The sequence below is a fragment of the Vipera ursinii genome (genome assembly GCF_947247035.1).
Source record: "Vipera ursinii genome assembly, chromosome: 1".
Classification (NCBI taxonomy): Eukaryota; Metazoa; Chordata; class Lepidosauria; order Squamata; family Viperidae; genus Vipera; species Vipera ursinii.
In genome coordinates this window covers 140,240,509-140,366,987 of record NC_139512.1, presented here as the reverse complement: position 1 = coordinate 140,366,987, position 126,479 = coordinate 140,240,509, and the positions used below count along the sequence as shown (strand labels likewise).

Genomic DNA, 126,479 nt, shown 5'->3' with positions numbered 1-126,479 from the left:
TTCACTTATATTTAACAGGCAACATAAAATGATGCATAGAAGAGTACATTAAAGTAATAAAAATGGTAACCAAACTGGAATTACTGATCTATATCATGTTCAAATTACAAGTGTCGGAGGCATATAAATTTCTCAACTATTGAAATATATTCAAAAGTTTAGCCTTGTAGACAGCAATTCCAATTCACTTTGTTCATTTGTGTTCATTTCTTCTAAGTACTGTTGTGAAAGGCAGTTATTCTAGAAATCTCATCTCTAAATCACACAGTAGTTTTGAGTTCTGCGTGACAGATTCCTATGAGTATTTGTTTAAAACAAATATTTCCCTCTATTGTTATATAGCAAAAAATAGATATATAAGATATGTATATCTGTTTTAAATGGCTGTCTTTTCAGAACAGTGCAAACACACATTTTAGTAAACTTCAATTCCAAATCATACCATATTAATCTTTTAGTTGTTGTTTGGGGACTACATTATGTCCATCTCTTCATGACCCCCATGGACCATAGCACACTAGGCCCCTTGTCCTCCACTGTTTCTGAAAGCTTCCCCAAATTCATCTTCATTGAATCAATGACACTATCTAACCAACTCATCCTCTCCCATCCCCTTCTCCTTTTGCCTTCAATCTTTCCCAACATCAGGAACTTTCCCAATGAATATTAAACTTCACCAAGCAGCAAATAATTTCTAGGTTCTGTCTTAGGCCCAGTACTATTCAACATTTTAATAAATGGTCTCAAGGGGACAGATGGAGAACTCATCAAATTTGCAGACACCAAGCTGCAGGAAATAGCTAACACTTTAGATCAGTGATCTTTTTCAAACTTGGCCCTTTTATGACTTGTGGACTTCAACTCCCAGAATTCCTCAGCCAGGCATGTTGGGTGAGGAATTCTGGGAGTTGAAGTCCACAAGTCTTAAAAGGGCCAAATTTGAAGACCCCTGCTTTAGATGATAGACTCAAGATTCAGAAAGACCTTGACGGATGTAAACATTGTAAACCCTATCCAACAAAATGCAATTCAGTGATGAGAAAAGGAAGGTCTTACACTTAGGCAAAAAAATAAAAATCAAAAATCAAAAGCACAGTTATAGAAATTCAATTCAATTCAATTCAATTCAATTCAATTCAATTCAATTCAATTCTATTATTCTATTCTATTCTATTCTATTCTATTCTATTCTATTCTATTCTATTCTATTCCATTCCATTCCATAATTTCCTGACAATGAGAACAATTAATCAGTGGAACAGTTTGCCTCCAGAAATTGTGGGTGCTCCACGTTTTTATGAAAAAATTGAACATCTATTTGACCAGTGGTAGAAAGTCACCTGCTCGAGCAGGGGGTGGACTAAAGGCTTCCAAGGTCCCTTCCATGTTTTTAATAATTTTTAAATAATTTTTCAAAGGCTGGAAAGGACTCTACATCAAGCTATTTACTAAACAGACTGTACTTCAAGATTCCACTTTGACAATAATAGACAGAATCTTTATTACGGTCAGTGATCAAGACTTAGTAAAACTTGATACCATAAACATATTGCATAAGTGAAGGAATGTATTCATCATATTTTTAATTATGGTAAAAAAGAATGGAAAAAATTTGGAAATAAATATGTATTAGCTTAGGTGGAACATGTATTTTAAGTAGCATACTGTCTTTTTATTTTTCTTTACTCTTAAGTCTTCTTTTTTCTTTTTTTAGTCTTATTTATTCCTTAAGAAAGGTAAAAGTATTGGGATGGCTTACATGAGGAAAATAGACTTAAATATTTAAATGTAATTAGCTTTGAGAAAATCTTAACCAGTAAGAATGTCTTGAACATTGTGGGAAAAATAAATGTAAACAAGAACTGTAAACAGGATCTATGATGAGGCAACCAGGATGACTAGATAAAAAAGAAATATTATATTGATGTGATTATTATCTGTAGAAATATTAGAAATTTTTTATACCCAATTGTTATCTACCAAAACAATAAGAATTGTATTAACTTAAGGTTGGCAAAAGAGAACATTGTGGGAAAAAGAGGAAGTCAAGTAACGCTATTATGTGGATTATAGAACATAGAAACTATTAGTGAATGCTTTTTAAATGTAAACCCAGATGACACACTGTTTACCAAATATTAAGGTGACTATGTTAAAAAAAATCAATAAAATATATTATATAAAAAAGGAAAGTATTAATCATAAATCTAATTAGACTTATCAATTAGTGGGCTATGTGTTTTACATATAACACAGCAGACTATACTTAAAGTAACAAAATCAAATGTAGGTAAAAATAAAGTTGTAAATGATCTGCTTTGGATGACTGGAAATATTAAATGTAGGTTATAAGCTCTAAGTACATATCAGCATAAAATAGGCAATGTAATAAAGAGTGACTTAAGATTTTAGTGATCCCTTTGCCACACTGAAAGGACCAACAATGCAGCTGGTGGAGCAGAGGTGTAATATTTATTTTATTTTATTTATTTATTAATGGGATTTATATCCCGCCCTATCTCCCGAAGGACTCAGGGCGGCTAACAACAATAACATATAATAAGTACAGAAATTAAGATAAAAATAAAATTAAAATCATCTGTGCAATAAATTAAAATTAAAAATTAAAAATAAATTAAAAATTGTAAACATAATTAAAATGCCTGTCAGTCCAGGTCAGCCAGGTGGAAAAGGAGTGTTTTGAGGCCGCGGCGAAAGGACCGGAGATCTTGGGCCATCCGAAGCTCAGGGGGGAGCTGATTCCATAGGACTGGCGCTCCCACAAAGAAGGCCCACCCCCTGGGGGTCGCCAGCCGACATTGTCTAGCCGACGGTACCCTGAGGAGGCCCTCTCTGTGTGAGCGTACTGGGCGATGGGAATTCGTTCCCGGTAGCAGTAGTAATATGCTGTTCTAGGACCACACATAACTGCGTGCACTGCTGCATTCTGTATCAGTTGAAGCTTCCAGATACTTTTCAAGGGCAACTCATGTACAGCACAGTCCAGTAGTGTGAACTGAAAGTGACTAGGGCATGAATGACCATAAGCAAGGCCTGCTGATCCAGGAATAACTGGCACACAAGATGAAGTTCTGCAAAGATTCTTCTGGTCACAACTGCCACTTGCTCATTGAGCAGGAGTCATGAGTCTAGGAAGACCTCCCAGTTGCACACCGAGTCTGTCCAGGGCAGTGCTACCTCATTCAGCACCAAAAATGACATAGTCTTTGAATCAGGGGGCCCCCCAAACCAAAACCAAACTCTTGACAGAGTTCAACTGAAGCTTGTTGTCCCCATCCAGATCCTCACAGCCTCCAGGCAGCAGGATAAGATGATCATGACATTGCTTGAAATGGTATAGGCCAGGGTTTCCTACCTGAGCAGGGGGTTGGACTAGACCTCCAAGCTGCCTTCCAACTCCATCATCATCATCAATTTTCCTTTCCCTGCAAAAATACTGAGCTCTGAAATGGGGGCTTGCAAGAAAGGACATGGGATGTAGATTGTAACTGTGTAAACCCAAATACTTCCACAACTATCTGCATGACCCATACCTCTAGCTGCGAATGTTTCCCAGCCCTGTGATGAATGTAGCCTTGAATGAAAACAGAGCCTCAACTCAAAGAAAGCTTGGATAGAATGGATGAGGCCAAGCAATGCATCCTGGTCACCAGTCATTCTTTTCTTCTTTCTCCATTTCTGGAACAGGCTTCCTTTACATATCTTTCTATTGCTTTTCTCCTTTTTGCTCTTCATGTGTTGTGTTAGCCAAAAAAAGATCATTCCAAAACATTACAAAATTAAGTACAATATGGTTCTTTATTTAAAATGTTGATGTTACATTGTGTTTCGTATGTAAAGAGCTAAGCACTCGAGAAACATGGTGTGCTTTATTTTTATTTCAGAGATGTTAATTGACAGCTGTAGAAATGAAAGTCTGAAACTTCCATCATTATGCTGCAGCTTTCGGGTAGTTTGGTTCTCATGAAATAATATGTAAAATGCTGACACCTAATGTTAAGTTTGAGTATTATCGTAAGATTCATTCTGTAAAAAAGTTAAGAATAAAATCATAATTGCTACACTGATAGAAAACTACCCCAAATAGCCCATTACTAATATTACAGTATCAAGGGAATTAATTGAAATAGGATACTATTTTGTCAGAACACCTTCTCAAAGTTAGCAACAGCTAAACAAGTCAGTAAGCTATAACACTAGAAGAATGTTTCATGTTTGTGTTAATCATTGTTCAATGGTGCTTTGCATTCCCAAGAATTCAGTTACACTTCTTTATGCCCCACTACTGAAAAATGTTTTAGTTAAGAATCTGAGATCAACTACCTATATATATAAAACACTTTCACTAGCTAATTATTTAACAGCATGATGAGATGGGATGGTGTCATTGGGCAAAAACTAGCATAATCTGATATTCACCTCTTAATCTTTCTCAAACTGGGGAAAGTAGTTTCTAATATAGGTCCTAACAGATGATAAAGCACAGAACAGCTTCCAGGTGAAATGAGGAAGTGGAAACCATTAGCCCAGCACATGCTGAAGCATGCATCAAGTCTCTCAAATATCAGTGCCCACCAAGCCTAGAAAACTGCTCTAGACACTCTATCCATTAATAATGCCACATGCATGATCAGAAACATGCAGAACAATTCAATGAATAGTTTGTGTAGGCAAGGACCAGTGAGTTGAATTTAAAAGAAAGGATAACCAGTCTTAATATTAAGAAGAATGTTTTGATGAAGGAGCTTTTAAGCAGTGAAACAATGTCTCCAAAACAATGGTTGAGTCTCCTCTTTGGAGGTTTTCAACTGGGGACTAAATACCATTGGTGGATTCCTACACTGAAGGAACCCACAGATTTGTCAGACACAAGGAATCAGAACAATCTGTAGGCCAAAGCAGTTTCTTTATTGTTGATCACCCATTTACAAGAATCTCACCAGACTGACTGCATTCCCTTGGAAAATGTTAGATAAAGGCATCAATAGTCGGCCTCTTTCATTTCCTCCCACTGAGGCATTCCATGAATGAAATGTTTAAGATATTAATATACTTTGACAATATTTTCTTTAATCTAAATCACAAATCAAATGTAAAATACGCAATACCTAAAAAGGTATCAATATTTGGATAACACCTTTAAGAACAGATCTCGATACTTGAACAAGAGTTATGGCCCCTCATCTACTTAAGGTAACAATATGAAGTCAGTAAATTGCTAGCTGTTCATGGTGACAGCACAAAGTGTTGAGAAGTTTTTACTCTTTATGTGCAGGCAAAAGTCCCTCCCAGGCAACTCAGGGAGAAAGGTGGCTGCTTGCCACTTAACGTGGACTGTGTTTACACAGAAAGATATCACATAAACAGGAACGATCAAAAGTCTTATTCTGCATAATGATGTCACACAAAACTTCCAGTGGGTGAAAGCTTGAGTTTTAATAGAAAGCATATTACAATCCAATATTGAAAGTGAATTAATCTTAGAAAGTAAAGCAGTAGAATAAGGCCCAATTTGGAAGAAATTCCACCCACGCCCCCAAAACATGTTCAAAACCTCTGATGCACTTGGCCAGGAGAAGAGGACAAAGATACAGTAATGTTATCAATAAGATCAGGAAAGTGACTTTGAGTTTGCAGTCTGCTTTGCAGCTGCAACTGCAGATCCTAGGATTTCCACAAAGGTGTGCACATCCTGGAAAGTATTGTAGAGAGGAACTGGGGCAATGCGGAGAGCGTCAGGTTCCCGCATGTCGCACTGCAAAACACCCAGATAAATATTCCATAAATTTAACGCCTTTGTGTTGGTTTGTCAAAGTGAAAACACAAACAAATCGCATGTGTAACATTTGTGTGCTCCTTTTAGAATACTAATCAGTCACCATACTTTCCTACAAACCTTTTGCCCTATAATCTGGAAGAACACAATGACAAATAATTTCCATGTTGTTTTTCAAGACCACTACTAGGACCTCAACTTCAAAAAAAAAACACCCTTATTTTTAATGTGTCTTTCCAATCAATACTTTGTACTTGGGTGAAATTATAATCCCAGTGAATCTCTCAACTTTTCCATTAATCACAAAACTGAAAACATAAGCTAATAAATTTCATAATTCCAATGTATTAGATAGAACCAGAGTTGTCTTTCTGCTAGTGGAAGGAACCAGAATCCACCAGAGCACAATTTTCGTTTCACACAAGGTTCATAAGAGCTGCATTATTAAATTACACAGGATAATTTTCAGGGGACATTTTCTTTGGATAATATTTTGAAGGAATTGTCTGATATGATTAAAGTAATTACTTTTAAGAAGGAAGGAAATCAACCAACCAACCAACCAACCTTTAGACCAGGAGTGTCCAGTGTTGGCAACTTTGAAGACTTGTGGACTTCAACTCCCAGAATTGCTGGCTCCTGCTTTAGACTATTTAATGCTATTATAGAACCACCCACAACTTTATGCTACCTAGTTCCATTTTTCCCAAAATTGTTGTATATTTATTACAGGGATATGTACCTCAGCCTTGGTCATAATTTTATGACTTATTGAAAACTCTCAAGTGATTCTTCGACTGCAATGACCTAGCAAATACATCTCATATATTCTACTTTCTTCTCCCTGAAACCACGAGGTCAACATTCAATATTTATGAATTGTGAAATGCTACTTCAAACTTTATTTTGTTTTGATTATTCTACCCTGCATATTATAATGCCAATGCTATTCTAAAATTAACATGGCGACTTCCACAAAATAAAAGCATTTTTGAAGTTTCCAACATAAACCTAGGTTACTTACAGCGACACCTCGTTTTTCCAGCTCTTTAAAAACATCTCTGATTGGAACAGAGAAAAGTAAGGTGAGCTGGCATCCTCTTTTTTCATGGTGGGATGGTGTGATTATTTTTATAAGTGGCTTCTCAGGGTCAGTTCTATCTTTGCCGTAATAGTGCCTTATCAAATACTCCAAGTAACCAGTAAGAAGTATGGATTTCCTTCTAAGGCATTTCACTGTACTTTGAGCAAAGATCTATTTAAAACAAACAAAAATATCATTGCTGCATGGAAGAACATTGCTTTCTCTACAAAGACAGCCTAAAATAAACCATTTCAACTACACAGTACCCTATTTTGATTTATTGTCAACATTTATTTGATCACTAGCAATACCATATAACATGAAAACAAAACAACAGTTTCCGAAAGTTATAGCTAGCCCATTTCTTTTGTATGTATCCCCTTATTGTAATGCCACTTCAGACATATTCAAGCAATCAGTTCCCTAACATCCCTTCCATTCACTGCAACCACCACGTATTCTAACAAATACACTTGAAAATGATCTCTTGCTAGCTTAATTACATGCACATTGTCTACTAAGTACCATTCTTCTCTGCTTCTGTATGTTGTGTTTCAAGAATGATCAGACATTCCCAAGAAAGGAACAGCATAAAGCTGCAACTGCTTCCCAGAGATAGTAGGTCTTGTAGGAAACATGTGGATTGGGAGCATGAGGCACTTTGTTAACATGATGGCACTGGGAACAAATATTCACAACTTTAATGCACTGGGACTTGGGGAGAGAGAGGGATAAAAAATACTACTTGCCAGCATGGGGGAAGGCAACAGAAGTCATCTCATGTTGCAAAAAACTTTGGTAAATGAGTTGCTGTAGACCTTTCCCAGCTGGAGTTGCATTTATAAGGATTTTGTAGAGGAAATATACGGATAAAGAAAAATGTTTCCATCGCAAATGTTCTTGCTTTCGCTCTAAAAGGAAAACTGCCTTTGTTGTGTGTTTTAACACTTGCCTTGTTCAGCTGTTTCTTTAGAAACTGTACCTTCTGCTTAATGTATCCCTATGCAAGATGGCAGTCCATTTCCTAAGTGTCATCTTTTGCCAGAGACTGTCTATTTCACTGTACTACAGCAATTAGCACAAGGGAATCCTGACTGTGCCAAAAATGTAATGCAAACACAAAAAGGCAAGTCCATAGAAACTGATGTGCTCTTCCTGCTTTGACCCCCTGTAGTGGGCTAAATGACAGATTCTCTCTCTCCCCCCCCCCACTCATTTCTAAGCACCATCTGGGTCAGAGCACAGTATCATCTCTAAGGTCATATAAAGTTTACAAAATACAAAAGATGTTTTAAGGGTAAACCAAATTAATTGCTCAAGAGAACAAATGAACGAATAAATAAATGAATAAATAAATGCACATTCTCACACACACCCTCTCACATACGATATACCGCCATATCCCCTTGGCATTTCTTAATGCCGAATTTTAAATCTTAATGTTTTCAAATAAAACTCTCTAGGTTATTAGTAATTCTGTGATTGATTTTGTTTTGTTTTGTTTTACTGGCAATGCAATTTAGGGGGAAAAAATAGCTTGGTTTTCACTTCCAAACTGTCCCCAAGTGAGACTTCGGCAGCCTGAGATGAATAAAAATATGTGTGAATATCAAAGGATATGGATGGCTGTCAAATAGCATTTTTCAAAGATATACACACAACATTAGCTTCCGATAGAAATCAGTTTGTAAGTAGCAAATTATGAATCAACACCCATTATATTAGGTTTCCCTAAAGATTGCTAATTGTTTTCTACAAAGCAACTAAGTGAAGACATGTGAGGTATATTAAATCTTCTAGTCACACGATTCAGACTTGATATATTAAATTCTGCATTATTCTTTTCTTTGAAAAAAAATCACTGATTTGTAACTCAAAAGTGAATAATATTCCAGGATATATTACTTCCCAGTATTTCTATGAAATTTGGAGATTTTGCTTGTGGTTAAAACTCTGGTTCCTCTATGTGATGTTGCTTCGGCATTCTGTGCAACGATTCACTGGACTGACTGATAAAAACTTCATAACAATAAACCCCTCTGTTGACAGACATTTAGTTTTCCCTAGCATCAACTGATAAATTAAGAAATAAATTAAAATGTGAAAACCTATACTGGAATGTATTTACTTGTTTACTTCTTTAATTTAGAGTCCCTTGGCTCCTATTAACTCCAGGAGACTCTCACTTTAAAAACAGATAAGAATAAAAAGCAAGAGACAAATTGTGGACATGCAGCTGAGAAATAGCACACAAACCAACAAGAGTATGCTCTTTCTTCCAAAAGCCTATCCATATTTTGCAAAGAAAGGATACTGTCCCTATAATAATATTGCATCAGGATGTATGTAGCTTTGTTCTAAGAAACAGAATTACCAATAAGAGCATTTTTTTACATTTATAATGGTGGTAAAATCTGGTTTTTCTGTAGAGTAGCTTCAGAGCATACTATTTCTGTGGGTATGTATGCTTTTTCTCACCTGGACATCCATGATTTCTTTTTTATGTTTTATTATTACTTGCTTTCAAAGCGAAAGCCTCTTAAGAGTCAATAGGAGCCAGGGAGCTTTAGATTAAATAGAAGAACTAAATAAGTAAATACATTCCCATACAAGCTTGCAAATTTTAATTTCTTTCTTAATTTATCAGTTGATGCTAGGGAAAAATAAATGTGGATCAGCAGAAGGCTTCATTGTTATGAAGTTTTTCTTACTTAGTCTGATGGGTTGGCTCAGCTCGATGTTACAGAGTGCCTACTACCGTACCTCACGGATTTTTGCACCCAAAACATAAATTTAGAAGAACAATGCTTGTATTTTAGTTACATAATTTATTCATTTAATTAATTAACGTACTGCATGCTTCCAGCTTCAAAACCTCCCTGTGTTCTGTGGATCGGCTCATGTTCCCGCTGAAAGGGGAACATGGGACTGCAATGGAACCAATGAAGTGGGCAAAGTACAGATAATGTGAAAGTACAGTGGTACCTTGGTACTCAACTGCTCTGAAACTCATCAAATTTGGTACTCAGTGCATTTTGATGCAAAAATGTTGTCCTGGTACTCATTGCATAAGCTAGAACTTTTCAGTGTTGGTTGCCTTATAACTCACTACATTATTCCTTAGGGGAAAAATTGTTTGGCACTCATAGTTTTTGGTACTTCTCAAACCACTTAACAATGAGTACCCAGGTACCACTGTAAAAGGTTATTCAAAGCTTTTGTCTTTGTACAGATTTTTCAGTTTACTGTCATCAAAAAGGAATATTGCCTAATGAAACAACATTTTTTCCTTTGTCTGAATGTCTTCCCTTAGGAGAAAATAATTACTCACCTCTAAGCTAGCATGAAGAGCACAGACCAATAAGATGGAAGGATTTGATAAACGAAATCCGTTGATTCCAGGGCTGAGTTGCAATTCTGTAACAATAATAAGTTATGTGAGGAATCTGGTTCTATATGGTTGGAGAGGTATTAGGCTATATTGAATATTATATGAATGTCCTCTCTTGCAGAGAGCTTCGTCCAGGCCCTCCAAATCAGGTTTGATGCTACTCCATCAGCTAATCAAAACAATTGGATGTCAACAATTTTCAATATTTTTAATGCAAAAAGTAGAAATTTAGCTTTAAAATATTTTGATATTTTCAGTATGGTACAAATGATCCCCATAAATTTGATTAAAGACTATTAAGGTTGCACAAGCATTCATATTTTTATGAAAAAAATAAACAGGTCTTGTTTAACTTTGAGATTAATCCCTGAAGAAACTGTCACTTTCAATAATGGTAAGTGACTTTAAAAACTTTAAAAAAAATATTTTCCAAATTATTTTGAGGGCAGCACAATTAAACAGGAGTACTTATAAAAAGCAACAAGGCCTTAATAGTATTACTAGCTAGTTTAGTGCCTCAAACCCATTCTTATTATGTGATATACAAAATTCAAGACTCCCAGTAGATTTTAAATGCATAAAAAAGAGTGTAAATTAAATGTCAATGTTGCAACACTAATCAAAATGAAACAAGAACAGGCTGCTAAGTGACATGCACATAATAATGCCAAATAAATAACATCAAAATTTGGAATTTCCACAGAACAACTAACGTTGCCTTCCTGTTACGAATAGAACTATAGAAGCCGCTAATTTATGTTACCTTTATAATAAAAATGTTGATTTTCTTTTTCCTTGACATTTTGGTTTGTTTGCTTTTTAAATTCCCAAGCAATGTTCTCTTACATGCTTTCGATCCCCTGCGCCCTCTTTCTCTTCTCTTTTTCTTTTTCTATCTTTATAAAGGCCTTTATAAATCATCTATATAAATTTGGACTTTTTTAAGCTTTTGACTCTTTGATCTTTAATTTCAGGATGGAATGGAAACATTTCCCTGTACTGAAAAGAATCGTTGCTCTTGTTCTGCAGCAACTTTATTACTTTTGATGCCGTTTATATACATTCATAAAAACAAACAAGTAAACAGTAATTTAAAACAAGAAATTTAAAACACAAGGGCAAATATACATACTGTTTTCCATGAGAAACCTGGTTTTGTAGTTGTGACCCCACCATCCTATTAAACTGGGGAGGGGATGATGGTAAAGGACCAGGGAAAAAGAAATGACAAGGATTAGTGACCCAATTAAAATATATATTTTTTTCACAAGACATTTTCTAGCAAGATGTATAAAGAATATGAGAATGGTATGAAAGGCCCATAGTGGAGTCTTTTTGTTTTTCAGTATTCCTGTAGATGTCCCAGATAAAACAGTTCATAGGTATTTTTCACAATATAGAATTTAGATCATATCATAATCACACATCTATAAATCATAGATTGGGAGGAATTGATAGCGTGTTTTTTTTAGATTCTTAAGAGATTCATAGGGCTTAGTACTATGTCCATAGTAATCAGTGGATACAGGAAGTCCTTGATTTGAGACCAACATTGGAACTGGAATTCCAGTTGCTAAGTGATGTGGTCAACCGAGTCATCATGTGACTGGACCCTATTTTAGAAACATTTTTACTGTGATTATTAAACAAAGCACCATGGTCATTAAGCAAATCTGGCTTGTCAATTGACTTTCGTTTGTCATGCTGGCTGGCCACAAGATGCTGCAATATCATAAATGTGAGCTGGTCACCAAGTCCCTGAATTGTGATATGACTGTAAAGCAAGGGTCTTTTATGGTGCTTTTATGACTTGTGGACTTCAACTCCCAGAATTCCTCAGCCAGCGTGCCTAGCTGCGGAACTTTGGGAGTTGAAGTCCACAAGTCATAAAAGGGCCAAGTTTGAAGACCCCTGCTGTAGAGGCTGTGTGATCAAGTCATACTTTCAAGGATGGGTCATAAATCACTCTTTACCAAGACCACAGTAACTTCTAACTGTTGTTAACAGAACAGTTGTAAGTTGAGAACTACCTGTAATGCTGCCTGAACTCTTGGGAATGCAGGTCTTTTCTACAGAAAGATGGCCATCACACCAAATATTCAAATGACAGCTTTCTAAATCCAAGAGCAGCATTCCAGGCCAAGGAGCAAACCAAAGAACTATCTTTTGTCTGGAAACCCAATCAAGAACAGAAGAACCTCACAAGAACCTTCAGAGGCTGTATGTTATTGAACTATTGATTAACCCAGCCACCACATTGCTTTTTAAACACCTTAATGTAAAATTAGAAAACTAATAAAATATTCTTTTAAAAAAAGGGACTCCTTTCCTCTAAAAGTTCTGCCTGAATTTGCGTATCACTGGACTGGGGCAGGTATCCCAGCTTGCTATCCTTGTTGAAAGAAAGAGAAAAAAAAGGCAAGTAATAGATCATTGTTTTATATTTTCTTCCATAAAGAGTGTAGGACCTGAATACATTTCATAATCTTTGTGACAGTTTTCTCAAAAAACAACAGGTCTTCAAGTCTTCGGGAAACTTGAAAACTAAATTATGAACAGCAAGTTTCAAGAGTTATATTTTATGGCAATCCTTATTATCCTTCATGGAAAATTCTGCCCCTAACTTGGTCTAAATATGGAAAGTGCTGCATTTGAACTTCTTAGACATAATTTCCAACCTTATAGCCAGTTATCCTTAGTTGTTCACTTGGGCCCAGTTTACCTCTATCCTAATGGCCTGTATAAATATTGATGCGTTAGGAAGGGGCTGCAAAACTTGAACTCTAAACGAGTATTGGTTTTGCATGGGGGTAAGGGAAAGCATAAAATTAGTTTTGATACTGCTTCTGACAAACGACAGCCTATTAAGAATCAAAATAGCCTAGGTGTTAAAGACTTGTTATAGGGTTATATAAATATATAAAACAAGAAACATTAAAATCATACAGGACAAGGCCACAGTAAAGTTTACCAGAAAAGCTGTGAGCCACTGGTGTGCTGAGAATTCAACATCAGCTTGAATGGGAGATTGACCAAGGTTCATCTTGCCTTGGAGAAGAGATAGGCCACTGAAGCTTTCACATTCCTTTCTCCTTACTTCCGAATCTACTCTGATTACATTACAAGATTCAGCAATGGGATTTCCAACAGAAAATAAGCAAAAACTAGAGGAGTATAAGCTCTAAAGAAAATTAGATGTATAGTCTTATTCTTGAAGCCTGCCGACCACAATGTGGGAGGCACATTAAGTGTCCTACTCGACACCAGATAATTTTCTACTCCTCAAAGTTCTGCATATTAATAACTTCCTTTCATACCAGAGACAACAAGTGGGGCCTAACACTAAACTGCATTATGCATTCAGTACTTGCAAGTCTCAAATAAAATTAATTCACCAGGACATAGAAAAAAGGCTAAGGAGAAAACTACTTTCCATCTTTTCTCTCTATATCTTCTTTTGCTACTTTTCCATGCAAATATATAGATTTAGAAAGTTATGAAGGAATTTAAGGACTGCAGTGATGAGTTGGAGGAAAACCAGGTTTATTTTTGACTCAAGGTTGTAAAGTCGAGCTTTCTTTTGATTCAGATTTGTATTCCTAAACATAAGTTTACAAATTTTGCCGGATTTATAATAGCCATTGATGTTGACCAATGAACTAACTCTTCCTTTCCCCTATATTGCAAATGAAATATCTGTGCTATCTTGAAGTTCAGTAACACTATTCAACATTTTTTATTACTTCCAATTGTAAGGGCTCACAATTCTGCTTTTCTTCAGCTTCTCAAACCTCTGTACAATTACACTGGTGTGGCTTTATGTTTGTTTTTATTTTCGCAGACCAATTTTATATTGCTCTTTTATTCTAGGCAATTTAAGTATGTTTTTTTTTTAATTTGGATAATTGAAATTTCAACCTTTAGGGAGCTGCCCTGGTAAACTGCAAAGAATGAGGGTTAAGGGCCATTATTATATAAGAAAAAAAGACCTATATATTTGCCAGAAAGGCAGGATATAAATCATAAAAATGAATAGCAATGCAATGACTATAGGTAATCCCTGAGGATAGTTACACAGTTCCTTGTCCAATATCAAGGCAAAGAAAACGCATACAGAGAAATTGTAAAGCATATTTCAGAGGCCTAGTTTTTACCTTCCAAGTATGCTCCCTTTTTGCAAATGCAGAGATGAGAAAACAGATGATTTTGAAGAATGAAGCTCATGGCCACAAGGGCAATATCTGGCTCCCTTTGCTTTCAAGTAGAGTTACTCTAAGGAGCAATCCCATCCATAAGTATTTTTATTTTTACTTAGTTCAGTTTTCCCTTCACATCTGTGTGATTAGAATAAAACATTGGGTATTCAAAACTTGACTTGTTTCGTTTGTAGTTGCATTAATGATGCTGGAATGTGGGATGTAATGATTGCTGTAAGTGGTATAGACATCAAAGGAGATCCAGTTTAAAGAACTGAAAGGGAGAACCCCCCTGCACGCCCCCTACGTCCTTTGGCCCAGGCTGTGAATAACAGAGGATCACACTGCGCATTTATAATTTATAATCTGAAAAATCATGAGGTAAATTTGTGTTCTATAGAGAGAAGAAGGCACATCTCTTCCACACTCGTTTCTCTTTTTAAAAAAAAATTGAAAGAAGTAGGGAATTGCGTGGTGTTTCCAAGTCAGACAGATCTTTCTGTAAAGGGTACCACTATAAGATTTTAAGTGGCTGGCCATTCCTCACCATCTTTCCATTTCAATTGTAGTGTACATAGTTAGAAATATTTTTTTCTCTTCTCCCTTTTAACACAATTCCTAATTTTAATCCACATTGCACAACTATTCTAATACTATAAGGAGAATAATAACCTGTGCAAATATCTGTGTCGTACATACTCCTTTGAATGGAGTATCTAGCGTTAAAACATTAGACGCTGTTAGGCATCTCGTGGCTAATAATTAGTCATGTGCTTACAAGAACTATGTATCTGCAAGAATTTAAATGTCAAGTTTCATTTCATTTCTTATTGCTGAGCTACAAGTCTTTACATCCACACTATACTCCTCCCTTGCCCTTTTCAGCTAAGTGCAAATGTTGTCTAATTATCAATCCTACTCTATTAAGGGATGGAATTGCTAGCAGATTGTTATCATAGTACATATCCTTCAGTCTTTTTTTATACTCTTGAACATGGTTGATGAAATTAAGACTTCTTTTTGTGGGCTCTTTCATTTTGACCAATCTATCCTATAGGCCAGAGGTCCCCAACCTTTTGGACATGAGGGACCGGTTACATGGAGAGAGGTTTTTCTGCGGACCGAAGGGGGTGTGGTTTTGTGTGCTGCCTGCACCCTGCAGATGGGGCTTTGCTTGTTTGTGCAGACCGGTTGCTGGCGTGCTGCGGTCCGGTACCGGTCCGTGGACTGGGGGTTGGGGACTCCTGCTATAAGCCAAGGAGCAAAATTTAAGGAGGAATGGAGATACACAGAGTAACCTTAAAACTTTACATTGAATTATGACAAGCATAACTAGGCTACCTTGGCTGTGTTATATGGAAATGTCACAATTTTGAGTAGGATTTTTTTTTCTTATCCCACCTTTATTATTTTTATAAATAACTCAAGAAAGCGAACATATCTAATTACTCCTTCCTCCTCCCATTTTCCTCACTACAACAACCCTGTAAGGTGAGTTGGGCTGAGAGAGAGAGTGACTGACTCAAAGTCATCCAGCCGGCTTTCATGTCTAAGGTGGGACTCCCCTCTAGCCTAGTGCCTTAATCATTAGACCAACCTTATCTGTGTTATATGAAAATATCACAGTTTAAGAAGTTATTTTCCCCCACCAAATTCTCTTTTTTACCCCATTTCATCCTTTTTTATATTAATTATTGTTCCCATTAAAATGTTGTTAACTCACATTCATTGCATTTATGAAACAAAAAACAAGAAAACCAACAAAAGGTGATCCAAGGTTGATTTACCACTGATAGAGGTCTGCAGACAAGGACTCTGCATGTGTCTTTCTTAAAGATTGATTTTTTTTCCTTGTTAGTCTTTTATATTCCATTCAGTTGGGAATTCACCAATTTCTGAACATGTCCCTCTGTATTACCCCTCCAGGTCAAAACAAAAGGAGATTGAGTTCACTTTTATAACAAGATACAAGGGGGTTTTTTTGTGCTCGGAGTATGTGAAAGAAAAATGGCTATTATGCTGAGAATCCAATCAGGGCTTGTAGAATTCTTGGAAGCCTCTGGCATTTGTGAAGAGAGAGGTAATTTCATTCACGGAGAACAGGCAGAGGAAAAGCATGAGCTGTCCACAAAAAGAGTTGAAGTCTAAATTAAATCTGAAGAGGAGCTCTTACCAAAACTCCTCCCGCAAGGCTAATGAAGTTGAATTAAGGCTGCTAAATCAACTTGTGATTGCCTATCATTGCAGAGGACCCATACATTATTTCTATCAGCTGGATTTATGAGGTTCATTTTCATTAGAAGGGAGGAAAGAGGAAGACAGCCAAAAATACTTTGGAGTAAATAACAGTTACAACTTTCTGTTTTCCTTGGAAAATTTAACCTCCAACTGGGAACCAAAGTATGCATGTTTGGATGATATCCTTCACACTTATTATTTTAAATCTATTTGAACAGAGCCATCACAGCGGCTCTGTCCATAACACAATATCTTGCTGTGTGTGTGTGTGGGGGGGGGGTTTGAAAATATGATTACATTTTTGAAAAGCAATTAAGACAATTAAGAGCTTTTGAAGCTCTTTCTGGGATACAGTTTCTACTTTCAAGCAGATCTTAACACTTCCTCACTTTATCTTTCTTCATTTGTTGATGGAACCTTTAAGGAATATGTTTTTTGGCAGAGATCTGATAAAGGAATAATGCTACGTAACCTTTGGTTGTGGAATGTACAAAGCAATACTTCTTTCTACCAGGTAAGCAGCTAAAGTTTCAGAGGACAAGACTGATCAGTTTACTTTCCTACAAATAACTTTGGGTTTAAGAGCTTAGTAACTTAGTAACTCTTGGAGGGACGCGGTGGCTCAGTGGGTTAGGACGCTGAGCTTGTCGATCAGAAGGTCGGCAGTTTGGCGGGTCGGATCCTGAGTGCTGCGTAACAGAGTGAGCGCCTGTTACTCGTCCCAGCTTCTGCCAACCTAGCAGTTTGAAAGCACGTAAAAATGCAAGTAGAAAAATAGGGACCACTACGGTGGGAAGGTAACAGCGTTCCGTGCGCCTTTGGTGTCTAGTCATGCCAGCCACATGACCACGGAGACGTCCTCAGACAAGCTCTTCGGCTTTGAAACAGAGATGAGCACCTGCCCCTAGAGTTGGAAACGACTAGCACGCATGTGCGGGGGAACCTTTACCTTTTACCTTAACTCTTGGAAAAACATCTATACACATACAAGAAAAGAGTTGCCAGATCATATTCAGCATTCAAACTATTTCCCATTGCTGAAAATTATGTTAGGAAGAAATAGTCCAATCACTGGAGGTTTTCAAGAAGAGATTGAACAGCCTTTTGTCTGAAATGGTATAGGGCAATGATGGTGAACCTTTTAGAGACCGAGTACCCAAACTGCAACCTCAAACCCACTTATGTATCATTGGGTGCCAGGTGGGCATGACTCATTGGGTGGGTGTGGCCCATTGGGTGGGTGTGGCTGCATTGGTAACGACAGCCTCGGTGGGACTAAAAGGTTCAATCAATCAATTCCAACTTTGTGAGATTTTTTTTTCCTGCGAGAAGTTGAAATTGATTGATTGATTGAACCTTTTTTTTTTGCACATGGCGGCAGAGGCCTAAAGTGAAAAGGTTTTATAAAACTCAGCTGAAGGCCTAGGACTGGGGCAACAGCGCACATACCCACAGAGAGGGCTCTGTGTGCCGCCTGTGGCACGCGTGCCATAGGTTTGCCACCACGGTTATAGGGTCTCCTGTTTGAGCAGGGGCTTGGCCTAGAAGTCTTCCCAAGTCCCTTCCAACTCTCTTATTTGGTTACTTCCATTTGCAAAACCAAAGCTTTCTGGCTCTCCACCAATTTACATAGCAGCAGATGTCTGCACTTGTTTTTTCCTTCAGTTCCTTTTCCTATGACTATCTTATAGTAATAAATAATTGCCCTAAATGCTTTTGGTTGCTACATGTAAATTATTTATATAAATACATGTAAATGCAGAATAGCCAAGTATGTATGGTGAGCAACAAACAAACCACTCCAACTGAAATACAAAACCTCTAATGTAAAATCCTATTTCATAACAGAAACTAAGCAAACCTGAATTTTATGCAGACCCAACGACTCCTGAATTGTACAGTATTGTTATGGCACAACATGTGGTCAGTTCTGTGGAAACTTCAGGATGCTGTTTAAGTATTAAAGAAAGCACAGTTGCCTTTTGGGACTAATCCACGAGGTTTATGGTTTAGAAGAGATATTAGCGCTGACCTCCAAGAATGATATATGGGGCAATTTATTTCTTTAATACAAACTACTTTGAAAATTATGCTTTGCGCTATAGGCATCATTCAATCTCGGGCTTAACTGATTTCCCAAAGTTCACGAAGCTTACAAGTTCAAGAAATTATTCACAACACCCCATTTCCAAGTCAAATAGGAATAATTCTAAGAACCTTTCCACACAGCTGAGTTACAGTGTTTTCCATCCATCTTTAAAAAGGTAAAGGTTCCCCCGCACATGCGTGCTAGTCGTTTCCGACTCTAGGGGCCGGTGCTCATCTCCGTTTGAAAGCTGAAGAGCCAGCGCTTGTCCGAGGACGTCTCTGTGGTCATGTGGCCGGCATGACTAGACACCAAAGGCGCACGGAACGCTGTTACCTTCCCACCGTAGTGGTCCCTATTTTTCTACTTGCATTTTTACATGCTTTCGAACTGCTAGGTTGGCAGAAGCTGGGACGAGTATCTTTAAGTCAAGATAAAATGACCAAAGTTGAACAGCATGAACTCTCCTGCCTCTATTTCCAGTCATTACTAGTCAACTGATTTCCCTCCAAGATAATAGGTTACAGGTTTAATAGATTTTATATACTGTCCTTAGTTGGTGTTGGAATGGGGAGGGGAAATATGAGATAACAGCTGGGTTAGGTGCAACTGGAAAAGCCTCAAAGATTGTATAGGGAAGAAAGCCTAATAGTCAGCAAGCAGATCTCAGAAATTTGTCCATAGTGATGCTGCAATAAGTCACTAATTGCTTATTAACAATTTGCCTCTTACAGCCATTGTCTGCTAAATATGCAAATTTACCCTCATTTTCTCTTTGATTTGTAATCACATAGCTAGCCATACTTTTTAAACTATCCTGAAAAAGACCACACCAGTTTAAAAATAGATGTTTTAAAACGATCTTGCCTTCCTGCTTTAGTGTGCTTTAGAGCATTACACTAACCCATTCAATTCTCTTGATAATTTGTGGATTCCTTTTAAACACTTTCCCTGTTACACATTCTTACATATTCTGTAATAACTTCACAAAGGGGTTATATGCTCAGAGAGTTATTGCCTACGCATTTAATAAAAAGAGGAGCTGTTGCTCAGTAGTTATATTGAATAGAAGCTGATGGAAAGTTTACACGTTGAGGACATAAAGAGGTTTATTTGCTTCTATTAGTGGTTAATTGTCTCCAGCATAAAAAACGATTTGTTTGATGACTCATTGCATGATTAAACATCCTGTGTTAACCTTAGAGAAAAGTAGATAGGTACTTAAGAAAGGGCCCTTGTAGTGAATCCACTTTAACAAGTAAACAATCAACACTTTGGTTACTTTAAGGCATTTCTGTGTTTTTTTCTTTCTTTCTTATCTTTCCCCAAGGAAAGCAGGAACATAAAATGACAGTGAGGAAAAAAAACAACCTCAATGATGAATCAATGTCCAAAGATATTTCCTCTCCATATGGAGATAAGAATATACTAATTTTCAGAAGTGTTGTATGTTATACCTATTTTCTATAAGAGAACTGATCAAATCTCTCAGAAAATGATCCCAAAGTGGTATAGATTCCATGTGCCATTTTTTAAAATATTTAAATAGTGTGGTAACGATGAAATACATAATCCACTACAACTATTCTCCTAATTAGTGTAACAGACTTTTAGAAAACATCTCAGCCAAACATCTGAAAAAAAGGAAGAAGGTCAGCTTTCATAAAGAAAGTATATGTTATATGCAAAGGAATAAAATGATATAAAACTTGAAAACTAGTGTGTTCATGGTTTAATGTAACAAAAAGATATATGGTATTCCTTTCTCCCTATGTCTTCACTCAATATCTCAACCTCCTAAGTATGCTTTCCAGGTCCAAACTTTTACAGACCTGTGAATGTGTAACATGTAGTTTGTCCTTGATTCTCTTAATCATCCTTAATGATATATTCTAAAAACTACTTGGATATTTGCCATTCAGTTAGAGAATCCACAAACTGAACCCTGCAGGCCTATTGTGTGCCTGGACTGGCCTAATAAATCACATCTCCCAAGACAATGTCCCATTAAACCTAATTAGCCAAAGGGTTTATTCCTAAACTGCCTCTTCTCAGGGGAAGCTTTAACTTTTGGTTTTGAAATGAGTTAGAGGCACTTAATATGCTTTCCTTCTTTATTTGGCAGCTAAAATTGGCTTAATCTGGAATGTAGTCAAGGGTGCTTTAAGAAGCTGGAGTACAATGTGGAAAAAAAACCAACCCTGATAAACATTTTAACATTATTTTCCACAATGCGTAAGAAATGACTAGCCGATCAGCAGACAAATTTGCTTCCTTTATGCAAAATCTTACTATAGCTGTAGTCTGAAATAAGCTCTGCTTCTTGTTAGCCGAGTTTGCAAATGCGGTTAGAATTTGGTTGTCTCTGCTAGTTTTATATCTGCTTCCTTTTCTTTTTTTTAGAAATAATTGCTGTTTGCTAGTGATAAGAAGAAATCTGAAAAAAAATTATGTTGCTGTACACTCTGAAATAAAACTTTTTATCTCATTTTGTATACTTTATGGATGTTATATGCAAAATTCTTTGTTACTGTTTTGAAAAGAAACCAGGCATTTCAGCTCTGGCTTGTCTTTTAAGTGGAGGCAAAAAGAGAAATTGTATTTATCAAAAACAGTTTTAGGAATATGTTTCCTAATCCATATAAAAGTTGGCTATTCTATGTGGAATCAAATCCTCCGTCAATTTTCCTTTACTGCAATGGTGGACTTGAATGGTTTTGCCATGAGTATGCGGGAGGAAATACTGTACATAATTCATGATTGTGTTCAGGGGCTTAGTCCCATGAGATGAACAGAGAGGGCAATATATATATATTATGACCATTGCAACATCCCTGTGGTCACTGATTAAAATTCAGATACTAGGCAACTGGCATGTATTTATGATGGTTGCAGTGTCCCAGGATCTCGTGATCACCTTTTTCAACCATGTTACTAACTTATCAAAAGAGCAATTAATAGCAGAAGGATATAGTTGCCAATGGTTTTCCCATTTACAGTTATCAGAAAGATTAAAATGGACAAAAAGATTTATGGTATGGAGCAAACTTAGAAAGAATTTAATTACCTCCATATTATACTGTACTGATAGTGAACATGTGATTGTTAAAATGTATAAACATTTGTTGAAATTTGAAATGGAGGAAGAACAGGTTAAAGAATATACCATATAGTAGGCTAAGAATTTTGGTTATATTATACAGGTGAACCAATGGAAAAACAGATGGTTAAAAGAGTTTAAAGTTACATTGCAAGTTGATCTTAAAAAGATTTTTTATAAAATGACACCTTGTTGATATATGACATCAGAGAAATTCTACAGAATGTATAAAGGTACTTCAAATGTATGTTGGAAATGCAAACAACATGAAATAATATTTTATCATGCTTGGTGGACATTGAAAAAAAGCTAAAACATTTTGGATTCAAATACATATTTTGATACTAAGGATTTTAAAGGTTAATATTCAACTGAAGCCAGCACTCATCTTATTAGAGCTAATGGATAAAGAGATAAAATAACATTCATGGAAGATTATTTCAATAAATTATTACTGCAACAAGATTATTATATGCACAGAGATGGAAAGATTCAAACTACCCACTATGAGGGAATGGTTGGTGAAACTGATAGATCTTGTTGAGATGGATAATTCACTTCTTTGATTAGAGAAATTTTCTACACTTATTGGTGACTAGAAACCTCTAATGGTCTTTTTGCATAACATAAAAAAAAATGAACTTGTAATTTATGGGTTTGAGGATTAGACAGAATAGATTATGGGACAAAGAGTATTATGAGGTAACTATAGCGAAGGAAGTTAAAATATAATTGTAGTCATAAATTTGTGAAGAATATCACTTTCTTTTTTTCCTTTCTTTTCCATTTTTCTTGAGCGTTTTTTCTTTTCTGGCACTTTTTGCTTTTTTCTTCTTTTTCTTTACTTTATGCTAGTTTGCATCAGTCTTTATCTTTTTTTAAAAAAAATCAATAAGAATCCTATAAGAGCAATTTTTGTTAGAAATTTTAGGTGAAAATATGTTAAGAAAAATTAATAGAAAACAAAAAAGTAGTACAGGAGAACAAGAGGAGCAATATAAAGAAGTGACTTCTGATTTTCTTTATATCAGTTACAAATTTATTAACTCTCCTTCCTCTTTAAGATTACATTACATGGTTCCCTTCTTCCCATATTCAACCCTTTTCCATCAGCAACTCCATAAATCCCCAATTCATTTTTTACATTTTCAGCAAAGAGTCCACATGAGGTTCCCAGTCTTTTATAAAGACACTTATTGTTTTATCTGTAATCAGGTACTATCCAATTTTCAAATGTTCAAAGCAATGGAGGCATTTAAGCTCCCCCCCCCTTTACATTGTGTGCACTTAACTGATGAGAAGTGATCTAAAACTTAAGACAGCAAGCCCAACTAATAATGAAGACACCAGGGTCTCAAAGGTAATCAGCAACTTGTAAAACTACTGGAGTTTTTATCAGCTCATTAAATTCCCTGCTTAACAGAGCTCTTCTGGGATGTCAGGGCTAACACTGCTTTGGGCTTCATTCACTTTCCCACATTAACTCCTTCAGGGTGGTCAGCCACAGGCCAGTTGCTCCCTCTTTTATTCTAATGGAATGGGTGGATCCTGTCCACAGAACGTGTCAAGCTCCAAAACCCTAGAAAGACACGTTGAGATTCTTCTAAGCAGTTTCTTTTATTGTTCCTTGCCTACAGTTGGAAATCTTGCCAAATTAAAACAGACTACTTGCACTATAAGGGATGCGGTGGCTCAGTGGGTTAGGACGCTGAGCTTGTCGATCAGAAGGCCGGCAGTTTGGCGGGTCGAATCCCGAGTGCCGCGTAGCAGAGTGAGCGCCTGTTACTCGTCCCAGCTTCTGCCAACCTAGCAGTTCGAAAGCACGTAAAAATGCAAGTAGAAAAATAGGGACCACTATGGTGGGAAGGTAACAGCGTTCCGTGCGCCTTTGGCATCTAGTCATGCCGGCCACATGACCACGGAGACGTCCTCGGACAAGCGCTGGCTCTTGGGCTTCGAAACAGAGATGAGCACCGGCCCCTAGAGTTGGAAACAACTAGCATGCATGTGCGAGGGAACCTTTACCTTTACCTTTATTTGCACTATAAAACATATAGTCTCAGAACTACTGGGAAAGAGCCATGGTCATCCTTTTACTCCCACACCAGGCTGCACTGCCTTTTGCTAGCCTGGAATGTGCTCCCTCTATTCCCTCACAATACACAGGTAGTCCTTGACTTATGACAGTTCATTTAGTGACCGTTTGCAGCAGTTACAGCGGCAGTGAAAAATGTGACTTATGACTGCTCTTCACACTTAACAACTGTTGCAGCATCCCCGTGGTCATGGGATCAAAACTCAGGCACTTGGCAACTAACTCATATTTATGATGGTTGCAGTGCTCCAAGGTCACGTGATCCATCTTTTGTGACCTTCTGACAAGAAAAGTCAATGGGGAAGGCAGAGTCACTTAACCACATTATTAGCGTAACAACTGCAATGATTCACTTAACAACTGTGGCAAGAAAGGTCATAAAATGGGGGCAAAACACACTTAACAACAGTCTTGCTTAGCAACAGAAATTTTGGGATCAATTGTGGTCATAAGCCGAGGACTTCCTTTATGGGAGTTCAGCTATCAGCACCCGAAATAGGGACACAAGGCTGATCAATACAATATGCAGTCTTTTTCTTTTTTACTTTGGATCTCTGCAAATGGAGGCCTCTTGACACATGGGCAAATGTGTGCGAGGCCAAATAATAGTTGGATGGCAAAGTTACAAATTCCACTTTCTCTAAGCTGCCCTCTTTCTCCATCAGCTTATCTTTGTGACCCTGTATCCCCCTGTATCAGGCTGTTTTTCCTAACACAGTCAACGACTAGCAAGCCACCACCCTCCAGGTCCATGTCCATAAGAGCTTGACTAATATGCTTGACTAATAGATTGATATTTGATGTATGCCAATTGGTGTACATTCAAAGTGACAATAAAGTTATCATCATCATCACATATTCTATCAAAGTTGGTTACAAATAGCTCCTTTCCAGAGAAAGCTCGAGCTTGCGAATACTCCTAGTCACCTAGTGTGATACAAGTGCCTCTCAGCTGAGCAGAGCCACACTATTCCTCAAGGGAAAGGTCAACGGTACTTCTCCAAGTCCGGTCAGAGGAAGCCATGGTTTATCAATGTGCTCAACTAGGGAGACAAAGGACTACCTTTGTCAAATAGCTTTGACAGTGCTCTCAGCACCCACCTATATCAAGTGATCAAGGCAACAAAGCTCTGTGTCCCCAAGGACACAAATGAATGATTACGTTTCAATGTCATGCCAAACCTGTTTCCCAGAAGGGCAAGTAGATAACTTAGGACAGTGATGGCGAACCTTTTAGAGACTGAGTGCCCAAACTGCAACCCAAAACCCACTTATGTATCGTAGGGTGCCGGGTGGGCATGGCCCATTGGGTGGGTGTGGTCAATTGGGTGGGTGTGGCCAATTGGGTGGGCATGGCCCATTGGGTGGGTGTGGCTGTAGTGGTAACGGCAGACTGGGTGTGACTAAAAAGTTCAATCAATCAATTCCAACTTTGTGAGAACTTTTTTTTTTACTCGCGAGAAGTTGAAATTGATTGATTGAACCTTTTTTTTGGCACACAGTGGTGGAGGCCTAAAGAGAAAAGGTTTTATAAAACCCAGCTGAAGCCCTAGGACTGGGGTGATGGCACGCGTGCCCAAAGAGAGGGCTCAGGTACCCGTGCCATAGGTTCGCCACCCCTGACTTAGGACTTACTTTTAAACCTCTGAGAAATGTTTTTCTTGAGGTTGGAATACAACTGGTTTAGCACATCTATGCAGTTTTTCCTCCCCTCATATCTGCTTGAAAAAAATTACTGCAGTGGGAATTAACCAGATGACACTTAGCAGGGTTAAAGTCCTCTAAAACAACTATCTCTGCTGTTTTCATCCCATTCTGCCAAAAATGAAGCAGCTGCAGGCCTTTGGATGCTTTCACATTATTAGCCTACGGGCATTTAAAAAAAAACCAGAATAAAGCAGCTTGAATTAAATCAGGTTAGTGTTGAAACTCAACTCAACTCAAATCAGGACTGATTTGCACAGTATAAATGTTTTCTCATCTATGTCCCTTCTTGATAAGTTAGAGCTAAGTTTCTATAATAAAATATTTCATGTTAAATTCTAGGATGAGTGCTATTTTGTTTTAATCTTCTATCAAAATGTTCCCAAGGGTACTCTTCCAAAAGGCAATTGGACTTGCTTGAGGTTTTTTTCTTTGAAAACATTTTGCATCTCCTCCGAGAAGCTTCTTCAGTTCTAATTGCTAAAACCTTTGGCTCAGCCATAGAGACGTTCTACCAAAAACATTTGGCTAATCTTTTGGTGACTTTACATATATTGATAACGCTTTCATCATTTAAAATTAATCTTGGGATTCTGGGAAGCATACCTTCCTATAGCAAAAATCTGCCTTCTGGAATGAGGTTTCCTCCAAAATTTGAACAGTTCCCACATTACTGGGATTTCAAAGGGTCTTAAAAACTTGTCTCTTTATCCAGACCTTTGGAGAGGATGATTGATACCGTATACTTCCTTTCCTCTCTGCCACCATTTTCCTTTGTTTCGCTTTTAAAATATTTTAACAATTGTAAATCGTCAGGAGTCAGACAGCATAATTTTAATAAAATATTATCATGGTTATTCATATCGTCAAGCAGACGTTTAGACTGGATTTGGCATTTTTATCCAACTATTCAGTCTTTCTCAAGGACCCATTGTTAGCTTTGATACATCCTGATAAGTAGCCACTATACACAACAACACGTTCTAGATACTACATGTAATGCCACCATGCATAAGCAGTTCTTATCATTTTACCATGCGCAAGCAATCCTTATAATTTGTTCCAGGTACTTTTGACTCCTGAGAGATAGGGTTTTGTAGCAAGATGCCCATAAAGGTTTTCTCTGAGCGAGTATTAAAAAAAAATCCAACCTCAGTTGGAACCGGTAAATGATTAGCTACTTCTCCTGATCATTAAATGGTGGATACCAAGAGAATATAAATATAAAAAATATTCATGAGATAAACAAACAAAGTTGACAAAAAGATAGAGGAGGGAACTAGAGGGACAGCCATACTGGACTTAATTCTCACAGAGAAGAAGTGATAGAGGGAGTGGAAACAGCAGGAACCTCGTGTGAGAGTGGCCATGTCATACTGGAATTCAATATAATTGAAACACAAGCAATTGAACATAATGATATCAGAGTCTTAGATTTTAAAAGAACTGATTTTAACAAACTCCTAGAGAACTTGGGAAAGATTCATTGGATGAAAATCCTAAGGGGGAAAACAACTCAAGCAGTTTGAGAAACTCTGAAAAATATGATCATAAAAGCCCAATCCAGCACAATACCACTGAAAAAGAAAATCAAGAAATCTAACAAGAAACCAGCATGGCTGCACAAAGATCTCTCTGATAAACTCAAAGACAAGGATTGGAAAAGAGCTGATTGATTCCCATCTTCAAAAAAAAAAAGGGGGGGGAAACAGACCCAGGAAACTGCAGACCAATCAGCCTAACATCAATACCTGGAAAGATACTGGAAAAGAATAAAAAAACAGATCTGTGAACATCTAAAAACAAAGTAGTAACTAGAAGCCAGAGCGAATTTGTTAAAACAGATCATGCCAAACCAATTTTATTTCATTCTCTGATCAGGTGACTAAGTTGGTGGACCTGCGGAATGCTGTGGACATGGTATACTTGGACTTCAGCAAAGCATTCAACAAAGTAGGCTACAACCTACTTCTTGGAAAGCTTAAAAAAGTGGGATAGACAGCATCACCATCAGATGGATTTTTAACTGGCTGACAAAAAGTAGCTTAATGGTACTACATCTATATGGAGAGAAGTAAGCAGTAGGGTGTCACAATATTCTGTCCTAGGCCCAGTACTCTTCAACATCTTCATAAACGATCTAGATGAGGGAATAGAAGGGGAACATCAAATCTGCAGATGACACTAAGCTGGCAGGAATAGCCAACACCCTAGATCAGGGGTAGGGAACTGTGGCTCTTTTATGACTTGTGGACTTCAACTCCCAGAATTCCTGAGTCAGCACAAAAGAGCCGAAGTTCCCTACCCCTGCCCTAGACGATAGGCTCAAGATCCAGAGGAATCTTGACAGCCTTGAACACTATCTAACAAAATTAAATTCAACATAGACAAAAGTAAAGTCTTACATTTAGGCAAGAAAAATCAAAAGTACACATATAGATTGGTGAAATCAGGCTTAATAGCAGCAACTGTGAGAGGGATCTTGGAGTCTTAGTGGACAATCAATTAAATATGAGCCAACAGTGTGCAGCGGCAGCCAAATCCTACGTTGCATTAACAGAGGGATTCAATCAAGATCACGAGATAGTAATGCAACTCTATAAAGCCTTAGTAAGACCACACCTAGAATACTGAAATCAATTTTGGTCTCCACACTATAAAAAAACATGTTGATACTCTAGAAGAAGTACAGAGAAGAGCAACAAAGATGATTAAAGGAAAGGTGACTAAATCATATGAAGAACGGTTACAGGAACAGGCATGGCTAGCCTAGTGAAGAGAAGGACCAGGGTAGACAGGATAGCAGTGTTCCAATATTTGAGGGGCTGTCACAGAGAGGAGGGGGTCAACCTATTTTCCAAAGTACCTGAAGGCCAGATAAGGTATAATGGATGGAAACTGATCAAGGAGAGATTCAACCTGGAAATAAGGAGAAATTTCCTGACAGTGAGCCTTAAAATTTGTTTTACAACTTTATGGATCACTTCTGAGATAATGGGGGATACTGTGTTAGTGTCTTCCTAGGAATGTGAATTTCAGTTACTAGGTGTAAATACAAGGGCAATTCAGAAATAAATCTCCATTTGGTTATCAATGTCAGATACTCGCATATACCGAATGTTTATTATACACATTAGAAAACTACATTACATTACTTTTTGACATAAGCACCATTCCAATTGGGGCACTTGTTGTAAGGTCTTACAAGGTTTGAAATTCCTTAGTAGTAGTAGCTTGGCACCAAATCTGGGCTATTGGTGTGTGTGTGTGTGTGCGTGAGAGACAGAGAGAGAGAGAGAGAGAGAGAGAGAGAGAGAGAGAGAGAGAGAGAGAGAGAGAGAGAGAGAGAGAGAGAACAAAACACCCCAACGGAATTGCTTCAAAGGTTCTTGGGTGCATCTAGCAGTGTGCAGGTGAGCATTACTGTGAATCAATGCCACACCAGAGGTGGTGCCATAGAAAATCCCACCAAATGTGAAGATGCCAAAGGAGTACTGCTTGTGAAGTTCATGGAGTGTGGTTCGACCATCAATTCAGAAGTCTACTATGAAAGGTTACGAAAACTCAGATGAGCCATCCATAACAAGTGTCAGAGCATGCTGACTTCCGGTGTGGTATTGGTTCACGATAATGCTCACCCACATACTGTTAGATGCACCCAAGAACTTTTGAAGCAGTTCCATTGGGATGTTTTTGATCACCCCTCGCATAGCCCAGATTTGGTGCCAAGTGACTACTACTAAGGAATTTCAAACCTTGTAAGATGTTATGACAAGTGCCTCAATTTGAATGGCAATTATGTCGAAAAGTAATGTAATGTTGTAGTTTTCTAATGTGTATAATAAAAGTTTGGTATATGTTACTGTCTGTCATTGATATCCAAACGGAGGTTTATTTCTGAATTGCCCTTGTATTTACACCTACCAACTGAAATTCCTATGAAGACTCTAACACAGTATCCCCCATTATCTCAGAAGTGATCCATAGAGTTGTAAAACAAATTCAAGGTTTTAAATATATTAATATTCAGAATATTTACAGTCTTCTATACTTCCAAGGTCAGTAAAATGAGGACCTAGAATGATTGGGGCAATACAGGGAGTGCAGAATTATTAGGCAAATGAGTATTTTGACCACATCATCCTCTTTATGCATGTTGTCTTACTCCAAGCTGTATAGGCTCGAAAGCCTACTACCAATTAAGCATATTAGGTGATGTGCATCTCTGTAATGAGAAGGGGTGTGGTCTAATGACATCAACACCCTGTATCAGGTGTGCATAATTATTAGGCAACTTCCTTTCCTTTGGCAAAATGGGTCAAAAGAAGGACTTGACAGGCTCAGAAAAGTCAAAAATAGTGAGATATCTTGCAGAGGGATGCAGCACTCTTAAAATTGCAAAGCTTCTGAAGCGTGATCATCGAACAATCAAGCGTTTCATTCAAAATAGTCAACAGGGTCGCAAGAAGCGTGTGGAGAAACCAAGGCGCAAAATAACTGCCCATGAACTGAGAAAAGTCAAGCGTGCAGCTGCCAAGATGCCACTTGCCACCAGTTTGGCCATATTTCAGAGCTGCAACATCACTGGAGTGCCCAAAAGCACAAGGTGTGCAATACTCAGAGACATGGCCAAGGTAAGAAAGGCTGAAAGACGACCACCACTGAACAAGACACACAAGCTGAAACGTCAAGACTGGGCCAAGAAATATCTCAAGACTGATTTTTCTAAGGTTTTATGGACTGATGAAATGAGAGTGAGTCTTGATGGGCCAGATGGATGGGCCCGTGGCTGGATTGGTAAAGGGCAGAGAGCTCCAGTCCGACTCAGACGCCAGCAAGGTGGAGGTGGAGTACTGGTTTGGGCTGGTATCATCAAAGATGAGCTTGTGGGGCCTTTTCGGGTTGAGGATGGAGTCAAGCTCAACTCCCAGTCCTACTGCCAGTTTCTGGAAGACACCTTCTTCAAGCAGTGGTACAGGAAGAAGTCTGCATCCTTCAAGAAAAACATGATTTTCATGCAGGACAATGCTCCATCACACGCGTCCAAGTACTCCACAGCGTGGCTGGCAAGAAAGGGTATAAAAGAAGGAAATCTAATGACATGGCCTCCTTGTTCACCTGATCTGAACCCCATTGAGCACCTGTGGTCCATCATCAAATGTGAGATTTACAAGGAGGGAAAACAGTACACCTCTCTGAACAGTGTCTGGGAGGCTGTGGTTGCTGCTGCACGCAATGTTGATGGTGAACAGATCAAAACACTGACAGAATCCATGGATGGCAGGCTTTTGAGTGTCCTTGCAAAGAAAGGTGGCTATATTGGTCACTGATTTGTTTTTGTTATGTTTTTGAATGTCAGAAATGTATATTTGTGAATGTTGAGATGTTATATTGGTTTCACTGGTAAAAATAACTAATTGAAATGGGTATATATTTGTTTTTTGTTAAGTTGCCTAATAATTATGCACAGTAATAGTCACCTGCACACACAGATATCCCCCTAAAATAGCTATAACTAAAAACAAACTAAAAACTACTTCCAAAAATATTCAGCTTTGATATTAATGAGTTTTTTGGGTTCATTGAGAACATGGTTGTTGTTCAATAATAAAATTAATCCTCAAAAATACAACTTGCCTAATAATTCTGCACTCCCTGTATGCTGACATTGTAAACTGCTTAGAGAGGGCTGTAAAGCACTATGAAGCAGTATATAAGTCTAAGTACTATAGCTATTTATGGTTTTACCTTTGGAATAATGTGAAACTAGTGTTAACAATTTTCAAAAGCAGGACAGATGATATCTTAGGGACTGAGAATGCATCCTAATTTATCTTTATAAAACTTCGTACATTTTAGGGCCCTTTGTTAGTGAGAAGAATAGGGAATCATATGGCTACACTGATTGCACATGTTGTAATTTAATAAATTTGAGATGAATTACTTTTCTGAAATATCAATAACATGAATGAGGGATATTCAAAAAATATATATCTATGGGCAATGGGAAATGTTACCTCACGTAGGCCACAATGTGAAGAAAGTGATTAAACAATTTAAATGGCAATAGAGAGTTCATGAGGAGAGGTATTTAATTATTTCTTGAAGAAATCACTAAAAGAAAAAGAAATGAAATCATATTCTTCATTTATACATTGGAATGAAGCTGTCTGGCCACTGGGTGTCATCCTTGATTCAAATGAGGATTAAAGACTTTCCAGAGCAGCATATCACAGGCAGCTTCTACAGCAGTTAAATTCTACTCTATTTGATTATACAACATAGAGCAAAATGTTCTGCATTTAAATCAGCTACAAAATGGAATACTATGACATAGACAAATTCAATTTTGTCTCAATTCCTTAGCGGTGACCCAGTGATATGGGTGGAAAAAAAACACAAATAAGAATCTTGGACATTAGGAACTAATATGCCAAATCCGAAGACCAATCTTTTATCCATAAATAAACACTAAATGGGCTAATTTGGAAGACTGCAAGTATAAACCATTTTAACTTTGTTTCCCCCCCCCCCCTATAGTTGACTTTTGTGCTGTAATTCTCTCTGATATATTGAGAATGCAGGTTATATAACATTGATGGCACTGTTAATGTTGTACTGTATGTGAACAATTGTACTTTATTGGTTGAATTCTGATATATGAATGAAAGGTTATTCCCCTTTGTAAACCTAGAATCAAAACCGAAAAGTCCTTACGCTGAAAGAGCAGAGCACTGATTATTTTTGCTAATGCAGTAGAGGATTATCTCCCTCACGATTCTAAAGCATTCCTTCAATTTGCTATTAAACAGCATAAGGAAGTGGGAATCTGCAAAAAGACCCGCACACTTTCTTTCTCTACCATCCTCAGCCCTCTACTGAGCATTAAATCTGGATTCAGCCCTTTGTATTTCATTATATTTTGTTTTTGTATCTATGACCTGGTTTTGTTTCTTAAAGATTGCACATGCTTTATCTACAATCCCGTGAATGACATTACTGTACTTTTAGAAAACTTGAGGAAAATAAAATCCTTGTTTCTCTAGCTGAAAGCTAGTTTCCTATATATAGCGACAAACTTTTACTGCTTCTGCCCAATCCTTTTGGGATTATACAATCAGAAGGGCTACCCCTTGCAGCCTATTCTCCATGGAGTTTTGTAAGTATCATAACCGTAGGACTGAATAGCTGCTCTCACATTAAGGCTGTAAGAAGAATTTATCATGCAAAATAATAAATTTCGCAGGGAGAGGGTATGTGCAAATTTCAGAGGTTATCCTAGAAATTATGTTTCATTGTGATACATGTCATGAATGTTTAGAATGTGAATACTACAATCCTACATCACAAGTTGCGGTGCAAAAGGAATTCTCTCCTGTTTTTTCTTGATATCAGGGGATTATATTTCAGGTACGAGCATATCTTGGTTAATAATACTGGAACAGTCTAACCCTTTTTGTCATTCTAATGTTTATCTCTGCCTCACTCCCAGTGACTTTGTTACCATTTTTACCTTCTTTAAGTTTCACATTCACACAGACGCTAGGAGTGAAGGAAAATAATGGGATATGTTATCTCGGAACAAGGCTTTGGTAGAAGCAAGAGATGCTAGCACATATTTTACTATAGCTATAATTTCCTGGTTGTGTGCAGATTTACCATGTCAGGTGTGTGACTATTTAAATGCCATCATACTATATCACAGCAACCTCAAGGCAGCAGACCGTCTTTCTCTCTTGTGTTCTACGAAACAAAGAATTTCCGTGGCTTTGCCCAAAGACTTTTCTTCACATACCCATTTCACCCCTACAATTTGAAACATGAACAATATACCACAGTTCTATCATACACGTTTGGGAAAGTGGGGCTTCTGAGATTCACTTCCAGGAACACCAGTGTGATGGGAAAAAAGCTAAAATTATTGTTACATTGCGGTTTTGTTATCACAGCTGTAATCTTAACAAATAAGGTCCCATTAAAACAAAGAGTACTGAAGGAAAAATGGAAGGCTATATTAACTCCTGTTTGGTGAACCTCCCTCCCCCCACCCTCCACAAAGTCTATATAGAATAGAGAAAGTGGTCTCCTTGATCAAGTATTTCTGCAACCATTGGCATCTACTGCACTTTGGTTCAAGCCAGATGGAAAACGCGCTGATTCTTCATGGTAAGCAAGAAAACAACACACTGATTAGCAATGTACTGTACACAGGCAGTCCTCGCTTAATGACCACTTGTTCAGGGCCTGTTCAAAGTTGATGCTGCTAGGAACGAGTGTACCCATGTGAACACAATTCAGGCACTTGGCAACCAGATCGAACTTAACAATGGTTGCAGTGTCCTGCAGTTACATGGTCTTCATTTGCAACTTTCCCTGCTCACTTCCCAGAAAAAAAGTCAGCTGTGAAGCGGGCAGGGAAGGAATCATTCTGGTAAGTCTCTCCCCCCCAAGGTCTTCCTGAGCACTGCCCCACAACCTCCTTTCCAGGCTTCCCTACACTCACATGGATCCATGCCTTCCTTTCTTCAGCCTCCCTGATGCCACAAGCATCCATACCATCTTTTCCTCAGCCTCCCCATGCTTGCACTGACTCCTCCTTCCCTTGGCCTTCCTGTGCTTGTGCACACCTACGTATGCTCTTGCCTCCTTGGTTTTCCTATGCTTGCACTGCACGGCAGTAGCCTCTCTCCCAATTCACATGGTGCTTTCATTAGGCTTCCCCAATACTCCTAGGGCAACACCACACTCCTTACCTGAGATTCACACTGCTTTCCACTTAATAGCCCACATATCTTGCGGTTACAAAGGCAAACCGACTGCCGGGATTGCTGTTGTTAAGCAATGTGGTCACATGATACTGTGCTTTAAAATACTATCAGCAACAGCAATCACTGTGATCCCAATTGCCATCCTAACCTGAAGATGTACAGCAGAGAAGAGCTGAACTTACATTAAGACTGTGAAATTAAGCTGTCTCTGACTCTCTATATTAAAATGGTTCCCACGTACCAGTGAAGGAGAATATTTGTAGCTCAGGTCTGAAATGAAGGGTCCTTGTTGCTCTCTGAGCTTGTTTTCTTGCAGACGTTTCATTACCCTAACCAGGTAACATCATCAGTGCCAACACTGATGATGTTACCTAATTAGGGTAATGAAACATCTGCAAGAAAACAAGCTCAGAGAGCAACAAGGACCCCTCATGGTTCACCTATGTTCAAAACGATATGATCTTCCTGCAACTGAATAGTGATCTGAATTTATCCAAATGCTTGAGCATCACATAATATTGTACGGTCACAGAATCATTCCAGAAAGTTTTACACTGCCTTAGAATGATCTCGCAGAGTAGGAAGCCTAGATCTTCGCTCGCATCTTTCTTCTCTGTGCAATTTCTTAGAACAATACTGTGATTGTGTAATGTTTCATGATTGCATGACTATTTCATAAAATGTTTCTATTTTCAAAAGACTGTTGTACAGTCTTTTATGACTGTGAACATGTGGAAGATATGCTTTGTGTGAAAGAGTAAGAGAAAGAAAGAGAGAGAGAGAGAGAGACAGACAGACAGACAGACACACCTTGGCACTTCATGAAACAAATTCTTTTACCACTTTAAAAATGCAGTTTTTAAAGAAATTCTTCCATTCTTCACCCAAAAGGCAGGAAAAATATGCCTCCTTCATAGGACCAATCATAACCCATGCAACTGTGTGGCTTACATTTATCAACATTTCTGTAAGTAGATACCACATGAATTCAGCAAAGATGAATATTACAGCATATTGACAAGGAGTATACTTACGCCGGTTTCATAGACTTGGAATGTTTCTCATGAATGTAAGCACCAGCTAGACCCCCAGCTCCAGAATTCAGGTACTGTGAGATGGAATTCCTCATTTAAATATTTCTTGATTTTATCACACAGAGAAAGCAAAACAAGCTTCCCCCCCCCCTTTTTGGAGAGTATTGTTATACTGTGATGTAAATGTGATCCAAATAACTTAGAACAGCGAATAGTTTGTTGTTGTTGTTCAGTCACTGTGTCTCACTCCTCACCACTCCATGGACCACAACACACTGTCTCCTGGAATCTACCCAAACTGATGCTCACTGCAACAAGTCCTTCGGGAGAAGGGCGGTATAGAAATTCAATCAATCAATCAATCAATCAATCAATCAATCAATCAATCAATCACCCTATCTAACCATCTCATCCTCTTAAGCTACTTGTAATTGCTCTCCACTCTTCCCCAGCAGCATACTGGACATCTTTCAACCTCAGGGGCTCATCTTCCAGTGTCATATCTTTTAGCCTAACCCTACTGTTCATGGGTTTTTCTTGGCAAGGATACTAGAGAGGGTTGCCATTTCCTTCTCCAGTAGACCAGGTTTTATCAGAGCTCTCCAATATGAACTGCCCATCTTGGGTGGTCCTGCATGGCATAGCTCATAGCATCTTTGAGCTGTACAAGCCCCTTCACCATGACAAAGCAATCATCCATAAAGGGACCGTCTCTTAAATTTCTGACCGTTTCTCACATTGAGTAAGAACATTTAAAATGGATCCTTCAAGTGCTGCTGTGCATCAGTAGAATTTTTGTTTCATACTAATTTATAGAAAGTTCTCTCACTCTCATTTTTGGAGCCGTATTTCTATCTTTGTATTCATTTTTACTAATAATCACTTTATCTGACTGCACTATTCATTATCAATCCTACTTAACGTGTAAAATATACCGAAAGTTGTGTGACATAAATAATGGGGTTTATCCTCTCTGACATTTAAACAACTGTTCCATGTTGGCTCTGAGTTTGTGCAAGAGCAGCTGAAATTAATTACTACTAATTCTCTGGAACAATAAATATATGCTCACCTTGTAGGAACACCAGCAAGCGAAGTCAACTCCCCACTCGTGTAAATGTAATTCTACATTTCCAACAGCATGGGCCAGGTCAAATCCAACAAAGCAGCCCTTTTTGACAAATAAATATCATCATGTTTCATTTTTTAAATGAACTTATAAAAATATACTTAAACAACTTTTACACAATTGTTAAGAACTTAAAATATTTAAAAACAGACATATAAGCTTTGATGACTTGAACTTAGAAACAGATGAGGTAATGTCCCAAAACTGCTTTCTTTTCTTCAAATGACAAAAACATTTAGCTTCTCTGAACCTAATTTTATGGACTTGGGAGTCCATGTTGGAAGAAAAAGGCTACCTATCTTTTTGTCTGCCTAATTTTCATGGATCCAACAACCTGTGTTGTTGGATCCATTTCATTTATTTTGAAATATTTCTAGCATTTCCATATTGTGAAAACATGTTCACCCCAAATTGGAAATAAATTAAGAAATGTGTCATAAAAAGTGTTAAAAATTCAGTTTAGTATATTTTTTTCCATGAGTTCTATATACATTTCACTTCTGTAACTGGAAGTCCATGTTAAGACACAAGCTATGGTTTATTTATACAAATTGCCACTTGATGGCAGTATGTTTAAATAAAAAAAAACACTAGAAGAAAAATAAAGTGCTGAAAAATATAGTACATTTTTTGTATGGACTGCACACTGAAGAATATTTTACATATTTTTAAAAGCCTTTATAAGTATGGTGGGAGGATGAACAGCAAGGGCATAAATTCTCAAATCTTTTCTCAAATAAGAACACAAAGACTTGGAAACTTTGGCTTCTGTCTTTTTCTCCATCTAAATTATTAAAGCCGTATTTCAATATATTAACTCTACTTGGCTGTATCTCACTCTCTGAAAATAATTGCATTTATAAGTGCAACACACTAATTCTAATGAAGCCACTAATGAGGCTGCCAGCATAGAAAGTCCTTTCAGGGTGAAAGGACAAACTTGCAGACTGTGTAAGTTTCAAAATAAAGCTGAGAGTGATAGATTAAAAAAAAAATACAAGTAGGAAAATTAAACACTGCTGTGTGCTAATGGATTTTTTAAGCCAGGATTCTTTGCCATCAATGGAAAAGCAATTTTTTTCCAGGTTATAAGTTTCTCAGAGAGAGGAATTCCAGTGGTTTTCAAACCCTTTTTAATGTGTGTGCGTGGGGGGGAGCTTTGTGGATATTAAAGGTAAGGAACATTGAGTTCTGAACGTCCCAAATGCTTCATATTGCCCTTCTCATCCTTGTTTTTGCATTTTGGGTTCTTTAGTGGTGGTAGTTGAATTTCTGTTGGTTCTGTCCTTAAATCTGCCTTGGTATTAATTGCGACTTTAACTAGTAAGAGACACTCTGAAATAATTAATTAATTAAATTGACCTTGCATTAAAATGGAAGTATTTAGAATGTGTCACAAGGATTTTTAACAATGGAGGAAACCTTGGGATCAATAATAATATTTACCAATAGTTCATATGGAATAGATTGGCTAGTCACCAGGGAAAGAAATTCATAAGAAATTTAATATAGTTCATGTCAGGATTAAATTGAGCAGGGCTATTTGTTAAATATTGTCAGGAAAGAGGAATAACCCAAAAATTCTACCCAATGAATGATAATTTTTTATTTTTATTATTTTAATCCCATTTATATCCCACCCTTCTCCAAAGACTCAGGGCGGCTTACAATCTAAGCACAAATCAAATGTGCTTAGCAATAATAATAAATCTATTTGGAATAATAAAGTAGTTTTGACAGAACAGAATATTTGTAGCTGAGGGTTGAACTATAAATAAAGCAATTGTTCATCTCTACATCTATAAATTGTTTACAATTTACAATGAAATTGAGAAATAAGAGGAAGGCAGGCAGGCAGGCAGGCAGGCAGGCAGGAAAGAAAGAAGGAAGGAAGGAAGGAAGGAAGGAAGGAAGGAAGGAAGGAAGGAAGGAAGGAAGGAAGGAAGGAAGATAAATGATTATAAAAAATAAGATGAGATAAATCAGAAAGACAAGATCTGAAGCTATACTAGCATGCCTTCCTGTTAAGCAATCCTACACAATTTACAGCAGGGGTGTCAAACTCGCAATGTCATGTGACGTGTTGTGACGTATTGCAATTTTTTTCCATTGCCAGCAATGGGGTGGGCGTGGTTTCTGCATGACACATCTGGCCCGCGGGCCAGCAGTTTGGCACCCCTGATTTACAGGGAAACAGAACCTGTAACAAAAGCAAGACAATTGGATGGTGATGGGATGTGCTTGAAATTAAACCAGCTGCATAGTAATGCCTAGAGAATGAGATCTGACCAGGAAGTGTTGACTGAGTTATATAATAAAGAAATAATTTGAGATGATTTTTCAAGCTTATTTACTTCATTTAACATTTTACAGTAAAGATGTCTACATATAGTTACCACTACACTGGAAAGAAACTGAAGAAACTGATTTGAAAAAAGAAAAGGAAAATAACTTAATTAGCAAGTATCTGTCAATGAGTGACAATGATATTCCTTAAATCCCTCAGTGTAAGAGGAGCCTCTGTACCACATGTCTTTGTTGACCGCCACTTCCTCCTCCTCCTCCTCCCCCCCCACTCCAAGGTTCAGCACAAGGGCTAATGCAAAACAAAATTGCAGCATATTCCCCTGGAAATATATATGAGATATTTATTTCTTCAAGGCTGGCCAGTTGATTTTCATAATACTAGATGCCTTTAGAATATATAATGCACAGGGACGTGCATAGGGCAAATGGAAAATAAACAAAACACTGTGTTCCAAGCTTGGCTAGGCCAGCCTTAGCTAGAACATTTACAAGTTGGTTGTGTTCTGACAGAAAATACAAGCATGCCTATCATTCTATCCCTTGGTACTATGCAAAGCACAGAAAACAAATAAGAAATAATAAATCAAAGAGATTTCAATCATGAAATATATCAACAGAAAATGAAACAGGCTGAATCTAGTCTGCATCATCAATATTCATTCCTCTCCGGGAGTTACTATCCTTGCAAACCATCTTTTCTGCCACCAGGTCCATACAAGTTCTCACTTCTCTTTTTTTAGTGATATCATTAACCCAAGACTTTCTTGGTTTTTTTCCCTACTCTTCACTCATTTATTCTTCCTTCATGTATTTGTTTTGGGATTTAATCTTCGTTTATCACAAATTTTCTCTAAATCAACACACTGGAATTCTCCTTAACAAAGAAAACAACTAATTCCTCTGTAGTCTTGCCATTCACTCTTGCTATGTTTCCCTTTGCACAGAAGAACAATAATTATATTCTTCTGTCAAGGTGTTTGATCTTCTTTCAAACACCTTAAAACAAGTCACACAACCATTCAAATAGCAGACCACTTCCATATTTTAATAATAATTAATTTAGCTTTTAATATTTTTACATTTATGATATCCTTTTTATTATTTTTCTTCTTTTGTTGTTGTTTAGTTGCTAAGTCATGTCAGACTCTTCGTGACCCCATGGAGCACAGCACGCCAGCCCCTCCCCATCCTCCACTGTTTCCTGGAGTTTGCCTTGTTCATTGCATCAATGACACTATCTAACCATCTCATCCTCTGCCATCCCCTTCTCCTTTTCCCTTCAAACTTTCCCAACATCAGGGTCTTTTCCAATGATTCCTCCCTTCTCATTAGGTGGCCAAAGTATTTGAGCTTCATCTTCAGAATCTGTCCTTCTAAAAAACAGTCAGAGTTGATTTCCTTTGGGATTGACTGATTTGATCTCCTTGCAGTCCAAGGGACTCTTGAGTCTTCTCCGGAACCACAATTCAAAAGCATCAATTCTTCAGCACTCAGCCTTCCTTAGCTCTTTGATCAGACCCCTTAGTGTGTGTGTGTGTGTGTGTGTGTGTGTATCGGGGCAAATCTTATTTCCTGTTTCAGCCTAACCCAAGGCCATCCACAGGCTGTAGTCACACAGTGACAGCTCATATTTGTGTAAATTTTTTGGATTGCTAACAAAGAATTAAAGGGAGACTGATATGCATTTCAAACTTATTTGTTCTCATCAGTCAGCCATACCCTTCTGATATTCGAGCCTGGGCCGATTGCACCTTAGGCAATTGTTCTAACCTTTAGGCCACTGGCTCTTTCTCGCTTTGTTAGCTGAGAAGCAAGGGAGATATGTGTTAAATGTTTGTTAAGTATTTAGGTTGCCTTGCTAGGCCCCAAACATGGGACAAATCTTATTTCCTGTTTCAGCCTAACCCAAGGCCATCAACAACTAACAAAGCGAGAAAGAGCCAGTGGCCTTTTTGGGGCCTAGCAAGGTAATCTAAATACTTAGCAAACATTTCACTCACACACACACACACACACACACACACACACACAAACACACACAAACACACACATATGTGTGTGTGTGTGTGTGTGTGTGTGTGTGTGTGTGTGTGTGAAATGTTTGTTAAGCATTCAGAATACACTTGCTTAGTCCCAGACACGGGACAAATCTTATTTCCTGTTTCAGCCTAGCCCAAGGCCATCTACAGGCAGTAGCCACAGCAGTGGCAGCTAATATTTGTGTAAATGATTTGCCTTGCTAACATATATATAAGTTATCCACCAAATAACTTTCAGTTTTTTATCCCTCTTTTAGTCTTAACCATTTTCCTGGCTCTCTTTGACTTATTCTTTGCCACTTTTTCTGCTATACGCATTATGCAACATCTCTCTCACCCTATATTTTGCATTTTATAGGCATTTTGTCCAAGAATCTTTTATTTGTTTCTTATTTCCTATTATCATTAACTCCACATGTTTCTACTGCACAGTGGAACATGAGATTTTCATCTGTTCCAAGCAGCTTCCACATCCTCTTGCTTTGCATCTATTTTCCATTCATTCCCCTGAAAGAGCAAGTAACCTTCTAATATATTTTCCTACAGAAGAAATACTTTTTTTTACTGTTGTTATTCAAATTTCAACCTAATTTCTTTCATGTCTTTTGTTGGAAAGGTATTCAAACTAAAAAAAAGGAAATAATAATGAAATAGACTTTTTGAGTGAAAGCTTTTAAAAGTGTCCATGGAACTGAGCCTAACAAAAAGGACCTATTTCAATGCAGTTTATACAAATTTAAATAGTAAAAAACATATTTTTCTGGCTTCTACTTAAAGCTTTTTTAAAAAAGAGACTGGACAACCATTTATCTGAAATGGTATAGAGTCTCCTGCTTGGACTAGAAGACCTCCAAGGTCCCTTTCAACTCTATTATTCTATTCTAAAAAAAAATCACATTGAGAATGCACCCTTCTTTCATCTGGCAATCTGTCTGCAAAACACAGTAAGTAAAACAAAGCAACATAGTTTTTGCATTTGGCAGCAGCCACACCTATAATGCATATGCAGTACATATTTTTGTATTGTACTGTATTGAATGCCAACAAAGAAACAAAATGGCCAATTTCCAATGCCATTTGTGGCAAAATTAGAAGTGGGTATGGGAAGTAGAAGTTCTGTCAGAAATAAACTGCTTCCATTCCCATCTTATCTCAATCACCAGAAAGCTATCAGAATTATTCTTTTGAAATCCAGCATTTGAGCACTGCATATACGGTATGATTTGTGCAGAGGTATCAGAAGGATCCTGAGATTGCAACAAAATGCATCATAACCTCCATTCTTTTCATACATACATGCATTGTCACAGCACACGAACAAAAAGGATAGAGCTTATGTCACAACAGCTGGCCTTGACCTCCCTTGACACTTCTGGATTTCACACTGTTTTTCTTTGTTTTTTTATTTTAGATAGGGATTTTAAAGATATAGAAGTGCTATGTCTTTCAGAGGCCTCGTACAGCCTTTTCCACTATTTAATCACCTAAAAGTATGAAAAAATATCCTTCCCAACACTTCAACTTAACTCTTCCTATGATATCACTTATTATTTACTTATTGGATTTATTGTATAATAACCTAAGACTCATGAACAGCTCCTCAAACATAAAAGAAGATAATACTAAGATCTAATTATGCAATTTAATACGGATGAAGTCATTCTGATATCAATGGTTCCACAATAATAAATCTCCAAAGAACTTGGGAAAAATCATTCAGAAAACCATGAGACTGTCACCACTGCCTCAGGGGCCAAGGAAGCAATTTTCGGAAAATCAGAAGGCTAAGGTGTGGCTCTCAGCCCTTCTAATACGTTAAAACCCATTGTCAGGACCCACCCCAATCCACGTCTTAGGAAAACAAAAACTCTTGGAGTCAGTTCTAGTCCAAAAGGAATTTTTACTAGGACATGCTTGGTTGTGGAAATACAAGACAGGACTTGGTATTGTTTTACAAATTGAAACTTTATAAAGAGTTCCCGGTTCAACCCCCCTTCCCTCAACCCCATTTGGTCAGCCCCCCATCATTTTACTTTGCGTCATCCCTTTCGTGGGAAAAGGGGAACTTCGAATCTTTATGGTTATTGCCTTCTTCCTCTGGAGATTCAAATGGAGACACAGGCCAGATGCCTTCTTCCCTAACCCTCCCTTTTGTTCCCCCAGTTTAAAAGGTTTCCCTTGGTCTTTGAAATAACCTAAGGCAGGCTGAATCCACATGCGCTCCTCCTTCCTCGGGAGATGGCAGAATCCATGGGGGGGATGTTTTAAACATACATTTATCAATGTGATATAAATGGATTCTGACACCCATATATTAGCTAATATTGTGTTGCAAAGTATGAAATTGTTAAAGCTTTTTTAAACTCTTGGTGCATATTGTACACATAGCTCAGAATTATGCTGTGAGAATTTTTATATTTCCTCTGCTTGTTTTTCTTGCAAATGTTTCATTTCCAAATTAAGTAATATTATCAGTGCACTGAGAGGTAGGAGTGGGATTTTCTGGCTTTTTAATCTAGCTTTATCCAAAGTGTCTTGATCAAGATTGTTGTAGATTGTGTTTTTGATTGGCCTATCTGGCTTGGTTGGTTGCATTGTTTTACATTTACTTCATGTTCCTCCCTTTTATTTTTAATGAGCTTACTCTTCAGTTCATTCAAATAATGTCCTAGAACTTGATTTCTTTTCATATTTTTGCTTTGTACCTTCTCACAAAATTCTTCAAAGCTTTAAAATGTCTGTTTTGTAAAGCCAATCTAGGAAAGTTACCCAGGTCACCCTTTTTGCTTTGTTATATGCAAATTCTTTTTTTCATTTTAATCAGCCAGTTTCTTTTGCATACATAGTAATACAGCATCTTTTTTCCCCATCTTATTCTTATAGAAATTCACTTTCAACTCTGTCTCCTTATCAAGTAAAAGTTGTTCCTCTTCCTTAGATACAGCCTACATATAGAGGCAGAGACTCTTAAAATTAACTTCTACGTCTATTGTTCAAAAATATCCTTCAATATGTTGAATATTAAAATACTTTGCTCCATTCTGTTTCAGTAAGTCAAATTTAAGTGTCCTTCTCTTTTAATTGCAAACTTTAGCTCCTTCTGGTTCTCTCTAATGTCCAACCTTCAAAGTCTCATCTTACTTTTTTTTTTTAAAAAAAAAGAGAATTCAAAACAAAAGTATTTTCTCACGGGACGTATTCTTATAATTAAAATCTTATTTCAAATCTACCTGAACCCTTTGTTCATTTACAACTTACCAGAATCAAAGCTCTAATCAACCTTTTGCTGTTTATTCCAAAATTATTTTAAGTCCTTAAACTTGTAGTTAAAACTTCTGTCACTAAGGATTGAAAAAAACTCACCCAGTGCTGTAAAACATGTTGATCCAAGTTTTAAAAGCTGAAAAGCAGTTAACAAGCAATTTCTGAAAGCAATTAGAAAAAGAAGTAGGCGAACACAATATCTTTTTGAAAGGCTCCACTCATGGTGTGAGCAGAGATAGCTTTCTTTCATCTCTCAGAGATGTAAACCTGCCACTATCTTGTGGGTAAACCCTCAATAATATAGCCAAGATAGAACAAATTATGGGAGAAGAGCAATGCTATGTGAAGAGCTATGGACCCCTCCTCCCACATTTTTATGGAGAACAAAAAATACTAGAAACCAGACATACTACTCTGTCCGATTGGTCTGCTATCAATGACTCAACCACACAACACAACCAAAGAAGCTACCAAAACTTCTTGATATCTCATAGATGAAAGGGAACATGTTATTAATCCACCATTACAGTGCCTTGAGAAAAATCAAAGGTTTAATGACCAAGGAAGATACGCTTTATGAATAAATTTCATATAATTTTTAAAGTGCTTTTTTTAATGAGAAGGACCAACCGCCTATGTGCAAATTTTCCTACTCAATGCAACGATAATTTTGTCATTGTATTTAGAATGCACCCTTCCCTTTCTGCACATAGTTCTTTTTTTTATGGTATATGCACAGAGATAAAACAAATATTTCCAATACCTTCTGAAATTCTGCTGACCTCTTGATAAGAAAACTTAATTGACTATTGTTCTTTCTGATCCCTGAGGTTAAAACAAATCCCAGAAACGTGTCCAGAGAGCCTGTATTTTTAGTAAATTCCCCAAGGCTGGGTCACTGAAAATGAGTTACCTCATGGAGGTGATATAGTCAGTAATCTGCTTGTTTCCTGATCAACTGCTGAGCTGAATACGAATGGTGTCAGCATCACTAGAAATTCATATAGCAGTCTTGGTGAAGAAAAATGCAGCAAAATGTGACCAAGCTGAGGAAAAAGCAACTTACTGAGGAAACATACCCTGGGTCTTTTCTTACAGGGACAGTTAAAATGCAAGCCTAGACCATTTCTAAAACATTAAAACGAATCCATGTCAGGGGTTTAAATTATGCTGAAGAGGTTTTGCATCAGTATGTATACAGGTAGTCTCGACTTATGACCACAACTGAGTCCAAAATTTAGTGAGACAGTTGTTAAGTGTATTTTATCCCATTTTATGACCTTTCCTGCCACAGTTGTTAAGTGAATCACTGCAGTTGTTAAGGTAGTAACCTGGCTGTTAAGTGAATCTGGCTTCCCCATTGACTTTGCTTGTCAGAAGTTCGCAAAAGGGGGTCACGTGACCCTGGGACACGGCAACCGAAATAAATATGAGTCAGTTGCCTAGCATCTGAATTTTGATCGCGTGACCATGGGGATACTGCAACCATTGTAAGTGTGAAAAATAGTATTAAGTCACTTTTTTCACTGCCATTGGAACTTTGAACGGTCGCTAAATGAACTGTTGTAAGTCGAGGACTAACTGTACTGGCTGCTCTGGTATGTATAATATCACTATTTTTAAAAAGCAACAGACCTGTTTTCATGTGAAATATTGTACTCAACAGCACCAAAGGATTTGTTGTGATATGGTCCCCCAAATTAAGAGTTACCTCTAGCATCTTTATGCCCTGCTGAAAAAATTTACAAAATTCAATCAGCCTGAAAGATGAGTCTAAAAGGAATATGTGTTTTCAAAAATTTCACAGAAAGCTTAAAAATCAAAGAGCTTACAGAAAGGAATTTGTGTATAGAAGAACAATAACCATACAGATTAATTTTAAAAAAAAACCCTTCTTTAGAGGGAATGAAGTTTAAATTGTATAAGCCAGAGGACTAAAGAGTCTATTCTGTTGAAGGAAACTGAAGTGGGGTGGCAGAAGTTATTTGTTATTGGATACCATTCTGTGATCCTAGATATATTTTTGAATCAAGGGCAAGAAGCCAATATATTTTACATCCCTACTGTATTCTCTTAGGAGCTACAGAATTGTACCTTTGGTGCACTTTGTAAATACCTAAGTTTCTAAGTTCATCCCCTAGTAACTCCGGGAAGTGATGCAAAAGACTGTTCCCTGGAATCTTGTAGAATGGGTATTTCACAATGCAGAAATCCTTAAGACTATCCAGTGACATGAAATCACAGAAGGAAAACACACAGAAATATATATTTTGAGTATGTGATCACTTAATGTATTTCTTGAGAGGATCAGGACAAACCACTAGTTAGACCTGAAGAGCAATGTGGTCTATTTCTAAAATACATTCCAAAATTTTATGTTGGGGTTAGGAAAATAACCTTTGCACAGTGCAAAAATCGGTCCTCTGTCAATTGTGTAAATTTTAGCAATTAATTACACAACTGAATTTTGGGAAAAAAAATATAGGTAGTCCTTAACTTACAAGCACCATTGAGCCCAGAATTTTGATCATAAGTCGTTGCAATCATTAAGCAGGTCACCACATGACCTGAGACAATTTTATGACTGTTTTTATGATTGATGTAATATGAGTCATCATGATCGTTAAGCGAATCATGTGGTCATTAAATGAATCCAGCCTATCCAATGGGCATTTTTCCCCATTTTCTACTGGGAATCAGCAAAAAAGTCACTAATTACAATTGTAAATGGAAGCTGTTTTGCTAAACACCTGAAATGCAATCATATGACCATGGTGTGTCTGTTTGTGTGTCTGTGTCTCTGTATGTGTGCCAACTGTAACTTCAGTGACAAGTCATAAGTAGCTTTTCTGAAGACTTTCATAACTTTAAATGGTTGTTATATGACCAGTCATTCAGTGAGGACTACCTTATTAGGAAACTATGCTCTGCCATTACCTAAGCTCCATGACACTTCCATTTTTTCACCTTGATTTTTCCCCATTCCTATTGTAATGTTTTAAGCTTGCCAAAAGAACTAGACACAAGGACAGTTTCCCCCCACCCCCATGCTATCACTCTACTAAACAACTAATTCCCACAATACTGTTTTATGCCCTGGAATGTGAAACCACCTAGTAGGACTGTATTACTATTATCCTTCTCATCTTTCCTGTTACTTATTTCTTTAGCTTCTTATGACTATAACTTTGTTTTTAGTATCTTATATGATTTATGTTGATTGCTTTTATTAGTATCCTATTATGATTTATGTTGACTGCTTATGTAACATCCTATGACTATCACTGAGTGTTGTATCTTATGATTTACGATAATTGTATTTTATAATTATGATAATGATTTATCACTTGTTGCTTGTATGTACACTGAGAGCTTATGTACTGGAGAAAATTTCTTGTGTGTACAATCACACTTGGCCAATAAAGAATTGTATTCTATTCTATTTGTAGCTTGCTCTTTTCAGAGGATAGGACAAAGGTTTGTCCAGAATTTTTAAACTAAAAATATAGATAGTAGATCAAAATAATGGAATATATAAAAAAATTAAATGTAGTTGCACAGTGATATATATTCTCATTTTACCTGCTTATAACTAAACACTTCTAGGTGTAGTAGCTGAAAGACCACAGATAAGAAATGGAACAGAATTAAAGAGACCAGATACTTTTCAATTCTACCTTACCTCCTGCACTTGCACAGTATAAGAATATTGATTCTCTTATTATCTGCAAAATTTCCATTATTCACATGAAAATATTGTAGCTATATTAATCTTACAGTTTATAATATGGTCTCTATTCTAGATAGAATAAATGTATTTTAATTTCATCACAAATGTAAACAGGCATTCCAGTATTATGTAATATATAATGCACAAATTGTCTAGGCATTAAATAAGCCAATCAGTAGAAAGCATATCTAATCCACAATTAAGTAAGTAGTTTTAACCAAACAAAAATGTACAGTTTAGATCTGTATAACTCTGGGACTTTGTTGCATAACCTATTCATGGTAATTGGTCTGACTCTCTAGCTTAGCGTCATATAATTTTTTGTTTAATTAAATTTACCTTCAGTGCTATGCCTTGGATTGTAATGCCTGAGAACTGGCATTTTAAAATGCTTTCCAGAAATATCAGCATTATTTATCAATTTCAATATATGTCAAAATTTGAGAAGGACTGACCAATCAATATTAGCAATACATGAATTTGGTTTCTACTATCACCATTATCGACTGACATTTTTCTTCAATTCCTACTCATAAAAATAAGTCTAGTATAGCATAGGGAAAATTCGAATCTAGAAGTACTAGTAACTTCAACTCCCAGGCCCGGCCGACTCAAATTATGAGACTGGCAATTTCAACTCATCTACACACTGTCAGGTCTGGGAAGACTGATCTAAGGAACATGGCAGTAACTATACCTTGGCTTGACCGGCTTTTGTTATCCTTGGTATGTCAAACAGCTGTCCGGTGTAGTACTGCACCCCACTGAAAAGAATTACAGCAATTGAGTCTCCTTCCTTCTCAATTATATCAAGGATATCTTCAGTTCTCAAGGTTTCTTCTCCCTGAAATAAAGTTAGAACATATTTTATATCAGCCCTCGAACTAATGGAACTGTCATTTTTATTTCAAAATGTATTTTTTTATGATACGACTTGCTGACTGCAGGAAGCCATCAAAAACAAATTCTTAAAATTGCAGTGAGATACAAAACTAGGAGTCCTAGAGAAGCTTTTAAATAAGTGAGTAATCATTACCTTAAGCTTTTGATTTTTAAAAAAATACTGTTCACTTTGCTTCCTTATATACTTTTCTTACCTGAATACTTCAGGGTGGAATTAATCGGTTGGATTAAAAAAAATACAAAGACAAATCCACAGCTCATAGAACTTTTCATGGAGGAGTTGTATCCATGAGAATTTATTCATGACAAGTACAAGAAATTTCTGCATTCAGTCAGGGATACCAATGGAGGAATAGTAGCAAAAGACAACTATATCTTTAAGTTTCTAATGGGCACTCACTGGAGTCCACTAAGAGATGCAGGACTGGATGGGCATTTATTCTGTTACAACAGAACTCTTATTTTTTGACCCGAAGGTGCTTTTCACAAGGCAACAGGACTTTCTTGTTTTTCTTTGAAGAAGTTTCACTTCTCATCCAAGAAGCTTCTCCAGCTCTTATTTGATGAGGTTATACAGGTAGTCCTTACTTACAATAGTCCGTTTAGTTACCATTCAAAGTTACTGAAAAAAGTGACTTATGACCATTTCTCACACTTATGGCCGTTGCAGCATCCCTATGGTAATGGGGTTTACATTTGGATGCTTGACAACTGGGTCATATTTATGACAGCTGCATTGTCCTGGGGTCATGTGATCACCTTCTGAGACCTTCCAACAAGCAAAGTCAATGGGGAAGCCAGATTCACTTAACAACCATATAACTAACTTAACTGCACTGATTCACTTAAGAAATGTGGCAAGACCTACTTATTTTCATATGTGGTGGACTTGTAGAAATATAAAAGCTTTTTGGATTAAAATTTGGTGGAACATTCAAAAGATTTTTAAGAGAAAGATAAAGTTTACTCCACAACTATTTTTATTGGGTGTTATTACAGATTGTGATACTAAAGAAATTAACTTGATGTTGAACTTGATAACAGCTGCAAGGTTATTGGTAGGGCAATATGGGAAGAAGGATAGTTTGCCTACTATAGAAGAATGGACGTTTAAAGTGTCAAATTTAGCAGAAATGGCTAAGATTTCTGCTTATCTGAAGGATCATTCACAAGAAAGATGCATTTCAGTCTGGAGAAGATGGATAGATTATATTCAGAATAAATATGGGACTAAAAAGTGCCATCTAGCCTAGGAATAAATTTTAGATTGTTATTATTACTAGTAGTTTATTATAGTGGAATTTTTATTAATTTTAATTATATGGTATTATTATTATTATTAGTAGTATTAGTATTGTTTAATAACTTGGATATTAATTTGTTTATGTTTTTATTATTATTATGTCTACTTTTATTTTGTGTGTATTTATGTTAAAAAGGAGTTAAAGCGCATTATGAACTTGGTTATCTATATAGTTGGTTAATGTTAGTTAGATTATGATTATTATATTTGTAACCCTGTACTCAGCTCTGGGAAGTGGGGGAGGGAGAAGGGGGTGATTTTGGGTGGGTTGGTTTTGGGGATTATATTGTAACTTTTATAAAACTTTTTAATAAAAAAAAGAAATGTGGCAAGAAAAGTTACAAAATGGGGCAAAACTCACTGAACAAATTTCTTACTTATCAGCATAAATTTTGGGCTCAATTGTGATTGTAAGTTGAGGACTACCTGTATATATGGCCTTGTGGCTTTGTGTGGTTCTGAGTCTGTCTAATGAAACAACTGAGAACTGATGCAGCATACTATCTGAAAAAGTAAGTTCCAAGGAAGGTCTGTCTGTCTGTCTGTCTGTCATCCATCCACCCTCCCACACTTCACAGTATACTATCATTTTATCTAAATTTGCATCATAAATCTGCAATCATGGGGAGAGTATTCATAAAGGCTTCAGCTGGTTCAGAATGCGGCCGCGCGAGTCGTGATGGGGGGTCTCCCGATACTCCCATGTAACACCTCTACTCCGTGAGCTGCATTGGCTTCCGGTTGCCCCTTCGGGTAAGATTCAAGGTGCTGGTGATGACCTATAAAGCCGTAAATTTAGGAACCATTTACCGGTTGAGCTCCGGATGGCTCCCGACCTTCGCTCCTTCCGACGCGACCTAAAAACCTATTTGTTTGAACAAGCTGGCCTGGTCTGACGGGTTTTGTTTTAATTATTGTTTTAATGTAATTTATTTTCTGCATTTGGGTACTAGGGTTTAATTTGTTTTTAATTTCTGTATTTTGGGTATTTTAGTATTTATGTCCCTGTTCACCGCCCTGAGTTCTTCGGGAGAAGGGCGGTATACAAATCAAATAAATAAATAAATAAATAAATGGCTAGGGTCCGGGATATCTGAGGGAACACCTGCTGCCAGCATCAAGCTCCCTTTGTCCAGTGCGCTCCCACAGGGAGGGTCTTCTCAGGGTGCCGCCGGTTAAAGATTGCCAGCGGGTAACACCCAGGGGTAGGGCCTTCTCAGTGGGCGCGCCTACCCTTTGGAACCAGCTGCCCGCAGAGGTTAGGACTGCCCCCGATCTCCATTCATTCCGCCGGGACCTGAAGACCTGGCTCTTCGAGCTCTCTGGCGCAGGCTGAGAATTTTTAATTTTTAATTTTAACTGGGGTTTTTATTTTCTCTCAGGGTTTCATTTAATCTTTTTAAATTTGTTTTAACTTTTGTATTGATTTTCTTTTAAATATCCTGTAAACCGCCCTGAGTCCTTCGGGAAAGGGCGGTATATAAATCTAAATAATAAATAAATAAATAAATAAATAAATAAATAAATAAATAAATAAATAAATAAAATCATATACCCTTAGACCTGAAACAGGCCATTTATGCCATTAGTGTGGGACAATGTTCTTCCGGGGTCAACTTAATAACATATTTGTTATTGCAGAGAGAAAGAGAAAGAGAGAGAGAAACAGAGAGATGGATGAATAAAAACTATGTTCCCTGCCCCACAAGGATGGACTGGCCCACTTCAATAACATAAAGCAAACAAATATATATTACACACATTCCTAACTTTCAACCTTATATTAACATTTTGCTTCTGATACACTGCAGTTGTTGGGAGTCATTTTTGTAGGCTTCTCTTTTCTCTAAGAAGTGACAGGAGTTCCTGGATTTCTCTGTGCTGTTTAATTAGTTTTCAAGTTACTTTGCTGGGAAGTCAAGTTCAACCCTCTTGATTCTTATAAAATTCATTTGGAGACTTCCTTCCCATACTTGAAATCCATTCCTCAATGCCCTGCCCTTTGGAGAACAGCTTTTGACTTTCTTCTGTGTGAAATTCTTTCAGCGATTGAAATTTGCTTTCCTACCCCTCTTGAGTTTTCTGTCCTCAAGGTCCAGCTCCTTTGACTTCCTTCATAAAGATTATTCTCTGCACCTCTGAAACTTCTCTTAATTTTTTCCAGTTTCCCTGAATTGTTAAAATGCAATGCTCAGAAGTTGACCTAACAGTAAAGTTATGTCAGCCCAAAACTTAACCTTTAAGGACTTCCAAGAATCTGTGTAAAACATTCAGAGCACTTTAAAAAGTGCTGTAAAAATACCAAATATCATTTTACCAATATATGAAGATAAATCATTGTGCTTATTGGTGAATAGGATTTTGCAGAAAAACAACTACTGTTAGGGGAATGAAAAGAAGAAATGGTGAAATAGCTAATAAAAGAACAGGAGTAAATGGAATGAGTGAATGAATGAATATATCTTATGTTCTTCAGACACACAAAGGTCTTATTTGGCAATCTTAGGGTTTAAAATATTTTGCCAAATTCAGCATGCCAGGGACAAGATTAAAAGATTATAATGGCTGAAGCTAAGTCATATATTCCTCTTGACACTTCCAGAAACAGCCCCTATCCCACAAAAATGTTATTAAATGTTTTACTCAATGGCATTTGTATTTCAGAACAATAAGATTCAAATAATCCAAAGATAAAAAAACCTCCAAAGTTATTAACTAAGGAAAAACATTCAATAAAGGAAAAAAAAACCTAGGATCTTTTGATGCTTTGAAGCCAAAATCATTTCATCTCTCCTCCACTTCCTCACTGCAAGGGATGATGTAAAACATATCCCCACCAAGGGACCAATTAAGCAGTGAAAACTCCAAATTAAGTTAAATACATCACTGCAAAAAAAAAATTGGCATAAGATTTACTGATTTGAAAGTAATTTCTATTATCTTAATTATATTTTAACATTTATCAAGAACTTGAGAGTAGTTTCTTCTCTGAAAACCTTTTTTGTCTGGAATCAAAAGGTCAACAGCAGTTCTACTGAAAAGTAACAAAAGTTCTTCAAGTCAAAGAACTAGAATGCAATCTTTTATAAATCTGGAAAATACTGCTTTCCTAACCAGAAACTTTACAGTCACTACTGCAGTAATATGTTGACAATATTTCAGTCATAACAGTTTATGATGTATTATTTTATATACCCCTAGGTTTTTGTTAAAAAAAACTATAGCATGTGGATACCTAGAGGTAGGGACTTAGGTTTATTCATTATTTTATTATTTAGAGTTGTGGTATGTTCCAACCTATAGAATATGCAACCTTTACTAAAACTTGTTTAGATATAAATATAAACCTCTTCTATATATTTGATAAATACAATAACTATCAGTCCCCAAGCCAGGCTTCATTTTCTGGTGATTGTGTGTACTAATGTTCATCTTCTTGATATACCTAATAATTCAAATTTATTTCCAAAACATTCCAGTAACTCTTTCATCCATTCCATCAATCTTATCCATTGTCTTCCCTTGCTTCTGTTTCCTTAACCTTGTCAAGTATTGGCTTGTCAAGCATTGGCTAGTGCACTTTTTTTCAGCCTTGAAATTCTGGCTGCAGAATTCTGGGTGTTGAAGTCCGCACATCTTTAAGTAGCCAAGGTTGAGAAAGAGTGTCTATTGCAGGGGTGTCAAACTCAATTTCATTGAGGGCCCCATCAGCATGGCAGTTGCCTTCAGGGGGCCGAGTGGGTGTGGCCTGGGTGGGCGTGGCCTACTGGGTGGGCGTGGCTAAAGTGCGTATGGCCTTCTGGGTGGACGTGGCCAGCTCTACATCGTTGGCATCAAGGGTGTCAATGGGGGCCTGGGCAGGAGTGGGACAGAGCTGAGGGTCTCTGGCAGAAGGAGGGTCTCTGGGCCGGGGCCAAGGCAGTGGGGGCCGTTACCTCACTGTTTCCAAGATGGCTTCACGGGCCACATGAAACCACTTCGCGGGCCGGATCCGGCCCCCGGGCCTTGTGTTTGACATGTCTGGTCTATTGAATTAATGTCTCACACCCAAGCACATGAGTTTCTACCTTCTGGTTATTGCCTCTAATGAAAAACTATCCTGAGGCCATCCCTTCAGAAAGGCAATTTAGGCAGAGAAAATTAGAAAAATAGTATTCTAGCATTAACTTTTCTTTCAAAAAGCAATTAACAGTAGATTTAGTTACCATTGCTACAAAAGTATGTAGGTATTGGCTAACAAGTTGCTGGGAATCACACTTGTACTAATCTCCACATTAAGGAAGGAATTCATGTGAAGTTTCATTAGTATAAAGTACATTTATGTAAAACCCTGAAAAAAAGGAAATTTGGGGTTGTCTTCCTAGGGTTTTCACTGGATTTAAGGATGAGGATGAGAACAGTTATTTCAGTTTCAGTTTTATTTAATTTGTATACCGCCCTTCTCCCTAGGGACTCAGGGCGGTTCACAGGGCATATATAAATTACGATACAAAAGTTAAAATAAGATTAAACCAATGCCCAAATAAAAAACAATAATACAATAATAAAAACAACGATTTTAAAAGCCCATATTCCCCCATCAGGCCAGACCAGCTAGTTCGAATAAGTGGGTCTTCAGGCCGCGACGGAAGGTTCGGAGGTCTGATGTCATCCGGAGCTCCACCGGCAGTTGATTCCATAGTGCCGGAGCGCCCACAGAGAAGGCCCTCCCCCTGGGGGCCACCAGTCGGCATTCCCTTACCGGAGGCACCCTGAGGAGGCCCTCTCTGTGGGAACGCACAGGGCGGAGGGGAGTTGACGCCGGCAGCAGGTGGTCCCTGAGGTAACCCGGACCCATGCCATGTAAGGACTTAAAGATCATAACCAAGACCTTGAACCTCACCCGGAAGACAACTGGTAACCAATGCAGCTCGCGGAGCAAAGGTGTAACATGGGAGTACCGGGAAACTCCCAAGACAACTCTCGCGGCCGCATTCTGTACCAGTTGGAGCCTCCGAGTGGTCTTCAAGGGAAGCCCCATGTAGCATTACAGTAGTCAAGCATTACAGTAGTCAAGGCGAGAGGTCACGAGCGCATGAGTGACCGTGCACAGGGCATCCCGGTCCAGATAGGGCCGCAACTGGCGCACCAGGCGAACCTGGGCGAAAGCCCCCCTAGTCACGGCCACTATATGGTCTTCCAGGGTAAGCCGTGAATCTAGGAGGACTCCCAAGTTGCAAGCCCTATCCACGGGGGGTAAGAGCTCACCCCCCATAGAAAGAGATGGAACATTTTGAATGTCCCGGGATGCCGGAATGCACAGCCACTCAGTCTTGTCAGGGTTGAGTTGAAGTCTGTTCCTCCCCATCCAGACCCGAACCGCCTCCAGGCAACGGGACATCACAGCGAGGGCTTCACTGGGGTGGTTTGGGGTCGAAAAGAAAAGTTGGGTATCATCAGCAAAGTCACAAGACTTTCTACTCCAATTTCTAACCAAAACCTGAAAAAACCCCAAAAGGACCACAATTGGCCTGAAAAACTGCAACCGTGTAACATTTTTGAGTAAGAGTTTCAGGAGTATCAACAATGGCTTTTTGCTGAAGAAAAATCATCTCAATGAGATTTGGCCACTTTGCTGCCAAAATTCAGTGAGAGCATTTTTGATGCTTTAAAGTTGTTTGCTGACAGCTTCATGTATGTTGAAGGCCGTGAATTGTCTAGCATGATACAAATCATGTTCAACAAACCTTTCGTGGTTGAATCATAAGCATACTCTTCTCCCTATCAAGCCCATGAAACTGGAGCTGAGACTCAACAGCATACTGTAAAAAAAAATGAGATTTTTTTTTAAAAAGTGGACAGATGTAAAAGCAAAACAAATCATTCTGTTATAATTAATTAATGCCAATTAATTAATACACTAGGCTTAGGATATGCAAAGTCTACATGAAAGAGTTTTACAATAGATTGAATGACTGGCATTCACGGTTTAAAGGATGAGATAGTAGTCAGGGTGAAACACCTGTCATTGTGAATCAGAGTAGATAATACCGAGTGAGACACATAATTTATTCTGGTATCATCCAGTTCCTTAGATTCTAAAAATAGGAATAGTGCTAAGTTATTGTGATGATAAATTAGTTCACTATCACCTAGTATTGTTTACATCGACATATTTCAGGGATACTAGACCTGGGCTAAAATATCCAATTGATCATTAGATAGTAATAATGAGTGTGCTCACCTTGGGGTTATCTATATTTTTATAGCACAGATCAGGTAGCCATACCATATGTGAATCCAGAAAACTTGATACATAATCCCAGCAGATGACAGCAGTTGTCCAACCTTGCTCACAGAGATTCTCAGTCATGCAGTCATGGTTGTCCCAAAGGTGCTTTTTCAAAAGGCAACTGGACTTTGTTTTTCTTTGAAGATGTTTCACTTCTCATCCAAAAGAAGCTTCTTCAGTGACTGAAGAAGTTTCTTCGATGAGAAGCAAAATGTCTTTAAGGGAAAACAAAGTCCAGCTGGCCTTTTGAAAAAGCACCTTTGGGATGTCCAACCTTGCCTGCATTCTGCTGTTGAGCAGTTAGGACTTGTTTGGGAGACTACCGGGAAATATCAGACCATAAATATCAGACTGGACAAAAATCACTGACCATCCCCTTGGACAATGTAGAAAGTTTAGGAGATGTCAAAAATGGCAGATACTTTTGATGAGGAACAGCATGTCAACGACAGCATTGCACAACCATTTCGGTTGCTCATTTCTCTCTCATGATTGGGCTATGGAAGACCAATTACTTCAGATCTACCTGCCTGTCTGTCTGCTTCATTCCCAAGGAGCCACTAGCAATGCTGGATCATAACACAGAAAAGGCTCAATGGGAAGGTCTTCTTTTTTCCTTCTAATTCTTTCGTACTTTGGGAAGGACAAAGCACTATTATGATTTCTGTTTGCAGACAGAGATACAAGAAAGGATTAGGATTGGAGGTCTGTAGTTGGTATCCCTGATTATCATCAATAACTTTTTTTGCAGTTTTACAACTGCATTCCACACAGCATTGCAAATTTAATAGCCCTGTCACTGTTTGAATGCTGAATATATGTAATAATATTTTCCCCAAACATATTACTTTGGAAAGTGGAAGTTACATTACTTATGAATGGCAATTAAGTATTTGTTGTAAAAAATTATTCCAATTGATCCATATTACCCCATATAACAAGTCTATTAGAGGGAATGTTATAATGTTTAATTGAACAAATTTCTCATTCATTTCCAAGCATTTTGTTAAGTTTGAGATATCAGTGGTGACTCACAAACCTGAAGATTAATATGTTTAAATCTCTGATTCACTGCCCATTGTCCTACTTTGTAGCACACAAATGATGTTTGACTTAGTAATCTAAAGCACCCTTGACAAGAAATTCTCTATCTATCTGGGGATATACAGTAAAACTGTTAATTGTGTGAGTTTTGTATTGATTTGGTTTCATAAAGTAAAACAGCAACAAGAATTAATAAAACATTTACAACCTGTTGCTGATTTAGGTCAATAGCTTGCTTAGTATCTTTAAAAGATTAATCAATCAGTGTGGCAATTCAATCTTTTACTCCCATACAATTTTTATTTGAACAGCAACAACAAAAAAGGCCAATCATTAAAAAAAATGTCAATCTCAAAAGTATTGTGTCTAACTTGGATTTTTAAGTTTTTTTTTAAAAAAGAGCATCTAATAAATAATCAGGTAACATACAAAATTGTATAGCATAGATATGTTGAAATATTAATTGCTTACATGATCAGAAGGAAATGCTTTGGCTTCTAAAAGGATTTTATGGCGATAGAATGTAGGCTTAAAAAATGTTAACTGTAAAAATAAAACAGATTTATGTTATCTAAAATGAAACATTTATTAATCCATTGAAAAGATAGCAATAGCACTTAGACGTATATACCACTTCATAGTGCATTATAGCCCTGTCTAAGTGGTTGACAGTCTGGGTCCTTGTTTTACCGACCTTGGAAGGATGGAAGGCTGAGTCAACCTTGAGCTGGTCAGGATCAAATTAGCCTGCAATACTGCATTCTAACTAGTAGACCATCACGGCTCTTATAAAACAATTCATAGAAGTTTCTCTTTATGTCACACAATCAGATATCCAGATGTTCTACATATTTTCTTATAGTTAGTGAAGATAATTAGCATATTTTTCCAGAGATATTTTTTTTACTGCAGTAGGAAAGCAAAGACTTGAAGATGTCAAAGGAATTCAAATGCAAAACAGCTTTTTTCTCAATTTGCTTGCTCTATTGTCAATTTGTAAATTCTGTTCTAAAATAGGAATAGGCACTTGGTGGCATCCTAAATGTTACCAAATTCTATCTACTTTAACTAAAGGTAAAGGTAAAGGTTCCCCCGCACATGCGTGCTAGTCGTTTCCGACTCTAGGGGCCGGTGCTCATCTCCGTTTCAAAGCCGAAAAGCCAGCATTTGTCTGAGGACGTCTCCGTGGTCATGTGGCCGGCATGACTAGACGCCAAAGGCGCACGGAACGCTGTTACCTTCCCAGCGGAGTGGTCCCTATTTTTCTACTTGCATTTTTACGTGCTTTCGAACTGCTAGGTTGGCAGAAGCTGGGACGAGTAACAGGCGCTCACTCTGTTACGCGGCACTCGGGATTCGACCCGCCAAACTGCCGACCTTCTGATCGACAAGCTCAGCGTCTTAACCCACTGAGCCACCACGTCCCTCTACTTTAACTAGCATTGTATAAAAAGAGGGTTTATGAACATTACAGTATAGCCACATCTGTTTATATATTGCCTGACCTGTCTAATAAAAGAATTGTAAAAAAAACAACCACAAATCCTCTTACAACATATAGGATGGAGTAAAATCTAGTATATTTTAGAATGTTACTTAAGAATAGATTAGAACAAGTTATTTTAAGATATCATGTGTTTTATATATAAACACATCATATATAAAAATTTTCAGAAAGCTTTTATGAAAAGATGAGGTGCTAGATAGAAATGTCACTATATTATTCTGTTATGATCTATTTCTATTCAACGTCTATACAAGATCAATGTCTATACAGGTAGTGGTATACTGTTTGTCAGAAGGTGCAGAAAGGTAATTCTACTCTATATATCCCTAAAGTTTTGTGTCCCTTTTACTTCTGGAAACTTGAAAGAAATAACTCCATCACTTCTTGGCCAATAAGTCACTCTGCATTGTAACAGCTTCTGAGGAATGTCAGGGTAACAATCAAAATGTCACTTTGGAGAGACACATGGAAGCAAAAGTTATACATACTTTTAAATTCTGCTTTAAAGTGCCTGATAAAAATCTGTTGATGTTATTTAGAAACCAACATTTTCTACTGTATATGCTTAAAAAATAAACACATGCACTAATCACATATACCCATCTAGGCCTGATTTGGTGCCGTAGTACACAGCCAAATTTAACTTCAATCGTATCAAAGGCTGGGCATTGCACTTTGGACCAGAATCAAAAGATGGTTCTAGAAAAAAGTAGTTTCCCATTTTTCTCTAAATAATATGAGAAACTGAGCTGCCAAATATAAAAAATAGGGGGGAAATGCTGAGGGCCATAAATAAATGACAGAGAAATAAGATTCAGTGAGTTTGGGCTAAATTTTCAAAAACTAAAAATACATATAACCTATTTTTGAACAGATGATTGTTAACCTGATATTTAAGGCATGCTTGGGTTTTTTTTTTTGCAAAGATCAAGGCTATCCTATTATAGACTTATATGAACAGGAGGTTTACTACTTTCTTCTATTATCTGATAGTTAATATCTACCAAACCCACAGTCCTGAGATACAAAATAGGTGGAGGATGAACGTAGGAGCTGGGAGCTATCTTCTATCTATTTCTTCTTTGTAAGTACATCCTTGCATATATTGTTTTAGGACAGTTTCCATGACATTTGAAAGCTAAGTGTTGATTAGCTCCATGTCAAAGCACTTTAATTAGACAGCCCAATATATTATTCCTGGTATTTGAAGGCAAGCAATGAGTCACTTCAGTCCATGCCATCACTACTATCACTTATGTCAATCTTCACATTAGATTTGCATAGCCCCTTTTTTGTTTTTTTGGCTTGTTTGTAAAGCCACGATAGTTATTTTAGTACACTTCAGAATTCCTAAACCAAATACCAAGGGACAAATTTTAATTCAGCTAGAGGCACCAGGTTGTATTGATGTCTCAACAGATGCACGAACAAATTCTGGACTATCTATTGCATGGTTTCATCTAGCTAGACACTATGTAGGTTATTGTGACTTACCATTAGGAGATGTAGATTAACTGTCAAACCATTCATTAATGCTACCTCTTCATTACGAGCCCCTGAAAAGCAATTACACAGATGTTTCTTTTTTTTTCCCTTTTTATCCTACGCAAGGTGTGTTCCAATGAAGTTCAAACCCCCATGATATGAGCTCGCTGTCAAAGTCTCTCGAATGACTGAAAGGTAAATATGTCTTTGATGTGTCACAATGGACCAATGAAACAAAAATGTTTCCCTGACCAGCTCAATACGCTACTTTAGCAGGAAAATATTTATTTTTTATCAGTCTAGTGTGGCAAATGAAGTAGATAATGAGGCAGCAAGATTTCCTTCCTTAAAATCCATCTGTTGATTAGCTTTCATCATGAACACGTTGTTCAAATTCAGCAGGAATGTGCTTTTGTCTAAAAATACATTTTCCATATGAAGAATTAAAAGGTAGTCTTCCACTTACAACTATTCAAAGTTACAGCTAAGTCAGACATGTCAAACTCACGACATCACATGACATCGCACAATGTATCGGACCTTTTTCACCATTGCTGGCAATGGGGTGGGCGCGGTTTCCTGATGACACATCCAGCCCACAGGCCGGCAGTTTGACACCCCTGTGCTAAGTGAATGCCAGTTATGATCAGTCTTCAGAGTTCTGGCCATCCAAACTTCCCTGCAGCTACGAAATCACAATCTGGGTCCTTGCAACCAGATCACACTTATGACCAGTTGCAACACACTGTGATCATGTGATCACCATTTACAACTTTTCCTGCCAGCTTCCCCAGAAATTCTATTTGGAAGCTGGCAGGGCAAGTTGCAACTCACTGGGATCAATCTCCCCCACCCATGCATCTTCCCACAACTGTATTTGTGCTTCTAATGCAACCTCCCCAACCTATGGCCTTTGCACATCCCCTTGCATACTACCCAACCTGTGCCGTGCTTCTTGTATACTCCCTCACATCCTCCCTGACCTACATCTCTTGTACACCCTCCCCAACCCCATTTCTCACACACCCTCCCCACCCAACCCTCACACACACTTGTTGACCCTCTCCTGTATTTTTCTGGCAGTAGCCACTTGCCTGCCAGCCTGGGATTAAAACATTCTGCTGGCTTCCTCACTGACTTTGGTTGTGGGAAGCTGGCAGGAAGTTGCCTCGACTATCGATATGGGATTTGATTAACAACAACAACTGGAACTGCAGGGATTGTTGTTAGCGATGCAGTCACCATTTATGGTCACAACACTTAGTGATGGAAATTAAGGCCCCAATTGCTGTTATAAGTTGAGGACTTCCAACTGTGCTAAAGGCAACAATCTTTTATTAGAATGATCACTGCAAAATACATTCCAATAAAAATGAAGACTTTGCTTCAAGCTTGCTCAAAACTTTATTACAGCAAATATAACACTGATTTATAACTGGTTCTGACCCCGGAATCCAGAATTCTGATCTTATTAAAAACACAGCTAAATGGACACCACAGCCACTACTAATGGATTTTCCCAACACACTATGAATAGCAACATCCATTCCAATTTCTATTAGTTGATCTGGTAAGAGATCAAAAGGACAAGTGAGTTCATATTAAAAAGGAAATAACTATTATCCCTCGCAATCTAGATGAAGATATACCTGCTAATCAGAAAAGCCTATATTGTCTTCTATTGAAAATACAGCCTTGTTAAGAAATAAGAATGGCATCAAACAACACTGGGCACTATCTAACAAAATGAAAGTCAGTGGTGAAAACAATAAGGTTCTACATTTAGGCAAGAAAAACCAAATGCACAGGTATAGTAAAGGTGGTACCTTGCTCAACAGTAGTAACTGTGAGAGGGATCTCGGAGTCCTAGTGGACAACCACTTAAATAAGAGCCAGCAGTGTGCTGCAGCTGCCCAAAAAGCCAACACAGTGCTAGGCTGCATTAACAGAGGGATAGAATCAAGATCACGTGAAGTATTAATACCACTTTACAATGCCTTGGTAAGGCCACACTTGGAATACTGCATCCAGTTCTGGTCACCACGATGTAAAAATATGTTGAGACTCTAGAAAGGGTACAGAGAAGAGCAACAAAGATGATTAGGAGACTGGAGGGTAGAATATGTAAGGAACGGTTGCTGGAATTGGGTATGTCTTGGGGTAGCGGGTGATAACTCTTTTGATTTCCCTTCTGTTCCTTTCTAAATACTTTTCATTGGCGCTCTATTAACTAGCAATTGAACTTCTGTTGGTAAATAATGCTAGAAAGGCTAGCTAAGGCTAGAAAGCAACATGCTCTGGCAATGTGTTTATTGTTCTCCTAACACACTGTCCCTCAACATTTGTATTCTAGAAGGGCGTATTCCAATTCAATGCATGTACAGAACTAGGTTCAAGATATCTGCTTTATCCTCATCACAATTTCTCTCCAGGTGGCTTACAAAATTAAAAAAAATGATGTACAGAAAAGTGTAGCAAAACATTTTAAAAACCTAAGTTAAAATGATTACACAATCTTCCTCAAGCACCTTCAAATTAATAGAATTAAACTGGGTTCTAAATGTGAAGAAACTTGGTCCAAGGAAATCATAAGTAAATAAATAGATCTTCAGGGCTTTTCATAAAATTAGTAGTGATGTACGCTGAGTGGTACAACACTCCATAAGATCCACAAAAAAGACCTAGCAGCAATAATACCCTCTGTCAGTTTGATAAGAACTGTCATCTTCCTTTTGTTAGCATATTCTAAAAATGAAAGTTGAAAATCTTAAAATATTTTGCTACAACTTTATTAACCCAGTATAAATAAATTAGTAAAAAAAAGACCTGGTCCATTTATAGCCTGAATGATTTTCTTTCAAAGTGTGTTGGAAAAATAAATACAAACACTTTCTGTCATTTACAGAATAAAGCACAGAGCTGAGAAATAAATGGTTAATCTGAAGTTCACCTTTAGAAGTCTGCCAATATCCTACATTGAATATGGCATCACATTTTTCATCTGGGCTTCTTTACAATGATATATTTATTAAAACCTTTTTTATCAGATTTCCGTGACAACAAAACAGTTTATGTATGCCCTAGGAAAATGGTGATGTTTCACAGCATGCACCACATTTTGGAAGTAATGTTTCTATGATCCAATTAAGCTATTACAATATTCAATAACAAGTGTCCAGTAGACAAAATAAAGTTTGTTCCCTTGGTCTCATTATTCATCCACCACAAAAAATTCACGGACAGCCTAAATACCCAGAGGAAAACGCAGACACACAGATATACACCAGACTTTGGTCATTACATTTACTGTAACTTTGGAAAGTATTCATTATATTCACCCAACACAAGTATAGGAAATAAGAAATAGGATAATTTCATCCCATCAAAAAATAATACTGGCAAGGTTATAGTACATTAATAAAATGCAGAAGGAAAAGGGAGGGGGGGAGATCTACAAAATGTTTTTTTTCCTACTTACACTGCTCAGCATATTAACTAGAGGTGGAAAATGGACTGAGGAGAGTCCAGGCCTTCAATGACCTTGATTTTGTATTTCACAATGCATTTACAATTGCAGCCTTCATTTAAAAGAAAATGTGTGCTCATTTAAAACGCCAGGTATTATAAAGGCATAAACCTTTAAATTGCAAAAAGAAATGCTATTTCCAGTCTTTATTCTATCCCTGAATAAATCCTATGAGAGACAATATTCACTTTCTGTTTTGCAGAACCAGGCCCAGCCGTTCCTTCTTCTCCTCCTCCTTCTCCTCTGTAAAATGTTAAACATCAACCACAAAACTATTTAAATTAGTTTATTTTTATACGACAAGTGCATTAAATAAACCAAATACCTTCCTTTCAGGTAATATATTGCATCTTTTTTAAAAGGAAAATGAACATTTACTGAAAAAACCACAGTGAGCAGAGAATATTTTCATCAGGTTTTGTCCTGTACTTGCTTTCTTTTTTTTATTTTTGTCTAAAGGCAAAATATCTGGTAATTATCCAGTTGAGATGGTTGGTATAATGACATAACAATTTGGAATTCTTGGAAAGGTAATTTGTTCTGATTGTGAAAGTGGGGGAAACTGTGAGAGTGTTTATTAATCTGCCGAAAAATCAGTAAAGTGAAATTTGCCACAATAAGCTTGGAAGTTGAATGCCAAATTACCCTTTGGAATTTAAATTAAGGCAGACATGTCAAACACAAGGCCCGGGGGCCAGATCCGGCCCGCGAAGTGGTTTCATGCGGCCCGCGAAGCCATCCTGGAAACAGTGAGGGAACGGCCCCCACTGCCTTGGCCCTGGCCCAGAGACCCCCCTCCTGCCAGAGACCCTCAGATCTGTCCCACTCCTGCCCAGGCCCCCATAGGCACCCTTGATGCGAACGATGTAGAGCTGGCCTCGCCCACCCAGTAGGCCATACGCACTCTGGCCACGCCCACCCGGCCCCCTGAGGGCAACCGCAATACTGATGCGGCCCTCAATGAAATTGAGTTTGACACCTTTGGATTAAGGCAAGGCAAGGCAAGGCAAGGCAAGGCAAGACAAGACAAAATGAAATTCTATTGCCTGTTCTCAAAACAAACATACAGACATTCTCTAACATACATATATATATAACCACAACCTTACATATAAATATTAATTGTACAATCTGTCAATTGTAAAAAGCAACTTTACTTGGAATAGCTTACATCCTGCTTAAATTTAACACCATCAAACACCATCTACCTATCTTAGGTCCCTCGGAAGGACTTGATAGGTAGGCAGACAGAAATGCCAAATTCAGTCTGAACATTTGGCTGATTGTGTCACAAACAATGAAATAATAAACTATTACAACAATAATAAGCATGCCACTCCAAATTATAAAAGTCCACTTATATTCAAAGAAGTGTGCACTGGAAAAATATATGAAAGCTGTACCTAGTACTGCATGAGGAAGCTTTTTTTTTTAACTCCTTTTGCTTGAGAGGTGACATTACATTTCATTGCAAAACTCAGATAAAGAAAAAAAAACAGATTTCTTTTTCTTTCTGACCAAAGGAACAAGCAATGTGTAAAAAAAAACAGATTTATTGGTTGTCTGGCAGATTTTACATTACATTTTCTCCTGTTACATTCACAGCCAGTAATTGCTTTGTTTGTTGCTATGCTCTCCTTGCTTTGATTTCCTCTCAGGCAGCACTGCTGTTTTGTGGACCCCCATTTGTCCTTATTTGCAAAATGGACAGTGGCAACAAAACCTTTCTGAAGAGCTTAATGAGACCAGGATGGGTTGCTCTGCAGGAGTGAACTGTGTAAGGAACATAACTCCAGAGAGATGGAGCAGATCTGATTCTCTAAGGTGAAACCAGCAGCTCAAGAAAGGTTGGGACACTCAACTTTGCATAATACAGCAGCCATAAACGTAGGACAACCTAAGTTAAATAAGATGTGAGATAAGAGACAGTACTACAATGACTGGAGATTCTCATGGGTATCAATTATTGTGTAAGAGGGGTGGGATGATGAGTTGAGTGAGGAAGAGGAGGAAGAGGAGGTAGGACTGGATGTAAGGACTGCCTTCCTGTGACCACATCATTTATTTAAGCTTCACTCATTTATTCGATTTCTAGCCCATCACAATCTAAGTGACTGTCAGTGGCTTTCATGATATGCTATAGGAATATTAAAACATCCACAGGAACAAAATGACATAAAACATAAAGCCCAGCCAAACCAAGACAAAATAACGATAAGGTAAAAATAAAGATAGAAACCTGCCTGATCTCTTCTGGGATTAAGTTATATAATTTGGCCAAACTAAACCTTCCAAAATAAAAACTAACATGTCTGCAAAGTGCACAGAACCTTTCCTCCTGTCTTAAATGCCCAATCCTAAGGCATGATTCATAGGTCAGAAACCAACAAGCATGCAAAGGAAACCTCTCTTTGCTGACCAGGTAGATCCTTGGTTAACATAGGATCTCTCCAGGTGACAAAATAGTAGTAGCACGGCCAGGAGTGCGAGTATAGAAAGACAAAAAGTAAATCTGACTAAGCACAGAGTACAAACTCATGGTCAGACCTTATCATATCATATATAGGTAGTCCTCAACGTACGACCACAATTGAGCCCAAAATTTATGTTGCCAAGGGAGACATTTTTAAGTGGGTTTTGGCCCATTTTATTTATTTTTTTATTTTATTTTAATCCCATTTATATCCCGCCCTTCTCCGAAGACTCAGGGCGGCTTACAATTTAAGCACAAACCAATGTGCTTAGCAATAGCCTTCATTCTATGTATATGCCTTATTAGGGCTTTCGCCCCCCCCCCCAAGCTGCATTATTACAAAGTCAGCTTAATTGCCCCCAACAATCTGGGTCCTCATTTTACCTACCTCGGAAGGATGGAAGGCTGAGTCAACCTTGAGCCTGGTGGGATGCGAACCTGCACTAATTGCAGGCACTAATTCTATGACCTTTCTTGCCACAGTTCTTAAGTGAATCATTGCAGTCGTTAAATTAGTAACATTGTTGTTAAGTGAATCTGGTTTCTCCATTGACTTTGCTTGTTAGAAGGTCGCAAAAGGTGTTCACATGACCCCCTCCCCCCTGGGACACTACAACGGTCATAAATATGAAGCATCTGCTAAGCATTTGAATTTTGATCAAGTGGGCCATAAGGAGGCTGCAATGATCATAAGTGTGAAAAATGTGTAAGTGACTTCTTTAGAGCCATTGTTAACTTTGACTGGACACTAAACCAACTGTTGTAAGTCGAGGAATACCTATATATGAAAATATATCTCATGTATATTAAGATGCTTGTACTTATCTGATCTTAGCGCACAGGCAGACTGTCATCCAAACACTTTGTTTAAAGTTTCCCGTCCCCCATTATGGAAGGATGGGCAGAAAGACCTTCTGCTGGACCAATATAATTGCTTTCATCATGTTACAATGACAGAATCTGATAAAATCCTTGAAATAATGTCTTCTTTTTTAGGCTACGGACTCCAATGGAGTGGAAAGGGTACACTATAGAATAAAACTATGTTATCTTGATCCATAACTCTTCTGGTTTCTTGGAGATCCTAGGAGAAATGTGATGGGCATCCCAGTTTCAAGGAGACAGTGGTACTGCCTGTCCTCAAGAAGCCTTGGCTGGCTCAGCCATTGTTATTTTAGGAAATGTTGAGAAGATGGTGGAGCCCATTTAGATTGCCATCAAGGTGAATTATGTGTAGACCACTTTCAGTGAGGACTTAGAATGAGTATGGGATGTATATGTTACTGGCTGCTCAGGATGATTATTTTCATTGGGGCTTGAATGGAGGAATACATCCCTCCTAATCCCAACAGTCACCTCATTAATATTTGATTCCATTGATCATGGAATCCTCTTGCACTTCCTGCAACCAATGGGGATTGGGACACCGGACTTCAGTGGCTTCACTTTTTCCTAAATGGGCAGTTCCATCTAGGGGAAGAGAAATCAGGTTGGCTGTGCACTCATGTCTGTCTCCTTGACTTTTTCACATCGGTATGAAATTACCGAGAGGTTACTCATTGGTTCAGAGTGAGATATCATCTTTCAAATCTCTACATAGGCTGAGTGAGAGATGCTGTGAAGGTCCTGACTCAGTGCTTGAAGACGGTTGATGTCTCTGAGACAAAATAGGCTGAAGCTGAATTACAATAAGGCCAAGTTATTGTTTGTGCAGGATTATCTGCCAGCTCTAGTGATAACTATGTATGGAGTAGAATTCTATATGAAGGCAGAGTCCAGTTATTCCTAGATAGGCAGGTAAAGGGCCAAGGGCATATTTGCCCAAATCTGTCTGGTGGACTTGAAGAGGGTCCAGCAACATTGCTTGTCTGGTGATCATTATATATTTGGATCACTTCAGTGCACTCTACCTGGGACCTTCCTTCAAGAAAAATCAGAAGCTGCCAAATTTAATAGTTCGTGTGATAGAGAATGAGGGCTGCCAAAAATATGTAATACCTGTTCTGTGTTATTTGAGTCGATGCTAATAAATTTTTGGGTGGAATTAAAAATGCTAGTTTTAATATGGCTTGGTACCTAGGTAGTTATAAGACTGCCTTCTATATCTGAAAATGACAAATCTGACTCACCTGGTAGGTAATATTTACCGTATTTTTACGTGTATAAGACGCTATTTTTTCCTGCAAACACCCTGTTCAAAAATCAGGGGTGTCTTATACAGGTGCAACGTCTTATACACGAAAAAATAATGGTAACCTCCGCAGCCCAGGGCATGCCTGTGTGGGTTCTTTACATGCCGCTGCCATGCCACCTGGTGCAGGTGTAAAGCCCCTGTGGGCTTGCCACTAACGGGAGGGGGCAAGGTCATAGGATGGCGGTGTCTGGAGCCAGTGGATGGATGACAGCAACAGACCTTTCCCTCCCTCGTACCTGTATGCTAGCCAGTGACCACATGGAACGCAGCTGCGAGACTGTCCTGCTCGATAATAGCGGCTGACCAAATTTCCAGATTTGCCAGCTCAGCTGTTCAGGGCTCCGCCAAACAGTTGATTGGCACGGAGAAACAGCGGGGAGTTTAAAACCTGCCTTCGCTTCCCTTGCCTTGCTGTCATGCAGGTGCTCACTCCGGTTTGTTTACAGGGTCGGAAGGCAGGCTGCTGCTGTGAACTGACTATGCATGCTCATCGTGTCAGATGCTGGTTAGATGGGTGGGGGGTGGGGCTGGCCAGGAGGCATCTAACCGCCAGTAAGCTTGGAACTTGCATGCCAGAGCGTCTTATGCAAGGGTGCGTCTTAATACACGGAAAAATACGTACCAACATTTTCTGGCAGTTCCCTAATTACCCGAGTTCAGTGGAGCAGGGACTTACAAGCAAAGTTTTTCAGTTGCAGCCCATATACTTTGGAAGAGCCTCTTTTTTTTGGGGGGGGGGGTCTAATTGGCATGCTGATAAATGGTTTTGCAGAAATTACTAAACAACTTTGTTCCAGAGGACATTCAAGGATTGAAAAGTGCCTGATATCTGTACCTTTTTCATTATTCATTTACTTTTGTTTTAATATTTTATTTTTGTTGCTATATTTTTTGTGTTGTTCTGTGTAACAAGCCAAAAGTCCAATGTAAATTACAGTAATATGTGAATATGCAAAATAAATGTATCCATCCATCACCTATATTTTTTGCTCTTTAGGAATGAATTCTACAGCAATTGTAATATATATGAAACTATTGATAAATAATAAGTAGACAATAGAAGGCTTATTAGGAAGACTATTATGCAAAAATATTAAATATTAAAAAATAAAATATTAAAATACAGACTGAAAAAATATGGTAGGCAACCAAAATTAATCAAGGATGTTTCCATGATGCATTTGGAATTACATATTTTCTTTTCTTCTGTTGTTTTTAAGCCTTTAAATTATTGCTATATCTGACAGCCAGTCACTTCAAATGACTACCAAGAGGGGGGAAAAAACCTCCTAAAATAAGGAAAAGAATGTGGTGCTCTTTTTTTTGTTATAGGCATTTTTTCCCAACACTCTTGAACAATTCTCTGTGTCACTATTTTACAGCAAACATGTAAATTATACCCAAACCAACAATGATGGTACTGCTTACAGTTTAACTCGGCAGTCTTGAAACCAAATGGAACCACATTCTTTTTCTATTTGTTCAGGTATGTTCATCTTATAATGTGTATAAAAGCATATTTATGGAAAGGAATAGAAAAAAAAAACCATTCAGCTCTTATTTTGGAAAAAATGTGCCCTTCAGTTTATACATCGTTTAATCAGGTCTTTCCAAGATAAACTAAATAAGGAAAATGAGTTTTGGAATTTCAATGCTTAGCTCAATTTAAAAAAAAAAGACATATTTGGCTAATATAGAGCAAGGCTGATTTTAGAAATAGTCCAGCATCTCTTGAAAGTAGACTATTTCCTTAAACTTAGATATGAAAGACATGCTGATACAAAATACAAAACATGCTGATACAAAATTTAATTGACAAAACAATAGACTTTATAATTGGCATAATTATTATTTGCATTCATAACAATGTACATTTCTAGGGACAATACATTTTCATGTCACTCACAGTACAATAATTTATGCCAGAACTGTTCAGTGCCAATCCTTCACCTGGAAAGGATATCCATTGTTTTTGTGACTAGTTTTAGGAACTGATTGTGCATCTCCTAGAGAAATACTGACTTCTGCAGGTAACAGTTTACACCGCCCAGGTCCTTTCTTTGCCTGCAAACCATCTCCAAATCATTTTATAGACCATATTCTGCCACATTAATTCCGTGTGAGCATTTGGTTCTCTTGAAGCAATTAAAGACATTATCATGTAACAGACAACCGTTGCTTTGTAAACAAAAGGAATGATAATTGATTCACTGTGACATGCATATACATTTGTAGGGATGCCAAGTTTCCTTTAGAACAAGTTGTTCATGGCGAACCCCGAACCCAGACTCCAATTAGTGTATGGACATACATTTGCTCATATAGTGTTGTCTGCATTAAATCTTTGCACTTCACCATTTTAAAATACAGTGTTAACTTCACATGCTTAGTGAGAAGCAATCAGAGCAGAAAAAAAGGCCAGAAACATCTACAAAGAAAAGTATAAAGTTGGAGAAAAAGCATTTAAAGTAATCTTTTCTTACCCACAATCTCAGCCATAAGCTCAACAATGCACTCATCTCCCAAGGCCCAAGGACGCTTACCATTGAAATGACCATGGACACCTCTGAAAGAAAAAAAAAGATGGGAATATACACACAGTATTTAAGTATGGTGTTAGCAAGGAGAATATAATACACATTGTACACATGGAAAGGTAACCCTCCAGATTACCTGAGGAACTGTCTCACCCCAATAGAATTGCCTCGTCCCACCTGTGCCACCAGAAGGGCCATGCAGTGGACCCCGTTGGTCAAGAAATTCCAGATGGTGGGGTCCAGAAGAAGATCCTTCTCTGCTACAGCATGCCCTATGGCAGAGGTCCCCAACCTTTTGGGCACCAGGGACCGGTTCCGTGAAGAAAGGTTTTTCCGCTGATCGGAGAATATGTGGTTTTGTGGGCTACCTGCATCCCAGGGATGGGGCTTTGCTTGTTTGTGCAGACCGGTTGCTGGCCTGGTACCGGTCCACAGACCGGGGGGTGGGGACACCTGCCCTATGGGACATCATGCCCTTGAGGTGCAATCCATACCCACCCTCTTGACTTTCCATAAGTGTGTGAAGACCTGGCTCTGTCAATTGGCCTCAGGCCCTGATGGAGGCATTTTATACTGGAGGTGGATAATGAAATGAGATAAGACCCTATGTCTGTCCATATGTATTTTGCTCTGCATCTTGCCATCTTTGTTCACCTTGGTTATGAAACATCTAGAGTTGTTTCTGGTGAGATGGGTGACATATAAATTAAATAAATAAATAAAACTATTACTACTACTCTTACTGCTGGTGTTTGAAATGCAACAGTGATGGATAATGTATCAATAGTGTTTTGTGCTGCATTGTAGGTAGATTGTTTAATGTCAATTTTCAGTATTACGAGCCGAGTCCAAGTAACCACGGTAATGAAGATGCAAGAGAAAATACAGCCATTAAGTCGCAGAAAAAGCAAAGGGACAGAAGGGAAGGTGCCTTTTTATTTCCAGGTATTTTTATCTCTCTCTCTCTCTCTCTCTCTCTCTTGTCTCAGTCTCACATAAGGCCATGAATGAAAGTGAGTAACCCAAAGTTTTGTCTGCAAAATTATCAGCCGTCCATGTTACCTGGTCACACGGTGTTCCTGCAAGGTATAATAAAATTAGCATCATTTGTTCTCTCCAGCCCATGGGCAAACATCTAAAGGGGTTTGGGCCTCTGTCTATCAGCAGGATAGCTCTCCCCCCAAAAAGATCAAATTTGCTAGGAGAAGCAAGCAAAACAAACACCGAATTTAAAAATGAGCCAATGGGAAAGCTCTTGGACCACCACTCAGAATGCTGCCAACTGCTCCATTCTAAATCTCCCCTCCCTCTTCATCATGTGACAAAGAAGCACATGTGCTGGTTGTCCCATACACACACAAACATAATATGAGAGCAGAAACACACATGTACGATAACATATTCACCCATCTGATTACACTTTCTCACACATGCAGAAGCAACATGTAAGTGCTTACACAACACACACCAATATACATATAAACACACACAGATAAGATTAATGTATATGAGTACAGATGCAACACAACCTCACGAAATAGAGGAAAATACAGATGTCTCTTAGGACCACTGCTAATAAGGCAACTGGAAAGAATTCCAGAAATCATACTTTGACCATTTTGATTCAGGATAGTCAAAAGCTTCTTAGTGAGGAAACAAAATCTTTGAATAGCTCTTGTCTCCTGTACAAATACTCAGAATCAGAGATAGTAAATGTTTCAGTAAATGTGGAATTCATAATACTTAGCATGTCGGACATTGGAACCTGGGTATATACATTTAAATGTATACAATGAAGACTTACAGCACAAACAGGACCAGTTTTATTGGTAAAAAATGCAGAAGTCAATTTACTGAACATTTTATTGTTGCTGCTGCAAATGTAATCTAGATTCATGAACTCCTTTTTTTGGTCTGAGAATAGTATTTGATCTTCAAAAAGTGAGCTGAGTTAAAAAAAATAGTGTGGTGCATCATGACAAAACTGAGCATGATCTTATTTCCATTATACTTAATTTAATTAAAAATAATCATTGCCTTCCACTATTATATATATAGTATTTGAAATGTTTGTTCTTTTGAAGATCTGTGGAGGCCAGGCATCAGGCCTTGAATTCAGGATACTAATTTTGTACAAAGCATTGCAATGCCTCAATCTCTATCGGCAAAATCCAGCCATTATTTATAAATGCAAAGGAATTGGGATTTTTTCCCCTCCCTTAGGGCAGCAAGAATGATGGAAGAACAAGCACACAAAAAGATGAATAAAATAATCTTTTATTAAGGTCCGTTTGAGCCCTAAAGAATTCAGGCTTTAAAATAGAAAGTACTAAAAGTTAGAAATCTCGGACAGCCCCATTCCCGCAACTTTTACATTGATTTTTTTTCCTTGATAAAACTAATGGTCTCAGTGCCAGAAACATGCATAGATGACATACTTTCTGTGAAGTATCAGTGGAGGAGATTGACAGCCAAATCACAAAGTACAATATGCGATGTTGAGCTATGTTCTGCAATAGAATTAGCTGCAGCTATTTCAGATGAAGAACATCGTAATTAAATCAACCTATACTTCAGAAAACAAGCCAAATCCCTCTGTTAAGATGTCTAAATCCACGGAGATCAATAAGTTCACCCATGTGTAACTCTGCATAGAATTAAACAGCTATTAGTATTATCAATAGTCAGAAGAGTTTCTTTCAGAACACTATGAAATACCCTTGGTGTCAAAAATGTATCTGGTCAAATGGATAAGTATAAAAGCACCATCAAGAAAAACTAGCATGAAAATTGTTGGGGCAGTTGGGAGAAAACAAAAGGGTAGAAATTGTGCGTGTTTGGGGGGAGATGAAAATAACTGAATTCTAAATAAATGGCCACAATGGGAAAATGCTGTTCTCTTACAGCAAATAAGCAGGAAAAACTTTAAAATAAAATGCTAATGTACCAGGAGACTGAAAGCTGAATAAGCATTTGCCTGGATATGCAAAAGAGTAAACAGATTTGGGAAACATGGGGATACGTACATGCTGCCCAATCGCTCTACCTGCATAGTTTGCTACAAATATTTTTTCAAACTTTACTATAAAGAGCTCAAAAGATAAGTCAATGAGTCCTGGTTTCTGCTAGCACAGAAACCCTTACAACTGCCTTTCAAATCTCTGCAATAAACAAAAAAAAATTGCAAAGAGCCATTAACTCAAAGACGCTAGGTATAGGATGTGAATGCATACATTTAGCTCTATGTATTCGTAACTGAATGTCTAAATGCAAAAATGATGTTAGAAATTATCTTTTCCCTAACATATTGTCATATTAAGCTTTTCCGTAAATCTACACATGGCCAAATGATTGTTTCAGGAAGAAAATAGTCTATTGGGGGAAAGAAAAGTCCTGGAGTTTTCCTTTCTGGGTTGTTTTGTTTTCTTGAACATGCAAAATATTTTCCAGAAAAAGAAATATGCAAGTACCCAGTTCTCTCACACATTTAACAAAAATAAGCACAGCTCTAAATAATTTCACAAATTTGTGTCTGGGGAAATATTGCATCAGAATTATTCCCCAAATGTGGACAAGTAGTTGAAACAAATATATCCTAACCATCTGTTAGTAGCCCCTATTTCTCCTTTACAAAGTTCTGGGCATAGATTCATTCCAAAACATTGTTAACAAGGTTGATCAATGTTTAAGGTAGCATTTTCTCTAGAAAATGACCAGAATTAAGCTTTCAGTGCCATCCCCAAAGTTGGTATAGAAGGAAGGAAGGAAGGAAGGAAGGAAGGAAGGAAGGAAGGAAGGAAGGAAGGAAGGAAGGAAGGAAGGAAGGAAGGAAGATAGATAGCAGTTACTGCCTGATTTTAATATTTTTATTAAGATAGTCGTAACACAACTGCAATTTTCACGGCTCTTGATGGCTTATCATGGATGAGCATGTAGTCCTCAATGAAGAGACTCAAACTAAAACTTGATGCTAGTTTGTGTTAGCTTTTGCTGGTAGGAAAAATGAACACAAAATAGATTTGGTAAGATAAACAACTTAGAGAAAGGAGGGGCAGTAGATGGGGTTTTGAAGATAGAGCCAAGGGACAAAAATCATTAGAAAAGATTCTTGGAAATAGACGGAAGGAAATTTGGAATAGAAGCAATAATTAACAACTAAACCAGGGGTGTGAAACTGCCAGCCCACAGGTTGGATGCATCATAGCAAAACCATGCCCACCCCATGCCGGCAATGGCCAAAAAGTCATGATATGTCGCGACATGTCACGTGACTTTGCGAGTTTGACACCCCTGAACTAAACTGTAGCAGATAAGTAAAGATCTATGGTTTTAATAAGAACAGTACTGGTTGGTAAAGGTGAATTAGATTAGAAAATGTTTGTACTGCTGAAGGTTGGAGGTGCTGAGACTGAAGGGGAGAAGATACCTTAAGGATGTGTTTACCCAACATGTAAAGTTCTTGGTGATGCTGAAGGTAGACGATCAGGTGTTTTATTTGTCAGAGAGGAAAATCATCTGCTAACCTGGCTGAGGAAAAAAAAGAATGCCACCAAAATCCTTCAGTTCTTTAATTTCAAATTTACAAAGTAGAGTTAGATATGGATCCATGCACACACAAATGAAGCCCAAATTATTACCTGAAAATTTATATATCTACAGTTGATATATTGAGTATAGAAGAAAAATGTTCTCACTTTGCAATCTGAATGGCCCAGTTTTTGCACAGGAAAATGTGGCAGTCTTGAGGACAAACAAAACATCCCCTTTCCTTATTACCTTCCCAGGGTCTTGAAAGTTAGAGAAGTTACCAGAAGGCAAGCCCAGACTTGCAAGGCCAATGTAAGATAAATCCATAAATTTAATTTTTCTAGAAAGAAAACTTACCCACAGAATACTGTCCTTTTTCTCTTAATAAACCATTGTTTTTGTAGTTCTGCCTGATTGCCTCATACAATTTACCCCACCTCTGACCTTACTAATCATACGTGCTGCTATATCCAATGAATTATTTGGCTGCATCTAAGCATATCCATGGGGAGGAATTCACAGTGGAGCGGAATGTAATTCACGCACTTGTTATTCGTGAAGTACTCCAGCTTTTCACTTTAATGCTTTTTAATATAAGGGAAAAATATGAAGCAGTGTCTTACAATGAATTTCTGTCAGATCTTTTAAGAACCCACAGGCCAATCCAGTCAGGGTAGTCAAGAAAAGAAAAAAGAGAAAAGAAAACCACGGAAAAATGCTCCTCTGAAAGAAGACAGGGAATTTTTTTTTATATAGTTAAAAGAGCATTTGGGCTGATTTTCTCAATTTGCTTGCCGAGAAGAGTTGGTGACGTGAGCAGGGAGTTAAATTGAGCCAGACTTTAAGTGCAGAAATAAAATGTTATAGAAAAGGCAACATTCTCCAACAGCAGTTAACACTTAATATTGATGTGATTGCTCTTTAAACTAATTTTAGTTCTCCCTTTTGCTGCAGAAAATTTTCCCCTGCATCCACCATTAAACTTTCCTGATATTATGTTGCCTTCCCAACAAAATCTCTCTTCCGTAATTTCAGTGCTCTCTCCAAACACTAGTCCCCAAATTTCAAACTCTTAAAAAAAAAGAAAGATAACTCTCTGAAAATTGAACCTATTCTTAGCAGTGCCAGATTCATTTTCTAGATGATCAGCCTACATAGAAGCGGGGGTGGAGGGTGCGGTGGAGAGGATGGAGGTCATTTTAAAGCACTTTTACAAACTGTGTGTAAAATTATAACATCACTGAAATAGAAACCAATCTAAAAAAAATCAAAGGAAAGAAAGTCTGAGTTATCAACTTATTTTTATACAGAATATGTAAAAGCACTGGCTTTGTTGCACTTTTTCCAGAGGCCACATTCAAATACAAAGTGGTCCTGCAAAAATCAATATGACTGAGTTCAGTGGAATTTTAGTCAGTGCTCTAGAGCAGGGCTTTTCAACCTTTTCTCCCATTGTACCACTTTTAGGATATGGCAACATCCGAGTACCACCAGTCGCCTAGCAAGGTGTCAAAAACTTGATGACCCCCCAAAAAAGGAAAAAAAGTGATGAAGTACAGGTAGTCCTCGATTTACAACAGTTCGAAGTTACAATGGCAATGAAAAATGTGCCCCCAAGCCACAGCCAAGCAAGACACCTGCCTGCCCACCCGGCGGCGCTCTTCCTCATCTCCGAGGTTTTCATTGTTGTGAGCATTTCTGTTGAGGATTGGCAGCGGGGGTGGGGTGGAGGGGTATTTGGTTTTTATTTCCCCCCTCTGCTGGGTGGTTGCAGCAGGTTTTGGTCACTTCACATGACCTGGAGGACTGTGACCGTCATAAACATGAATCAGTTGCCAAGCATTTGAATGTAAATAACAAGACCCTGGAGATGCTGCAACATCCCAGCTGATCGGCACTTCTTCTGGGCTCAGCAGAAGCTGGAGCCTGGCACTGATCCTGGCACTTCCGCTGAGTCCTGACAGCCCTGCAACTCCAGCCGTCTCTCACTCAGGCTTGTGTGGTGCTGTCATTCCCCTCCCCCACTACCACTTTTCTAGGATGGTCGTGTACCACCTGCCAGGTGTCAATGTACCACAGGTGGTACCCGTACCACTGGTTGAAAAGCCCTGCTCTAGAGCAGTATTACCTAACCTTGGCAACTTTTAAGGCTTCAACTCCCAGAATTGAAGTCCTAGCATGGTTGGCTGGAAAATTCTGGGAATTGAAGTCTACAGTTGCCAAGGTTGAGAAACACTACTGAGGAGACTTTAAAAAGAATAAAATAAGCTGGCTGTAAGGACAGACCTTTTAGTCCAGTGCAGGAGACCTTTCTCCATATTGCTTTGTTATATTTTTCTTCCAGATTTAAAATCCCTGCTAATAACGTCTACAAATTCACAGGGTTCATAAAAATTGTATGGTGGGAAAACATAGATCTGGATTTTCAGATATTTTGGCTAGGGCACAAAAAGATCAAGGAAAGCATCTCTCTCAGGAATTCTGCAAATTTGGGGTAAATAAAAGCCTTGTAAACGTTTTGTGGATGTATGAAATCATGGTTTCCCTGTGTTTTCAACATCCAAATGGCAGGAAACTATAAGCTGGAAATGTTCCCCAGCCCTTTTCAACATCCAGCATAACAATACACTGAGATTAATTGAAAAAACTAGGGGAATTAAATCTTCAGAAAAACTTTTTATGTTAAATACTCTGTTTTCTTCTTAGCTTGTATAATTATATTTCAAGTAGATGCAGATAGCTGAAAAGAAATTTAAGGGTTTCTGAATATCAAATGCTTCAAACTTTCTAAGAGGATATGAGTTAAAAACAACAGAACGAAGTGGCAGTTAAAGGCGATTCTTCATATTTTCTCCTCTTTTCTGTAAATGCTTTGAATTTAGCAGGTGAAATCCATTTCTACCCAGTTGAAATTGTACTTCACCATTTTGAAACTATTTATTCAAGTTATCATGACAACATGGTATGAACCAAGGTCAGCAGAATTTTGTATTTTTGAAAGAACAAAATATGAATATTCAAAGTGTGTAACACAACACGACAAGAAAGTATTAATTACCTTTATATATTTTAAATGATGCAACATTGTTTTCATTTGTGTGCGTTTGTGAGGGAGAGGGAGAGAATACTAATACAAGTAGTCCTTAACTTACAACTGTTTACTTAATGACCGTTCAAAGTTACAATGTCACTGAAAAAGTGACTTATGACCGATTTTCACGCTTATGACCATTGCAGCATCCCCATGGTCAAGTGATTAAAATTTGGACGCTGGGCAACTGGTTTGTATTTATGACAGATGCAGTGTCCCAAGGTCATGTGTTCACCTTTTGTAGTCTTTTCACAAGCAGTCAATGGGAAAGCCAAATTCCCTTAACAGCCATTACTAACTTAACAACTGCAGTGATTCACTTAAGAACTGTTGCAAGAAAGGTTGTAAAATGGGGCAAAATTCACTTAATAACTATCTCACTTAGCAACAGAAATTGTGGGCTCCATTGTGGTGATAAACTGAGAACTACCTGTATGGTATTTAAGGCATAATTTTGGAAACTTTTATTGAAATCACAAGATAGCCCAAGGTTTTTGCTGACAGCGCAATATATTTTACGTTTCGATGGTAAAAGCATGGTTTTCCGCAAAAGAGAATTTATATCTCCACACAGAATGTCAACTTGCTCCTAAGTCTAATAAGAACTGGCAGTAATTTTGTTTTTGACATTCCACTCTTTGAATTTCAGAAAATAATGTAAAATTTTCTGATGTAATTACTACAATTATTACTATAATTATTTTGATTTAATTGTAAGAGTGAACCATTAAATTAGTATCAGATGCACCAAGGTACATTAAATAGAATTAATACAGTTGTTTGAAAAAAGAATAAAGAAGTTCAGGTCCTCCAGCTGCTACTGAACTACAATTCCCAGATATTTAGCATCATCTAGAGAGGGTGTGTCAAACTCACAACGTCACATGATGTATCACGACTTTTTTGCCATTGCCAGCTATGGGGTGGATGTGGTTTCACTATGATGCATCCGGCCCATGGGCTGGCAGTTTGACACCCCTGATCTAGAGGACCAAAGATTCCTGATCCCCAAATGTGGATTATTGGTCATTTGTGATTACTATTTCTGAAGCATACCCATAGCTCAATACTGGCTCTCATAAGTCTCAGATGTATTTCATATCATTCATATTTATTCAGAGGTATCTTTACAACCGAAACTGAAATAGAGCTCCTTGGAAACAAAGATAGTCCTGAATAAATATAAAGTCATTCATATTACTACAATGCATATATGCTTGATCGTTTGTAACCTTCAGTTGGGCAAATGTAGCATAGGGCAACCATTTTTGAATCAATTTATCTCAAATGAGCTAACTGGAAGAATTTACCCCAAATCCCACAATCCATGTCTCCTGTGGGATTTAAATTTGGCAAAGTTGTGGCTGCTTCAGTGCTGCTGCTCTGCTGCAATCAGCCACAGTCATGTGATCGTCATTTCCAATGCACCCTACCAGTTTCGTACAAGAAAAGTCAATGGGGAAGCTGGAAGTCAGACGTTTTTCCCATTCTCAAAGTTTTTATTTTGCCCACCAGTGGTCAGTCTCTTTCTCTGTTAAAATAAGGAAATATCTCTGAAACAATGACCCAGCGGATTATGGGTTTCCTAAACTTCTCTTTCCTGTAAGCTTTAGCTGGTCAAAACATGCACCGTAAGGCAAAACATTTTGAACCAAGGTACATCAAATGGGCTAACTTGCAGAATGCATCCAAAAGCTGGGACCTGTGATTCCTGTAGAATTAAAATTTGGCAAATCTTATAACGCATAACAATAAATTATCATAAACCACTTTATGACATAATAGAAATATCATAAAACATTTCCTGTGCTGATGTTTGACAGTGCAACATGGGCTGCTTTCAAGGAAGGTCCATCTCTGGAGGCATCCAAACTTTTCCAGTGAAGGCAGTAGACTAGAAGGTGTTAAGGAATCTGGTAGGGAAATCTCTCTAAAAAGATGACCCAAGGCTTCAAGGATTGTCTAGTTTCCCATAAGAGACATCTAGCAAAAAAAAAAAAAAAGCTGGATTTTCTGAGCCAGCATGATGGCTGGTAAATTGTGATGAATTGTAGTGCTGGAGAAAACTCTTGAGAGTCTCTTAGACTGCCAGGAGATGGAATCAGTCAATCCTAAGGGAATTAAACCTGACTATTTTTTGGGAAAGGCAGATGTTGAAGCTGAAGTTCAAATACCTTGGCCACCTAATGTGAAGAGAGGACTCATAGGAAAAAGACCCTGATGCTGAGAAAGACTGAAGGCAAAAGGGGATCGCAGAGGATGGGATGGTTAAGATAGATAGTTTAAACTGAGAACAAACCCCACTCCTCATCAGCACTGATGATGTCACCTACCGTAGTTTGGGTAATAAAATGTCTACAAGAAAACAACCAAGCTCAGAGAGCAGCAAGGATCCCTCAATATACTTTTTGGAAGATATGTTCCAATTATAGTTTAATCTGCTAAGAAAACCTAAATCGATCCTAATATTCAGCATCCTAGGGACACAATCCACCAAAAAGCATTTTTGATGCTTGGCTGGTCACAATCTATTAAAATGTGAGGCAGGGAGTTAGTTGTAAGACTTCCTTCGCTACTACAGTTCTCAGACAAGCATAACATGAATCAGTATTATTTCTGCCTACCTGCCTCTGGCTTGCTAATTCAGTTGTTTCTTTTCCTGGCTGGGCAAAGCTAACAATATGTCATGCAGTTAGAGGCTTGTGATAGAAATAAGCTGTGCCACTTCTGCCTCAAATAAATGGTTTCATGGCTGTTAAGTTTTCTTCTAAGTTAGCACAGAATGCTGTGATAGCAAGCCAAGAAACAGGGAAAGGGCATCAAGGTCACCTCAATAATAACACCTGGCAACTATTTCAATGGGGTGGGGGGAAAACACACACAATGTTTTCTGAGGATTTTTTTTCTCTTGTCTTTGGTTATAGTTAAATTGATGGATTCAGACAAAAATTCATAAAGATACTCTCGAAATTACAATGATGCCAAACGAAGAGACTTATACTCTGTGTCCAAAGATAAGGCCATTGCAGCTTCCCACAGTTACATGATGAAAATTATTAGCAGCCCACCTATTCTTACGACAATAGAGATGTTGAAACTGCCCCCACCTGCCCATGTCTCCGAGGCTTTCTGGGCCAAGGGGCCAGGTAGCAGATGCAGGCCTCCTGGGTTACAACAGGTTTGCACACACTGATGGGCAGTAGGCTGAGGTCTCCCAGGTCAATACTGAAGTAGCCGAAGGACCACTCGGGACGACAGGCTAGTTAACAACAGGTTTATTAAAAACAAAGGCAAACATAGAATAACTTGTCCGGCTTTTATAGCCGGCAGCTAGTAGCGAGGACCAATCAGAGGTGTTTCTTTTGGCGCCGTGTCAGGCAGGGACCAATCCGCGTTGTCTTCTGTTGACAGCTCCAGCTTCCGCGTGGCGAGCTGTCAGAGGTTGCGCCTGCGCTGTGCGGTGGACGCTTGACAGCTCAGGCTTCCTCATGGTCCGGAGTTTGACAGCCGCGAGCTGTCAGTGGTGGCGCCTGCGCTGTGCGGGGAACTTTGACAGCTGTCAAAGTTCCCGCGTGTTTTCCTGTCAGCTGGCTTTATGTTTATACACTTTGATGATGCAGTATTATTTGTATTGTTAACATATATACACATTAATTAAAGGATTGTTTACATATATAACACACCCCTTACCCCTCCCCTGGTGCATTTCTTCCCTCTTGGATGTTTGAACCTGCCCACTGATAGTCTTTTAGGTAGGTGGGTGGTTTTCGATTTCTGGTTGAGCGGCGAAGGGGTGGAGGGTGGTCTGGTTCTGGTTCTTCATTTTGGTGTTCCTCTTCCTGGTTTGGGATAGGTATCATTTCCGGTGGGGGTTGTATGTCGGCACTGGTTGGTCGCTCAGAATTGTATGGTGGTTGTCTGGGTCTGAGCTGGTCAATATGGCGGCGGATGTTGCCCTGTGCCTGCGTAGCTATAAGGTATGAGATGGGCCCTGTTTGTTTTATTACTGTCCCTTGGACCCACTTGGTTTTATCTGTGTATGATCGTGCCCAAATCAATTGACCTGGGTTAAGTGTGCGGGCGGGGTGGGGGTGCTGTTTTTCTTCTGGGTATGTGTCAGGGTGCAGTCTGTCGAGACGTGTTATTAGCCTCCTCCCCCATCTTAATTCCGCTGGGGATTTGCCGGTTGTAGCGCATGGAGTTGTGTGTTGTGATAAGAGGAACTGGCTGAGTCGCCTCTGCCAATTTCCTTTAACGAATTTTTTCAACGCTTCTTTTGTGGATTGTACCATAATTTCAGCCATTCCGTTCGACGATGGGTGGAACGGCGCCGACGTGACCAGCCTAATACAATTCTTCATAGCGAAGATCTGAAATTCACGAGAGGTGAATTGAGGTCCGTTGTCGGAAACTATGGTGTCAGGTAGGCCATGTGTCGCGAATATTTTTCGTAAGGCTTGAATAGTGGCTTCGGATGTTGTTTTTCTAAGGGGTGTGACTTCCAGCCATTTTGAATAGCTGTCCACTACAATTAAGAAACTTTGGCCCTGGGTAGGTCCTGCAAAATCTATATGTATACGTGACCAAGGGTTCCTTGTAGTCTCCCATTTATGGACTGGTGCTTGGGGTGGTTCATTTCTGGTCTCTTGACAGGTATAACACCCACCCACATACTTTTCTATTTGTTTATCTATGCCTGGCCACCACACATAACTTCTAGCCATCGCCTTCATTTTTACAATTCCAGGGTGTCCTTCATGTAAAATGTGTAATGTTTGGTCTATGTTTTTCTCTGGTATGATGACCCTATTTCCCCACAGCAGGCATCCTCTATGTGTTGAGATCTCATTTTTTCTGTTATAATAAGGTTGGAATTGGGGTTGTGGGTTTTGAGCTGGCCACCCTGTTGTGGCCCACTTGAGGACTCTGGCGAGTATCTTATCTTTGGCTGAATTATTAGCTATAATGTTTGCAGTCAGGGGGCATTCTGGTAGTTGGGAGATTGCTAAAATCTGGCTGGCTGGGGCTGGGTCTGAGTCCCTGGTTTGTATGGGCAGTCTGCTGAGGCAGTCAGCATGTCCCAATTCCTTACCTGGTTTATGTATTAGCTGATAGGAATAGGCTGCTAAGAATGTTGACCATCTTAAAATTCTCAGTGAGAGAATTTGTGGAGTAGTTTTATTCCAAGTGAATATGCCTAGCAGGGGTTTGTGATCCGTAAATATAGTAAATGGTCTTCCATACAGGTAATCGTGAAATTTTTTGACCCCTGCTACTATCGCTAGGGCTTCCCTGTCAATTTGTGCATAGTTTCTTTCAGCTTTGGTCAGAGTGTGTGAATAGAAGGCTATGGGTCTTTGTGTACCGTCCTTGAATAGGTGACTTAAGACAGCCCCGATTCCATAGGGCGAGGCATCGCAAGCAATGCATATTGGGGTGTCCTCTCTGAAAAGGGTGATAGTTGAACTGTGGCAGATAATCTTTTTTAACGATTGGAAGCTATTCTCATGTTCTTTGGTCCAGGACCAAGTTGTACCCTTGTCTAGGAGCCTGTGCAGGGGCTCCGCAATAGTGGCTTTATGGGGGATGAAGGCGTGGTAAAAGTTTAACAGTCCTAGAAAGGATTGAAGCTCTTGCTTATTTCTAGGGCTGGGTGCGGTCTGGATAGCCGGAGGTTTTTCAGAGGTGGGGTGGATGCCCTGGCTGTCTATTTTGTACCCTAGGAATTCAGTGGATGTGACTCCAATAGAGCACTTTTCCCGCTTAAGTTTGAGGCCGGCTTCTCTGAGCCGGCTCAGCACAGCTGACAGCCTGTCAGCTAAGTTCGCTTCGTTTTCTCCGGCGATGAGAACATCGTCGAAATAGGGGCAGACCCCGGGTATTCCTTTCAGGGTCTTCTCCATGATACCCTGAAATATACCCGGGGCCGCCGATATGCCAAATTGGAGCCTCTTTACCTTAAAGGCACCGCGGTGGGTGACAATTGTCTGGGCCTCCGCGGTGTCATCAGTGACAGGCAGTTGCAAATACGCCTGCGTGAGATCAAGCTTGGCGAAAAGGGCGCCAGAGCGGATGGAAGCAAATACGTCCCTTACCGCTGGCACTGGGTAAGCATGGGGGCTGAGGGCTAGGTTGACTGTCGCCTTATAATCAGCGCACACTCTCACTTCACCATTAGGTTTGATTGGGGTGACAATAGGGGTCTCCCAGGTTCCCCCTTCTGTTGGCTCCAGCACCCCTAGTCCTACGAGGCGATCAAGTTCGTTTTCAATTTTTTCTTTGAGGGCAAAGGGTACCCTCCTGGCTCTTATTTTAATTGGTTGGATTGCTGGGTTTAACTGCAAGGAAATGGGGGGACCCGTATATTTTCCTAAAGTTCCATCGAAAACGTCGGCGTACTTATCGCAAACGGCTTCTAGGCTGGGTGCTTGAATGGTGTTAACCCCCGTTAGGGCGATGCCTAGTGAACTGAACCAGTTTAGCCCTATCAAGTTGGTACGGTTCCCTGGCGTGACTAAAACCTCCAGGGGACCCTTGAACCCCTTGTACTGCACCACGACCTTGGCTTTCCCTTCCAATGGAATGGGGGTTTTCTGGAAGTCCGCTAGGTGTACCTGAGTTTGTTTCAGAGGAATTTGACCTCGGCCTTTCTGACAGATCTCCTGATAGGTTGTCAACGAAATTAAGGAGACTGCTGACCCTGAATCTACTTCCATGTGGCACGGCACCCCCTGAATTTTGACCCAAACCTTAACCTTGGAGCTTATGCTGTTTACCCTGTCTATTGTCTCTACCAGGGGCCCTGGTGGGGTTTCCCTGCTGGCCTGGGCAGCCGGCCTACCTGGGGAATTTGCCTCCACCTCATTGATGTTGTCCCGGCCCTTGCTGCGGCACACCGGCTTGATGTGACCCGTCTTCCCGCAGTTGTGGCATTTCGCGTTCCTAAAACGGCAGCTTCCTCGGGCATGGTTGCCCCCACAGCTGGCACAGGCGGCTCGTTGCTCGTAACGCGGTGGTGGCGGTGGGGGGTTCCTGGACCCACGGCGGTCCGACGTGTTGCCTCTCCTTGGCTGCCGGTGCTCCATTCTGCGCTGTAGGGCTTCTCCATCGGTGAAGTCCACCGACTCTCCGCTGTCGCTGAAGGTCGCGCTTTCTTGGTAGACGGTCGCAGGGGTCTCTGGGGTCGTGTTCGTCGGCTTCTTCTTGTGGCTGTGTTCGTATGCCATGATCTCTCTGGTCAGCTCTGCCAGGTTCATGTCGGGTTTGGACGTTAGTTTCTTCTGTAGCCTCTCGTCCCTCAGACCGATCACCACCTGGTCTCTGATGCGGTCTTCCAGGTCAGGAAAACAGCAGTTCCGTGCGGTGTGTCTGACCCCAGCGATGAACTCGTTGGCGGGCTCGTCCTGCCGTTGTTTCTTTTGTGCGAATTGCACCCGCCAGTACAGTTCTGAACGAGCCGGCATGTAGTACTTGTTCAGCTGGTCCACTAGGTCCGCGTAGGAGACTTCAGTGATGGGCACCGGGCTGAACAAACCGACGGCTGCATCATACACCGGGGGTCCGCTGATGTACAGCAGAGCTGCGGCCTTTGCTCGGTCGTCAGTGATTTTACTGACGAGGAGGAATCCCTCGACTTGGCCGAGGTGTGATTGCCATCTCTCGGGATGGCGGGTATCAAACTCCCTCACACGGCCGAAGTTAGCCATGTCGTCCGGTCCTGGGTTGCTCCGCTGGAAGTGAAAACTTCCGTGACAGCTCTTGCCGGGAACTCTCTTCCACGGCCGTGACTTCAGCTCCGGAGCGATCCCACCTTCGTCGCCAGTGAAGTAGCCGAAGGACCACTCGGGACGACAGGCTAGTTAACAACAGGTTTATTAAAAACAAAGGCAAACATAGAATAACTTGTCCGGCTTTTATAGCCGGCAGCTGGTAGCGAGGACCAATCAGAGGTGTTTCTTTTGGCGCCGTGTCAGGCAGGGACCAATCCGCGTTGTCTTCTGTTGACAGCTCCAGCTTCCGCGTGGCGAGCTGTCAGAGGTTGCGCCTGCGCTGTGCGGTGGACGCTTGACAGCTCAGGCTTCCTCATGGTCCGGAGTTTGACAGCCGCGAGCTGTCAGTGGTGGCGCCTGCGCTGTGCGGGGAACTTTGACAGCTGTCAAAGTTCCCGCGTGTTTTCCTGTCAGCTGGCTTTATGTTTATACACTTTGATGATGCAGTATTATTTGTATTGTTAACATATATACACATTAATTAAAGGATTGTTTACATATATAACACAAATACCTCCTAGATCAGGCATGTCAAAGTGCCAGCCCGCAGGCCAAATGCGTCACGCTAAAACTGCGCCCACCCCATTGTCGGCAATGGGGAAAAAAGTTGTGATACGTCACTGCGAGTTTGACCTGCCTGTCCTAGATCATAGCAGCTTTGTAGCACACTGCAGCACACACCTCAACTCACATAAGACCTGCATCAGGCCTCTCAAAGCCTCTCTCACTCCTCTGAGACACCTTTGCACTTCTGGTGCTATCACAGAGACAAGACAAAAAAAAAAGAAAGGAAAAAGAAAGGATAGTAAGGACAAACTATGTGAAACTCTCTACTGAAAACAAGTTCAGTTACAAAAGTGAAAGTATTTCCACTTTTATGCACAAGTCATCCAAACCGCTAAGATTCAAAATCTAAATAATCATTTGTTCCTGAATCTCAAGCATAGATTTTTAATGTTTTTTAATGAATTCTGTTGTTTCTTAAAAATTATTTTGTTGCACCGTTTTTGTATTTTAATCTTGTACACTGCCCAGAGTCATCTATTTGAGATGAGCAGTTATATTGATTCATCAAATTAATAAATTTTATCTAAATTCAGCCTACACCACTATCACATATATAGGCTAGGGTTAGTTTCTCCCCTCCCCCCCCCTCACTCAATGTTCCACAAATGCAACTGAAAGCTATGCTACATTCAGAATAAGCTGAGTTGCAAGGTATGCCAAGAATAGCAATAAAGATTTGGGGAAAATATTTTAAATGAAAGGAAAGCCAACAGAAAGTGTAGGTCTAGTGTTATAGCCCAGTCTGTCTTCTTTCAGAGGGAAAGTGGAACCCTAGCTGGTGTAGCTCACTGGAGGAACAAGACTTGAAACTTAGGATGGATAAGGAAACACTAATAGAGAATTGAGCTAATTTAAATGTATTCAAGTCTCCAGAGTCATACAACCCAGGGCACTGAAAGAATTAGTGGACATAATTGCAAAATTACTCTTGGTAGAGCCAGTTTGGTGTAGTGGTTAAGGCATTAGGCTAGAATGCAAGAGACCATGAGTTCTAGTCCTGTGTTAGGCCACAAAGCTAGCTGGGTGACTTTGGGCCAGTCATTTTCTCTCAGCCCTTGGAAAGAGGCAATGCCAACCAACTTCTGAAAAATCTTGCCAAAATAATTCTAGGCACTCTCTGGGCAGGCAGTCTCTGAGAATCTGACATGATTGAATGCAAGGGAGGAAAAAGCTTTGAGGACCAGTAAGATCTCAGAAGACTGGAGGAGAGTAAATGCCACCATCATCAAAATGGGGAAGAAGGAGATCCCAGGAAAATACCAATCTGCCTACTTGATGTCTACACTGGGGCAAAGTCTTCAGTCAGCTTATTGAATTGGAGCATACTGAGAGGAGAGCTTCTAAGATGTTGAAAAGGTCTAAAAACCAAATCCTATGTGGGAAGATTAAAGGATCTGAGTAGATTTATTCTGTGGAAAAGAACTACTATTGTGAGATACACTAGGAATCTTCAAATATCTAAAGCAGGGGTTCCCAATCAGGGGTGCAAGACGATATTCCAGGGGGTGCAAAAACTTGGGTTTTCAAAATTATAGTGTATATGCATAATTCATTGCTTTTATTTTGAACTTTTGTTAAGGGGTGTGAGAATACATTAGAAGCATTCTAGGGGTGCAAGGTGTAGAAAAGGTTGGGAACCACTGATCTAAAGATTTATCACACAGAAAAGAGAATGGAGTTACTTTCCATTGCCCAGAGGGCACGATCAGTACCAATGAGTTAAAAATTACAAGAAAGCAAGTTCAGGCTGGATATCAGGAGGAATTTTTTGACTATACAAGCTGCCAGGAAGTGGAACACACTACCCCTTCCTTTTTTGTTAAAAGGCATTCAGGCAAAGGCGGGATGGGTGATCTGTCAGCAATAATTTAGTGGATCCTGAACTGGTCTCTAAGGTCCCTTCCAAACCTATTATTGCACTTATAAAATTCCAATTCTCTATCAGAACATTCCCAGCATTAAAAAAAATGAAATAAACAATGTGATACAACATTCATTAAAGTTAGATCCAATTTATAAAAAGATCCAAAATGTGATCAGTGTTTACTTGCTTCTGTGGCTTATCCTCACAACACCAGTTTTTCTGCTTCAAATTGTAAAACAACAAACCATAATTTATTCAAAAGAAGATGAAGAACAGCCAACCTCCAACTTTTCTTTCTGTTTCTTAACTCAGAAGCAAAATATTTCCAATACTTTTTTCTCAGACCTTTAGGCCTCCACTTCTTGGATTTGTGCTGGATTTGTTTGGTGACATTTCTAAATATATCTTGTTTTTCCTCTAACTATCCTCTTTTGGCTTGGCCTGATTTTGACATTTACTTTACTTTAGGCTCTCTAAAATAATACTGGCACACTCCTGTTATTTTCACACAAAGTTCTCCCTCTTTTCACACAACATTCTCCTTCTGAATTTATACATTTTGCCAAGATATATTTGAAACCGAATTTTGCTTATATGACTTTAATGTTTATCTGCTTTAGTATCCATAAGTGCAAATTTGGGATGCGTACAGATTTTGGAATTGATTCAACCATTCAGAAAACTGTCCATCACTTCCAACTAATTTGGAGGCACAACTGGAGTTTGAATCTTCTATCTCCTTCAGGCTGTAAGTGGAAATCAACAAATGGGTCCATTTTTCTCAGTGGTAAGGAGTACCACCTAATAGTTGCCCATGTTTTTATAACTAAGCTTGCAATGTTTTCTTAAACAGAAATTAATTGCCAATAATTCTGGCTATTGAAAATAAGCTTTATATCCTTACATTCCTAAAAGAGTAAGGAAAGGAGATCTGGCTGAAAAAATTGTTTACATCTCCAGCACAAGATTAAAAAAGAACATTGATTCAGAGACAGAACTTGTTAAAGATTGTATGATAAAGTGGGCTCAGAATTTTCAAGAAGTCATTACAATGGATACTTGGGAAAAGATTTGGGTGAGAAATTAAAATTTACGCAGGCTCAAAACTTAAGAGAGAACTTTTATAAAATGTTTTATAGGTGGCACTTAGATCCTAAAAAATTAGCAAGTATGTATCCGAACTGCCAGCCCAAATGTTGGAGGTGTGGCGGTGAAGATGCAACGTATTTTCATATATGGTGGACCTGTAAAAAGGTTAAAGCTTTTTGGATTAAAATTTGGTGGAACATGCAAAAGATATTCAAGAAAAGGATAAAGTTTTGTCCGCAACTGTTTTTACTGGGCATTATTACTGATACTACTGTTGTGGACACTAAGCTGATGTTGAACTTAATTACGGCAGCGAGACTTTTAGTAGCGCAATATTGGAAGAAGGAAGAACTGCCGACTATAGAAGAATGGACTTTCAAAGTTTCCAATCTGGCGGAAATGGCAAAGATCTCAGCGTACTTGAAAGATCAGTCGCAACAGAGATATATTGTGGAGTGGAGAAGATGGATTGATTATATCCAGAATAAATATGGGACTAAAAAGTTTCATCTAGCATTTGAATAAGTATTGATGTGATATTTAAATTGCTTGTAGTTATTTTATAAGAGTTAAAGTGTGATAGATTTAATATTTTATTGTTGTTTGCATAAGGTAGACTATGGTTGTTTGTATTTTTATACCCTGTATTGAGCTCTGGGAAGTCGGGGAGGGGGGAGGGGAGGGAGGTGTTGGGGAGGGTTGGGGAGAGGGGAGGGGGTTGGGAGGGGTTTTGTCTTTTTAAAAAATGTATTGTAAAACTTTTAAATAAAAAAAGATTAAAAAAGAACATAGCCTTCCATGTATGATTTCCACACACACACACCCAGATAACGGTAATAATATACAGCCCAGGATAACTTGATGGAGGAAAAGGTCCACACTGAGAAATTAAAAATTATTATGAGCTGTAAGGAATTACCCAGAGTCCTGAAATGCTATTCTGTGATTGGCAGAAAAGCAGAAGTTCTAGAGATGGTAACCAAGGCTGAGATGTTTGGCAGCACGTCTTTTGGGGCAGTAGTGGTAGCACTTTAAAAAAAAATGATGGGCTGCAGCGAGGTGCTTGACAGACTGCAAACAGTCCCTGGGCTGTATGTTGTACTAGTCAAGTACATTTTTTTAAAGTGTAGAGGAATTGTTCTGAAGTGGCTGGACAGACCACTCAAGACAGCTGGTAACCTTTAACAGATTTATTAGGAACAGAGCAGCAGATAACAGAGACATTCGGCTTTTTATAGTCTGAAGCCGGTCGTCAGGTCCAATCAGCGGCCGGTCTTTTCCCGCTTTGCTTTCCGCTCCAATCAGCTTCGCGGAACGTCTGACAGTTCGGTTCCTCGTGGCTGGGCGGCTTGTGTTGCTTTTGACAGCTGAGAGCTGTCAACCAGTGCGCCTGCGTAAGTCGGGAGTTTTGACAGCTGTCAAAACTCCCGCGTGTTCGGCTGTCAAAACGCTTTACCTCATGTTATGGACCTATAGCATTAAGTTAACACATTAACGAACTATATACATATAATACACCCCTTACCCTTCCCCCGGATCGTTTTCACCCCCGTGTGTTTGTTTGTTGCTGCCTCCCCATTCATAGTCCTGTAAGTAGGCCGGTGCTTTCTTCATTCGGCTGGATCGTCGCGGGGGGATCTCATTTTCAGGTTCCCCTTCCCCCTGCGGTAGTTGTGGCTGCGCCTCGACGGAAGTTGGGGGTGGGTCGTCTGGTATGAAGGGGGTTATAAAGGGTTGTTGGGATGGTGGGGGTGTGTTTTGTGGTTTGCGATTCCGTAGCTGATCGACGTGTCGCCGTAGTTGTCCTTGTGTGTCTGAATGAATTAAGTATGAGACGGGTCCGGTTTGTTTTATTATGACCCCTTGTATCCATTTTTGGTTGCCGGTGTAACTCCTGGCCCAGATGGTTTGGCCCAGTGAGAAGGTTCGTGGTAATGATGTTGGAGGTTCTTGGTCATTAGATGTTCTATCTGGGTGCAATCGGTCTAATCTTGTTATTAGCCTCCTGCCCCACCGTAGCTCAGCTGGTGTTTTTCCGGTGGTGGTGCCAGGTGTGGTGTGTTGGGCCAGGAGGAATTGGCTGAGCCGCCGGTGCCAGTTCCCTTTTATGAATTTGTTAAGTGCTTCTTTGGTGGACCTTACCATTATTTCTGCCATACCATTAGTCGATGGGTGGAATGGCGCTGACGTCACCAGTCTAATACAGTTCCTCGAAGCGAACATCTGAAATTCACGAGAAGTGAATTGTGGGCCATTATCAGAAACTATGACGTCAGGCAGGCCATGTGTTGCGAAAACTTTCCTAAGTGCTTGTATAGTGGAGTTTGTAGTGATTTTATTTAGGGGTATCACCTCGAGCCATTTAGAATAACTATCAACAATTATTAAGAAATTCTGCCCTCGTATTGGTCCCGCGAAATCTAGGTGAATGCGGGACCATGGGTTTTTTGTAGTTTCCCATTTGTGGACTGGGGCGTGGGGCGGCTCGCTTCTAGTTAATTGGCAAGTATAGCATCCCCCTACGTGTTGTTCTATGTCCTTATCGATCCCTGGCCACCATACATAGCTTCTTACAAGTAGCTTCAGTTTTACCATCCCTGGGTGTCCTTCGTGAAGGGTTTTTAATGTTTGTTGTATGTTTTTGTGTGGTATCACCACTCTGTTCCCCCATAATAGGCAGCCTAAGTGTGAGGTTAGTTCTAATTGTTTGGTAAAAAAGGGCCGGAACATTTCCTCTGGGCACTTGTGTGGCCATCCTGTTGTGACCCATCGCAGGACCCTGCTGAGAGTTTTATCCTTAGCGGAGTTGTCAGCAATGATTTTTGCTGTGAGGGGGCATTCTGGTAATTCATTGATAGCAAGTATGTTGCCAGCGGGGGCTGGGTCTGGGTCGTGGTGTTGTATAGGGAGCCTGCTTAAACAGTCTGCATGACCTAGTTCCCTGCCTGGCTTGTATACTAATTTGTAGGAGTATGCTGATAAGAAGGTGGACCAGCGCAGGATTCTAGGGGATAATATTTGGGGGGTTGTTTTGTCCCAGGTAAATATGCCTAATAGGGGTTTGTGGTCTGTGAAGATAGTGAAAGGTCTACCATACAGGTAGTCGTGAAATTTTTTAACCCCGGCGACGATGGCCAGAGCCTCCCTATCTATTTGAGCGTAATTTCTTTCAGTTTTTGTCAGGGTCCGGGAATAAAATGCGATGGGTCTTTGAGTGTCGTCCTGGTCCAGGTGGCTCAAGACGGCTCCTATTCCGTATGGGGACGCATCGCAAGCGATGCAGACAGGGGCGTCCTCCTTGAATAAGGTGACAGTGGAGCTTTTGCAAATGAGGTTCTTAAGTGACTGGAAACTATTTTCGTGTGCTTTTGTCCAGGTCCAGGGGTTGCCCTTGTCTAATAATCTATGAAGTGGTTCTGCGATTGTAGCCTTGTGGGGAAGGAAGGCGTGATAAAAATTTAATAGCCCCAAAAACGCCTGAAGTTCTTGTTTGTTTTTGGGGCTGGGGGCTGCTTCAATAGCTTTAAGTTTGTCGTTGGTAGGGTGGATGCCCTGGGCGTCAATTTTGTACCCGAGGAATTCCGTAGAGGGAACTCCTATGGAGCACTTTTCTCTCTTTAGTTTAAACCCGGCAGTTCTGAACCACTCTAGTACAGCTGACAATCTGTCAGCTAGAATGGCTTCTGTTTCTCCGGCGATGAGTACATCGTCAAAGTAAGGGGAAACCCCGGGGATTCCTTTTAAGGTTTTTTCCATGATGCTTTGGAATATGCCCGGGGCTGCCGAAATGCCGAATTGCAGTCTTGTCACTTTAAATGCTCCGCGGTGTGTGACAATTGTCTGGGCGACCGCGGTGTCATCGGTCACAGGCAATTGCAAATACGCCTGCGTGAGATCTAATTTTGCAAAAATGGCGCCGGAGCGAATAGAGGCGAGGACGTCTCTCACTGCTGGAATGGGGTAAGAGTGGGCGTTGAGCGCTAAGTTTAGAGTCCCCTTATAGTCAGCGCATATTCTAATTTGCCCGTTAGGTTTTACTGGTGTTACAATGGGGGTTTCCCAGCTGCCCCCGTCAGTAGGTTCTAAAACTCCCAGCTTGACAAGGCGTTCCAGTTCGTCCTCAATTTTTTGTTTGAGGGCGAAGGGAACCCTCCTGGCCCTAATTTTGACAGGTTGTATGGCGGGGTTTAAATTAAGCGCGATAGGAGGGCCTGTATATTTGCCTAATGAACCATCGAAAACGTCTGCATATTTTCTGCAGACGGCCTCGAGGTTTGAAGTTTGCACAGCGTTGACGCCGGTAATAGCAATACCTAAGGGGCTAAACCAATTTAACCCTATTAGATTAGTGCGATCCCCTTGGGTGACTATTACTTCCAGGGGCCCCTTGAATTTTTTGTACTCCACCCAAACCTTGGCTTTACCCTTGAGCTGAATCGGCGTCTTCTGGTAGTCCGCTAACTGAACCTGTGGGGGTTCTAACGGTATTGTTTTTTTACTGCGCCGGCAGATTTCCCTATACGTCTTTAACGAAATTAGAGTTACAGCTGAACCTGAGTCCACCTCCATGTCACAATAGATTCCCTGAAGTTTTGTTTTAATTTTTACCTTAGGGCTCAAATGGTGCACCCTGTCTACTGCCTCCACTAACACTTCTGGGGATTTTCCCTTACTGGCTCGGTGGGTGATCGTACCTGGGGGGGGTAGCCTCCACTTCATGCAGGTTGTCGCGGGGACGGCTTTGGCAGACGGGTTTAATGTGGCCAGTCTTACCACAATTGTGGCATTTAGCGCTCCGGAACCGGCAGTTGGCCCGGGCATGGTTGCCCCCGCAGCTGGCACAGAAGTTGCGTTGTTCTCTTTGAGCTGAAGTGAAGTTTCTTGGTTTAGGATGGTCGTTGTTGTCACTTCGTCTATTTTGCCTTCTCTCCATTCGGCGTTGTATAGCGTCGGTGTCTGTCAGGTCTATGGACTCTTCGTCACTGAAGGACGCTTCGTTCCTGATGGACGCTTCCTTGTGGTTCCATTGCAGTTCGGCCGAGGGTCTTCTTGTGGTTGTCTTCATATGCCAAGATCTCCCGGGAGACCTCGGCGAGTGTCATATCGGGTTTAGACGTGATTTTTTTCTTGAGGCGTTCGTCCCTCAGCCCGATGACCACTTGGTCCCGGATCCGATCTTCTAAATCAGGAAAGTTGCAGCTCCGCGCGGCGTGCCGGACTCCCGCGATGAAGTCGTTCGCAGCTTCATCCGGCCGCTGTCTTCGCTGGGCGAACTGTACCCGCCAGTATAGTTCTGAGCGGGCCGGCATATAGTGTTTGTTGAGCCGGTCGATGAGCTCGGTATATGGAACCTCGGTGATCGGCACCGGGCTGAAAAGCCCTACCGCGGCATCGTAGACGGGTGGACCGCTGATGTAGAGGAGCGCTGCAGCTTTGGCTCTGTCGTCCATAATTTTGCTGACGAGGAGGAACCCCTCGACCTGCCCCAGATGCGACTCCCATCGCTCGGGGTGGCGGGTGTCGAATTCCCTCACTCGTCCGAAATTTGCCATGCTGTCTGGGTCCGGTGGTCCGCTTCGCGATGGAAGTTAAAACTTCCAGTGACTAGCTCAGCCGGCCGGGAACTCCCTTCCTGGCCGTGACTTCAGCTCTGGGAAGCGGATCCCACCTTCGTCGCCAGTGAAGTGGCTGGACAGACCACTCAAGACAGCTGGTAACCTTTAACAGATTTATTAGGAACAGAGCAGCAGATAACAGAGACATTCGGCTTTTTATAGTCTGAAGCCGGTCGTCAGGTCCAATCAGCGGCCGGTCTTTTCCCGCTTTGCTTTCCGCTCCAATCAGCTTCGCGGAACGTCTGACAGTTCGGTTCCTCGTGGCTGGGCGGCTTGTGTTGCTTTTGACAGCTGAGAGCTGTCAACCAGTGCGCCTGCGTAAGTCGGGAGTTTTGACAGCTGTCAAAACTCCCGCGTGTTCGGCTGTCAAAACGCTTTACCTCATGTTATGGACCTATAGCATTAAGTTAACACATTAACGAACTATATACATATAATACATGTTCTTCGTGCATTTGTTTTAATGATCTTCATATTTCTGAAGAACAAATGACTTGTTTTTCATTCCTTCCTCCATTCTAAAGGGCCAAACAGCCAAACAGTGTTGCTATATTCAAAGCAAACAGAAGATAGACAGAGAGTTCCAAAGGTGTTTTTCAAAAGGCAACTGGACTCTGTTTTTCCCTGAAGCCATTTTGTTGCTCATCCAAGAAGCTTCTTCAGCGAAACGGCTTCAAGGAAAAACAAAGTCCAGTTGCTTTTTGGGGGGTTGGGGGGGAAACACCTTTGGGACAATCATGATGAGGATAACTGAGAATCTCCATAGACAGATAAATGTAGTTACTGGAATCCTGATAACTGAAGAAATGGAATACAAAGCTCATCATCCTAACTCAGTACTATGCCTGAGGATGCCCATAAATTTTGGCATTAACAAGTTGTCATTTTTTTTCTTGTCATATTTTTTATTAATCCACCGTTATCTGAAATATAGATATTAAGTTATTGGGGAAGAAAGTATTGAGTATCCATTAAAAGGTTGAGTTTCATTTACTTCCAATGCCTAAAAATGCATGACTTTGCTTTCATTCTGAATCCTCCTGACTTTTGAAATCTCAGCCTACTTTGAGGGGTTGTTTTTTTTTGAATTCCATGGGTACAATGCTGTTCTTCCCATCTGTTCTTTTTTTTTCTTCTTCTTCTTCCTATTTCCTCAGTTTTCCAAATATACTCTTTTTCTGTATCTTGTCAGATTTTGCCATTCTTATTTCAAAATCTCACAAGATTTCACAGAAGGACTTCAAAACCTATGAGATTTGCCAACAAGAAATTAATATAGGGGTCCAACCAAGGTACATGGGCCCGCCATATGAATGGTGAAGACCACCTGCTACATTTGATTATTTGATTGACACCTTTCTCACGGGCAGAATTGTATGGCTACAAAATAGTCCTCCACATTCTACAAAGTATTCTACAGAGTTCAGGTGATGGTTTCCACATCCTTCACAATTCCCAATACAAATACCCTGTATTATTGTCAATCACATTTGGACAACTGCTCTAAGATAGCAATCTTCGACAAATGTTAAATATGTTTTTCTTCATCCTCAAATCCTTTTGTTGTCACAACTCATCCATGTAAAAATGAACTAATCAAATAGCAAGTTATGGAAGATTAAATATTACTTCTGCAGGTCTCGTATGAATGGAGGAAACAGCTATTTAACTTTTACCTCTTTGATGAAGTCAGCAATTGCTTTGATCCTCTATGATAATCATAGAAAAATAGATAAGACTGCATTTTTTAAGTGGCTGGCAAAGTGCAGAGTTATGCTAGATAAACACAGAGAAGAATATGACTTAAAGTTAAAATGTTTTCCTTCGCTCTTTCCCCCACAATGAGCCATGACACTTTTATTGACTTTGATTTTCTGTTTTAAAGAAAAACTGCATAAGCATTATTTTTCATAGTACTCATAGTACTTATTTACTATAGTACTATAGTGCTATAGTACTTATAGTACTCAGTCAATCATTTTATTTTGGTCATTGACCAGCAAACGTATAGTAAAATAGTTGAGTTTCACTGAGTTCAGTAAGAATTATTTTCCTATGTGTACAAGATAGTAGCCTTAATATAATTTAATAATTAAGAACTTCATTAATAAATTAAAAACTAAACTTACAAAGTTCCTCTACTCAAAATAAAAGGCAGAAATAAAATCTCTGGAACTGTGATAATTGAAGAAATGGAAATGGATTATTTCCTCAGCATGATATTTACTAGGAACAATGTAAAATAACATATTTTGGTATTAGTGGACAGATTCATCATTTTTTTCCCCTCTAACATTTATGTTTTTCAGCCCTAATTTTGATCCAACTGGTACAAGCATAATTTTTGTTCCTTTTCTTTTTAAGTATAGACATAAATTATGTCTTTTGACATGCACAGAAATGTGTGATTATTTTTCTAGACATTTTTCGGAACATATTCACTTTTGTAAGAACTTTCACCCTTTTTTTGTATTTCCACAACTTATAGATTTTTATATGCATTTTTAAACAGAGAACTCCATCCTTAACTTTACAAATATGTAAAGACTGAAGAATATTTTCATGTATGTGAATTTCATAAAATGGTAATAAAAAAAATCAAACCAAGCAAAAAAATAATCCTCATCTTTTTTGTGTTCAAGTTTGATTTTTAACTGCTACACTTCTATATAGCACATTTATAAATTTGGATTCCTGAGGATCAACATATATATGATTTTTAATGTTTTATTTTCAACTCGAACATATTTTTATTTTAATGTTCAAGATATCTTAATATTCTGGTAATTTTAGGGCCATATGAAAACAGTCTTACAATTTTAAACAATCAAGAAAAGTCACTTTTAGAACATTGAAAAAGGTAATGATATAATGCAATTGATGATATAGCAAAATAATTACTGCTGTTTTTTGGATGTTTCTTAAAAATAGGATAAACAAATGGAGTTGGGCAGTACGGGACCAAAAAAAGATCCTACCAACAATGGCAACATTTCAAATATTAAACTATACACTTTCCTGTAGTGATACTCTACTAAATTCTGAATAAGTCAAAAACTTCAGACCTAATCTGGTTGTTGTTGTAAAACTTAAATTTTAAAATTTCAGAATCAGAAGCTAAATGCCTTGACAAAAGCCTATAGCTGCAAAGATCTTGTCCCACTCAAGTTAGTCCAGGATTAAGAAAGCAAATGCCAAGATACACAGTCCAGAAACAAACATCATGTAGTTTGTATGGATTGCTCTTTAAAAGAGCAAACAATATTTTACAAAAACATGTGATAAAGACTGGAGACTAAAATACATAAAATGAGGATTTGAATCACACAACCAGGATAAAGGTTCAACAATTATTTATTTATTTATTTATTGATGGGATTTATATCCCGCCCTATCTCCCGAAGGACTCAGGGCGGCTAACAACAAAACATATAATAAGTACATAAATCAAGATAAAATGAAATTGAGAACATCAGTGCAATAAAAAATTAGAGAATTTAAAAATGAATTAAAAATACTAAATATAAATTAATTAAAATGCCTGTCAGTCTAGGTCAGCCTGGTGGAACAGGTGTGTTTTGAGGCCGCGGCGAAAGGATTGGAGGTTTTGGGCTATCCGAAGCTCAGGGGGGAGCTGATTCCATAGGGTTGGCGCTCCCACAGAGAAGGCCCTCCCCCTGGGGGTCGCCAGCCGACATTGCCTAGCTGACGGTACCCTGAGGAGGCCTTCTCTGTGTGAGCGTACTGGACGATGGGAATTTGTTCCCGGCAGCAGATGGTCCTGCAAGTATCCCGGACCTAAGCCATGTAGGGCTTTAAAGGTAAGTACCAGCACCTTAAATCTCACCCGGAGGGCAACTGGTAGCCAATGTAGCTCACGCAGGAGGGGTGTAATATGGGAGTATCGGGGAGCTCCCATCACAACCCGTGCAGCTGCATTCTGCACCAGCTGAAGCCTCCGGGTGGTCTTCAAGGGCAGCCCCATGTAGAGAGCATTACAGTAATCAATACGGGAGGTAACGAGTGCGTGGGTGACTGTACGTAGGGCATCTCGGTCCAAAAAGGGGCGCAATTGGTATATAAGACGAATCTGTGCAAATGCCCCCCTAGCCACGGCTCCAATGTGATCTTCAAAACTGAGTCGTGAATCTAGGAGGACGGCCAGATTGCGTGCTCTATCAATGGGAGGTAACATCTCTCCTCCTATAGTCAGAGATGGAACCTCTTGGACTAAATGAGATGACGGTATGTACAGCCACTCAGTCTTGGCCGGGTTGAGTCGAAGCCTGTTTTCTCCCATCCAAATCTGTACCGCTTCCAGACAACGGGACATCACATCAAGGGCATCACTGGGTTGGTTCGGGGTGGAGATGAATAGCTGGGTATCATCAGCATATTGATGATATTTCACCCCGAAGCTACGGATGATCTCTCCCAGCGGCTTCATATAGATGTTGAACAGGAGGGGCGAGAGCACCGAACCCTGAGGCACTCCACAATTAAGAGGCCTAGGGCTTGACCTCTGCCCCCCTGCCAGCACCGTCTGCGAACGGTCCGAGAGGTAGGAGGAGAACCAACGCAGAACGGTGCCTCCCACTCCCAGCCCCTCCTAACTGCTGTCCTAACTTCTATAACAAAACAGATTAAGGATACACAGGTCCTTTTACTCACTCACATAAATGTAATTCCAATTGAACAGTCGGAACTACTCATGGGTAAGCATATATAGGGCCCCAATATTTAAACTGCAGTCATTAAAATTGTAATTGTACTCTTCAAATAATCTAATCAAATGGAAGCTATGTAAAAAGCTTACTGTAACTATTTCATTTTCCTATATTATAATAGTGAAGTCGCCAGGTTAGAAACTAGGAGACAGTGAATTCTAGTCTCAACTCAGGCATGAAAAACCAGCTGAGTGACTTTGGATTAGTCACTCTCTCAGCCCAACTCACCTCACAGGGTTGTTGTTGTAAGGAAAATAGGAGGAGGAAAGAGTATTGTGTGTGCTTGCTATCTTGTTATTTAGAATAATAAAAAGGGGGATATAAATAAATAACTCAAATCTTTTAAAGTAGGGGTGTCAAACTGCCGGTCCATGGGCCGGATGTGTCACACAGAAGCCACGCCCACCCCATTGCAAAACAGTCCCAATACGTCGCACAACATCACGTGACATTGTGAGTTTGACATGTCTGTTTTAAAGTAATATTCTAGTAGAAGGATACTGTGGTAGTAGTAGTCTTCCTAGAAAGGGGGATGTTTAATAGAATATTCTCCTATTCATCTTCAATGCATTGCTCTCAAACAGACATATTCAATGTATTGTACCCAAGAGAACTACTCACACTTTAGCCCACTTGTCAAGTTCTTCATCCAAGTAAGTTTTAATTTTCTTTGGCTGAAGACCAAGAGAGTGTCCAGCAAAGTAGATGCAGTTTTCATTCTCCTTCACTAAAGTTGGATTGGCTGAAGGGGAAACAATCCAAGAAAGTCATTAAAAGACTGGCACTGTTCTTATCTGTTTGAAACAAATATAAAAAATGACAGATTCATTTATATCTGAAGACATTAACACATTTTTAACAAAAGATTATTCTCCTGCTATGGGCCTTTGGTACACAGAGCAAAAAGCATTTGTGAAATTGCCAAAATTCTCTTAATTAAAAGACACAAAGATATCTGCCAGTTCTAAAACATGTGCTTACCAAAGACATATGTTTTAATATTGATTATACTATAGTATCATGCTGCATAAATATTTAAACCATGCTACGTGTATCAAAGCATAGCAAAAGCATGTTAATCCACTTCTCTTTCAACACAAAAGAAGATTGTAAGCTGTTTTTATAGTCTTGGCCTCATTCTAGATGTGCTTGGACCAGAATGCTCCATAAAAAAGATTGATGAGGAATCCTAGTCAATGTTCCAATTCTTTGAAGGAGAGCAGTAGCATTTGATCTAAAAGGTTGATAACTACTGACAGAGGGCTACCAAGGATCAGATGCTCCCCAAGAAGATGAAGGACTAAAAACCATGCCTAATGAAGAAAAGTTGAACGAATGTCATATGTTTAGCTGGACAGACAAGAAGATTGAGGAGCCATGATAGCAGTCTTCGGATATCTAAAGCTATTTCAATCTGTTGCCCAACAAGGTAGGACCAAAATCAGGGGGCTAATATTATGGGGAATTATATTCAAGATCTATATTGGAATTCTTGCAGATTGCCTCACAGAGTATTATGTTCTCTTTTCTTAGCAGATTCCACATATGGAACTGAATGACTTCTGACGTCCTTTCCAATTCTATGATTCCATGAAGGACTTCCATTTGTGAAACAGATTTCTTCTGTTATTAATCATTATGCAAGAATTTTGATCTGCTTCAACAGCATGCTAGACATGAAGTATTGTGCAGGCTTCAAAAATTATTTATAAGACATGCTTTGGAGATTGGAGAACAACTCTGTCCAATATTCATTTAAGTGTGTCTGTATTTTTTCAGGCTTGAAGAAAGATTCTGTTGCCATAATGAACTGAATGACGAAAACATTGTCTCTTTTCCTTTCAAATAATTTTCAAAATGTGAATAACATGGAAGACAAGATCCCTAAATCTGAATACAAAGCTACGCAGAACATACTGTATAAGAGAGAGAACAAATGTGTTAGAGGTCCATATGGAAATGTCAAGAGTTTTGGATAAATGGCATGCTATTTCATTTTTTTAAAAAAATAATAACTACATATTCTTGGAAAATAATTCTAGCATCCCTCTTTTCCCCGACTCCCCTTTCAAATCAGCATGAATTTTCAACATCTATAAAATATAAACACCATGGACAATAGAAATACAGAGGACTTTTTAGGATTTAAGGTATGATTAAGTATGACATTAAATGTGCTGTAATCTAGGCAGCAGAATATGTAGTTTTGTTGGCGAACTGTCTCATTGCTCATTTATAGTTAGTGACAAATGTTACAAAGCAATTAGGAATATGCTATGCCCATGAACTGCCCATGTATGACTTTGTATCATTTATTTTATTTTATTTATTTATTTCCTGCTTTTATTATTTTCACAAATAATTCAAGGCAGCAAACTTTTTTTAATCCCAACTCTATTATTTTTTATAAATAATTTTCCCCACAACAACCCTGTGAATTGAGTTGGGCTGAGACTGACTGGCCCAGAGTCACCCAGCTGGTTTTCCTGGCTAAGGCAGAACTAGAACTCATGGTATCCTGTTTTTCAGCCCATCGCTTTAACCACTAGACTAAACTGGCTCTCATTATCTATGGCTGATTATTAAATGTCTAATTTGGAAAATCAGCTTCAAAATCAGTTTAGGAATTAAACTTTTTTATATTTATTTCAGATTCTTAATGGGATACTCTATGTTACAAGCAGTGTGCTAGTACAGTTCAAAGAATCCACTTTTAAATTAATGTACAGGCATTACTTGAGTATCATTACAATTCAACAGATGCTACTGCTCTTCTGAGAATGTTAAACACCTATATTAATGTGGCTAACTTGCTCAACATAATAAATGGATAACTTGCTAACTTGATAATTTTAGAAAGACTTCTTCAAATGAATGGAGGATATTACTGGTCAGAGAAAGTATTCCTATCCTGGTCACTTTATCTGTAGAAGAAAATAATTCCTGTATGATCAAAGTCTGATATCACTTATGTTACATGGACACGTAGAGAAACACTCTCAGAGCATTTCAGCAATTAAATGATTTTAGCAGAAGTGGGTTCAGATAAAGTGGAATGTGACCAAATATCCATAAAAATATTTTATTTATGTTATTTATTTATCAAATTTATTATAAGACATGTTGTGGTAGCATGGACCAGCCTCCCACACACAGTTTAACCAACTTATGAGCTCCCTAGTGTATTTCTGTGGGATCCTTAAACTGCTGGAACATCCATGTTTTAAGGGATTTCCTGAAGGTCAACAGATTCGGATATTGTGGATATCAAACTGTAGTAACATATTTATTAACACAGAATTTATGTTCATGTTGTTTTATATATTTTATTCATCAGATGAGTTTTTAGCCTCTTAATTAGCTTTGAAAATACATTTACTGATAGGCAATTCTAAACAATGAGTTTTCTTTTTTTTCTTCCCCAATTGTAAATTGTAAATATGCTTGAAAATATATGTGCAGGGAATGAATGCTATCATTTAGGAATCAATAGCTTACATGTTACATGATGCTCTTCTTATCCTTAACAGTCTGTTATCTAAACATTAAGAGGTTAATAATTTTCATTCAATATCATACAAATATCATTGTATCAAAAATATAATCTATTACAACTACAGCAACATTTACAAAATAGAAAACAATATGAAAAAAGCTACATGGTGCTCCATGTTCAGTCAACAGTGTCTTCCCATAAACATGCTCCCCAAAATATGGATAACTAAGTCAGCTATCCTACCCACAATAAAATGTCAGCTCTGGTCTTTGCTCCTGAAGAAAGCTATGAACAGCCATGTATTTTGGTTATGTTAAACAGAAATATAATCTAATAAGAAAATTAAAAAATGAGATCCAGCTAGGTGTAGTGCAGGGGGTCAGCAAACTTAAACACTCAAAGAGCCACTTGGACCCATTTCCCAGAGAAAAGAAAAAACTGGGAGCCGCAAAACACTCTCTCTCGCGTACACTCGCACGGGGGAAGCTTGATTGAAGAGTTTAATTAAAAAGAAATAAAGGCTGAGAGAGAGAGAGAGATGCTGCTTTCTGCTGTTTCCTGCAGGAGCCCTGCCCAATAAGTTTGTCAGCTTGTCGGAGAACAGCGTGAGGCCATTCTCTTTTTTCACACACACACACACACACACACACACACAGAGAGAGAGAGAGAGAGAGAGAGAGAAGGGAAGCACAACTGCCTCTCTCTGTCTCTGTCTCTCTCTCTGCAAATGGCGGAGGACAATTGGGAGCCACAGGAGAATGCTAAAAGAGCCGCATATAGCTCCAGAGCCATGGGTTGCCGACCTGTAGTCTAGTGATTAAGGCTGGGGTCTTCAAACTTGGCCCTTTTGTGACTTGTGGACTTGAAGTTTGAAAACGCCTAGGTTAAGGCATCAGGCTAGAAACTGGGAGACCGTGAGTTCAAATCTCACTTTAGCAATGAAAGCCTGCTGGGTGACTTTGGGCCAGTCACTCTCTCTCAGCCCAATTCCCCTCATAAGATTGCTGTTGTGGGGGAAATAGGAGGACGAAGGAGTATTAGATACATTATATTTGCCACCTTGCATTGTTTATAAAAATAATAAAAGAGGGATATAAATTTAGTCTTCCATAAATGTAATACATTTGTACAACTTTTGAGGACTACTAGAAGTTATTAGGACTCTGCACATAAAATATATTAAAATGAAATATATATCTATATCTATATCTATCTATCTATCTATCTATCTATCTATCTATCTATCTATCTATCTATCTATCTATCTATCTATCTATTCATCTTGCCATGATATTGTATCACTAAGGTGATAGGCTGTAAAGAATTTTCACTCAATAGGAGACAAAAAAACTTTGAGGGCATAAAATATGTGTTGGAATCCCAAGTTAGATAAGCAGACTTTCATTCACACAAGTCTTTAACTCTCACATTCTCTTTGTATGCCCCTTTCAAATTTATTCAAGAATGTTTTTCAGGAATAAATTAGTTGAGAAGCTGCGAGGAAGGAGAAATGCAATTGCTAGCTGACTCCATTCTACTATGGGAAGGAACGCCTGAAGCCATAGCGTCATGTCCTTTAATTAAACGTGAGAAGAGGTGATTAGCCTGTTTCATCTCATTTCATTCCCTACCCTACTATTTCCTATATCAGGGTCATGAGGGACAATGCTCCATTTATTGCAAGTGCATGTTTTCACATGTATCAGCCACTGATAGCTTAAACCTGAATGTGTAGAAGTAGACAGCTTGAAAAAAAGTCTATTAAAATTTACATAAAAACCTTATTATATAAATACAACAGAATACTAAAGCAATTTCATTTTAGGGCTGTGGGAAAACAGATTAAATAATTGCAAAGCATTTCAAGGTAAGTTTTTGTGATACTGCTTTTAACTCAACCGCTAATGCATTTGCCACATATAAAAGACAACTAAGTTCTTAATTAAAGCTTTAAAGACTTTTAGAAAACACAAACATTTCAATCTAATCTATAATAATAGCTTTGTCTTGTGTTTTTTTTTTAAATCAGCATCCTTATAAAAATGAAGAATCATAGAGAGGTAAATATTATTCACACTTCTAAATTGGTTATGTCCACAGTCCTTTGTTATTTTAAAGGATAATGATGAAGTCTATAGAGATTATAAGTAGCAAATATTTTATTTGAGATTCAGAACAATAAATTTCATCAGGACTCTGTAAATCTCAGCCAAGCATTAAAGCAGATAGTGAGTTAAAAGCTGGCATAAAATACCAGGTGAGTATTAAAACATATACAGTATAAAATACCAAGCATGTATTTCTCCTTTCTTACTCTTGAGTAAAAAAAATTGACAGATCCAACTTGGAACAGTATCTCTTCATATAATACTACTTATTGCCCTTTTCTTAGAAACATGACTAATTTTTAACCGAACGATCACCATAATCTATGTTGTTTCCCATTCCATTCATTTTTAATTAATTTCTGTCTTCTGTACCTCTGCAACAAAGATGCTTAGAAGACATCAGAGTGCATCAGTCACTGTCACAGACCACAAGTCTCTTAAATTAACCAGCTTAATTTTTTTCCTAAATATTTTAAAAAGATTCATGGGTAGGAGAACCTGCGTTGTAGATTTAAGTCAAAATCCAAACTTCAGATACCGGTATATTTTTTTAGGCAATTGAAGACCAACTTGCTCAATTTTCAGAAAGAATATAAACAGAAATATATCTACAGGTAGTCCTCAATTCACAGTTACAAAGGACCCCCAAATTTCTGTTGCTAAGCAAGACAGTTGTTGAGTTGTGCCCATTAGTTTTTGCCATAGTTGTTAAGCCACTCACTGCACTTAAGTGAATTGTGTGGTTGTTAAATGAATCTCACTTTCTCCATTGACCTTTGCATGTCGAAAGCTGGTTGAGAAGGTTATAAATAGCAGTCACGTGACCCCAGGACATTGCAACTGTCATAATTACATGCCAGTTGTGAAAACACCCAAATTTGGATCACGTGACCATGGGGATACTACAACGATCTTAAGGGTGAAAAACAGTCATAAGTCCCTTTTTTCTGTGCTGTTAGAACTGAATGGAAGAATTTAAAAAGACGATTGTAGAAACACAAGTCAACGGAGGAGGACCAGAAACTGGAGGACCTGAAAGATGAAAACCAAAAACTGGTGTAAATTAATGGAGAACTGGAAGACTCTTTGGCTGTTATAGAAATGGAGCAAGCGTCATACTTTTTAAGATTTCAAAATATACAGGAAGATAAGGAAGAGGATCCTTTAGAACTGATGACAGAGTTGCTGGCAGACGTACTCGGATTTGGGAAGTGACAAATGGCAGGGGAAATAGACCAGATATATCGTGTTAACTCCAACTATGCTAAAAGAAATAAGGTGCCCAGAGAAGTGCATGTCAGATTTTTAAAAAGAGCTACAAGAGATGAAATCCTGAGAAAAGTAAGAGATGAACCGCTGAAATACAAAGAAAAAGAAATTGTGGTTCTCAAGCAAATCCCTAGAAGGATAAGAGAGGCTCGAAGAGACTACCACTTTTTAACTAAGAAACTTGTTGAAAAAGGAGTGAAATTCAGATGGTTGATTCCAGAAGGGACTTTAATCTACTGGGATACGAAAAGATACAGACTGTATACACCACTTAAAGCATTGGAGTTCTTTGATAGCCACAGAGCCTTTCTGGAGAGAGATGACTCGGAACCCAAGAAACAAGACGAAGCGCAAGTGGAAAGTGAGACCGATCAAAGAGTAAGAGAAGAAACCGAAGAAACTAAAACTACACACTCTTATCCAGAAGAGGGTGCAAGACCAAGAGATCAGAGACAGATAAGATCGACTAGAAAATTAAGACCCAGATATAATTGAAAAAGATGGAGGAAATTGGGATTTTATCAATAAATATCAATGGCTTAAACTCCCCCTCCAAAAGGAAGAAAGTTTTTACACGTTTACAAAAATTAAAAATGGATATAATTTGTCTTCAAGAAACCCATATTAAGAGGCAACCTATCAAAATTTTAGAACAACCAAAAATCGGCAAACTTTACTTTACAGCGTCATCTCAAAAGAAAAGAGGAGTAGCTTTTTATATCAAAGAAGCCTTGGTGGAGCAGTGGGCTAATGCCTCCTTAAGTAACACCAGCTGCCTGCAATTAGTGCAGGTTCGCATCCCACCAGGCTCAAGGTTGACTCAGCCTTCCATCCTTCCAAGGTAGGTAAAATGAGGACCCAAATTGTTGGGGGCAATTAAGCTGACTTTGTAATAATGCCGCTTGGGGGGGGTGTGAAAGCCCTAATAAGCAGGCATATACATAGAATGAAGGCTACTGCTAAGCTTGTAAGCCGCCCTGAGTCTTCGGAGAAGGGCGGGATATAAATGGTATTAAAATTAAAATTAAATTAAAATTAAAAAGATGATGCCTAAACAAATTTATGCAGATAATGAGGGGAGAATTTTAATGGTTGAAATTATGATGGACCAAAAGCAGATATTAATTAATGATTGGAATATATGCACCTGATGACAAACAAGAACAATTTTATCTTGAACTATCTAAGAAAATATTAGACTCAAATTACCAAAAATTTGCATAATGGGAGACTTTAATGCAATAGTGGATGGAACTTTGGACTATAAAAGTGCTAAACAAGGATGGAAAGGAGGAAATTTACTACCTAAAGCATTTTCAAAAATGATAGAAGAATTTAGTATTTTAGATATATGGCGAGAGAAAAACCCAGAGAAACTACAATATACATTTTACTCAAATAGACACAATCATGGTCAAGAATTGACGTGATATGGATTTCGTTGGACTTGAAACTGATGATTAAAGAGGTGGAAATTGAAACCAATGATTGGGCAGACCACAATCCAATAAAGGTGATCTGGAAAGGAATTAAGAAACCTAGATGGTCTCTAAACAAATCGATATTGAAAGACAAAGAATTCCTACAATTAGCAATAAAGGAAATGGAATTTTTCTTTAAAATAAACAAGAAGGAAGAAACATCACTTCAAAATGTTTGGGACACTGCCAAAGCATATTTTAGAGGCCTGACCATAACTTATATTGCTAAGAAGAACAAAGAAAAGAAACGAATACAATTAAAATTGAGGGACGAACTTAGAAAACTAGAATTAGAATTACAAATAGATCCAGATAAAGTAATACTCAAGAAACAAATGGAAATAATAAAGCACAAATTAAATTTAGCTGAGATGGAATTAATGGCTCAACAGATCAAACGGGTCAAAGAGAACTCTTTTGAAAATGCTAACAAGCCGGGAAGATGGCTAGCATATAGATTGAGAAAAAGAAAAGAAAATAATAAAGAAACTCCAAGATACAAAAGGAGAAATACAGTTTCAAAATAATGCAATGAGAAAAATTGTAAAAGAATATTATGAGACACTTTATAAAGCAAGAGAAATTTCTAAGGAAAAAATACAGTAGAGCAGTATTTAATAAAAGCAAATCTATCGAAAATTCCTCAGACTATCTGAAATATATTGAACGAACCAATCACAATGATGGAGACTACACAAGCTATAAAAAGGCAAAAAAAAAAAAAAGGACAAGACTCCGGGACCAGACGGACTGCCTGCAGAATACTACACTGCGTTACAAGACGTGCTTACTCCGATCTTGAAAGAACTTTGTAATGAAACTCTTCTGAAAACTAAAATACCAAAGACATGGACTGAAGCTAATATCACTTTAATTCCCAAAGAAGATGCAGATTTGATACATATAAAAATTATAGACCAATTTCATTGCTAAATGTAGACTATAAAATTTTTGCTTCGATAATGGCAGAAAGAATTAAGAAATTTTTGATTGAATTTATATACACAGATCAAAACGGCTTTCTGCCTAAAAGACAGATAAAAAACAATTTAAGAACAATCTTGGACGTTTTTGAGTATTATGAGGCCCATCCAGGCAAACAGATGGCTTTGATATTTCTTGATGCGCAAAAGGCGTTTGATAACTTAATTGGCAATTTATGTTTCAGCAACTTTTGGAAATGGATTTTGGAGAAAACTTTATGAATGCAGTTTATGCAATTTATGATAAACAGACTGCTAGAATAATTGTAAATGGAGACTATATAGAAAACTTTGATATTAAAAAGGGCACAAGACAAGGATGTCCTTTATCACCATTGCTATTCATATTAACCTTGGAAGTATTGAACAGAAATATTAGACAAGACTCTGAGATCAAAGGACTGGAGATAAAGGGTGAAAAATATAAATTGCAGGCATTCACGGATGACTTGGTCTTTATACTGGAAGAACCTCTGGAAACAAGCACAAAACTGTTGGCCATAATAGAACAATATGGTGAGGTTGCAGGCCTGATAATAAATAGAGAAAAGACCGAAGTTTTGACACAGAACTTAACAGAAAAACAGAAAATGCAACTTGCAAGAAAAACAGATCTTCAAATAGTTAAAATTTAAATACCTGGGAATTTATTTAACAGCAAGATGTATAACAGTGAAAGGGGAGAACTATACAAAATTATTAAAACAAATAAAACTGGACTTAGAAAAGTGGAAAAATCTCCAACTGTCAATATTGGGGAGAATAGCTACAGTTAAAATTAATATCTTACCAAAAATACTCTTTTTATTTCAAACCATTCCGGTAAAATTAGAAAAAGCCTTTTTTGATGAACTGAATACCATAATATTGAAATTTGTTTGGCAAGGGAAGAAAGCACAAATTAAAGTGCAGGACGTTAAGAGAAAGGGGAGGACTTGGACTTCCAGATTGGAAGTTATATTACCAAGCCGGTATTTTAACGTGGATTAAAGAATGGATAACACTTAGAGACAAAAGATTACTATACCTAGAGAGGCATGACCTGCAGATTGGCTGGCATGCCTTTCTGTGGTATGGAAAGAATAAAGCGCATAGATATTTTCAGAATCATGCTATAAGAAAGGCACTTCTCTTTAGAATGGGAAAAAATAAAAGAAAAAAATTATACTAAGATACCTGAATGGCTCTCAACAATGAAAGCCTTTGCTTACCCAAACTTAATTAACTATGATAAACTTGTAACATATAAAGCCTTACTGGACAATGAAGGAAGATTGAAATCTAGACAAGACTTACAACAACAAGGTATTGACCTACCATGGTGGACATACTTACAAATTCAATCAAGATATGAAAAAGACGTGAAAGCAATGGGGCTCTATAAGGAACAGACAGAACTTGATCTTACATTGTTAAAAACAGATGAAAAGCTGATTAAAAAACTCTATAGATTACTGCTTAACATAAAGGTGGAGGAGGAACAAGTTAAAGAAACAATGATAATACAGGCAAAAAATGTTGGTCATACTATAGAGCTTGAAGAATGGGAAAAGCTATGGGATAGAAATATTAGATTAACCAAAGCTGTATCATATAAAGAAAATTTGTATAAAATGTTTTATAGATGGCACATGACACCAGTGAGACTAGCTAAAATGTTTAAAAATACTTCAAATGCTTGTTGGAAATGTAAGCAATGACCAGGTAGTTATTATCATATCTGGTGGACATGTCCTAAAGCAAAAAGGTTTTGGCTTAAGATACATTTATGGTTAGAGAAGATGATTAAAAAACAAACAGAATTTAAACCAGAATTGTTTCTCTTAGGAATGATAGGCCCTAACTATGATAAGGAGAGCGGATACTTAATGTCACATGTATTGACAGCAGCGAGACTTATGTACGCCCAATATTGGAAAAATGAAAAGTCACCGACTAAAGAAGTATTAATTAAGAAAATATTGGATTGTGCAGAAATGAATAGATTAACTTTAGAGATTAAAGACAAAGAGCATTTAGTTTATTACAGAACTTGGAATAAATTTTATAAATGGTTAGATAAACGAGTTAGAGAGAAAGGAATGTGATATGCAACTTTGAAGTTATTTGAGTAAGAATGTTATCATACATTGAAAATTTAGTATTGTTTTTGATAATTTATTAATCTATCAGTGTTATTGTTAGCCTCATTATCTTTATTTATGTATATCTACCCAGATAACATGCTGTTTGCCAAATATTGAATGTTATTGGGGGAAAACCCAACCCTCACCCTTAATCTTTCCTCTACCCAATCCCAAGTCCCCATTTCCCTACCTTCCTTTTTAACTCCATCAAAACTAATAAAAAAAATTTCAAAAAAAGAAAAGAAAATCTGTGGAGGGAGCTGCAGGTTCGAGCTGCCAAACATCAGCTTCGAAACCTTAATGACTTGGAGAGGATCTGCAAAGAGGAGTGGGACAAAGTCCTTCCTGAGATATGTGGAAACCTGGTGGCCAACTACAAGACACGTCTGACCTCTGTGATTGCCAACAAGGGTTTTGCCACCAAGCACTAAGTCAAGTTTTGCGAAGGGGTCAAATACTTATTTCACTCATTAAAATTCAAATGAATTTATAACTTTTTTGAAATGCATTTTTCTGGATTTTTTTTTTGTTATTCTGCCTCTCACTGTTAAAATAAACCTACCATTAAAATTATAGACTGATCATTTCTTTGTCAGTGGGCAAATGTACAAAATCAGCAGGGGATCAAATATTCCCTCACTGTATGTTCTGTATCCCGACCCCTGGCCCAACAAAGCAACTCTCAACAGGTATTATCCTGATGCCTGAAGGCTTCAAGGGTCTGGATAGGGAGGAACAGGTTAGGCTTAATCCTAAAACCTAGTGGCTTTTGGTTTAAGGAAGCCCTTAATCACAACAAGGTAGCCCCTAACCCTAAGTACAACTGATACAAAGGCTCTCAGCAGCTGCTCAATGAGGACTTGGCAGCAATGGCCAGGACAGTCTTTGTAGAACTCCATCTTGCAAATTAACTGCATCCCTATCTAGACTGGAGTGCTCTTCTCACTGTAACACACGTCCTACAATCTTCCATTTGAACATCTCCAAACTCCACACTATGCATGACTTCACTGAAAACCACTTGGAAGCTACAATCTGTCCAGGATTTAACTGTCAAGTACCTAGGGTGCTTTCCACTACACTCACATGACGTCATTAAGCCTTGAACTGCACTGATACCAATCATGCAGTTCAAGATCTTTGGTTGTAAAAGAATTCGGGTGAACATGCACACAGATATACTGCTGTCAGCATCAACCATAATCAAGACAAGAGCTTAAACTCAGTTCTGGTTAGCATGAAATCATTGTGTAGGGAGCAGACACTGAATTCATTATCCTGGCCATTGAGATAATTCTGAATAGTTTCTTCAACAGATGCTTAATTACTGACCCACTGAAGCAGGAACCACCACCTGCATGAATACCTGGTTCCACCATCAAACTATTCTTGCCCTTGTGAAGTTCCCCTGCCCCTAATATAATGTTGGATCTGTATTTTTATAACTTAAAATCATTATTTTGTGTTCATAACTCCAGAATGATAGAGAACATACCATGACCTTATTATGGGTAATATCATGCTCATAATGTTTCTACCTCTTTCAACTGTTCACAGGAACAATTCAAAGAAGAGCTTATAACTGAGTTTAAACAACTGTTTCCCATCATGAATTGGGCTGTTAAATAAATTCCTTTCAACTTCCATTTTGCATCTTCCAAACTGACATGCAAATCCTCCTGTGGTTGGTGCAGTGACAGTACAGCTTGTGTAAATGCACCTGCCCCACAAACCCTTGAAATCCTAGGTATGAGTAGCAAATATTTCAAAAAGGCTATTAGACTCTCACTTTTGTAATACCATTGGCTTTTTTCATTTTTTTTATCCTGAAGAAGGGAACACAGATAAAATCATTGCAGATGATTAAATAAATTATAGAATTCATACATTATAAAGGGTTAGGACTCATTATTGTATAATCTGGATGCAGAATGATACCATGACACGTCACCAAATTGACATTCTCGTAGTTTGTTTAAGATATTGCTAACCAGGCCCGAAGCCTATGGGTCATCTTCAGGCAGCACTAATGACTATTAGAGCAATCAAGAAGTCCTTCCATTGAATTTGCTAAGACAACGAAACAGTACATAGAGCAAAGAAGCCAACATGAGTCACATATGAAAAAGACGTGACTCCATCAATGCAGCAAGTTGCTCCAAAATGAAAGTCCAGTTGCCATAAGAATCTCAATGGAACCTTATGACTGGGTTGATCCAGTGACATCTCTCATGACCAAGTAAAGAAGAGGAGTAAAAACATGTACACTGTGCAAATAACTGTATTGGAGGTACAGGGAAGATGTGGGAATTAGAGGATGACTATTGTCTCTGGAACCAGTTTCCCAGTTTTTATTAACTTGAGACTTGGGTTGTAATCCAGTTTTATCTTGTTGTTGGACTCTTATGAATAACAAGGGCCACAGATACAAGCCAATGGATGCATACAATAGTGATTGCAAGCTTTGGAAGCATCAATTGGAACTAGAGGTCTCAATCTCTTCCCCAACCCAGTTTAAAAAATATGTTTCATTGTAGGCAGTCCTTCTGCCTCATCTAAGTCAGCCTTACCCAGCCATTAAACAAAATAAAGCCATCTCCCTAGGCACTTAATCTATGGGAGGATTGTATCTTTACTTCCAGATAAAAAAGAGACTTTTCTGGAATTTATTTCCGCCAAGATTTAACTTGGCTATTACTTGTCAAAAGCTGAAGTTGGAACAAATATGATTTGCTCTCTACTTTAATCCCTTCTTTTGCTACAAATACATTTGGGACGGGAGGGGTCTTGAGAAAGAAATCAACATAAGACAGGTGAAACTCGAAAAATTAGAATATCGTGCAAAAGTTCATTTATTTCAGTAATGCAACTTAAAAGGGGAAACTAATATATGAAATAGACTCATTACATGCAAAACAAGATAGTTCAAGCTGTGATTTGTCATAATTGTGATGATTATGGCTTACAGCTCATGAAAACCCCAAATCCACAATCTCAGAAAATTAGAATATTGTGAAAAGGTGCAATATTCTAGGCTCAAAGTGTCCCACTCTAATCAGCTAATTAAGCCATAACACCTGCAAAGGGTTCCTGAGCCTTTAAATGGTCTCTAAGTCTGGTTCAGTAGGAATCACAAGCATGGGGAAGACTGCTGACCTGACAGTTGTACAGAAAACCATCATTGACACCCTCCATAAGGAGGGAAAGCCTCAAAAGCTAATTGAAAAAGAAGTTGGATGTTCCCAAAGTGCTGTATCAAAGCACATTAATAGAAAGTTATGTGGAAGGGAAAAGTGTGGAAGAAAAAGGTGCACAAGCAGCAGGGATGACCGCAGCCTGGAGAGGATTGTCAGGAAAAGGCCATTCAAAAGTGTTGGCGACTTTCACAAGGAGTGGACTGAGGCTGGAGTCAGTGCATCAAGAGCTACCGCTCACAGACGGATCCTGGACGTGGGCTTCAAATGTCATATTCCTCTTGTCAAGCCGCTCCTGAACAACAAACAATGTCAGAGGCGTCTTACCTGAGCTAAAGAAAAACAGACCTGGTCTGTTGCTCAGTGGTCCAAAGTCCTCTTTTCTGATGAGAGCAACTTTTGCATCTCATTTGGAAACCAAGGTCCCAGAGTCTGGAGGAAGAATGGAGAGGCACACACTGCAAGATGCTTGAAGTCCAGTGTAAAGTTTCCAGAGTCTGTGTTGATTTGGGGAGCCATGTCATCTGCTGGTGTTGGTCCACTGTGCTTCATTAAGTCCAGGGTCAACGCAGCCGTCTACCAGGAGATTTTGGAGTACTTCATGCTTCCTTCCGCAGATGAGCTTTATGGGGATGCTGACTTCATTTTCCAGCAGGACATGGCACCTGCCCACACTGCCAAAAGCACCAAAACCTGGTTGAATGACCGTGGGATTACTGTGCTTGATTGGCCAGCAAACTCGCCTGACCTGAACCCCGTAGAGAATCTATGGGGCATTGCCAAGAGAAAGATGAGAGACATGAGACCGAACAATGCAGAAGAGCTGAAGGCCGCTATTGAAGCATCCTGGTCTTCCATAACACCTCAGCAGTGCCACAGACTGATAGCTTCCATACCACGCAGCATTGAGGCAGTAATTGCTGCAAAAGGGGCCCATACCAAGTACTGAGTACATATGCATGCTTATACTTTACAGAGGTCCGATATTGTTCTATGTACACTCCTTGTTTTATTGATTGCATGTAATATTCTAATTTTCTGAGATTGTGGATTTGGGGTTTTCATGAGCTGTAAGCCATAGTCATCACAATTATGACAAATCACGGCTTGAACTATCTTGCTTTTCATGTAATGAGTCTATCTCATATATTAGTTTCCCCTTTTAAGTTGCATTACTGAAATAAATGAACTTTTGCACGATATTCTAATTTTTCGAGTTTTACCTGTATATTGTATATATGGGAAACACCAGTCCCTTTGTAGAATGAATAATAATGTGTATGTTGATTCAGTCTAAATTCCAAATTATTTTTCATGACATGGAATCTTGGAAGAAAATAATAAGATAAATTGTTTTGCAATTTTAATAGTCACATTAGGTAACCAGTTTATACCACTGGAAGCCTACAAAGTTCACTCCCCTCTTTCCTATCTTAAATAAATTTACTATTCCTTTATAATCCTTATACATTAGTTCTATGGATAATGCATCTATTATCTTTATCTTTCATTAATATTCATCATCCTTTCCTATAATCATTTCAGCTTCATAAAGCTAATCAATGACTGGGAACCTTAGACTGGGATTTAGTTAAATGCCAAAAAGTGAACCAACACAAAACCATATGAGATGTCCAGTCAGCCAAATTGTTTAATTTCTTTTGGATTAATAGCAACAGTCTATTGGTTTCTTTAAATGATGGCCTCATTTTAATCAGTTTAAAAACATAAGAATAATATAGAAATGGCTTGGTATTGCCTTCTTTGGGGATTTTTTAAAAAAAATTCTCACTCTGTCTTACAATCCTTTCAATTTACTGGTGATCTCTCATATTGATGTCTGTCCTGTTTAGCTAGATTTGTCAGCTATGGTGCTACTCATTTTAACAATGAAGTCCTCATTTCCCAATTCTACTTTAGAGAAGAGAACAGAAGTACAAATCATAGAAAAAGAAAAAATAGAGAATGAATGAATGAATGAATGAATGAATGAATGAATAAATAAATAAATAAATAAATAAATAAATAAATAAATAAATAAATAATTTTATTTATATACCGCCCTTCTCCCGAAGGACTCAGGCCGGTGAACAGGGCAAACATATAAAAATACAAAATACAAAAATTAAAAAGGAATTAAACAAGATGCCCAAGTTAACAATAGATTAAAATACATTTAAAACAACAATAAAATCCAAACCCAAATCCCCCAGCCAGCAGCCTTGGGAGTTGAAGTCCACGTGTCTTAACATGGTTGAAGTATAATTTAGGAAGTGTTCTTCACAATACTTTGCATATGATGAAAAAGGTTGTGAATGGTAGCAAATGTAAATTTTGCAAAACTTTTTTTTTCTTAAAAAAGCATAAATCACAAAGTGATGGAATGAAATAATATATGAAAAACATTTACTATGTTTAAAATATAATATATTATATTATATATTATAATATAAATCCATGTAATGATAATCTTCCTACCCCTACTCAGAATCTATTCAGATGTATCCCTGAATTCTCAAATAATGGAATGATATTTTTCCAATTACTGAATAATGATGAGAGGTGGTTCATTTTCTTGGCCTCGGATTGGTTGAGAGCGGTGTTTTTCAACCTTGGCAATGTTAAGACACGTGGACTCTATTTGAGAATCCTCTTTGCCTGATTCTCCCGCACCTCCATACCAGATATTTTTTTTCAAATGAATGGAATTGAAGCCATTACTAAGGTTTAATTCCTAAGAGTAACAAATAGGCCTGTCACCGGATTTAAGAAATTTTATTCTTATTGGTTGTATTGATTTTAATCATGTATTTTACTAATCAATATATTTTCTGTTATGTATATATGTATATAGGGGATGTTACACAGAGATAGCCACTGACACCACCAGGTGGCAGGGTGCCCTGTCAGGATTGGAAGGGCAGTCCTTGGCGGGAAATCCGGACAATGGGATTGGTTCCAAGTATACCTGGCTAGGTATATAAGAGGGGCAGTTGCCCCTTTGTTTGCCAAGTCTGTGCTTCATCAGTAAAGAATGTTATGCTGAACCCTGTTGTCCTGCATCGTCCATCTTGGCAATGCGGTCCACAGCCCACAATTTAACATTTTCTCTCTCTTTGCACTTTAATACAATTACTCCTGAATTTTAGATATGTACCACAGTTACAGCAAACATATTAAAAGAAACATTTTCAGCCGGACAACAGAAAGAAGCTGTACAATATATGTGTACTTGGAATGTAGACTTCTAACACAGTTAAGTACCATGGGGATCTTATAAAATTAATCAAGAACATTGTTTTAATTAATCAATCTGTACAATTATTTAATTAACCATTAAGGCCAACTATCCTAGCATAATTATTCCTCTTAGACTGCTCTCATTCCAGGCATTTATATGGAAGATTTGATGGATTCTAACAATTAACAACAACAACAACAAAGCAAAGCCTGTAGGCTTGAGGCTTTTTTTCTTTTCTTTTGTGCAATAAGTACTAAATGCAAGCAGCAAAAACCTATTAAGATATGCTCTTGCCTACAATTTTCAATCAGGCACTATATTGTTCAGGGAGGCTGAGTGACAGCATAAGCACTACATGAGGGCTGCATTGTATTCATTCGTTTTGTTCAGCAGAGGAGTGAGAACATGGAGTATTCAACTTGAGGCCTTGATTTAGCAATGCAAGAAACACGCTGGGTTCAGAGAGGTGGCTGCCAGCGCTTCATTGCTCTGTTAAGCGGCAACGATTCCCGCAATTTACAACAGAGGCATGCAAAAAAAAAACCACAAAAAATGAAAAACACCAGCAAAGCCACCTTAGTATAATTGCACTTCTTACTTGGAGGCAGATCCGTCACTTTGGGAATGTGGAAACATTCGCGAAGGTGTTTTAGCTCATCTTCTTCATCTAAGTGCAGAGCGACTTTCTTATCTACCGGACTGCACTCTAGTTGGAAAGCAATTGTTTCTATAACGCTTGCTGGTGAGACATGAGAAGGCAGATCCATTTTCAAGGAACACATTTCTCATTCTAAAGATGGAGAGAGAAAGGGAGAGAGAAAGAAATCTCCATTTAGGGACTATGCCGTGCATATGGGTTAGCGTCTGATGTGAAGATTGTAGTTATGTATGAGCAGCCAACTACAAGCTTTTCAAAAATGAAATGCTTGGCAGTGTGAGAGAAAAGTGAGAAATTCTCAATTCCAGCATTTTTCAAGGCAGCAGACTGCTGTAGCCCCGAAGCTATTAGCTTTAAATATAATCTTTCCCCCATAAAGCTCTATCAGCAACTTCTCTGTTCTACCACTGCTTCAACAGCAGTAACAAATTCTATAGTGTCATTCACACTTGCAGATTCGGAAAGCTGCCGGCAGCATGACTGCTCCTACAATCTGTGCTCCTGAAAATAGCAGGTGTATCACCACATTTAAACTGACGTTTTTCAAGCCCAAGACGCCTTTACGATCCTTGGCATCTTAATTTACAGAAACTAAGAATATAGAAACATATAGATTGGAAGGAATAACTTAAAGATGGGCAATCTCAGACTTCCATAAAGGACTCTTAAGAAAAAGCTTCATTTTTTTTCCCGATCAGGCACTTCACAGACCTTATGAGGCATCGATGTTCCTTCCCAAACCAAGAGAAGGACTTTCCACTTCCAGACTTTGTGTTCAAAACGGGGGGGGGGGGGGGGGGGAATGAAACTTTGACTATGGGTTTTGCTGATTAGTGTTGTTGTAGAAATGGCTAGTATAGGTAATTAGAAGTAGTCCTTGACTTACAACAGTTCATTTAGTGACCATTGATAATTACAATGACCCTGAAAATAGTGACATGACCATTTTTCACGCTTATGACTGTTGTGGTATCCCATGGTTATATGGTCAAAATTAAGATGCTTGGCAATTCACTCACATTTATGATGGTTGCACTGTCCGGGGTCATGTGATCACCTTTTGCAACCTTCTGACAAGCAAAGTCAATGGGGAAACGAGGTTTACTTAACAACCGTGCTACTAACTTAACAACTGCAGTGATTTACTAAACAACTGTGGCAAAAAAAGGTTGTAAAATGGGGCAAAACTCACTTAACTTAATGTTTCACTTAGCAACAGAAATTTTGGGTTGTTAGACAAGGACTACTTGTAGTGTAGCTGCAACCTCAGTTTTATTTTATACTTTTACCTTATTACTGAAGTAAAAATGTTGAGGTTGCAACTACATTAAAAAAAAGTTGGAAATCCCTGCTTTTTATTTCTTTATTCCCCTCTAACTCACATTTCTTTCCTTTCTTTCCCCCATTTTCCTATTATCTTTATTTCTGTTTGTATGTCATGTTAACATAAACTTTAATAAAAAAAATATAAAATCAAACAAAACAAGAGGACAACAACCTAACTAGTAGTTTATGACATTTCTCCTCCAGGATGGAAAAACATGTATGAAACCATCTTCAGGGTTATGCCTCTATCCATTCTGTCTCCCTGGCCCTGTGCACTGCACTGTTTGTCTTCCAAATTTGTTCAGCTTGGTCCAAAACCAGAACCAAATCCTACATTAAGCTAACATTTGCTAACTACTGTACTTGCTAATCTATGATTGAAAATAGCAGCTTGCTGCAAAAAGTAGCAGTAATGTTGTGTTTAAGGTATATACTTAATGCTTCTTGGGTGCAAGTATTGCAGTTACCAATTGTACTTCCAGCAAAGTATTTATTGTTTCAACATTTAGCTTCATTGATAAGACTTTCTGCATTTCTTCTCCACCTCTCTAATCTTTTGATTCACTTTGCCCTTTTAGCAGAATTCTGGCAACTGGAGGATTTTAAATGGAGCAAAATATTATGCCTTCATAGCATATTCAGGACTTTAGCTCTCAGGCTTTCTACTCATAACAAAAGTCAAACAAAATCTACATATTAATCTGAAAATCTACTATTAACTATAGTGACTATGATAGACATTGCCAAAATGCTTGATAAAAGGTGACAACATAATGGCTTTCGGGGGATTGTAAAAAGTAAATACAAGTAATGAACTAGTAATCAGCTAATCCGTGTTTTATTTGTGGTTGTAGTTGATTGCCATTGACATTTACCATAAACCTTATGAAAGAATTCATTTCTTTTAAGTTCAGCATGCAAATCATAGAGTATTAATTACAACAATGATAACTTATGGCTTACATATATGAATTGCTAAAAGCTTTCCAACACCAAGGATAATAGGACCCATTTTTTACTAAGTTAAGCATTTTCTAAACTTAGTGGTGTGCTGAGAAAAATGTTTCCAAACAAATGGCACCATCAAACTGAGCATCCATCCCCACAGCCATGCTTCAACAATTATCCTTTCTCCCTTGGGAAAAAGCAGAGAAAAGTTGAGGAAAGTGAGAATTGGGAATGTCAGAAAAAGAGGAAGAGATGAAGATTAATTTAGAATGTGTCCATGCAGTACTGGTAAATAAAAAATGTGTGTCAGAAAAAAAACAATACTACAACAAATCAGCATGATAATTTCTTAGTACAGGATAATAACTAATAGAAACATTTCCTAATATTAACATCATTTAAGTACACATCAGTGGTGAATAATGAGAGAAAACATTTCTCTGGGTCAAGAATGGTTCCGCAAAAAGCTTTATAAGAACCTCCAGACATAAACACATTTGATTCCAGAGAATCTAACAGACCATGGTTACATTATCAAGCTATGTATACAGGAACATAAACTGTAATCAAGTTATTCTAATAATTGAATGTTCTTATATTACCAGTAATTTAAACTGATTAATTACCGAAAGCTCCCACCAAGGGACTGACAAAAACAAAGAGAGAGATAGGGATAAGCTAGAAGAGATCTAGAACTGCAACATTTGAGCATAGAGCAGGAGAAAGAGAGGAAAATTAGGAAGCCATGCTCAACTCAGCCTGCAGCATCTAGGTGGGACATCACCAAGGTGAGAACTAACTGCTTAGCTATTTCCAAATTTAGAGATGAACAGATACTCAAGTATTTAAAAGACAAAAGAAATTCTTTATTGATCAAAAGTTTTAAAGTAAGTTTATCATAAGTACAAACTGCAAAATTACATACCACACAAAATACTTGCAACTGATAGTGCTGAAGGGAAAAGACATAAAGGAAGGGAAAAGAGAGAAAGGTAGAAACATGAATCAGCTCTCAGCTTTGAACTCAATAAAGTAGAATTCCAAGTTTGCTATTTAGAAGTGTGAAGGCTCTGCTGCTTCATCCAAGGCAATGGCAAAATAAACCTGAATATCAACATAGATCTGAAAAAACGAAATAAAAAAACCTCAACAAGGTGTACAAATATACAATAGACTTAATATCAGACTCTGAGAAACAGTAACAGAAGCTGCCCAGAGTCATTTTGTAGGGGAGATGAATGGCATAAAAACTAAACAAACAAATAATCCATCTAATACAGGTAGTCCTCAATTTATGATCATAATTGAGCCCAACGTTTCTCTTGCTAAGCGAAACATTTGTTAAGTGAATTTTGCATCATTTTGTGACTTTTCTTGCCACGGTTGTTAAGTGAATCACTGAAGTTGTTAAAGTTAGTAACATGGTTGTTAAGTGAATCTGGCTCCCCCATCAACTTTGCTTGTCAAAAGGTTGCAGAAGGGGCTCACATGACCCCAGGACACTGCAACCGTCATAAATATGAGTCAGTTGCCAAATATCTGAATTTTGATCACGGGACCAAGGGGATGTTACAGCAGTTGTGTGAAAAATGATCATCAGTCACTTTCTTTCAGTGTGGTTGTAACTTTGAATGGTCACTAAATGAACTGTTGTAAATCAAGAACAACTTGTAACTGAAAGAACTGAGAAAGCCTTCCACTTCATTAAAAACATGTAGTAAGAAATACAGATTAAAACCAATGAGAAATCTTATCACAGATTTGGCTAATTAACTCAGACAATAAATGACTTTTATGATCAAGAATGTCAAATGCTGTGGGCAAGCCTAGTTGCAGTTATTTTTCTTAGCCACCAGCAAAATTATTGGCCTTTAGCAAAACCATGAAAACCTGGATTTTCCTAAGCAATGGAGATGGGATGGATGGTCTGCAATAGATTTATCTAATGGTTTCATATTTTTTTTATTGAATCTCAAAGTAGTTTTAGTTGACTTTTTTCTTTTAATGAGCGTCTCAATTTTTATGGTGTTCACCATCAGTTTCTTAGATTGGCAGCCCCCCCCCAAAAAAGTCTAAACAAGTAAACAAATGTGGACAACCAGAATTAATATCAGTTCAGTAAAATTAGCCATATAATATATGTCAATAAAATTTATTTGCTGACAAGTAATTATGCTGACATAAACAAAAAAGAGCCTTGGTGGAGCAGTGGGCTAATGCCTCCTTAAGCAACACCAGCTGCCTGCAATTAGTGCAGGTTCGCATCCCACCAGGCTCAAGGTTGACTCAGCCTTCCATCCTTCCGAGGTAGGTCAAATGAGGACCCAGATTGTTGGGGGCAATTAAGCTGACTTTGTAATAATGCCGCTTGGGGTGTGTGTGAAAGCCCTAATAAGCAGGCATATACATAGAATGAAGGCTACTGCTAAGCTTGTAAGCCGCCCTGAGTCTTCGGAGAAGGGCGGGATATAAATGTAATAAAAATAAAATAAATAAATAAAAGAAGAAGATCTTAAGGTCATAACTAGAACAAACTGAATCAATCAAAGTGCGTTTGGTTGCTTGTTCAGATGATTGCAAAGATAAGCGTGTTCCACAAATACTGTAAAAATACTTGTCATCAAAGGATTAATCAATTAATCAATGTAGTCAAAGAACATCAGAAAAGGAAAAAATAGATACACAGGAGAGAAAGAATCTGAAGGACACAAGATTCTGAGAATAGTCTGATTATGATTTTTTTTAGTTACTGGAGGAGGAAGCTCAGATTATTGGGAATGACATACAAACCTTTCATAGGAAAAAAATGAAATATATCAGTTTGGGTCAAAATGGAGAATGTGCTATTAGAGTATTGATGACATTATTCTGATAGCTGAAAATGCAGATCATCTGCAAGCTTTGGTAAGGAAAGTTAAGGAGCACAGTTAAAATATGGGTTTAAGGTTAAATGTAAAGAAAACCAAAATAATGACAAGAGGCATAGGAACATTAGAATTAACAGTGAAGATATTGAAATGGTGGATATTCTCTCTGTCTTTTAGGATTGACTATCAACAGTACAAGAATTGGCAGTCCAGAAATATGCTATAGCATTTGGAAGCATAGCAGTGAAGGTCTTGGAAAAAAAATGTTGAGATGTTGTGATGCCTACATCTACAAAGAGGGGAATCGCGGACGCAACCATTTTCCCTGCAAAATCTATGAAAGTGAAACCTGGAAGAATGTAGACATTTTTGAACTTTGATGTTGGGTAAGATTCCTGAGACTACTATGAACAGCCAAGGAAACAAACAAATAAATTATAAAACAAATAAATCCAGAGTTCTCACTTAAGGTATGAATGACCAGGCTCAAATGACTGCATTTTGAACACATTATATAAAGACCTAATTCTTTTGAGAGACCTATAAGGCTGGCAAAGGTGGAAAAAATGAGAAAAAAAAGAGGATGAAGAGCAGCAAAGTGGATGCACTCAATTATAGAAGCAACGGGTATACTACTAAAAGACTTAAAGGACCAGACTGAGAACAGATCATTGTAGAGAAAAGCTACCTATGTGTTTGCCAAGAGTTGACAGCAAATTGAAGGCAACATAATTATCAATCAACACCAAATTGAATAAAGTGCAAATGGGCTACTTAAGCATATTGCATATAGTAAAATGAGAATAAATAGGTCAAGAATGAATGAATTCAAAGTGAAAATGGTTTATATTCAAAAAATAAATGACCAGCAATAAAGTAATGGATTGAAGTGGTTTGATCACATAGAGAAGGCATGTCAAACTCACGACGTCACATGACGTCACACAACATATCGCGACTTTTTCCCCATTGCCAGCAATGGGGTGGGCGCAGTTTCGGCGTGACGCATCCGGCCTGCGAACCGGCAGCTTGACATGCCTGACATAGAATGAAAAACAAATTTTGAACCAAAACTTTCAAAGAGTGAACCAAAAGGAAAATAATGAATTAAAAAAAAGTTGTAGTTGCATGGATTTGATGTGATTCTCAGAAAGAGAAGTTTAAAGAACCAAAATCAAAGTATAAAGAGATATGTGGATAGTTTATGAAGATCAAATGACAGGTCGTCCTCAATCTAGGACCACAGTTGAGGCCCAAATTTTTGTAGCTAAGTTGTTAAGTGAGTTTTGCCCCATTTTATGACCTTTCTTGACACAATCATTAAGCGAATCATGGCAGTTTTTAAGTTAGGTTAACATGGTTGTAAAGTGAATCTGGCTTCCTTATTGATTTTGCTTGTCAGAAGGTTGCACAAAGTGATCACATGACTCCAGGACATCACAACTGTCATAAATACATGTCAGTTGCCAAGCATCCAAATTATGATTATGCAGCACATGGGGATGCTGCAACAGTCGTAAATGTGAAAAAGAGGTCTCTTTCTCAGTGTCATCGTGACTTTGAAAAGTTGTAAGTCGAGAACTACCTGTAAATGGAGAGACGGGTACTGAATGGTATTGGTATAAAGTTGTTTTAGCTAAACTTTTCTTTATCTTACGCCTTTGAATTTTTGCGCTCAATGTTTCTTTTTCTGTACTCTGCATAACACTACTAATCTTGGAAGGGAACATCCTGATGGATATATATGTAAAAATTCTGGAATAATTTGTTGCAAATCATATTTAAAGGACCAAATGACTGAGTACTGATTTTTCTCCCCAAGCTGTCATTATGCAGAAACACAGGGTCATTTGCTATCAGTATTGCATTTTATACAACTGAACAGTGAATTTCATTACATCTAAATTTGTACTTATATTCATTTCTGAAATAAATAGTGTTAAAAGCACAAATCTTGCAATTACGAGTGCTGAAATGGAAACTACCGAATAAAATGTGCCTGTACAAAATAAAATATCCAATGTAAAGATCAATCCAATTTTTAATACACACATATTAAGAGGGTTCTTTTTTGAAAAGAAAAACACAAAGAATTAAAGAACTTTAACGTCTTGCTTTCATTTAAACAAAATAAATATTTAATTCACTACATTCAACTTTTATAATGCTTTATTAGAATGGTAATAACAAAATACTACAGGAAATTAGCTTTCCTTGTTTTAAAGAATTACCAAGTGTGCCCAATGAGTTTTATACCTTCTTGCTATTCTCAGATCAAGATGCAAACGTTACAAATGGTGTCTCTAAATTTTACTCAGCTGCTTGTCA

General features: G+C 38.5%; 1 protein-coding gene across 1 annotated transcript; it reads right to left on the bottom strand.

Annotated features, from left to right (window-relative positions):
- Positions 1 to 5,632: 5,632 nt before the first annotated feature.
- On the bottom strand, positions 5,633 to 119,194 carry KYNU (kynureninase; the record flags this gene model as incomplete). The annotated part of the gene is made up of 13 exons (XM_083348754.1): positions 118,951 to 119,194; positions 101,076 to 101,196; positions 71,152 to 71,234; positions 60,485 to 60,546; positions 57,955 to 58,026; positions 55,895 to 55,969; positions 48,660 to 48,806; positions 36,566 to 36,664; positions 35,494 to 35,567; positions 11,405 to 11,457; positions 10,213 to 10,298; positions 6,822 to 7,052; positions 5,633 to 5,776 (listed from the first exon to the last, which is right to left on the bottom strand). Exons 1-13 carry the CDS (start codon positions 119,132 to 119,134, stop codon positions 5,633 to 5,635), a joined length of 1,431 nt encoding a protein of 476 aa, XP_083204880.1. The 5' UTR covers positions 119,135 to 119,194.
- Between the last annotated feature and the right edge of the window lie 7,285 nt (positions 119,195 to 126,479).